The following is a 140,226-nucleotide window of genomic DNA, read 5'->3' as shown; positions in this document are numbered from 1 at the left end:
CTGGTTATAAGGGCCGGCCCCGTGACTTAGCGGTTAAGTGCGCGCGCTCCGCTACTGGCGGCCCGGGGTTCAGATCCCGGGCGCGCACCGACGCACCGTTTGTCCAGCCATGCTGAGGCTTCATCCCACATACAGCAACTAGAAGGATGTGCAACTATGACATACAGCTATCTGCTGGGGCTTTGGTTGGGGGGGGAAAGGAGGAGGATTGGCAATAGATGTTAGCTCAGAGCTGGTCTTCCTCAGCAAAAAGAGGAGGATTAGCACGGATGTTAGCTCAGGGCTGATCGTCCTCACAAAAACAAAACAAAACAAAACTGGTTATAAAAGTGCTAAAACCATGGATTTAACTTTTTCTTATCCTTATTCCCGCACCTTCCTGAGGTTCCAATTTTTACACCTTTCTAGGGTTTTAGTAATTCTACCTGTTATTATTTTTATACCTTCCTAGAGTTTTTGTAATCCTGCTAGACCCAAAAGAGAAAGGAAACTGTCTCAGAATAAAGCTGATGCTGCAGGTTCTGGCCAGAGACGCAGGATCAGGTTGCACAGTTCTAAGTATTCAAGCCTGAACTGCTGATCATTAGCCCGGGCGCCTTTTTTTTCTCGTGAGGAAGGTTAGCCCTGAGCTAACATCCGATGCCAATCGTCCTCTTTTTGCTGAGGAAGCTTGGCCCTGGGCCAACATCCGTGCCCACCTTCCTCTACTCTCTATGGGACGCCGCCACAGCATGGCCTGACAAGCCACGGTTGGTCCACGTCCGGGATCCGAACCTGCGAACGCCAGGCCGCTGAAGCAGAGCGTGGGACCTTAACCGCTATGCCACCGGGTCGGCCCCGCTGGCGCCTTTTTATGGTAAAGTTTTTCTTGTTACCTTGTGGGACTTTTAAGTCTCTTTCTTTATTTTGTATGCTTTTTCTAAAAAAACTTTTTATTATGGAGAATTTCAAACAAATACAAAAGTAAATATAATAATATATGGAATCTCCGTGAACCAACCACTTAGCTTTAACAATTTCAATTCATGGTCACTCACTCTCCTCCCTTATTATTTTGAAGCAAAGCCCAGGACGATAGAATTTTATCTGTAATTATTTCCGTATGATTCTCTCAAAGATAAAGATGTAAACCACAGTACCATTATCACAACTAAAACATTTTAATAATTCCTTAATATCGAATATCCAGTGTATTCAAATTTTCAATTTGAATAAATGTCCCATGAATGCTAACTAAATTTTTTTTCAGTTTTTTTTTTAATCAGAATCCAAATAAGATCCATACATATAAATGATTTTTATACAGGTATTAATTTTTGAATCTTGGCGTCTTTCTCAGAGATGCTACATTCAAGTTTTGTATGGCTGTTAATACCTGACCCAGTGTCCTTTCATTATGATATATTGATCTGCTCTGTTGGCACTATTATAACCTATGTATTCCATTATTAACTTATGATTGGTAAGGTCACCAAAGTTTCACACATACCCTTTCCTGCCCTTCTCCTGACAAAGGATCTTAAACCTGGCTGCACATTATAATCTGGGGATTTTTTTTTTCCAGTTATGGGAAAATACACATAACATAAAATTTACCATGTTAACCATTTTTAAGTGTACAGTTCAGTTGCATTAAGTACATTCACATTGTTGTGCAAACATCAGCACTATCCATCTTCAGAACTCTTCTCATCCTGCAAAACTGAAACTCTGTATACATTAAACAGTTACTCCCATTTCCTCCTCCCCAGCCCCTGACAACCACATTCCACTTTTTGTCTCTATGAATTTGACTACTCTAGGTACCTCATATAAGTGGAATCATACACTACTTGTTTTGTGACTGGCTTTTTTCACTTAACATAATGTCCTCAAAGTTCATCCATGTTGTAGGATGTAGCAGAATTTTCTTCCTTTTCAAGGCTGAATATTATTCCATTGTATGTATATACACAATTTGTTTATCCATTCATCCGTCAATGGACACTTGGGTTGCTTCCATCCATTGACTATTGTGAATAATGCTGCTATAAACAAAGGTGTTCAAATATTTTTTTTGAGACTCTGCTTTCAGTGCTTTTGGATATATACCCAGCAGTAGAATTGCTAGATCTTTTTTGAGGGCCTGCCATACTGTTTTCCATAGCAGCTGCACCATTTTACATTTCTACCAACACAAGGGTTTCAATTTCTCCACATCCTTATCAACATTTGTTATTTTCTTTCTTTCTTTTTTTTTTTTGAGAGTAGCTATCCTAATGAGTATGAGATGGTATCTCATTGTAGTTTTGATTTGCATTTCCCTAATGATTAATGATGTTGAGCATCTTTTCATGTGCTTTTTGGCCATTTGTGTATGTTCTTTGGAGAAATGTCTTTTCAAATTCTTTGCCCATTTTTCAGTGGGGTTGTTTGTTTTATTGTTGTTAAGTTGTAGGAATTCTTTATATATTTTGAATATTAATCCTTTATCATAGAATCTGGGGATATTTTGTGATGGGACCTGTAAATCAGTATTTTTTAAAGTTCTTCAGGTTGAGAACTATTTTCTTAGGAGATGAGGAAGTAAGTATGCTTAAGTTAGTTCTCATCAAGACAAATGGAAAATTCATCATCTCAGAAGAGTGTTGAAATCTCCTTCTACCTGGTTACTTTATGTGTTTCTCAGTGCTGTCCAGTCCTGGTAACCCTGCTTTTCCCAGGGTCACTGGACTGACTCAGAGTTTCCTGGGTCTGTTCTTTCCTCCTTGCACAGAGAGAAACAAGTTCATATTTATGCCTTGTAAATAGAGGAAAAGAAGAAACAAAATATCCATATATTTACACTCTCCTACTTATAAAAATCATCAAAATATGTCTCATCACCTTTTGTAGATAATACAACTACCTTTTTGAAGACTTTATATTAACTTTCTACTTTTGAGTAGCTTATGGACTCAGCCTTTCCCAGACATTTCACTTAAGCATAATGATTATTATATGTTTTAGGGTGCTCAAATTGTTACAGCTTGGACAGTGGTAGTCCATTTAATTAGGATCTTTGTCCTTGTAACATTACCCCTGACATCCTTGAAAATATCCTTGCTTTCTGGCATCAAGAGGATGCTTGTAGACCCATCCTGATTTTTCTTGTCTCAAGAAATGAAATCAGCTACCCTCCTGGTTATTTTACTGGTAAATAATATAAGACACCAATATCTGGGCATTAGGGATATATTTGAGAGTTAGTGGGGGGTACTGGACCACACTTGGTAGTAACAGAGTTGGAAAACATTTTCTTTAAGGTACAGATTTATATTGATCTTTACAATTTAATGTATCACTGCCTTCCTAACCATCTGTGGATCCCCTGACCACAGAGACAATCCTCTGAGGCTGCCCTTACCGTTATCCCCACCTTATAGCTGAACACATTGAGACTGCAAGAAGTTATAGAACTTACCCAAAATCACACGGTAAGTAAGTGTAGAGCTGCCCAGCCCTTCCAAGTTTCAGAAACTGAGCTCCTATGGGTTTCCCACAAGGCACCGCCTCAACCTCTGCCTGCTGTCAGAAATACAGAACTTTGTCTGCAAAGACTTTCCACCAGGGTGCCCTATTTAGGACTTTCAAGGCAGGGTCTTCCTATTCTTGGGTGGGGTGAGGAGAAACTACCCAGGTTCTTCTTTTCTCCCTGCAGGACTCGGGAGTGAGGATGACAAGGAGAGCGTTCCAGGAGAAAGGCCTGAAAACAGAGCCCCTCAGGAGGCTCCTTCCCAGGAGGGGCCTGCGGACAAATGCCCGGCCCAGTTCCGCCGTGCCGCCGGACACCAGAGCCCCTGGGGGAGGAAGCAAGTCCCCGAGGGCACCCCGGACGATACCCCAGGGGAAGGGGAGGTGAGCCGGCTCCCCAGGCAAGGCGAGGCCTTAGGCCTCCGTTGGCCGCCCCAAGATCCAGCCACCCACCCGTGCCCCGAGGGGGAAAGAGCTTCCCAGCTCGACAGCCACCGCGGGACCATCGGGGGCAAGCGGCCCTAGCCTGCCCCGAACCCAAGGTCGCAGCACCCATCTCGCTCGCCCCCCGTTCTCGCCCAGCGAGCGAGCCCACCGGCCCCCCAAGTGTGGGAAGGGCTTCGGCCACAACTCAGACCCCACCCAGCGCCTGGGGACGCACCGCAGCCAGAGGCCCTGGCCTCGCCGGAAGGCGGAGTGGGCGCCGGGCCGCAGTGCCACCTCCTCCCGCACCAGCGCTCCCACTCCGGCCAGCAGCCCAGGAGCCCGGGAGCGGGGCAGCACCGCAGCGTCCGCCCGCCACACCCGGGGAGGCCCCGGCACACGCGGAGACACTGCGCGGCCCGCCCTCCCTCCCCCCGTCTCCCGACCCCGCCCCCCGTCCCCCCACCCCGCCCCCCGTGCCCCCACCTGCCCCCCGTGCCCCCACCTGCCCGGAAAGCCCACGGATGCCAGGCCTGCGGGCCAGTTACCTCCATCGCCCGAGGACGCGGAGCAAGAGCTTCCACCGGGCGCCAACGTCGCCGGTCCCCTGGCAACCCACGTGGGCGAGGGGCCTTTCTGCCCAGGCGCCCGCCTGGCCTCCTCGCGCCGCGGGACCCGCGTGGGACCGGGCAGGCGGCCTGGGCCAGCGGGGAGGGCCCGAGGCTTCTGGCGCAGCCTTGAGCCGCCCCGAGAAGACCTAGAAGACCTGGAAGATCCCCGCCTGGAGAAGGCCGAGGGCGAATGAGCCCTGTGAGTGGTTCCAAGGGCTTTCACTAAGCTCGCTCTTGCCCACTCCGCTGCTGGGCCTGTCAAACTAGGAAATAATAACGTCTCCGGTTTATTGAGGGCTTACTCTGTGCCAGGCTTTGTGATTTATGAGAATTATCTCATTTAATCCTCGGAACATCCCCGTGATATTGTTGTTCTCATTATCAGCATTTTACAGATGGAGAAACTAAGTCTCAGAGAGGTTAAGTGACCTGCCCGAAGTCACACAGCCAGTATGTGGCAGAACCAGCATTCAGACCCAGGTCTGCTTGCCTGACTCCATAGCTTGCCCTATTGCACCGCTTCTCCTGCTGGTACAAGAGTTAAGGGTGCAGGTTTGACAGGGCGTCCATTTATGGAGCATCCATTTTTCTCGTGGTAATTATATAAAACACTTTTTATACTAAAGTGAGCTGATGCTCCCTGAGATTAACCTTTGCACCAATGATTGAGATGAAACTTGAGATGTCATGGAAATTTCATGTTAAGGCCAAGGCTTCAGGCTCAGCCCATGGATCCCTGAAATGACCTCTTCTCAGACCTCTGCCTTTGGAGGGGTGGTGGCAAGGGAAGCTCTGCTCCAGGACCAGCTCCTGTGTGGAGCCTTCCTGGAGACCAAGGAAGAGGCCCCCCCACTGCTTGCCATCCTACTGGGTGCCTTGGGAAGTTCATCCAGTTCCTCTGGGCTAAGGTTTCCAAATTCCCAACAGATAATTAATATTCAGGATTTGGGACTGAAAAATTGGAATTCTTAACAATTCCTGGAATCATATTATTCTGTATTTTTCATAACTTTCTGTATTTTTTTTAATAAATAAGAAATACGTATTTAGTAGTAGTTACAAAGAACTGTAGGCTATAGCAAATACTCAAAAACCAGAAAGTACCAGAGAACATTATTGGGTAGTATTCAAATAACAAAACATTTAAATATTCAACAAGATTAACTGCACTACACAGAATCATGTGTTGAAACTGCCAATTTAAGGACTTGTTTCCCAAACGTGTTATTTCTTGAAACATCATTCATAGGGTTTGTATAAAAAATATGATACATGTAAACAGATTAATATTTATTTTATTTGTGAGAATGACTCACTGTTAACAACAGAGAGGGCCACGAAAACACTTTTAATATGGCAACAGCTACAAAAAAGACAAATTAGATTATGACCACTTCTATGTGCTTCTGTCCCAAGTTCCAGAAATGTCTATCTTAACCTTGAACTCTGTGTGTTGGCGTTTCCTTCTCTTGCTTTCTACTTGACGTCAGTGGATTCCTTTAAACCAGGAATGCCTCAATGTTTATTGTTAAGCATTAATTCTCACAGGAGAATAATAATACTTTATCCTATTTTCCCAATTTCTTGACTGATTGTTCTTGGGATTCAGAAAAACAAATTTCCCGAAAAACGTCAGGAAGGACTTCCTGCATAGAAATACCGTTCTGGGCTGAGCTGGATTGGCAAGGCAAGTCTGCTGCAGAAATAATTACCTAATATAGCGTCAAGCCCAGTCGCTGAACCTTCACGGCTTCAGGGACCTCGGAGCCATAATATCCAATTATGGATCCCAGCTCTGCCAGTGGCTGGTTGTGAGACCTTGGGTAAGTCACTTTACCTCTCTGAGCTTCAATTTAATGGGTAGAATGAGGCCTGGGAAATAATATACTTGCTTTGTGAGGCAATACTGTGGAAGAGTTTCAAGTGTGGCTTTAGAGTCAGCCTGAGGTTTGAATCCGTTACTTACTACCTCTTTGATGTGGGGCAAATTCTAACCACTCTGAGCCTCATTTTTCTCTTCTGTAAAATGGGCAAACTGATTGAGCCCATTTCATAGGGTTTTGATGAGTTTGAATGAGATCGTATATGAAAATGCTCACCACAGAGCATGGTACACTGTAAATGCTTGATAAATGTGGACCAGTGTCGTCATTATCTGCTGTATCTACCTCACAGGGCAGTTGTGAGGGTGAAAGGGGGGTTGTGTGGTGGGAGTGCTTTCTAAGCTGTCAAATGGTATCCACATGCTTATCTTTCCTTCAGAGATGGGATGGTCAGAAGCTACTGGCAGACATTGGTGGTGTCTCCAAGGAAGGGGCCGGAGAATACTTATATCCATAGAAGGTAGCTGTGATGAGGAGGAGGTGTCACCATGGTTACCTGGAAAACAGGGTTTAGTTGCAATCAAGTAGGCAAACTCTGGCATCATCTGACTTGGGGCACAGCTGGGGGACAGGGGGAAAGCCAATTTTCTCGAAGGAGGTTTTGGAGAAAGGACAATGTTAAACAGAACCTGCCTACTATAGGCTTGTTTAGTAGGGACTGAGTCCGGAGAAGGGACATGTAATAGAAGGTGATGAGGGGGCTCTTTGACTCTTGTCTGAAGCCCTGTTATTGGCTGAACTTAGGAAACATTCCTGTTAACCAGAACCAGGGCATCCTGCTTCTGCTGTGCACGCACCAATGATGCTCATCCATTTCTAGGCTGTAGACCAAACATGGATCAAAGGGTTTTCCAAGGGTGATCTTGTGTAATCCTGACAGCAGCCGCATAAAGTAAATACCAGCACTACTTCCGTTTTGCAAAAAAAGGACTTGGAGTCTGGGAAAGCTAAGTTCGTTGCTCAAGGTTACACAGACTACATGTGGTGGAGTCAGGATTCAGACAGAGTCCAAGCCCTAACCCCTGCCAGGCTGCCTCAACTCACCAGGTGCCAGATGCCGAGCTAGACAAGGCAGAAGGAAGCACAAATGTGTGGGTTTTAGCACCTAAGTGGCTTCTTCTCTTACCTTCTGTGACAATTTTCTCTCTCTCCCGACATTACTCCTACTTTTCTGGACACTGTTTCTTTGCTTCCAGGGATGTTTTTCTCTGCTTAGCCCTTAAGTCCGGGTGCTCTGGGTCCCAGTCTTGGACTCTTTTCTCTTTCTTTTGTACGGGTGTGAAGGGTCTTCTTTATGCCTGCAGCCTTAGCTGCTGTCATCTCTCATTCTAATCCAGACTGCCCCTCTGAGCGCCAGCCTGATCCAGCCAACTGCCTCCTTGACTGGAGCCAACTGCCTCCAAGAGCCTCCCCTCTCTGAGGTTCCAGGCTCCCGACTGCATTTATCCTCTGCCTTAACATACCTCTCTTTCCAAGTCGCCCTTCCTCCTTACCATGGCCTCTTAGTTTCAAATACTGGTGTAGCAGAGGAAAATCCAGAAGCCTTCATAGATGAAGTCCCAAGAACTGTCTTGGGGCTAGAGAAGGACTGTAGGGCGTGTTCTCTGAGAACTGCCAACAGTCTGGGGGTGAACTTGGAGGATGGAATTCATCGTTTAATCAGCTGTCCACTAAATGCCTGGCAGTGTGCCAGGTCCAGTAGCAGGAGTGGAGGATACATTCCTGAGTATAACAGACAGGATCGCTGGCTTCAGGCTACTAAAGACAATGGACATTAAGCAATCCTCCCAAAATACAAACTCTTACAAACTGTGATAAGTAGTGTGAAGGAAAAGTTCATGGTGCTATGAAAGGATATAATAGATCTATATTAGGTTGGGGATTTTGAGAAAGTGACAATTACTGTAAGCCTGAGAACTGAGCTGGGGGAAGAGAATTCCATATAGAGGCAAGAGTTGGTGCTTGCACAAAACCCCAGAGGCAGGGAAGAGCCCCGTACGTTGGGAGAACTGAAAGGCAGCCCATGTCAATGGAGCTGAGTGTGCTGGGGCCCATGGTCAAGGTCAGACTGGCCGGAGACAGTGGCAGGTACCTTGTGGACCATGGTAAGGAGTCTGGATTTTTTGGTTAACTTTTTATTTGGAAATAACTTCAAAGTTACAGAAAAGTTACAAGAATAGTACAAAGGACATCTGTATGTCCTTTACCCCAAATTCACCTGTTGAAATTACTTGCTCTATTCTGAACTCTTTGAAAATAATTCGAATACATCATCTTACTTTACCTCTAAATTCTTACAGTGCGTATTTCCTACCACAGCACAGTACAGTTACCCACTTCGCTCAATTTGACATTGATGCAGTATGTATCTAATTTGCCATCCATTTTGTCAATTGCCTCAATAATATCCTTTGTATATCATTTTTCCTTCTAGTCCAGGATCCAGTCTAGAAATGATGTATTGCATTAAGTTGTCATTTCTCGTTAGTCTCCTTTAATGTGGAATAGTTAGCCTTTCTTTGTCTTTTATGCCATTGACCTTATGGAAGAATGCAGTCTTCTCCTTTAATAGAATGTTCCCCATTTTGGGTTTGTCTGCTATTTCTTCATTATTGGATATGGGTTATGCGTTCCAGGCTGGAAGACTGCATAAGTGATATTGTGTCCTTCTCAGTGTGACAACAAGAGGCACACAATGTCTATCTGCTCTTCCTTGGTGATTTTAATTTTGTCTGATTTCTCCAATCTATAGTTATTATTTTTCCCTTGTAACTTACAAGCAATCAGGGAGATATGTTACAACCACACAGATATCCTATTTCATAGATTATGATATAGATGAGATTTAACATCTATTGATGATTCTTCCTGAGTCAAATCAATCTTTATCATGATGGTTACAAAATGATGACTCTTCAACTGCAGCACTTCCTCCTTCTGCCTTCCTTCTTCTGCCCTTTTATTTATATATTTATTAGTAGCAGGGACTCTTAGATTTCTATAATTTCCCAATAATTTTATAGTTACTAACCTTAATTATTTGGGTGCTTAAACTGTCCCAGATTTGGCCGGTGGGAGCCCCTTAAAACTAGAAGCCTGCATTTTATCCCAACTTCAATGGAGTGGCATGATCAATTTGCGTGTAAGACCACCCTGACCACTGTGTGAGGATGCATTGCAGGGGCACGGACAAGGAAGCGGGGAGACCCATTAGGAGGCTTTTGTGTAGTCCAGGTGGGGGAATCCCTTAGCCTAGGGCAGTGACATATAGGACAGAGGGGATGGATGGATGTTCGAGAAACTTTGGTGGTAGAATTGGCAGGACTTCGTGGTGGAGTGAATGTGTGAGTGGTCAGAGGGGGAGGAGTCAGGCTGACTGGAGCGGCTGGGTGGATGGTGACATTTACTAATATGGAGGAAGACAAGCAGAATAAGGGGGTCAGGTAGGATGGGTATTTTAGACAGTTGAGTTTGAGATGCCTTTGACATCCAAGTGAAGATGTCAAGTAGGCAATTACATATAAGAATGTTCTGGAGCTGGTGAGAGAAGTCCAGACCAGAAGAAAAGTTAGGAGTTGCTACATATGGATGATTTTTGAATCCATGGTCCTGGATGAAATGCTGTAAGGGGAGAATGTGTAGTGAGGAGAGAGATGGGCCAGACTGGGAAGCCTGAATGAGTTCACTGTTTTGGGGTGTAGGGTTGTGTGGCAGGAGATGGCATTGGAGAGGTCTGTGGGGGCCAGATCACATGGAGCCTGGAATGTCAGGCCAAATCCTGAGGGCTATGGGGAACTATTGAAAGGCTCTGAGTAGGGGAGTGAGTGACAGGGTATGATTTGAGTTTTAGAAAGATTGTTCTGACAGCCAAGTAAGGATGATTTGGAGGGTCACAGGGGTGACTAATACTATGGTTTTTTCTAAAGTAAATCTGCCTGCCTGTTGCCACTGGAGGTTGCTCAGATGGATCCCTGTGCCTGGAATGCCCTCTCCTTGTTCATCTGGGCACAAAAAAGATGATCAAAACATCTGCCTCAACTGCACTTTATCAGCCCCAGGTCATATGACAGCAAACCCCCACCTCATTTTGGCTGAAGCCACATAACTTGCTTCTGGGACCTTTTCTCAGCCAGGCGCAATGTAGGTGTGAGTGAGGGCTGGTCCTTGAGGTTTGCAGGAGTCTGTTTGGGGAACATGATCCTCTGCCCCGGCATGCTTTGAATTCAGCGTTGTGTCTGTCACCCAGGCAACTGCACATTCAAACCTGTATTTGCCCCTCCCCACTCCACCCTGCACCCCCACACATGTGAAGGAAGATGTGTTGAGTCTGGATGAACATCCTAGCGCATCCTCCACCTACCAGGGGTGGTGCTGTGCAGGAGACCTGCAATGCTGCCTAGAGGGTGTCGACAGCCTGTTTGGAGACACAAATAACCAAAGGCAGAAACTTTAAGAGAACAGAGGGAGGGGCAGATGCTCCGGAAGCCCAGGAAAGGCAAGATTGTTTCTAGTCGGAGAAATCAGGGAGGGTCCCCAGAGAAGGTGGCATTTGAACGAGGCTGTGAGGGTAGAGAGGACTGTTTTCCATTTCACAAAAGCAATATTTGATTATTCAGTGGAAAAGAGGAAATTAAAAAAGTCAAAGCCCCACTTCCTCATATTTTATTGACATTGCCAACACAATCATTAGGGGTTGCATTATATCCCATTAGGCAGATACCCCGTAGTTAGTCCTCTTATTGTTGAAATAATTCATTCTAGGCCTCATGACACTGGCTTGGGGCCTGTGGCTGGGCAGGGGGGACAGAAGCCGCTCTGGGGGACCAGAAGCAACTCATAAATCAGTGCTTGAGCCCAGCCACTCCTTCTTTCATTCAGCACACATTTATTAAGGACCCACCACATCCCAGGCCCTGAGGATACAGTAATGATCAGAACATGGTTTCTGTCCTGAAGACTTCGAGTCTAATAGAAAGGGAGTCATAAGTGGAAAGAATTTATTGTAGAGCACATGTAGGTGTCACAAGAGAGGCACAGTGTGTACAAGATGTGGTGCTGACAGAGAGAAGGGGGCTGAAGCCTCATGAGTAGACGAGAAGACCGGGCAGAGCATGAGCAGAGAGAAGGGGGAGGACAGAGGACACACGTCAGAGGACCAAGGCCACGTGGAGCATGGCGACATACTTCTCTGTCTACAGGCTGGAAGGCACATATCTCCTACTCCTAGGCTTCTGGGTGTGTGCTTGTTTGTTCTGCTTTCTATTTCAAGTATTTCCTTTCTCCCATTTTGGGAGGGCTGTTTTTATACTCTTTTCCAAAATCTTAACTTGCATGCTTAATTCATTTGTTTTATTTTTCTCTTTCTGACACTACAAGCATTTAATGCTGTTGATTTTTACCTCTGCAGATAGCTTTGACTGTATCCTATTTTTTAAAATTATTTTCTAAATAGTTTGTTTTTTTATTCTTGATTTACTTCTTGTCCTAAGGGTATTTTGAGATGCTATTTACGGTCTTCAATTTCTAAGTGGTGTGTTTTATACTATTGTTAGTTGTATTGCATTTTGATCACAGACTGGCTTCTAGAATTTCTACTTTTCAAAATTTACCAAAATATTCTCTGTAGCTTAATATTTATTGAATTTTTCACTGTCCATGAAACTTGAAAAGACGGTATACTATTTGTTTTCAGGGTAAAAAATTTATATGTTCATATCCTCTATGTCCTTATTTATTTTTTGATTACTGTTCAGAAAATGTGTTAGAATATTTCCAATAAAACAGTTTCTCATGTTTCTCCTTGTATTGCTAAATATTTTATTTCACGAATCTTGGTTGTTATTTAACACATGAGAAATTAACCCTTTCACTGTTAATTACACAGGTTAAGAGCTCACTCCCTGGAGTCAAGAGAGCCTGGATTCAAACCCCAGCGCCACTATTTGTCAGCTTAGATTCCTTATCCATAAAATGGAGATGATAATAGTGGCTCCTTTGTACAGTTGTGCGTTAAATGAGATGATGAATGTTAAGCATTTAGAATGCTGCTTGGCGCATGGTAAGCGCTCAGTAAAGCTAGAATTAGCCACTATGAGCACTGTTACACTGCCTGGCTGACCGTTACTGGCATTTGAAGCCTCTGCTGTAGAGGGAGAAAGGGCTTTAGGAACCTCTTTCTTTTTCTTTATCTAGTACACATTTGGTAAGCTGCATGTAGATCATTAGAAGTCATTGTGAAAAACAGGAAGGAAAAAAAGCTGACAGCTTCGCAGCATGTAAACACACAGTGACACACTTTAGTTTTGATGGTGGGATCATCGAATCAGCCCGACTCACATTGGCATGTGAGTATTAGTGACATGCTCCAACTTTGCATTGGGGGTGGGTGGAGAGGTGGGATGGGAGGAAGAGGGGGAGGCCCAAGCTTTCCCTAGATATTGTACCAAACACTGTGCCCCAACCCACCCCCAGCTCCTCAGATCCTTTTTACCAGCACTGTGAGCTAAGTGAAATAACCCAGACACAAAAAGACAAATTGTGTGATTTCATTTATGAGATACATAGAATAGGCAGATTCATAGAGACAGAAAGAAGAATAGAGGTTACCAGAGGATGGTGGGAAGCGGCAAGGGGGAATTATTGTTTAATAGGTACAGAATTTCTGGTTGAGATGACAAAAAGTTCTCAAAACGGTTAGTGATGATGGTTGCACAACATTGTGAATGTATTTAATGTCAGTGAATGGTGCATTTAAAAAGGGTTATTAAAATGGTGTATTAGTAAGGATTCTCCAGAGAAATAGAACCAATAGGACATATATATTATATGGAATTGGCTCATGCAGTTATGGAGGCTGAGAAGTCCAGACCCAGGAGAGCTGGTGGTAAAAGTTCCAGTCTGAAATGGAGAACAAAGGAAGGAGAAGACCAATGTCCCCACTCAAAGATAGTCAGGCAGAGAGAATTCTTTCTTACTCAGCTTTTTATTCTAGCTAGGCCTTCGGTGGGTTGGATGAGGCCCACTCACATTGAGTAAGGGCAATCTGCTTTACTCAGTTTACCAGTTCAAATTTAATCTCACCCAGAAACACCCTCACAGACACACTCAGAAATAATGTTTAACCAAATATCTGGGCACCTCATAGCCCAGTCAAGTTGACACATAAAATTAATGATCACAAACGGTAAATTTCATGTTATGTATATTTTTCACAATAAAAAAACAAACTCGTTGTCTTGATTTCCACTTCCGGCCAAAATGGAGTAACTGAGACCAGATTTACCCTCCTGCCTGACATACACACACAAAAAAAGACAAAATACATGAAACAATGGTTTTCAAGATACTAGACATAAGGCAATGAAGGACAGTTATCCCTGAAAGATGGGAATAAGATGAATCCTAAAATAGCCCCAGCCCATCATATTGTGAGAGTTTCCAGGATGCAGCACAGGGAAGAGAAAGTGAGGCAAAGCCTGGAAGACTTCCTGAGTGGAGAAGATGGAGTTTAGATTCCAGAGAGACCAAGGAAACTAGAGTTCATAGGACAGACTACCAGAGAGGAGAAAGCTCTACAGAGAGAGAACCCTAGAGAACTACAGAAGACTCCCCGTGAGTATTTAGTGCATGAGAATGAGGAAAGTACTTGACATCGGGAAAGAACTATGTGAAAGATTAGATGGAATAGTGCCTGGCATTCATACAGGGCAGGTAATCACACCTGTTCCCCCTATCCAGACTGGAAAAACTCATACTTCATGAGGCAGTTGATAGAGTACTCAGGAAGGTCTTGCCTCAGTCATAGGGAACAATTAGCCCTTAACACTGCTCTGGACCTAACAGATCATAAAAGTAACACCTAAAAGAATCAAACTGTTTCCAAGTAATTTAACACCATCCTAGATCAAAGTGCAAGATTTATACAAATAAAAAGATATCCAACAACCAACAAGGTAAAATTCACAATGTCTGCATCCAATAAAAGATTACCAGTCACACAAAGGTGCAGGAAAACATGACCCATGGTGAGGAGAATAATCAATCAATTGAAAGTGACCCAGAACTGAGAGAGATTTTAGAACTAGCAGAGAGGGACATTAAACAATAATTATAACTGAATTACCTATGTTCAAAAAGTTAACTAGAGACATGGAAGATATTAAAAAAGGAAATAAATCAAACTTCTAGAAAGGAAAACTACAAAGTCTGAGATGAAAAATATACTACATGGAATTGACACCAGAAGAAAAGATTAGCAGACTTGAAGGAATGGTAATAGAAACTACTCAAAATGAAACACAGAGAGAAAAAAGAATCAGAAGCAAAAGTGTAAAGAGCATCAGTGAGCTGTGGGACAACTTCAAGTGGCCTAATATATGGGTAATTAAGTCCCTGAAGGAGGGTTGGGGACAGAAAAAATATATGTAAATATAATGGCTGAAATCATTCCAAACTTAATGAAAATGACAAACCTTCAGATTCAATAAGCTCAAGAACCCCAAGCACAAGAAACATGAACAGAGGCCGGCCTGGTGGCATAGCGGTTAAGTTTGCGTGCTCCACTTTGGTGGCCTGGGGTTCTCAGGTTTGGATCCCAGGCACAGACCTATGCACCGCTTATCAAGCCACGCTGTGGTGGGCATCCCACATATAAAGTAGAGGAAGATGGGCATGGATGTTAGCCCAGGGCCAATCTTTCTCAGCAAAAAGAGGAGAATTGGCAACAGATGTTAGCTCAGGGCTAATCTTCCTCACAAAAAAAAGAAAAAAAAGAAACATGAGCAAAACTACACCAAGACAGATCACAATTAAATTTCTCAAAACCGGTGATAAAGAGAAAATCTTAAAACAGCTGTGGGGGTGGGGGACATTTTATGTACAAAGAAACAATAAGGATGACAGCAGACTTCTTATCAGAAACAACATACGTGAGGAGACAGTGCAGCAATATCTTGAAAGTACTGAAAAAAATTGTCAACCTAGAATTCTATAACAGGCAAAAATATCTTTCAAAAATGAACGTGAGAGGCAAAAACTGATAGAACTGCAAGGAGAAATAGATGAATCCACTATTATAGTTGGAAACTTCAACACCCCTCTATCAATAATGAATAGATGCGGCAGGCAGAAAATTAGTAAGGACATAGTTGAACCCAACAGTACCATCAATCAACTGGATATAATTGATATCTATAGAATACTTCAGCCAATAACACCAAAATACACATTCTTCTCAAGCTCATATGGAACATTCATCAAGATAGATGACATTCTGAGCTAAAAAACACACCATAACAAATTTAAAAGAATAGAAATCATATAATGTATGCTCTCAGACCACAGTGGAATTAAACTAGAAATTAGTAACAGAAAGATAGCTGGAAAATCCCCAAATACTTGGAGATTAAATAATACACTTCTAAATAACACATGGGTCAAAGAAGAAGTCTCAAGAGAGGTTTACAAATATTTGAAATAAATGAAAATGAAAATATAACATCAGAATTTGTGGGATGCAGCAAAAGCAGTGCTTAGATGGAAATTTATAGTATTTAATGCATATAATAGAAAAGAATAAAGTTCTTAAATCAACAATCTATTCTTCCACCTTAGGAAACTAAAAAAAAGGGTGTGTGTGGGGTAAAGCGAATTAAACCCAAAGAAAGCAGAAGAAAAGAAACAATAAAAATTAGAGCATAAATCAATGAAATTGAAAACAGGAAATCAATAGAGAAAAATAAACAAAACCAGAAGCTATTTATTTGAAAAGTTCAATAAAATCAATAGGACTCTAACCAGGCTACCTAAGAAAAAAGAGAGAAGACACAAATTACTAATATCAGAAATGAAGAAGGAGATATCACTACAGATCTCATGGACATTAAAAGGATAACAAAGGATATTACAAACAACTCTATGTCCACAAATTTGATAACCTAGATGAAATAGACCAAAGACACAATCTGCCAGCACCCACACAAAAATAACTAGACAATATGAAAGACCTATATCTATTAAAGAAATTTAATCAATAATAAATAACCTTCCAAAAGAGAAAGCACCAGTTCCAGATGGGTTCTCTGGTGAATTACACTAAACATTTAAGGAAGAATTTATACCAATTCTCTACAATCTCTTCCAGAAGATAGAAGCAGAGAGACTATGTCTTAACTCATTCTATGTATGTTATTGAAGCTAATTGGAAATCATTTAAAACTAGATTATTATAAATTTAGGATGTTAATTGTAACCAGCAAGGTAACCACTAAGAAAATAACCAAAAAGTATACAGAAGGGAAATGAGGAGGGAATCAAAACGGTACACTAGAAAAAAATCAATCAAACACAAAAGAAGGCAGTATTGGAAAAATTCAGGAACAACAACAAAAATATGAAACTTAGAGGAAACAAATAGACAAATGGCAGAAGTGCTTGCTTATCAATAATCACTTTAAATGTAAAAGGATTAAAAACTCACAAATTAGAAGACAGAGATTGGAAGAATAGATTAAAAACATGATCCAACTATATGCTGTCTACAAGAGACTCATTTTAGATATAAATATGTTAAAAGTGAAAGGATGGAAAATGATATTCCATGTAAACAGTAAGCAAAAGAGAGCTGGGTAGCTATACTAATATCAGACAAAATAGACTTTAGGTTAAAAATTGTTACAAGAGACAAAGGATATTACATACTGAAAAAAGAGATTATTCAAGAAGATATAACAATTATAAATAGATATGCACCAAACAGAAGAACCCTAAAATAAATGCAGCAAACATTGACAGAACTAAAGGGAGAAATAGATAGTTCTACAATAATAGCTGGAGACTTCAAAACCCCTACTTTCAATAATGGATAGAATATCTAGACAGAACTACAATAAGAAAATAGAGGACTTGAAAAACACTATAAACCAACTAGACCTAACAGACATATATAGAACACTTCATCCAATAACAGTAGAGTACACATTCTTCTCAAGTGCACATGAAACATTCTCCAGGATAGATCATATGTTGGGTCACAAAACAACTTAAAAAGGCTGAAATAAATTAATAAGATTGAAATCATAAGTTTATTATTTATGAATTTTAAAAGATTGAAATCATACAACGTATCCTCTCCAAACCCAAAAGAATGAAACTAGAAGTCAACAACAGAAGGAAAACTGGAAAATTCACAAATATGTTGGAAATTAAACAACACAGTCTTAATAGACCAATGGGTCAAGGAAGAAATCAAAGGGAAATTAGAAAATATATCAAGACTAATGAGGGCCGGCCCTGTGGCTTGGTGGTTAAGTGCGCGTGCTGCGATGCTGGCGGCCCGGGTTCGGATCCCGGGTGCGCATCGAGGCACCACTTCTCTGTCCATCCTGAGGCCGAGTCCCACATACAGCAACTAGAAGGGTGTGCAGCTATGACATACAACTATCTACTGGGGCTTTGGGGGCAAAAAATAAAATAAATAAAATCTTTAAAAAAAAAAAAAAAAAGACTAATGAAAACAAAAACATAACATACCAAAACTTATGGGATGCAGTGAAAGCAGTGCTCAGAGGGAAATTTATAGCAGTAAATCCTTACATTAAAAAAGAATGATTTCAAGTCAGTAACCTAACTCTACACCTTAAGGAACTAGGGGAAAAAAAGAGCAAACCAAACCCAAAGCTAGTAGAAGAAAGAAAATAATAAAGATTAGGGGGCTGGCCTGGTGGCATAGTGGTTAAGTTTGCACACTCTATTCGCAATAAATAAATAAATAAATAAATAAATAAAATAAAGATAAGAGCAGATATAAATGAAATAAAGAATAGAAAACAATAGAGAGAGTCAACAAAACCAAAAGTTGATTCTTTGAAAAGATTTTAAAAAATGACAAACCTTTAGCTAGTCTGGCTAAGAAAAATAGAAGCCACTAATAACTAAAATCAGAAATGAAAGTGGGGACATTAACTACCAACCTTACAGAAATGAAAAGCACTAAAAGGGAGTGCTATGAACAACTGTACACCAACAAATTAGATAACCAAGGTGAGATGGACAAATTCCTAGAAATACACAAACAACCAAAACTGACTCAAGAAGAAGTAGAAAATCTGAACAGACCTATAACAAATGAAAAGATTGAATTTGTAATAAAAACCTCACAAGGAAAATTTCAATACCAGATGGCTTCACTGGTAAATTCTACCAAATATTTAAAGAAGAATTAACAGCAATCCTTCTCAAACTCTATCAAAAAATAGAAGAGGAGGAAATACTTTCTAACTCATTCTATGAGGCCAAGATTACTCTGATACCAAAGTCAGTCCAAGACATTACATGAAAAGAAAATTAGAGACCAACATTCCTTATGAATATAGACACAAAAACCCTCAACAAAATGCTAGGCAAACAAAATCCAATGGCATATTAAAAGGATTATACACCATGACCAAATGGGATTTACCTCTGAAATGCAAGGGTGGTTCAACATACAAAAATTAATCGATGTAATACACCACAGTAATAGAATGAAGGGAAAAACCCCACATAATCCTCTCAATTGATGTTGTAACACATTTGACAAAATTCAACACCCTTTCATGATAAAACATTCAGTACACTAGGAACAGAAGGGATCTTTCTTGACATGATAAAGTACATTTATGAAAAACTCACAGCTAACATCATACTCAATAGTGAAACTTGGAAAGCTTTCCCTCTAAAATCAAGAACAAGACAAGGATGCCCACTTTCATCACTGTGCTTCAAAATTATACAGAATGTTCTAGCTAGAGCAATTAGGCAAAAAAAAAAAGAAATAAAAGGCATCCAAATCAGAAAAAAGAAGTAACATTATCTCTCTTCACAGATGACATGATCCTATATATAGAAAATCTCAAAGATTCCACAAAAAATTATTACAGCTAATAAACAAATTCAGCAAAGTTGCAGGGTACAAGACTAACACACAAAAATCTGTTGTGCTTCTGAAAATCCGCAATGAACCATCTGAAAGGAAAATTGAGAAAACAATTCCAATTACAATAGCATCAAAAAGAATAAAATACCTACGAATAAATTTAACCAAGGAAGTGAAAGATTTATATATTAAAATTGCAAAAACATTGTTGAAAGAAATTAAAGAAAACCCACATAAATGGAAAGACATCCTATGTTCATGGATTGGAAGACTTAATATTGTTAAGATGGCAATATTACCCAAAGTGATCTACAGATTCAATGTAATCTCTATAAAATTCCAATGGTCTTTTTTGTAGAAATGGAAGAGCCAATCCTTAAATTCATATGGAATTGCAAAAGGCCCCAAAGAGCCAAAACAATCTTGAAAAGGGAGAACAAAGTTGGAGAGTTCACACTTCCCAATTTAAAAATTTACTATAGTGCTACAGTAATCAAAACAGTATAGTAATGGCATAGGGATAAATATATATATATATATATCAATGGAATAGAAATTAGAGTCCAGAAATAAAGCCATGCATCTGTGGTCAATTGATTTTTTTAATGGTACCCAAACCATTCAATGTGGAAAGAAATGGTGGGACATCTGGATATCCACATGCCAAAGGTAGCTGGACATCTACCCACATAATATGTAAAAATTAACTCAGTGACATTAGCAACATGGCAGAGTGAGCTGTTCCCTTTATCTCTTCCCCTTCAAACTACAACTAAATGGACATTCATTGATCAACGGAGGATACCCACACAGCACAATGGGACCCCTGAGAGACCCATGCAGGTATACATCTGAAGGTGGATGCACTACCCCCAGGGAGGTGGTGGAGATAGATAAGCACTCTCCAGCCCCCCAGCAGCCCTGAGCATGCATGTGACTGCTCTCTTGGCTGGAGCACCCGTAGCACCACTGCAGCCCCAAGGGTGGGAGGGCACCTCGGCATGACTGCGGGAACAGGTGATGGCAGCCCTGAGCCCCCACATGATCACTTTCCCATTTGGTGGGAGAGCCCACAGGGCCACTGCAATGCCAAGGAGTGGCCCAGGCTCAGAAGGCACAGCTGACATGGATCGCGGTGGGCTCAGAATACACAGCTCCTGCCCCCCACTCCCAGTGGCAGCAGGTGGAATATGTGACCAGATACTATAACTATGCAAAGGCACAAATCCACCCCATCCAATAATATGAAGAGGTATATTAATACTCTAGACCAGAAGGAAAGAGACAAACACCCAGAAATCAATCCTGAAGGCACAGAAATTTACAATCTAAATGATAGAGAATTCAAAATAGCTATTATAAAAAAACTCAATGAGTTACCATAGAACTCAGAAAGACAGTTCAAGGAAATCACGGAAAAAATTAATGAACAGAGGGAATTCTTCACAAAAGAGATTGAAACTATTAAGAAAAATCACTCAGAAATGTGGGAGATGAAAAACTCAATGAATGAGATAAAGAAACATCTGGAGTCCTTAAATAACAGAGCTGATATTATGGAGGACAGAATTAGCAATATAGAAGATGGAAATATAGAAATGTTTCAGATGGAGGAGGAGAGAGAACTAAGACTAAAAAGAAAGGAAGAAATTCTCCAAGAAATATCCAACTCAATTAAGAAATGCAACATAAGGATTATAGTATTCCAGAGGGAGAACAGTGGGAGAAATAAGCAGAGAGCTTGTCCAAAGAAATTTTAGCTGAGAACTTCCCAAACCTGGGGAAGGAGCTGGAATTACAACTAAAAGAAGCTAATAGAACTCCTAATTACATCAATGTAAAAAGACCTTCTCTAAGGCATATATTAGTAAAACTGGCAAAAGTCAATGACAAAGAAAAAATATTAAGGGCAGCAAGGCAGAAGAAAATAACCTACAAAGGAACTCTTACCAGGCTTTCAGTGCATTTCTCAGCAGAAACCTTACAGGCTAGGAGAGAGTGGAATGATTTCTGAAACACAAAACCTTCAGCCAAGAATACTCTATCCGTCAAAAATTTCCTTCAGATATGACAGAGAAAGAAAAACTTTCCCAGATAAACAAAAGCTGAGGGAGTTCAATGCCACAAGACTCCCACTACAAGATATAATCAAGAAGGGCCTCATTCCTGAAAAATAAAAAGAAAGGGTTTACAAAGCTTTGAGCAAAGAGATAAATAGGCAGACAAAATCAGAAAATTGCAACTCTCTATCAGAACAGATTAGCAAACACTTAATTATAATGTTAAAGATAAAGGGAAGGAAGGGGCCGGCCCAGTGGCATAGTGGTTAAGTTCGCACACTCCACTTCAGCGGCCTGGGGTTCGCTGGTTCAGATACCAGGCACAGACCTACGCACTGCTCATCAAGCCATGCTGAGGCAGCGTCCCATATAAAGTAGAGGAAGATGGGCATGGATGTTAGCCCAGGGCCAGTCTTCCTCAGCAAAAAAAAAAAAAAAGATAAAGGGAAGGAAAACTTCAAGAATAAATAGAAATATAATCACTTCATTTTAACCGCAAACTTACAACACAAAACGGAGCAAGTTGTGACAACAACAACTTAGAGGGGAAGAAGAAAGGGATGGAACCTGCTTAGACTAAGGAAATAAGAGGCTATTAGAAAATAGACTATCTCGGGGCTGGCCCATGGTGTAGTGGTTAAGAGCGTGTGCTCTGCTGCTGGTGGCCCAGGTTTGGATCCCGGGCGTGCACCGAGGCACCGCTTGTCAGGCCATGCTGTGGCAGCATCCCACATAAAGCGGAGGAGGATGGCCATGGATGTTAGCTCAGGGCCAGTCTTCCTCAGCAAAAAGAGGAAGATTGGCATGGATGTTAGCTCAGGGCTGATCTTCCTCACACACAAAAAAAAGAAAATAGACTATCTCGTCTATGAGGTCTTTTATACAAACCTCATGGTAACCACTAGAAAAAAATCAGAACAGAGACACAAATTATAAATAAAGAGGAAACCATCATAGAGAGCCACCAAACTGAATTGGCAGTCTGAAATACACAGGATGTGAAACAAGGGAAATACAGAAGAACTGGAAAACAAGTGATAAAATGGCAGCATTAAGCCCTCATATATCAATAATCACTCTAAATGTAAATGCATCAAATTCCTAATCAAAAGACACAGAGTGGCTGGATGGATTAAAAAACAAGACCCAACAATATGCTGCTTCCAGGAAACACATCTCAGCTCTAAAGACAAACACAGGCTTTGGGTGAAGGGACAGAAAATGATACTCCAAGCTAATGGCAAACAAAAGAAAGCAGGTTTTGCCATACATATATCAGACAAAGTAGACATCAACATAAAAAAGACAATAAGAGACAAAGAGGGGCAGTATACAATGATAAAAGGGACACTCCACCAAGAGGACATAACACTTATAAACATATATGCACCTAACATAGGAGCACCGAAGTACATAAAGCAACTATTAATTGACCTAAAAGGAGGTATTAACAGCAACACAATAATAGTAGGGGACCTTAACACCCCACTTACATCAATGGATAGATCATCCAGACAGAAAGTCAACAAGGAAATAGTGGAACTAAATGAAAAACTAGACCAGATGGACTTAATAGATATATATAGAACACTTCATCCAAAATCAGTAGAATGCACATTCTTCTCAAGTGCACACGGAGAATTCTCAAAGATAGACCATATGTTGGGAAACAAGGCAAGCTTCAATAAATTTAAGAAGACTGAAATCATGTCAAGCATCTTTTATGACCATAATGCTATGAAACTAGAAATCAACTACAAGAAAAAAGCTGGGAATGTAGCAAACACGTGGAGACTAAACAATATGCTACTAAACAACCAATGGATCATTGAAGAAATTAAAAGAGAAGTCAAAAAAATCTCTGGAGACAAATGAAAATGAAAATACACCATACCAATTCATATGGGATGCAGCAAAATCGGTCCTAAGAGGGAAATTCATAGCAATACAGGCCCACATTAACAAACAAGAAAAATCTCAAATAAGCAATCTTAAACTACACCTAACAGAACTAAAAAAAAGAGCAAACAAAGCCCAAAGTCAGCAGGAAGAGGGAAATAATAAAAATTAGAGCAGAAATAAATGAAATTGAAACCAAAAAACAGTAGAAAGGATCGATGAAATTAAGAACTAGTTCTTTGAGAAGATAAACAAAATTGACGAACCCTTAGCCAGACTCACTAAGAAAAAAGAAAGAAGGCTCAAATAAATAAAATTAGAAAAGAAAGAGGAGAAATTACGATGGATACCACAGAAATACAAAGAAATATAAGAGCATACTATGAAAAACTATGTGCCAACAAATTGGACAATCTAGAAGAAATGGATAAATTCTTAGACTCATACAACCTCCTAAAACTTAACCGAGAAGAAATAGAGAATCTTAATAGACCAATCGCTAGTAAAGAGATTGAAACAGTAATCAAAAAACTCCCCCAAAATAGAAGTCCAGGACCAGATGACTTCTCTGGAGAATTCTACCAAATATTTGAAGAAGATTTAGTACCTATCCTTCTCAAACTATTCGAAAAAACTGAAGAAGATGGAACACTTCCTAACACATTTTACGAGGCCAACATCACCCTGATCCCAAAGCCAGACAAGGACAATACAAAGAAGGAAATTTACAGGCCAATATCACTGATGAACATAGGTGCAAAAATCCTCAAAAAAATATGGGCAAACTGAATACGCAATACATCGAAAGGATCATAAACCACGATCAAGTGGTATTTATACCAGGGGCACATGGATGGTTCAACATCCACAAATCAATCAGTGTGATACACCCCATTAACAAAACAAGGAATAAAGACCACATGATCATCTCAATAGACACTGAGAAAGCATTTGACAAGATCCAACACCCATTTATGATAAAAACTCTCAATAAAATGGGTATAGAAGAAAAGTACCTCAACATAATAAAGGCCATATATGACAAACCCACAGCCAACATCATACTCAACAGGGAAAAACTGAACGCCATCCCTCTGAGAATGGGAGCAAGACAAGGGTGCCCTCTCTTGCCACTATTATTCATCATAGTGCTGGAGGTTTTGGCCAGAGCAATTAGGCAAGAGAAAGAAATAAAAGATATTCAAATTGGCAGGAAAGAAGTGAAACTCTTGCTGTTTGCAGATGACATGATTTTATATATTGCAAACCCTAAAGAATCCATTGGAAAACTATTAGAAATAATCAACAACTACAGCAAAGTTGCAAGGTACAAAATTAACTTACAAACATCAGTTGCACTTCTATATGCTTATAACAAACTATCAGAAAGAGAACTCAAGAATACAATCCTACTTACAATTGCAACAAAAATATTAAAATATCTAGGAATAAATTTAACCAAGGAGGTGAAAGACCTATACAATTAAAACTATAAGACATTATTGAAAGAAATTGATGATGACCTAAAGAAACGGAAAGATATTCCATGCACATGGATTGGAAGAATAAACATAGTTAAAATGCCCATAAAATCTACAGATTCAATGCAATCCCAATCAGAATCCCAATGACCTTATTCACGGAAATAGAACAAAGAATCCTAAAATTCATATGGGGCAACAAAAGACCCCAAATAGCTAAAGCAATCCTGAGAAAAAAGAACAAAGCTGGAGGCATCACAATCTCTGACTTCAAAATACACTAAGAGCTATAGTAGCCAAAACAGCATGGTACTGGTACAAAAACAGACACACAGATCAATGGAACAGAATTGAAAGCCCAGAAATAAAACCAGACAGCTAATCTTCAACAAAGGAGCTAAGAACATACAATGGAGAAAGGAAAGTCTCTTAATAAATGGTGTTGGGAAAACTGGACAGCCACATGCAAAAGAATGAAAACAGACCATTATCTTTCACCATACACAAAAATTAACTCAAAATGGATTAAAGACTTGAAAGTAAGACGTGAAACCATAAAACTCCTAGAAGAAAATATAGGCAGTACACTCTTTGACATTGGTCTTAGAAGCACTTTTCAAATACCATGTCTATTCGGGAAGGGGAAACAAAAGAAAAAATAAACAAATGAGATTTCATCAGACTAAAGAGCTTCTGCAAGGCAAAGGAAATCATAAACAAAACGAAAAGACAACCCACCAACTGTGAGAAAATATTTTCAAATCATATATTCGACAAGTGGTTAATTTCAAAAATATATAAAGAACTCATATAACTCAACAACAAGAAAACAAACAACCTGATCAAAAAATGGGCAAAGGATATGAACAGACATTTTCCGAAGAAGATATACAGATGGCCAACAGGCACATGAAAAGGTGTTCAACATCACTAATCATCAGAGAAATGCAAATCAAAACTACAATGAGATATCACCTTACACCTGTTAGAATGGCTATAATTACCAAGACAAAAAACAACAAATGTTGGAGAGGATGTGGAGAAAAGGGAACCCTCATACCTTGCTGGTGGCAATGCAAACTGGTGCAGCCACTATGGAAAACAGTATGGAGATTTCTCAGAAAATTAAAGACATGAGGCCGGCCCAGTGGCATAGTGGTTAAGTTCGTGTGCTCCACTTCGGCAGCCCAGGGTTTGCAGGTTTGGATCCTGGGTGTAGACCTACACACTGCTCACCAAGCCATGCTGTGCTGGCATCCCACATGCAAAATAGAGGAAGACTGGCACAGATGTTAGCTCAGGGACAATCTTCCTCAAGCAAAAAGGGGAAGATTGGCAACAGATGTTAGCCAAGGGCTGATCTTCGTCACCCCAAAAAAAAAAAAATTAAAAATAGAAATACCATATGACCCAGCTATTCCACTACTGGCTATTTATCCAAAGAACTTGAAATCAACAATTCAAAGAGACTTATGCTCCCCTATATTCACTGCAGCATTATTCACAATAGCCAAGACGCGGAAGCAACCCACGTGCCCATCGACTGACGAAGGAATAAAGAAGATGTGGTATATATACAATGGAATACTGCTCAGCCATAAAAAAGACAAAATCGTCCCATTTGCAACAACATGGATGGAACTTAAGGGTATTATAAGTGAAATAAGCCAGACAGAGAAAGACAAATACTGTATGATTTCACTCATATGTGGAAGATAAACAAATACATGGACAAAGAGAACAGCTTAGTGGTTACCAGAGGCGAAGGGGGTTGGGGGTGGGCATAAGGGGTAAAGGGGCACATATATATGGTGACTGACAAATAATAATGTACAACTGAAATTTCACAATGTTATAAACTATTATGACCTCAGTAAAAAATGTTAACTCAAAATGGATCAAAAACTAAATAAAAAAGCTAAAAGTATAAAAGTTTTAGATGAAAATATAGAGGTAAATCTTCATGACCTTGGATTTGGTGATGGAGTCTTAGATATGACACTAAAAGCATGAACAACAAAAGAAAAAATAGATAAATTTGACTTAATGTAGACATTGACAGCTATAAATTTCCCTCTAAGCACTGCTTTCACAGCATCTCATATGTTTTGGTATACAATGTTTTTATTTTCATTCGTCTGAAAACATTTTCTAATTTTCATGTAAAGAAAACACATTTTCATTTGTGTTGCTTAATTTCCACAAATTTGTGAATTTCTCAAATTTCCTTCTGCTATTGATTTCTAATTTCATTCTATTTTTGTCAAAGTTGTATGAATTCAATCCTCTTAAATTAACTAAAACATGTTTTGTGACCTAACACATGGTCTCTCCTGGACAACATTCCATATGCACTTGATAAAAATGTGTATTCTGCCATTGTATGGAGTGTTCTCCAGATTTCTGTAAGTCTGGTTGGTTCATAGAGGTGTTCAATTGTCTATTTCTTTTCTGATTTTCTGTCTAGTAGTTCTATTTATTATTGATAGTGGGGGTATTGAAATCTCCAACTATTATTGTTGAATCGTCTATTTCTCCCTTCAGTTCTGTCAGAAAAACTGCCAACCAAAAATTCTATATCTGGAAAAATTATCCTTCAAGAATGAAGGAGAAGTTAAGACATTTCTAGATAAACAAAAGCTGAGGGAGCTCATTCCCAGTAGACCTGCCCTATAAGAAATGCTAAACAAAGTACTTCAGGCTGAAATGAAAGGACACTAGACAATAACTCAAAGTCATAAGAAAAAATTTAAAAACACTAGCAAAGGTAATGTCATAGGTAAATATAAAAGCTAGTATTATTGTACTTTTGGTTTTGTTTGTAACTTCTCTCTTTTTCCTACATGATTTAAAAGGCAAATGCATAAAACAATAATTATAAATCTATGTTAATGGGCACACAATGTATAACGATGTAAACTGGGACAATAACAGCACAAAGGCAGAGGAACAGAGATGTAGGGGAGGAGAATGTTTGTATAGTATTGAAACTAAGTTGGTATTTTTCAAACTACATTATTATAAGTTTAAGTGGTAATTGTAACCTCAAAGTAACCACTAAAAATTATACATGAAGGGAATCAAAATGGTACACTATAAAAAATCAACTGAATACAAAAAAAAAAAGCAGTAATGGAAGAATTAAGGAACAAAAAAACATATAAGACACACATAAAACAAATAAGCTAAATGGTAGAAGTAAATTATTCTTTATCAGCAATCACATTAAATGTAAACAGATTAAACTCTCCTATTAAAAGATAGAGATCAGTAGATGGGATTAAAAAACAACAGGTTCCATCTATATACTGTCTACAAGAGACTCATTTTAGATAAAAGGACACAAAGAGGTTGAAAGTAAAAGAATGGAAAAAGATATTCCATGCAAATAGTAACCAAAACAGAGCTGGGGTGGCTATAGTATTACCAGACAACATAGACTTTAAATCAAAAAAGAAAAGAGACAAGAAAAGACATTGTATATTGATAAAAGGTTCAATACAACAAGAAGATATAACAATTATAAACATACACACCTACTACAGGAGCCTCAAAATATATGAAGCTACCATTGATGGAATTGAGGGGAGAAATAGACAGTTCTATGGTAGTAGTTGCAGATTCCAACACTCCACTTTCAATAAAGAATACAACAACAAGATAGAAGATCAATAAGGAAATAGAGAACTTGAATAACACTATAAACCAACTAAATCTAGCAGACATATATAGAACACTCTACCCAATAACAGTAGAATACACATTTTTCTCAAGTGCCCATGGAACATTCTCCAGGATAGATCATATGTTAGGCCCTGCAACAAGTCGTAACAATGGTGCAGCAACTATGGAAAACAGTTTGGTGGTTCCTTAAAAAGCTGAACATAGAGTAACCATATGATTCAACTCTTCCACTCCAAGCTAACTGAAACCAAGGACTCAAACAGATATCTGTATGCCAATGTTCATTGCACCATTATTCACAATAGGCAAAAGGTGGAAACAACTCAAATGTCCATAAACAGATGAATACCACATAAGCAAAATGCAGTATGTACACACAATGGAATATTTTTCAGCCACCTAAAGGAATGAAGTTTTAATACAAGCTCCAGCAAGGATGAAACTTGAAAATATTATGCTAAGTGAAACAAACCAGATGCTAAAGGACAAATATTGTATGATTCCACTTACATGAGGTATCTAGAATAGGCAAATTCATAAAGACAGAAAGTAGATTAGAGGTTACCAGGGCTAGAGGGAGAGAGAAATGGGGAGTTATTGCTTAATGGTTACAGAGTTTCTGTCTGAAGTGATGAAAGAGTTTTGGAAATAGGTAGTGGTGATGGTTGCACAACATTGTGAACGTAATTAATGCCATTGAAGTGTGCACTTAAAAATGGTTAAAATGGCAAATTTTATGTTACACATATTACCACAATTTTTAAAAATAAATAACCTAATATACCAAAAAACCCACTGAATTGTACACTTTGAATGGGTGAAATGTATGGTATGTGAATTATATCTCAATAAAGCTATATTTTAGGTCTTTAATTTTGATGTTCAACTTATCACTTTTTCCTTTTATGAATCACGCTTTTAGTATCTATACTAGCCCTAGATCCTGAAGATTTTCTTTTATGCTTTTTAAAAAAAGTTTTAGAGTTTTTACATTTAACATTTACGTCTGTAAATCATTTTGAGTTAATTTTTGTGTAACTTTCTTTTTTTTTGCTTATGGATGTCCAGTTGCTCCAGGATTATTTGTTGAAAAAGCACCATTGAATTGGTTTTGCACCTTTGTAAAAAATCACTTGGGAATATTCGTGTGGGTCTATTTCTAGCTATATAATAAGTCTTGAAATCCGGTAAACTGATTCCTTTCATTTTATTCTTCTTTTTAAGAATTGTTTTAGCTATTCTAGTTCCTTTGCCTTTTCATACAGATTTTAGAATAATCTTTTTCTATATCTACAAAAAATCTTACTGGGATTTTGACAGGAATGCCATTAAACCTGTATATCAGTTTAGGGAGAATTGATATTTTTGCTATGTTTAGTCTTCCAATCCATGAACACAGTATGTCTCTCCACTTACAGTCATGCCCTGCATAATGACCTTTCGGTCAATGAAGGACCACATACACGATAGTGGTCCCATAAGATTAGTACCATATATCCTCGATTTCACCTTTATGCGTGATCTTGGCTGTAGATTTTTTGTATAGATGGAATAGTAGGCTATTCTATCTAGGTTTGTGTAAGTACACTCTGTGATGTTCCCGCCAAGGAAATCAATTAATGATGTATTTGTGTCCCCGTCCTTATGCCACCATGACTGTATACAGAGATTCAGTGATTTACCAGTGTTGTGTTTTTTCAGCATACAAGTCCTATACGTGTTTTATTAGATTTACACCTAAGTATTTCATTTTTATTGTTTTGAGAGATTATAAATAGTATTATATTTTTAATTTCGGTATCCACAAGTTCATTGCTTGTATGGAGAAGTACGATGGATTTTTTTTAATGTTTATCTTGTATCCTGAGACCTTGCTGAACTCACTTATTAGTTCTAGGAGTTTTTGATAGATTCCTTGGTATTTTCTCTGTAGACAATCATGTTATCTGCAAGTAGTGACCATTTTATTTCTTCCTTTATGATCTGCATGCCTTTTATTTTATTTTCTTGACTTATTGCATGAGTTAGAACTTCCGGCATCTTGTTGAATTAGAGTGGTGAGAACAGACACCTTTTAAATTTTATTTTCCAGTTGTTGCTAATGACATACAAAAATTATAACTGAAAAAATACAACTAATTTTTGTATATTGACCTCGTATCTTAGAAAGAACTAAATTCATTTATTCTAGTAGCTGTTTTATAGATTCCTTGTAAATAATGTCACCTGCAAATGGAGACAATTTTACTTCTTCCTTTTTGATAATTATGCCTTTCCTTTTTCTTACCTTACTGCACTGGATAGGACCTCCAGTACAATGTTGAATGGAAGTAGTGGAAATGGATATCTTTGGCTTGTTCACAGTCTTAGAATGAAAGTATTCAATATTTCACCTTTAAGTATGATCTTGGTTGTAGATTTTTTGTATATATCTTTTATCAGATGAGGAAGTTCCTTTCTTCTGAGTTTTTAATTTCAGTTAGTGTATTTTTAATTTCTAAAAGTTCTATTTTTTTCTTTTGAAATCTGCTAGGTCATTTGGTGGTGGTGTTATTTCCCGCTCCTTGCAAATATTTTTCAATTTTATGTTTTATTTCTTTAAACATAATAATCAGAGATATTTTATAATTTGGGTGTGATAATTCCAATATATGAAGTGACTGCAGGTTGGTTTCTGCTTTCTGTTATTTGTCTGTGTGTTTGGATATTTCTGACTGTATATTCTCCTTGAAAACTTATTTGAAGGAATGTGTATTTGTTTCCACAAGTTGTCTAAATGCAGACAATCTGCAGCCACTTTAAATTTACAGCTTGAGGATTTTTCTTTTGACCACACAAATGATGTGATTTGGAGCCACATATCCACCCAGGGCTGGCTTGTCATCACAACTTCTTAGAAATAGTTTCTTCCCTCTGCTCCACTCAGCACCAAGGAACTTACTTTGCAATCCCCTGGGTCAAGGAGCCTGGGCCAGGTTACTCCTGGTTTACTCCTTTTTGATCCCAGCAGGGGGCATCTCTTCCTAATCACTGGGCAGACCCAGGGCTTGGATCTCTGTTCTGGGAAGCTTGCTCAAGTTCACCTGGTTTGGCAAATGCTTTCAGAGCAAAGGCAGTTTCACTGCTCAGCTTCCTCTCTGTGTTCATCTTTTCACCTAGATTTTAGCCTGATAATTCCTTCTTTGTTCTTCAGTACTTTTAAGAAGTTTTTATTATTATTATTATATTTTGTCCCACGTTTTTATTGTTTTCAGTGAGTAGATTGGTCTGAATAGCCTGACATATTTACCAGAAAGGGGTCTTTGCTTTCAAGCTTCAAAAAATGTTCTCTTATCTGCTCTCATCTCCTCTCCACTTCTCTTTATCTTTGTGGACCTAAACCCATTAAGTAAAATTCCTTTATTCTCATTTTAAAGGAGTTTCAGGAGAAGTTAGAGAAAAATAAGTGCCTGCAGACCACCATATTTACCGAGAGGTCTCCTGTTAATGTCATTGTTATATTATTTTTACACATAAAAATGTGACTAAAAGAATTAACGTCTAGAGGCTGGGCAGGATGCTTCTCTCCGGTCCTGTCACTTGATGGCTGATTTCCAACTTGGGGGAAATAGTTGTTCCACAAGATGAGCCCTTTGGGGCCGACCTCGTGGCATAGCGGTTAAGTGCGCGCATTCCGCTGCTGGCAGCCCAGGTTCGGATCCCGGGCGTGCACTGACGCATTGCTTGTCAGGCCACGCTGTGGTGGCGCCCCACATAAAGTGGAGGAAGATCGGCCTGGATGTTAGCTCAGGGCCAATCTTCCTTAGCAAAAAGAGGAGGATTGGCATGGATGTTAGCTCAGGGTTGATCTTCCTCACAAAAAAAAAAAAAAAATGAGCCCTTTACTAGAGAATAGATACCCTTCCCTCCCTCCTCATCATCCTCAGTCTTCATTGCTGGACCACCTGCACACACTGTGGCAGCCACTGTTCCCACCACCCCTTCTTCACTCACCCCTCACCGTAATCTCTATTTGAGGGAGTAAAGATTGCCTTGGTGGTTGAGATTGAAAAGATTTCCCAAGTGTTTCTCATATGACCCCATTACTCACTAGAGACTCACTGGGGTAACTCTTCACCCTTCCAGGGGTGAGAGGAAGCCTTCTTGGTAACCAGGTTACCAAACTCTGTTATGTGCTCTGGTCACATCTGTGCTTCTCTGATTGAAACACTCCACTTGTAAATGTTGATTTTCCCAAGACCCCAAGTTTGCTCCAACCCCAGCCTTTTCTATGTCAATTGATGGCAATTCCTCCTTCAGTTGTTCAGCCCAAAACCTTAAAGTGATTCTTAATTCCTGTCTTTATCTCATATTCCATTTCCAATCTTGAGAAATCATGTGGGCTCTACCTTCAGAATATATCCAGAATCTGACCACTTTTCACCACTTGCATCACCACTATTCTGGTCCAAACTACCATCATCTCCTATACACCATGGCATGCATTATTGCAATAACCTAGCAGGCCTCCCTGCTTTATCCTTGCCCCTTCCATTGGTTCTCAACACAGCAGCCAGAATGGTTATTTTAAGATATAAGTCACATGTTGTCACTCTTCTGCTCAAAACCCTGCAATGGCTCCCTATTTCAGAGTAAAAGCCAAGCATACAAGACCCTACCAGATCTGCACTCCTTCCCCCAGTCGTTTCCCACCACTCTCCCCTCACTCACGAAGCTCTAGCCACAATATTCTCCTTGCTGTTTTTCAGTGACACCAATCAGCTGTTCCCTCTGCCTGGAATGCTCTTCTCCCAGATGGCCCATTGGCTAACCTTCTTGCCTCCTTCAATTCTTTATTCAGATCTCACTTTCTCACTGGTGTCTAACCTGGCCACCTATTTAACGAAGCAATCTGTTCCGTCTTACCTTGCTCTACTTTTTTTTCCCCATAGCCTTATCCCATCTTCTAACACACTACACCATGTATTGTCTCCCCTCGTTAGAATACAGACTCCCAAGAAGGCAGGAATCTTTGTTTTGTTCACTGAGCCCAAGCACTTAGAACTGTATCTGGCACACGGCAGGCGCTCAATAAATCTTAAATTTAAATACTACATGCCTGTATTCCTCCACACTACTGCCAAGAAGTATAACTAACAATACCGGGTGGGGGGACCCAGGGGTTCTTGGACTCGCACTACCTTCGCCCACACCTTGGAGAGCAGATAGTTTGTACTGGAAACACCGAATTTTCAATTCACCAAAGCCCTGTCTCTGCTCAGCTTCTGGAAAGTGTGCGTCCCAGGCTCCCCGTGTCCAACCTGGGCGAGGTCTCCCTTCCCCCAGCGCCAGGGTCACTCCAGTAATTGTGTTGACTCATCCAACCAACCAATCAAAATCTCCGTCCTTTTTGCCCCTTAAACGACTTCGCTTTCCGTGTGGTTGTGCCAAGAGGGGTGGGACGGAGCAAATTTAGCAGGTGGATGTTACGCTAGGGCTGTTGCCTAGGTCACCGCACAGCTTTTCCTCCGCCAAGAGAAAAATGGGCGGGGTGGGGAAGCGGACATCCCGCCCCGATCACGGCTCGGCCTGGGATTGGCTCGCCGCTGTCGGGCCACGCCCCCAACCCGGGCTCGCGCAGCGCCCCTAGCAACTGAACGGCCCCGCCAGGTTCTGAGAACCTGGAGGCTCCTCCCAGGGGAGGAGAACCTCCGAGTACGAGACACCTGAGCCCCGCCCGAGTAATCGCCCCCGACCGGCGCAGGGAGAGGTGCCTCTGCCCTTGGGGAATCCCTGCGATCACACGTTCCCCGGTTATTCTTCAGGCTGAAGTGCGAGCCCGGAGGTCTGGATCCAGGTCCAGTAAATTCCGAGAAATCTTGGCCCAGGTCTGGCACCTCGTCTAAGGCGCTGTTAAAAGAGGGATTGGACTCAAAAGATGATCTCCAAGGAGCCTGCCCTATCTTAGAGGCCCTATGCTTCATGGAAGTCCCTGGGCTTCTCTTGGCTTTGGCTTCCTCAAGTGTGAATGAATAAGACTCGGGGAGCCCAGAACTGGCCCTGGCTCTGGCACTCACTTGCTTTGGGGCCTTGGACAAGTCACATCCTATTTCTACGCTTATTTCTTCATCTCAGGGTGAAGAGATGGGACTAGATGTCTTCTAAGGTCCCTTCTAGTTCTTCCTAGCTATGAAACAGCCTTGATAACATGGGTAAAAATTCTTAGTAAACGTTTGACATGTTATACAAATTGTAAGCAATTCACATGGCTATCTTCTCATCCTCCTTCACTTTCTGTACCCAGAAGTTCCAGGAAAGGAGGGAAAAGTTTAGGATGGCACCTAAAAATAAAATAGGGCCTGTCAACAGATACCGGAAAGGTTGATTGCCTGTAGCTCAGGAGACGATGCTGGAAATGAGAGTGGAAAAATCCTCTGCACTTTAACTCCCTCATTTTACAGAAGAGAAAACTTTGAAAGCAGTTAAGTCAGGCTGCTAATATGAGGAAGAACCCAAATTTTTTCTTTTTCTTTTTTTAAAGGAAGCACCAGGAAATTCTAATCTTTTTTTTTTTTTTGAGGAAGATTGGCCCTGAGCTAACATCTGTTGCCAATCTTCCTCTTTTTCTTTTTTTCTCCCCAAAGCCCCAGTACATAGTTGTATAACATAGTTGTAGAATTGTAGCTCTTCTACGTGGGACACTGCCTTAGCATGGCTCGATGACCGGTGAGTAGGACCGCACCCAGGATCCAAACCAGCAAACCCCCTGCCACTGAAGCAGAACGTGCAAACTTAACCACTATGCTACCAGGCCGGCCCCAGAACCCAAGTTTTTTGACTTGACTCCATGATCAGTCCCTCCACACACAGTGTTGGCAAACAGAAGGCATAAATACGTAAAAACAGATTTTAAAAGATTGTCCACAGAAATAAAGGCAGACAATTTAATTTGTAGCACTTCTCACTTTCCTTTACTTAGGATTTCTACCCTGCCAACATTTGGGGTAACTTACAAACCAGAAATAGAGCAATAAAAAATAAAACGGAAGCAAGTTATTCCCTCCTCTGCTTTTCCTTTCTGTCACCCTCATCTCCCCAGAAGAGTTTCTCAACTTCTGATGTTCCAAACTCCTCTTCGTAATATTCTTCAGTGGTCACCCACCCATCTTCCAAAAAAGAAAAAAAAAAAAAAAGCCAACTAAAGCCAAAACCAAAATGTGCCATTTATAAGTTAATGGTTGGGTGGAGGGGTGGCGTGGCATTGAGGGGAAACAAGAAGTGACTCCTAATAGATACAAAGTGTATTCAGGGGGTGATGAAAATGTTCTAAAATTATGGTGCTGGTTGCACAGCTCTATGAATAGACTAAAAAATCATGGACTTGTATACTTTAAGTGAAGTGTGTGGTCTGTGAATTTTATGTCAACAAAGCTGTTACAACAAAAGAGTCACACCCCAAAGCAAAAAGAGACCAAACCAACATGAGCCTTTGTTTCTTCCCCAGGTTCTACGTGTTTAGGTCCTCTCACACTTAGGAGAGCTGAGCAGCTGTTCTGGGCCATCTGCCCCTGCAGATGCTTCCTGAATCCCCCCGTGTGTCACCCCAGGGGTGCCCACCTCCTGCTCCCACCACCACTTTACACTCCATTGGAATTGAAGGAAGCGTGTTGGTTCCTCTGATCACCTGCTCCCCTGCCTCAGCTGGCACCTCATTTCTTGGCTACTCTGGGTAGAACTGGGGTAAAGAAGGAAAGGATCATCATGGCAGAATAGAGGTACGTCTTAGAGAAACTGTCTAGGGGAAAATCAGAAAGAACAAAAGGTAATGTTGAGAATCAACTTCAACCTTTGGTGATTTTTTTCCTTCCTGGGCTTCGAGGAGGGCAGATAGCATTTCAGTAGCTTTCCTCAGGGTCTACACTGTCTTCCTCCTGGAGGGAGCATCATGCAGTTGATTGTTGCCCATCTCCTTCTTTTAAGTCTTTACTAAAAGTTCACCTTCTCAGAGAAGTCTCCCCTGGCCTCGCTGTCCAAAACTTCAACACCTTCCCTGATCCGAGACTTCCTAGCCCCCTTCTCCACTTTATTTTTTCTTGTTATTTTGTTTATCTATCTTCCTTAGAACTTAACTCCTGTAAGGGAATTTTGTGTGTGTATGTGAGGAAGATTGGCCCTGAGTTAACATCTGTGCCAATCTTCCTCTATTTTTATGTGGGAACCTGCCACAGCATGGCTTGATGAGCAGTGTATAGGTCCACACCTGGGATCCGAACCCGCAAACCCCGGGCCACTGAAGTAGAGTGTGCGAAGTTAACCACTACACCACCAGGCCGGGCCAGGAATTTTTTTTTTTTTTTTGGTTCTAATTTTTTATCTGTTTTGTTCACAACTGTATCTACAGTGCCAAGAAGAACCCAGAGTAAGCACTCGATAAGTATTTATTGAATGAATGAATGAATGAATGAATGAACGAACGAACATACTATGTGCTGGGCACTTTTGTAATATAGAGGGAAAGTTTTAAAAGCGTATTTTGTAAACCTGACAGATACGTAGCTAGGAGGCAAGGGAGATAAAGAAACTTTTTTTCTCCCACGGATCCATCTAAAAAAACCTCTGGAGTATAAGGAGAGAGAAGTCTAGAATGACATTTAGTCAGTGAGGGACTAGGGTGAAGGATTCATAACTCAGCAGTTAACAGTTCTTTGACTGGACCATTCCATAGAGAGACACAAAAGAGAGGATGAACTTCAGACACCTTTCTGACGACCAGGACTGGTTTCTGATCCAAGCTCTAGCTCTCAGTATCAGTTTAACTTTTGCAAAATTGCATAACATTTTAAAGCTTTACTTCCCTCTTCTGCACAATAGGATGATAATACTTTCATATTTGAAGGATTCGGTGAGATAAAATACAAAAGTGGCTGTCAGTCCCTGGCACACAGTAGGTGTTCAATTAATGATCACTTTCCCTCTCTGCCCTGTTTTGGGGAAGCCCTCTTGTGATTTCCTCCTGTGAATACAAGTTTGTTACTCAAGAGTTTGAAGCTACATGGTTGGTTTGATTAAAAGAAAAATCTGAAGTTATCCCTTTGGACTTTTAAAGAGTTTATTCGTTCTGAAGATATATATTTTAATTCCTTAGGTAAGTAGTTAAAGAAGAATGTGAGAGAAAATTAGTGAAGAGGAGTTGGCATTTACTTTAGGTTCACTACTTGGCATATAACCCAGAACCCAAATAAGCTGACAGCTGAGTCCCCGGGTCCTGCCCAATGTCCCTCTTCAGCCTCAGATTTCTTTTTTCGCTTTTTTTTATTGAGTTACAACACACATAATATAAAGTTTACCATCTTAACCATTTTTAAGTGTGCAGTTCAGTGGTATTACTGCAGCCTCTGTGAAAGGAGCAGAGGGCTAAGCACAGGAGGCCTGGAATCAGCCCACGTGGACTTGACCTCCCTGCTCGGCCTGGTACCATGTGGCTCCAGGCGAGTTACTCAGGCATTGAAGCCTCAGCCTTCTCATCTGCAACGAGGACGTACTCACGGTATTGACTTCTCTGCGCTGATGAGGCTGGAAGGAGGCCATGGGTATGAAGTACTTGGCAGTACTTGGCTCAGAGAGCGCCTCAGTGCATGTTAACCATTGTTGTCATTCTGGAGCTTGGAATTCAGAATCAGGTTGGGTTTCGCACACCAGGTCACACGGATACAGCTGGGTCCTAGACGTAGCTTCGGCTGAATCCTCAGCACAGCCTCCAGGTCGAGGGGTCCGTGAAGTGCTCCTGGCTTTCGGGACTGAGTAAGGCCTCTGCTCTCTCTTCTCTGGGGCTGCCTCTCCGTTCTTCTGCACCACTAGTACTTGGGGGAGTGGGGGGTGCTGCTTCTAACCGTGGGACCAGACTGAAACTTGGTATCTATTGGTCATCTGGGGCACCTCCTATGGCACATCTTTCCTCAGATGTTACCTAGTGACTGCTATGTCCCAGGCACTGTGCTAGGTGCCAGGGCGGTGCAAAGAGAGAGACAATTTGGACCTCACCCTCAAAGATCTTAAAATCTAACTAGGGGGATAAGGTGTGTGTGACTGTACCATTTTCCCAGTTGATAATTATTTATTGATTACATACCATGTGCAAGACGTTGTATGAGACACTGATTCAGGCACAGCCATAGAAGTTGAGAGGAGGGAGAAATGACGGTGGCTTGGTCATACCCATCTAACTCAGCACCTGGCCTCCAGAAATGCTGATGAGATGGATGGAGTTGGTTGTCAGGAAAGGTTTCACAGAATAGAACTAGCCGTGGACCTTGCTGAATAGAATTTACTCACTGGAGAAGATGGTACAAAGATACGGTCTTCAGGTTCATTTGAGAGGCTGTGAGGCCATTAACCTAGCTGTATGTGAGGGTTCCTGTAGGGCCTGAGTGGAAACCTGAAATGGCTATGGGGTCCAGGAAAGAAAAGGAAATGCGTGGAGGCTGGGTGCTTCCTCTCTCCGTCATCTTTACATGTGCATCCCTCTCGGTCTACTGCCATTTGTGCATTTTCAATAGAGACGCAGGAACCAAAAACCTGTTTCTCTATTATAGGAACAACATCAGTGCAAGCACACAGCTGATCCTTAGGCTCAGAGACAAGGAGTACTATGGAGTGGAGGGGCTTAAGGTGAACTGGGGGACACAGCCCTATCGACAGGGGGCAGCCACTTCTCTGTTCAAACGTCACTGAATGCAAGAATGTAGGCTGTTTCCAGCTCTGCTGATGTATCGAAAGCTGGAAATCTGTTTGTTCGTTTGTTTGTTAATGAAATCTCTCAATTTTATTTTATTTATTTATTTTTTGGGGGAGGAAGATCAGCCCTGAGCTAACATCCGTGCTAATCCTCCTCTTTTTTGCTGAGGAAGACCAGCTCTGAGCTAACATCTATTGCCAATCCTCCTCCTTTTTTTCCCCCAAAGCCCCAGTAGATAGTTGTATGTCATAGCTGCACATCCTTCTAGTTGCTGTATGTGGGACACCGCCTCAGCATGGCCACAGAAGCGGTGTGTTGGTGCGCAACCGGGATTCGAACCCCAGGCGCCCAGCAGCGGAGCGAGCGCACTTAACCCCTAAGCCTGGGGCCGGCCCTCTCAATTTTAAAGAAAATATCAACTCGAATTTTAAAAAGAAACTCTACTGTCCAGTTGAAACACATTTTCCAATTGTAGCCACCAGTCTGTCACCTCTCCTTAGAAACTAAGAGAGGTCAGGTTAGAAAGATGTTCTGACATCTTTCTAGAAGGAGGCGGGGCAAGCACCTTGAATGCTATGCTTGAGTTTTGACTTGAGCTTATAGACAGGTTTAGTTTTATAGACTAAAAGGGTTCTTTGAACAGAGGGGTGGCTTAATGCAAGGACTTGGGGACGAGTGGAGCGGCACGGCAGGCATAAGAAATAACGGGAGAGGCCGTGAGGACTGCAGATTACTGCAGTAACACAGGTTTCTGACGATGAGGTTGCAAGATGGCGGCAGTGAGACTGGAAAGATAGGTTGGACCAAAAAAGAAAGACTAAAAAGATGGTAATGAGATGATGTGGGAAGGGGAGGGCGGAAGAAAAGATAACGGAGGTTCCAACTGGACTGAGAATGAACCACCTCTCTTGCGGGAGAGAGAAAGGGCCGCCAGGTTGGTTTAGGCCTGCTGAGTTAGAGGTTAGCTTGAGGATCTAGTCATCGCCCCCACGGGGAAGAGGTAACGAGCCTAGGGGCCTAACCCGCGAGCGCAGTCCTGCTTCCCCTCCTCGCCGGCTGAGCGTCAGACAAGCCCGTTTATAAAACAGACTTTATAAGCAAAATGGAGACGATGCCGCCGAATTCTCAGGGCGGTTGTGAGGACTGAGGACGAGGCGGACGGGCCGGCTCTCGGAGGGAGGAATGAGCGAGGGCTCCCCCCCCGCCCCCGACCCGGGCTTTGGAAGGCTCGAGGTCTCAGCGAGGGGCGGCAGGGGGCCTCGGCCGGGAACCAGGCTGCCGGCCCCCTCGAGCCTCCCCGACCAGCCTGTGGGGCGAGGACCAGAACGCACCGGGCAGCCAAGTTCAGAGACAGCCCTCGCGGCACCCCGGGGGCGCCCCTGGGCGGCGCGGCCGGCCCTCCCCTCCTCAGCTCTCAGTCCACCCTTTCTGGAACTCTGGGGGCAGGGATGCTTTTCGGGGATCCTTCCCTCCTCCCGCCCCGGCACAGCCTTCTCCGCCAGGAAGCCGGGGCGCAGGGGCGGCCGAGCGCCCCGAGACTGCAGCGAGCCGGTCGGATTCCCGGAGTCCCGACCCGGGCCGGAAGTGCCTCTTCCTCCCGCCCACGACGGGGCCTCTCTAGGAGCCCGGGGTGCTGGCGTCTCAGTGGGAATAACCCCTTCGGCTCCAGGAGGCTAAATGTATACCTGGAGGGATTCGTTCCCTTTCTCCCTGAGAAGGGTTCAGTTGCCTGGCGCTTACCCTGGGGAACGTTTTAATGATTCTGGTGCCTAGATCAAGAGTGCAGAGCCCAACTGCCTGGGTTTATATCCCAGCTGGGCTAAGATGCTGAGTGACCTCGGGCAGGTTATTTAACCTCTCTGAGCCTCTGCTTTCTTATCTGTAAAAGACCCTATGTAACCTCAAAAGTTTGCTGTAAAGATTCAATGAACTAACATGTAAAGCACTCAGAAGAGTGCTTGATGCAAAATAAGTGCTCAATAAGTGCTAGTTATCACGATTATTGTTTTTACTGCCACCTGTTAAAAAAGGACTGTTGGTGGGGGGTCAGTTTTCTTTTCATCAGAATAAGAAACAGATAGAAATGACAGAGCTGCTGTTTATTGAGGGCCTTCTTTGTGCTAGGTTCCTTACATACCTAAGCTCTATGGCCTTAGGGCAATTCTGTGAAGGGAGTATTATTATTATTCCAATTTTATTATTCCCTTTTTATGGATGAAGAAACTGGGGTTAATAACTGAGTGTATGTTGGAGTCTGATGTGAACTCAAGGCCCTCTGATTCCAGGACGTGTGCCTTTTCCTCTCCTCCACACTGCATCTCTGATTTTGGAAACTTTTTCTGGGAATTCCAAACTAAAGCATCAAAACCCATGGCACTGTCCCAGACGTGGATGTCTAGTCAGTCCAGAGCTGAGGAGGCTGCACAAAATCACCTAATCCCCACAACAGGAGAAAAATCAATAATGAACCATGCTGCCACAGAGTGGACACCATCCTTGCTTAAAGAAAAGGATCTCATGACCTTAAAAAGAAGCAAGCTGCAGACATCCGAAGAGAGAAAGGCACTGAGTATATGGTTTTTGCGTGTGTGTGAAGAAGATCAGCCCAGAGCTAACATCCAATGCCAACCCTCCTCTTTATTTATTTATTTATTTATTTATTTATTTATTTATTTATTTATTTATTTTTGCTGAGGAAGACTGGCCCTGAGCTAACATCCGTGCCCATCTTCCTCTACTTTATTTGGGATGCGGCCACAGCATGGCTTGACAAGCGGTGCGTCAGTGCGCGCCTGGGGTCCAAACGCGCAAACCCCGGGCCGCCGAAGCGGAGCGCGCGCACTTAAAGGCTTGCACCACCAGGCGGACCCTGAGTATATGTTTTATGGATAAAATAAAACCATGTTTTTGTGTGTAAAAACGACTACCATCCAGCTTGACCTTTCACACAACCTGTGGAGACCTCAGGGGCCAGTCCAACGGGCCATTTCTTCCTGCTTCCACTCCTCCCAGTCCCTCTGGGCAGTTTCCACTTGGCTCCAGCGTTTTGTACTAAAGGTCCTGATAGTTTGTGGAGGCCTGGAGAACGTGGTCAGGCTGTTGTTTCTTCCTTTCATTCATTCCCTAAGGAATTAGCAACTAGACAGAGCAGCCCAGAAGAGTGTGGGCGTGGAAGCCGTGAGTGAAAGGGGTGGGGGCGATGGGAGATGAGGAACCCGAGTTGGTGGGCCCAGACTTTCTCACCTCAGGCCCTTGGCCACGCTGCTCCTGCCTGGTTTAAACTGTGAGAGGGCAGGACGTTGTTTATCTTGTCATTTCTGTACCCTAACACCAAGAAAGTGTGGGGCTCTCCCAGCATCACTCCACAAGTTAGTGGTTTAGTGAGGACTGTTCAGTCAGAAGAGGGCACTGAGCGTCTCCCGGAATGTCCCCAGGGGCACGAAGAGAAGTGAGGCCGCCCTGGTTCCAAGACCATACACATTTTCTCCAGCAAGGAAAATCATGTCTGTCCAATAGAGGGTAGATGTTTTCTAATAAGATTTATTTTACATTTTTTCTTTTTGACTTCTTTTTGTATTTTGGGAAAAAATGCAAATAGTATAAAAAGATAAAAATGAAAAGCGAGCTGCTCTCCTGCCTCTGCCGCATGCCCTATCATCATCTCCTGAGGCGAGCCCTGTCACCACTTTCTTGTGTATCTTTCTCAAGATAGTCTACGCATACGCAAGTATCTCCTTTTAGAAAAACACAAAAATGCTAGCACGCTGTAGATATTTGCTTTTTTCTCATAACAACGTATTTTGGAGAATGTTTCATGTCACTTTGTACATATCTGCTTCATTTATTTTCACGGCTGCTGAGTATTCCATTATGTGGATATGCCATAATGTATTTAATCAACTCCCCTACTAGTGGAGATGTAGGTTATTGTCAGTCTTTTGCTATAGAAACATTTCCATACATAGCACTGTGCATACACCGTTGTATGCATGTGCCACCGTGCCTGGAGGAGCTAGAAATGGACTCGTTGGGTCAAAGGGTGTGGGCATGTTGAATTTTGATCAGTGTAGCCAAATTTTCCTTCCTCCAAAGAGGCAGTGCAGATACATACTCTTACTAATAACGTTTGAGTGCCTGTTTCTCCACAAAGTATATAACCAAACTATTTATGTTTGATAACCTCTTAGGTTAAATATAGTATTTCATGGTTGTTTTTATTTGCATTATGAGATTCGTTTTATAACAAACGCTGGTAAGAGGAAATTGAAACCTTAACATTGGAGGTGTGAAATTCTAAGAAAACATCGTGCCGCTTTGAATTAATCCCCCTTTTCTGATCTGATTTGGACAAGTAAAATGAGAAAATGTGCCAATGAGCGCTCCGAGCCACCTGACTCCTTGGAGAAGAGATACAAAAGACTGGAGATGGACAAATGATGTCCCAATTTTCAAAAAAGGGGAAAGATAATAATACAAACCAAAGGCCAGGAAACTTGATGTTTAACTCAATGAGAATTCTAAATTAGATCATCAAAAGGATGATTTGTGAGTAAGACGGCATGGTGGAGAGAGGACGAAGGGCCTCGAGCCCTACAGGACTACATTAAATCACAGTTCTTACTTGCAGGGTGACCTTGGGCGAGGTACTTCATGTTATCTCTGAACTTCTACTTTTTCAGCATAAAACAGGGGCCACAATAAACACCTGCCAGAGTTATGGCAAAAACTAAAATAACTCGTAAAATCCTTGGCACAAAAGAGGTTAGTTAAAATGGAAGGAAAAAGGTCAAATCCAAGCCCTTGAGGGTTAGAGGCGCTAGACCTCTGAGAAAAAGCGCAGAAGGGCTGGACAGCTGACCTGGAGGTAGAACCGCGGAGCGCCAGCACAGCTTGATTGCGCCTATACACCGCAGGCTTACTCCAAACCTAGTGGTCAGATCTCAAGGGTGAAGAACCAGACAAACAACAAAACCTCCAAATACTGTCCCCCTTACAGAGTGAAACAGAACCATATTCTTACCAGTTGGGTATTTCTGGGGCCGCCATGTTTCATTCTTTGTTAATGGTCTGTGGAGCTGGCAAGGAGGAGCCATAGTGATGTGTCTATCTACCAACCCCATAGAGCAGAAAGATACATGTGGTAGCTAATCCCCTTATTGGGACTGTTGATGGCTGGGATGTGTGATTTGTGATAGTGGCTTTAAAAGCATGACTGGCTGAATTTATGGCAGCCGTGCTCCAGGTCATACCCCACTGGGGCTTTGCCCATCGGTCTCTGTGTTGGGCCGGATCCAGAATTAGGGGATGGGGTTGAAGAAGTGGCCCTCTGCATCACAAAATGTCATCTTGATGAGGACTCACAGGAGAACCGTCTCCCAAGCCTCATATGAATTATGTAACCAATATTAGCTTTGGCCTCTAGAAAGCTCAGCAAATCTGTAAGGTACTTTTAGCAATTGTATAAACAGAGCTTTATACCATATGTTTTGTGTACCAACCCTGGATTCATGTTATCATTTTCCCCTTGCCATTTTATGTTTTATCTTGTTAATGATACTCTACTACTACGGCTACTATCAGTGATAATGGCCAGCATTTCGCAGCCATGAGTCTTACTAGATGCCAGGCACCTGTTGTATAATATGTGGTTCTATAAATGCCTCAAGTCCTTTTTGAAACCAAGCGATGTATAAATAAAGAAGCAAACAAACACAACTGCCAGATTCCCTCGTCTCCCTCTGGTACCTACTTAAAGGTGTCTTTTTCACATCTGAAGCCTCTGTGTTAGAGAAAGTCTGTACATCTTTGACCTCAGAGTTGTTATGAACCTGTATTTGGAAATAAACAAACCTATAAAGCAAAACAAGAACCTCTTAGGGGCCAGCCCGGTGGAGCAGTGGTTAAGTGCGTGCGCTCTGCTGCAGTGGCCAAGTTTTCGCAGGTTCGGATCCCGGGCGCACACCGATGCACCGCTTGTCAAGCCATGCTGTGGCGGCGTCCCATATAAAGTAGAGGAAGATGGGCACGGATGTTAACCCAGGGCCAATTTTCCTCAGCAAATGGGAGGAGGAAAGAACCTCTTAGCAGTCAGAAGCCATTAGTCAATGATAATAACCTTACAGAACTCCACCTCTAAGACCCCAATAAGGAAAGTAGTGGTCACTGAGAGCCTACAAAGAACTGCAGCACCAGATGACTCTTGTGTGATTTATATGTGAAAACAAGAATAGGGAGTGACAGTGACCGAATGATGGCTCACACGGGGCCCTGGTCTAAGAGCTGTCATGTATTAACACAATTAATCCTCACATCCACACTATGAAGTAGGAACTATTTTCTACAGTTATAAGGTTACTAGGTTCATAGACCAAGGAAATTATCTAGATCTAGTTTATACGTATTTCAGCAAGGCGTGTAATAAAATCTCTCCTCGCATCCTTTAGACAAGATGGACAAATATAGGCTGAATATCCGGCATTTAGAGTCACAACTAATTACAAGATTACGCACAGCCAAAGCCAGAGATATGCTCAAAGATTTGACCCAATATTTCTATTTCTAGGACTGTAATTTAAGAAAACAGTCAAAATTTGGGAGACATATATTCTCAGAGATGTTCATTCAAGTTTTATTTATAAGAGCAAAAAATAGAGAGTGTGAATATTCAACAACAGGGAAATGACTCAGCAAAATATGATATAGGTGGAAGGAAATATATATACAGCCATTGAAATTTTGGCTGTGAAGACAATGAGGCAACAAAAATTTACAACTCTGAAAAAAAAAGCTGAGAAGAAATACAGGAAGGAAACACAACAAAATGCAAAAATGGTTGAACTAGGAGCACATGAAAAATGGGTGATTTAATTTTTTAGTATTTTCTTTAATATGGTTATATTACTTTTCTAGTGCAAAAAACCAGTGTATTTAAGCTAAAGATGAAAGATGATGCTAATTAATGGGAGAAACAGGGGAGGAAGGGAAGAAAATTAATGGTTGGCATGTGCACACACCTCACTTAATCTTCACACTCTTTGAGTAGATGTTTTCCCCATTTTACAGATGAGGAAATGGAGATTTAGAGAAGGTCCAGTAGTTAGAACAAGGTCTCACAGCTGGAATGTGGTGGAAACAAGAATTGTGACAAAGTCTGATTGGTTTCTAAGTTCATACACTTTTGCTACCAGGTTTCCCCAAATACAGAAGAGGGCTGCCAATCGATGGTGGCTTTGGGCAATTTACAGAAAGGTGCCCCTCAGGGCAGATAAATTGCAGATCCCTCGTCTGGGCAGAAGTGGCCCCTGCACCACAGCCTTCGGCTTTTGGATTAAGACTGGGTTGAAATGCAACCATATCTGTCCCCATAGCCAGCACCTTTGTGCAGGACAGAAATGGCACCAGTACCCACACAGCAGGCCCACGTGGCGCCCTGGTGATCTTGGGCCGTCTCTCCAGCGCATCGCGATAGCACTGCAAGATAGGTGGTCCTTCTCGTTTTCCTCAGGCCATTTGATTCCACCCAGGAGAGTCTGAGCTTGGTGCTAGGCCTTTAACACCTCTCTGTTCTCTCTGTGTCTCTGTCACTCTCTTTCTCACACATACACACAAAACAAGCCCCTTAGACCTAGAGCCTTCACCTTAAAAATATATAGTGGCATTTATTTATTTATTTGGTGAGGAAGATCAGCCCTGAGCTAACATCCATCGCCAATCCTCCTCTTTTTTCCGAGGAAGATTGGCCCTGAGCTAACATCCATGCCCATCTTCCTCTACTTTATATGGGTCACCGCCACAGCAAGGCTTGACAAGCAGTGTGTTGGTGCGCGCCCGGGGTCCAAACCAGTGAACCCCAGGCTGCTGCAGCGGAGCGCGCAGACTTAACTGTTACACCACCAGGCCGGCCCCGATACAGTGGCATTTATTAGCATAATATTGATTGTATTTTTTTATTGTGGTAAAAGTCACATATTCATAATTTCAACAATTTTAAAGTATATAATTCAATGACATCTAGTACATTTACGATGTTGTGCAAATATCACCGCTATCTAGTTCCAAAACATTCTCATCACCCCAAAGGAAATCTTGCATCCATTAAGCACTCATTCCGCATTCCTCCTTCCCTCTGGCCCCTGGCAACCATTAATCTGCTTTCTGACTATGGATTCGCCTATTCTGGATACGTCATATAAACGGAATTATAAAATACGCAGCCTTTTGTGTCTAGTTTCTTTCACTTAGCGTAGTTTTCAAGGTTCATCCATGTTTTAGCATGTATCAGTACTGTATTCCTTTTTGTGGCTTAATAATATTCCATTGTATGGATACACTCCACATTTTGTTTATCCATTTATAAGTTGATAGACATTTGGGTTGTTTCCACTTTTTGGCTATTATGAACAGTGCTGCTACGAACACTTGTGTACAAGTTTTTGTGTGGACATACGTTTTCATTTCTCTTGGGTATATACCTGGAATTGCTGGGTCATATGGTAATTCTGTTTAATTTTTTGAGGAACTGCTAAATTGTTTTCCACAGTGGCTACATCATTTTACATTCCCACCAGCAAGGGACAAGGGTTCCAGTTACTCCACCAACATTGGTTATTTTCAGGTTTTAAAAAATTATTATTACTGGGAGCCGGCCCCGTGGTGTAGCAGTTAAATGTGTGCACTCCACTGCTGGTGGCCCCGGTTCGGATCCCTGGCGAGCACCGATGTACCGCTTGTCAAGCCATGCTGTGGCAGTGGCCCATATAAAGTGGAGGAAGATGGGCACAGATGTTAGCTCAGGGCTGATCTTCCTCACAAAAAAAAAAAAAAAAAAGGGCCGGCCCTGTGGCTTAGCAGTTAAGTGCGCGCGCTCCGCCGCTGGTGGCCTGGGTTCGGATCCCGGGTGCGCACCGACGCACCACTTCTCCGGCCATGCTGAGGCCGCGTCCCACATACAGAAACTAGAAGGATGTGCAGCTATGACATACAACTATCTACTGGGGCTTAGGGGGAAAAATAAATTAATTAATTTAAAAAATTATTATTACTATAACCATCCTAGTGGGTGTGAAGTGGTATCTCATTGTGGTTTTGATTTGCATTTCCCTAATGACTAATAATGCTGAGCATCTTTTCTTGTGCTTGTTGGCTATTTGTATATCTTCTTTGGAGAAATGTCCATTCAAGTTCTTTGCCCATTTTTCAATTGGATTTTATGTCTTCCTTGTTGAATTGTAACAGTTCTTTATATACTCTGGATACAAGTCTCTTATCAGATACATGGTTTGCTAATGTTTCCTCCCATTCTGTGGGTTGTCTTCACTTCCTTGATAGTTTCCTTTATTTACAAAATTTTAAAATTTTGATGAAGTCCAATTTACCTTTTTTTTTTTGGTGAGGGACATTGGCTCTGAGCTAACATCTGTTGCCAGTCTTCCTCTTTTTGCTTGAGGAATACTTGCTCTGAGCTAACATCTGTGCCAATCTTTCCTCTATTTTGTACATGGGTCGCTGCCACAGCATGGCTTGATGAGTGGTGTAGGTCAGCACCTGGGAACTGAACTTGCAGACCTTGGCTGCCAAAGCAGAGTGCGCTGAACTTGACCACTACGCCACCGGGCCGGCCCCACCTATTTTTTTCTTTTGTTGCTTGTACTTTTAGTATCATATCTAAGAAACCATTGCCAAATCCAAGGCATTGAAGATTTACTCCTATATTTTCTTCTAAAAGTTTTACAGTTTTATGTCTTAAATTTAGGTCTTTGAACAATTTTCAGTTAATTTTGCATTGTATTTATTTTTATATTTATAATTTGTAACAAGAAATTTTCTATTTATCATACTGACATTGAGTTTCCTTCTTAGATATGTTTCTTTCAGTTAAGAAAAATGAGTCAAATTGAAGAAAAATATCAAATAAATAACAGTCCAGAGGGCACCCAGATGTGGCAAAGATGGTGAGTAAAACAGGAATCCCTGCAGTCAGCCCAGGACACAGGTGAGGGCAGTGACCCAGGAGACGTTGTAGTCAGGGAAAAAAGAGGTAGGATTTAGCTGAATTTTGAAGGGGGGAAGCCCCAGACCTGGAGTCAGAAAATCCAAGACCCCCAGATCCCAAGTTCTCACAGTTGTTCTGTGACATGGAATATGTTACCTGACCTGTCTGAACTCCTGTTTCCTCATGAGTAACAAGAGAGCAATAATACCCGCCTCTCAGAGGTATCAAGAGAAACAAACGCCTTAATGTGAATGAAAGTATAAGCTGTAAAACATTAATCGATGGGAGTTAATATTAGGGCCTAGACTTAAGCTGGTTGGCATTTGGTGAGGACCCTGAAGACAGACAAGACTTGCCTAAATGGAGAGACGGGGAAGCGTTCTAGAGCAGGCAGAGGGAGCCATGGCTTGGTGAAAGGCCCAGAAGCAGGGCAGTCCTTACTGTGTCGTGGAAGGGTTGGGGTGGAGCACGTGATGCTGTGTGAGAGGGGGGATTACCTAGGAGAGCACTGTGCAGGGAGGCAGAAAGCCTGGTTTCAGATGGGCCAGGCCCTCTGGGAGTTTGGACTTCACTGCTCGACAGGCACAGGTCTAGGTTCCTTGCTGACAGTGAAATCAGGCTTCAAGGGGTTTGAGAGCTTACTGATTTTTTAGGTATTTTAATATGTGTGACAATACAATACTCTCCTCCATCTGTCTCCAACCTCCTTTCTCATCCTTAGGCATTTGTTCCCTGGGGTAATGGGGACCTCTCCAGAAGGTTTGTCTATGTGTCATATATGGGAAGGAAATAGGTTGAATTTGACTTAGTGTGACTTGGATCAGTACCAACCTGAAAAAAGAAAATCAACATGTTGTTTTAATCCCACAATCTCCATTCCCAACATTATACTCTAAATATTTACTATTTAAAAGTGCTATTTTGGGGCCAGCCCGCTGGTGCATGGGTTAAGTTCACACGTTCCACTTTGGCGGCCTGGGGTTTGCAGTTCAGATCCTGGGCATGGACCTACTCACCACTCATCAAGCCATACCAAGGCGGCGTCCCACATAGAACTAGAAGGACCTACAACTAGGATATACAGCTATGTACTGAGGCTTTGGGGAGAAAAAAGAAAAAGTGGAAGATTGGCAACAGATGTTAGCTCAGGGCCAATCTTACTCAAAAAAAAAAAGTGCTCTTTTTTAATTGGAAATCATCAAACAGAACAAAAGGTTACAAAGTTAAGTCTCCCCCTTACCCCAGATCCTCAGTCCTCCTCCCTAGAAGCAACTGTTTTCTCTAGGCACTTATGTATCTTCCTCAAAACACTCAAGATATGCACAAAAGTTATTCATAGAGTCAGACTCCTGTGGTTGGAGAACATCTGGTCTGATCTTGTCATTTTGCAGATGAGGAAACTGAGGCCCAGAAAGGTTAGTCACTAGAGTTATTTCAGATCACACCTTAATGCAAATATTTGGTTACAAAACAGTATACATATATTTTATTTATTTTTATTTAATATATATATGTACTTAATATATAAATTTATTTTATTTACCCAATTATATATGGTTTTCTATAGCTTAATCAAAGTTATTTTGACTTTTTAAAAACATAAAAGTTCTGTAATTTCCAAAAGTTAAAAAAACTCTCTATTGATAATGAGGGCCATGGCGGCGTTCTGAGGGTGGGCATAGCAGGACTTGCACCAGATGGGTGGGCAGAAGTGGCGGAGGCCAGAGGCAGGCCAAGCTATTAGCAAGTCCTGCGGTGATTCAGAAACGAGAACTAGGAGGCTACAGCAGCCTGGCGCAGCAGGCAGACTCAGCAGAAGCGCTGGCGGCCTGAGGACCTACTGGTTAAGGGGGTGCAGAGGAGGGCATCCCCCACGCCTTGGGGAGCAGGATGACTAGGTATCATGTAGGGAAATGGAGCTGGTGACTTTGGGGTGACTGCAAAAGGGAAAGATCTATTAGGCAAATAGAGAGACCAAGGCTTCAAGGACCGGGCAGGGCTGTGCAGCTAACATCTATGGATTCTGGAACTGATCACATCGAGCAGATTTTTCAGGAAGAGCACGTAAAGGAAGGATTTGGTTCTGAGCCTTAGGGAATGTTGTGGTTAGGAGGCACCAGGAGGGTAGGACTTTATGTGAGAAGCCTTAGGGAGCCACTGCAGGTTCTTGAGCAGAGGAGTGACTGATCCTGGAATCCCAGACTCTGAGAGGCAGAAGGGACCTCCCAGGTCCTTGGCCCCAGCTCTTGTCCCACGTTTGAGGACCACATTCCTGAAAACAGCCCCCAATATACCCTGCAAGCATGCACATCTCCAGGGAAGAAGGCCCCATCCTTTCCTGGTGGCACCATCTGGCAGCCTCCCCTGCCTGTGGTTAAACAACTGTCCTGGTGAGAAGGCACCTTGGGTGGTGACATGAACAGGCTCCTCCAGCTCCAACGTCTTCACCTTTGCATCCTGCCCTGAGAGCATCCTTATCACAGAGCAGAGGGTTGGAGCATCTGGTCATGGCCCCAAGTCCTCCCAGGTTACATACTCCCAATGCGTCTCAGGACATGGTTTCCAGACTCCTGGCTCTTCTGCCTACCAGGCCAAGGGCTGTGCACTCTGACAAGGAAGAATGAGGCAGATCTGGCTAGAGTTGGTCAGTTCTGAATTCTTGCATCATCTCATTCAACACTCCCATCCCTTGGGAACCAAGGCTCATCCCTTTCCCAAAGAAGAGGAAGCCAAGTCTCCAAGAGGCAAAGTGAGATGCCCAAGACCACACCGGCAGGGATGGAGCAGGGTTTGGACCAGGGTCCACCTCCAGGATTTCACTGCTCTCGCAGCAACCTGGGCTTTGGGGCACAAGGGCCTGTATGAAGGGCCCATGTGGGAGGCTGGTGAGCTGTGACCAAGAAAAGCATGGTGGTGGGTTGTCCATGAAAGGCACAGGGGGTCATCCTCATCCTTCCAGGAGTTCCCCTGCCAGGAGGGTCTCCTTTATGGCCACTGTGCCAGCTGACTGTAGGCAGCATGACAGCACACTGTCACCTACAGTCAGGGTACCCTTTGCTTCCTAACTGTTCCTGGAGAATGGCTTGGCCCCAACAGGAGTGCTTCACCCTTCCCAACTCCTCTCCTAGCTCCTGGAGCAAGACGAGGAACAGAAAGGTGGAGCTGAGGGGCTTACCTTGTGGTCCCAGACACACATGAGCCAATCTGAATGTCATGGTTAGGAGCCATGGTGGCTCTGAAGTTGGTGTGTCTGGGTTTGAGTCAAGCTCGGTCACTACTAAGCTGTGTACAAGTGACTTACTCTATCCTTGGGATAATAATAATATGAGTATTGTGAGTTGTCCTGAAGGTTCAAGGAGTTTCTATATACAGACCTTTGGAACAGTGCCTGGCACATGGTAAATACTCAATGTCTGTAACTATGTCAGAAGACATCATTCTCAGAGTTATTACTCTGACCCTGGGGGACATAGACCAAGGGGTGCAGAATCAGTACCTACAGTTCAACAGGTGTCGGAACATCAACCATGAAAGATCATTGATATACTGAAACCACCTCTCAGCCTCACAGTTGGGGACAAAATAGGAGTGATAGGGACTGTGACAAACTGGAGAGCCAGTGCCCCTCTCCAGAAGGAAGCTACTGCTCAACCAAGTTGTTGCCTTGTGAAAATTTGGATCATGTTGCCACATCTGTGGATTTTCCAAAGAAGGCGGAAATTTGGATTTTTATGTGAAATGTACTGATTTTTAAATGTGGCAATTAATTCAGTATAAAATAACCCAATGGGGCCAGTCAGGTGGCGTAGTGGTTAAGTTCACACGGTCTGCTTCGGCGGCCTGGGGTTGCCGGGTTTGGATCCTGGGCACGGACCTACTCACCACTCATCCAGCCATGCTGTGGAGACGTCCCATGTACAAAGTAGAGAAAGACAGGCACAGATGTTAGCTCAGGGACAATCTTCCTCAAGCAAAAAGAGGAGGATTGGCAACAGATATTAGCTCAGGGCCAATCTTCCTCACCAAACAAACAAACAAAACCCAAACTAAAAAACTGAGTAGGCCAAATCAGACTCTTCTGTGACCCTCCAGGGCACAACTTTCCTGTAGACTGACAGCCCAGGGCAAGGTAAGGTTTTTGCAGCCCCTGGAGGGCAGGAGAGAATAGTGAGGGCTGACTCTGCCCCCAAGTCTCTCTAATCCTGAGTCACACTTCTTCTCACCTGACTCTCAGAGTGAGGGCAGGAGAGTGGGTGTCTGTGAACCAATGGGATTATGCCCAGTGGTGGAGGCTCTACCCAATTTTGAGCCATCTTTCCAGCATGGGCACTGATCTGGAGACAGATGGAAGAGGCGGGAGGATGACTTCATTCCATGCATGAAGCAAATTAAGCACTGCTACATGCCAGTCACTATTCTGGGTGTTGGGGGACAGCAGAGAGTACCAGACGCCAAGCCCCTGCCCTGGCAGAGCTCACGTTAATGCAAGTGTGTGGAAGGGGCAGGTAGAGACAGGTGGTAAACACGCAAATATTCAGTCAGTGGTGATACTTGCTGTGAGAAACAGAGCAGGGTAAGGGGGACTAGGAGAGGCAAAGGCTCTGAGAGAGAGTGAGGTATCAAAGATAATAGAAGCCAGGGATAAGATGGAGATGTGCCCGGCTGGGAAGGTGGGTGAAGGAGGCGGTGTTGACAAGTGAGCAGAGGCAGGCCCGGCCAGGCCCTCTTCTCCTGGTGGCCACACTCTCTGAACCCCAGATGTAGGCCCAGAGGCACTGCATCCTTTTTAGCAATTTCTGACATATGGTTAGTACCTCCCCTTGCTCCCTCTCATCTCTGGACAGATAGCCCTTTTCATATTCTCCTGTAATTCCTTTGTGTTTATAACACACACAATCAAACTTCTTCAGGGTAGAAAGTCTGATTCTTGTTTAACTCTGAGGTCTCCCCACCTCTATGTTCCCCACAGTGCCCACGAATAATGGGCTTCAATATAAAAATGTGTTAAACTGAAATAATGACATGGCCTTCAGCACCTTACCTTACTTCTCACACCTTAGTTTGCTCTCCTGTAAAATGGGGGTAATATACAGTCCCACCTCAACAAATTGTGAGGAGGAAATGAGATAGAGGCTATAAAAATAGGAGGTCCAGATAACCCGGGCCTTGGGAGTGTTCCCAGGTTTTTATAAGTTTCTCTTGCTAGGAGCTGAGTACCCCTGAGCTACTGGGAAAGGTTCTTGTCCTCCTAGGTCAGCCAACCCCCACTGATTTCCCTCCTGCTGCCATGGGGCCTCTGTTTTCTCCTCTGAGGTGAGCTAATGGGGGAAGAGGGGCTGGGGCACAGCTTCCCAGTGAGGCTGGAGCCAGGAGCATAGGCTGCCACAAATCCATTCTGGCTTTGCTTGAACGCTCAGCCCAAACTCTTGTTGCCCTGATTATTTCATTTAAGCCATTTTTGGTCTGTAGGATGTTCCCTCTCCCAGTCCGCTCTGCCAGTCCCTGCTCCCACCCCACAACCCATGCATTCGAGCCCCATCCCTGGGTGTGAGTCCCAACAAAGGCAGGCCCCAGGGGACCAGCAGCCACCAAATCCAAGAAAGGGCTTTCTGAGAGCGGCTGGCGGAGCCCTTGTGAGATGGAGAGGGTCCAGAAATCCAGAGACCCTCACTGGCATCTGGGGTCCCCCGAGAACCTGCTCCCACTGGAAGAAGAGAGAGGGGCGTCGTCTTAGCCACCTCCCTGCTCCCCCGTCCTCTTTTTTCCCCAGGCTGCGGGAGGCAAAGGGTTAAATCCCATAGAGCTGATGCTCTGACTCCAGGCTAGAGGGGCCCGGGAAGCTGGGGTCACTTCCTGCTCCGTCCCAGTCACCCTGAACTGGTCCCCGGGTCCTCAGCCTGGGATCACCCCTTGAGAAGGACCCCAGAGTCCTCGGCATCTAGCCCGCCCCCCAAGGCAGGGCATTCAAGGGGTTAAGTCCCCTGGGGCTGGATTCTGCCTTCCGGCCTTTCCCAGACCCTAGAGCCGTGAGTTGGGGACGCCTGGGTTCCTGGGGGGTGGCCCGGAGGGCCCGGGACGGCCGCCGGGGAACAATGGGGCGCGGGAGGCGGGGCCGGGCCCGGGCCTGAGCCCCCTTCCCCGCCCCGGGGCCGCAGGGGTAGGGATGGGGGCCGGGCAGGGGCCGCCGAGTGCCGGGAGGATTCTGGGAAGAGCGCGAGGGTCTGGCTGTGGGGGAGGGGAGGGCGTGAGCATTCTGGGAAGAGGGAATTCGGCCGGACGGGCCGGGGGCCGGGGCGCCGCGGGAGCCGGGAACGCTGGGTGCCCTGGGGGCGCGGGAGGGCGAGGAAGCCGGGCTCGGGATTGGGAGCCGGAAAGAGGGTCGCGGGGACCAGCTGGAGCAGAAATCCAGGGTTTAGGCTGGTGCAGGCGTAGGGGGCGGCCAGGGGCCAGGGTGGCTGCATTCCCGCTGCTGCCTCCATGTCAGGGTCACCCTGGGCCGCTCTCCACACCTCTCTGTGAGGCAGCCGCCTCCTTCCCTCCGTCCGTCTGCAGTGGGGCTGGCCGAGGTCCGGTGCTCTCAGGCCTGGGCCTGGGTCGGCTGCAAGCACTTCTCGCTTCCCTGGCTCTCCCCGCTCTCATCTCCCTGTCCGCCTTGTCATTAACTCTTTTCCTTCTACTCTGGCCCGCTCAGTTGGAATTTCTCAGATAATGAAGGTACTAAGCTCTTACCTGTGCTCAGCAAACACAGGAGGCCTCTTCAAAATAGTCAGGAAGCCCCCAGCTTGGCAGAGGTCCCTGGTTCCACCTCCCCAAAGACACTTACAGATGGGGGAGGGGGGATTCTCATAGCCTAAGGAGCTGCAGAGATGAAGAAATTAATTTACTTCCTAAAATCTAACTCCTGTGTCTCCTACTGCGATTTGGCAGAGTTCAGCTAGCTTCAGCTTCACTTTGGTTACCTCCCAGCAGCCTCCTCATAAGTCTTTGCCATAGGTCCTTGCACTACTGCCACCATGCACACAGTGCCCATCCCACATGGCCACCCAAAACCCACGCCCTCCCCAGGGACTCTCTTAAGGGCCTAAACATTGTGGGAAGTTCTCCTAGCATTTAGCCCCTGTGGTCCTGTTCCCTTATCCTGCAATCATATCACCCTTTTTGCAGCTGGCTATGTTTTACCAGGAGGCCACTCTGAACTCCTGTTCCTTTGCTGCTGTCTCCTTGCAAACTGATTTTTAAAAGCATTGGACCAAACAGGTTTTCCAGGAGCAAGGGGCATCTCATTTATTCATCTTTCATTCATTTAACAAAATTTATTGCGCACCTGTTATGTGTTAGGCATGGGCTATAGCAGCAAAAGAGAACCAAGGGAATAGAAGAAGGGGGACCAGGATGGGAGTGAAAAGGAAGGCTTCCATGGGGAGTTTTGAGTTCATAGACGCAGATTGTCAGGCCCAGTCACTGGATCCAACCCCTCCTTTTACAGCCAAGGAAACCTCTCAGTCCCAGGAATTTCTCCATCCCATTCTCATGGCCAGCAGGCTCTGTCTGAGCTTACCTCACCACTCGTCTCCTGCCCGCAGCCCACGTTTATGAGTTTCACATGACTCCCAAGGTCATCTCCCTCTCTCAGAGGCCGAGGGAAGCCAGACAGAACATTGCACTTCTGCTCTAGCTCTGCCACTTCCAGCCTATGACCTTGGAGAAATCTCCCTGGGCGTTGATTTCCTAATCTGTAAAATGGACAACCTAATTCCTGGGTCTCCTCAAAGGATTGTGGGGAGGACTGGGTGAGATAATGACACCACAGCTGGCACTGTGTCAGCTGCTGGGTGGTCCCCACACACTTGTCCCTTCTCTCTTTTCCATTTCCCTCTCAGGGTAGTTCCTGCAGAAGCCCCTGATGGCTTTAAACTGTGTCGTCCCCCCCCCCCCCCCCCCCCCCCCCCCCGCCACCTCTGACTTGACCTTCTTTCTATGCTTGGATAACGGGAAAGCTAAAGAGCCCCAGTCCTTTTGAAGGGCCCCTGTCCCCTCAGGGAAATCGGCGTGGTTTCTTTTTTTTAACTCTTTAAGTGTTCCAGGTAGGCTCAGTTCTCTGTGGGGCTCATAAGGAAAGTTTATTGGCCCCAATTAGCAGCCCCATTAAGGAGGAAAATTAGAGTCTTAATGAGCTTCCTCTGATTAGCAAAATAACAGGTTTCCCAGCCTCTGGGCATCAGAGGGGTAGGAAGAAAGCCTCTTTCTCCTGTGGGTGTCAGATACCTTTCCAGCCCCCAGTCTGGGTTCAAAGGGTTATGACTGATGAGCTTTTAATTACACTCTTAAATGCATCTACTTGCTTAGTCGTAATCTTAAGATCTGGAGCAGGTATCAGGCCTGCAGGGGGGGTAGGGGGACCAAGTGAGAACTGATGCCCAGAAAAACGGGGAGGTAGGAAACTGAAGTTCACATAAGGAGGAATAACGGCTGGGGGACGGGCAGGTGGGGGAGTGGGGCTCCAGGAGTAAAGAAATGTGGGAGATCAGCTCCCATTGTGTGCTCATCTCTCTCCTCCCCCAGGGTCCCTGGATCACCAGGCAGTCCTGAGCTCTGGGATGGAGCCTGAAGCAGCATTGTGGGGCCCAGATCTGCAGGGTCCTGAACAGAGCCCCAACGATGCTGACAGAGGTGAGGGGCACAAGAAGGGACTGCAGTCCTGACAAGACAGTGGCCCCAGTTCAGGGAGGGGCCCAGACTCTGCGGGAAACCCAGGGGAGGGAAGAGAGGCCCGACCCTCTGTTCTGAAAGGAGATGGGGGCTGGAGACTCCCTTTCTCTCTATAGGTGCCGAGAGTGGGAACGAAGAGGAGAGCCCTCAGCAGGAAAGTTCTGGGGAGGAGATCATCTTGGGAGATCCAGCTCAGAGTCCAGAATTCAAGGACCCACCAGAGATGCCCCTTGAGAGACCCTCCCAGGATCCCTCAGTCCCCCAGGACCCCCCAACCCCACTGGGTCACCCCAACCCCTTGGACCACCAGACTCCTCTGGACACCCCCATCCCCGAGGTAGTGCCAGCCCCGTCTGACTGGACCAAGGCCTGTGAGGCCAGTTGGCAGTGGGGGACTCTGACCACGTGGAACAGCCCTCCGGTGGTCCCGGCCAATGAGCCTAGCCTGCGGGAGCTGGTGCAAGGCCGCCCCTCCGGGGCTGAGAAGCCCTATATCTGCAACGAGTGCGGCAAGAGCTTCAGCCAGTGGTCCAAGCTGCTGCGGCACCAGCGCATCCACACGGGCGAGCGGCCCAACACCTGCTCCGAGTGCGGCAAGAGCTTCACGCAGAGCTCGCACCTGGTGCAGCACCAGCGCACACACACCGGCGAGAAGCCCTACAAGTGCCCCGACTGCGGGAAGTGCTTCAGCTGGAGCTCCAACCTGGTGCAGCACCAGCGCACGCACACGGGCGAGAAGCCCTACAAGTGCACGGAGTGCGAGAAGGCCTTCACCCAGAGCACCAACCTCATCAAGCACCAGCGCTCCCACACGGGCGAGAAGCCCTACAAGTGCGGCGAGTGCCGGCGGGCTTTCTACCGCAGCTCGGACCTCATCCAGCACCAGGCCACCCACACAGGCGAGAAGCCCTACAAGTGCCCCGAGTGCGGCAAGCGCTTCGGCCAGAACCACAACCTCCTCAAGCACCAGAAGATCCACGCCGGTGAGAAGCCCTACCGCTGCACCGAGTGCGGCAAGAGCTTCATCCAGAGCTCCGAGCTGACCCAGCACCAGCGCACGCACACGGGTGAGAAGCCCTACGAGTGCCTCGAGTGCGGCAAGAGCTTTGGCCACAGCTCCACCCTCATCAAGCACCAGCGGACTCACCTGCGCGAGGACCCCTTCAAGTGTCCGGTGTGCGGCAAGACCTTCACGCTGAGCGCCACGCTGCTGCGGCACCAGCGCACGCACACGGGAGAGCGGCCCTACAAGTGCCCGGAGTGCGGCAAGAGCTTCAGCGTCAGCTCCAACCTCATCAACCACCAGCGCATCCACCGCGGCGAGCGGCCCTACATCTGTGCCGACTGCGGCAAGAGCTTCATCATGAGCTCCACCCTCATCCGCCACCAGCGCATCCACACCGGCGAGAAGCCCTACAAGTGCTCCGACTGTGGCAAGAGCTTCATCCGCAGCTCCCACCTCATCCAGCACCGACGCACCCACACAGGCGAGAAGCCCTACAAGTGCCCCGAGTGTGGCAAGAGCTTCAGCCAGAGCTCGAACCTCATCACGCATGTGCGCACCCACATGGATGAGAACCTCTTCGTGTGCTCCGACTGCGGGAAGGCCTTCCTGGAGGCGCACGAGCTGGAGCAGCATCGGGTGATCCACGAAAGGGGGAAGACTCCAGCTCGAAGAGCTCAGGGCGACAGCCTGCTGGGGCTTGGGGACCCCGCCCTGCTGACCCCACCCCCAGGAGCCAAACCACACAAGTGTCTCGTCTGCGGAAAAGGATTCAATGATGAGGGCATTTTCATGCAGCATCAGAGGATCCATATTGGAGAAAACCCCTATAAAAATTCAGATGGCCTCATCGCACACCCAGCCCCCAAACCTCCTCAGTTGCGACCCCCCAGGCTCCCTTTTGGAGGGAATTCCTATCCAGGTGCTGCAGAGGGCAGAGCTGACCCCCCAGGCCAGCCCTTTAAAATGCCTGAGGGGCAGGAGAGCTTCAGCCAAAGGCTGGGGCTGCTCTCCTCCAAGTCCTACATTTGTTCCCACTGTGGAGAAAGCTTTCTGGATCGTGCTGTGCTCCTTCAACATCAGCTCACACACGGCAACGAAAAGCCCTTTCTCTTTCCTGATTATAGGATTGGCCTAGGGGAAGGGGCAGGGCCCAGTCCCTTCCTAAGTGGAAAGCCCTTTAAATGCCCTGAATGCAAAAAAAGCTTTGGCCTCAGCTCTGAGCTGCTGCTGCACCAGAAAGTCCATGCAGGTGGGAAACCCCAGAAGAGTCCAGAGCTGGGGAAGAGCTCTTCTGTCCTCCTGGAGCATCTCAGGAGCCCCCTGGGGGCCAGACCCTACAGCTGCTCAGATTGTGGGGCCTCCTTCCTGGATCGCCTGGCCCTCATCCGGCACCAGGAGACCCACACCCAAGAAAAGTCCCCCAGACCCAAGGACCCCCTTCCAGAGCCAGCCACCCTGTCCACAAGCCAGGAAGGTGAGGGAGAGGCCCCCACTCCCACTGGGAGCAGCAGCCATGGGGATGGGGAAAATCCCAAAACGCTCTTGGAGGAAAAGCCCTATTTATGCCCCGAGTGTGGAGACAGCTTCACAGAAGTCGCAGCCCTCCTCCTCCATAGGAGCTGCCACCCAGGGGTCTCCCTGTGAAATGGGTCTGGAGACCAGGGGCCTCTCTCTCTTGAGAGGAACACTGGATCTCCCCAAAAATTATGTGGGGAAAGGAGGAAAACCCTATCAGATTGTAGAGAAGCAGAGGATAAAGAACCCTGGGTAAAAATAGTGCTTTTACATCAGTGATGAGAAACCCTATAAAATTGTTGGTGGGAACCACTTATAAGGCAGTAGAGAAAAACTCTTGGGTTAGAAACCCTATAAATATGTAGGAAAAAAAAAGCCCTTTAAGTCTGTAGCAGAAAAACCCTATAAATCATAGTGGATAAAAGCCCTGTTAATTGTAGGAAGAGGTCCCAATATGTCTCTAGACACCCCTATAAAACTGTATTGAAATCCTTATGAACCTCTAGGGTTGGGGAAGTGCAGGGAATACAATAATGGCATTGACTTGGGAGGCGTGACCCTCAGAAGGTATAGAAGAACCTCCCGTGAACTTGTTCCACATGTTCTCCCACTGGAGTACGGGAGGGAACCTTTCTCCCAGAAGCCTTGGACAATTACACTTGAGGAAAATGCTCAGCTGGGGAATAGTGTGGGGTTTGGGTGGAACTGGAAAAGGAAGAAAACAGAGAGGAGGAAAACAAGCGATGAGGAGCCCACAGACCCACAGAGGAGAAACAACCCAGGAACTAGGGAGAGAAAGCTCCTTGCACTGGGGCTTCCTCGGGGTATGGGCCCAATCATAGATGAATTGCGTGTGTTAGAGACCCATGGAATTCCTTATCGGAAAGAACCCAAAAATGGGGAAGAAGAAAAATGATGTCAAGCCTTTTTAAAGGCTAAAGTTTAGGGTGCATAAAAACTTTCAGTGTAAGAGTACTGGGAAACCACCACAAAAATTAGGGGGACGAGGGGGGGGATTTCTGTTAGAGTGCTTTGAGGGAAGCAAACCAAGGTGGAGAAACTGTTCATAAAGAACCTAGCACCTCCAGGCTGCCCTGTTTCCGGGAGCTTGTTAAACTGCAAGTGCAAGCAGATCCCAGCTCAGGCCTTCAGGGTTCTCCCCCGCCAGGCAGGACGACCCTACCCCAGCCCAGCTGGGGGCTTCTATGCTGACAGGCCTCCCAGGGATGGAGGGTCCCTCCTGCCACATTCTCAGGTCTCACTGTCAGGAGGGTTCTCCTGAACTCAAACTGCCACCAGTCTTGCTGCAGTGGCTGCCAATTTCCTTGAATTCTGTCCTCGGTTGGAGAGGGAGAACCGCTGCTAGTGACCTCCAAAGAGTAAAGCCCTTCAGAGACTCAAGGGCTGTGTGTGGTTAAATCCTCCCTAGACTTCTCTTCTCCAAGTCAATGACAGCCATGTGTGGGTTCTCTGTGGCAATGAGGGACAGCAAGTTGACAGACTAGAGAGCTTTGATTAGCCAGCAACCTGCTTTTAGACCTCACTTTCATCTGAGCTGTTAGCAAGGCTGCTGGCAGGATGAGCCAGCCTGCACATAGTGGGTGGTGTCCAAACACCCCAGACTGGACCGTATACTGAAGAGTAAATTGAGGCCTAACCACCTTCCTCACTCTGACTGTCTTACCTGGAGCCCTCTGAGGTGGTGATGACCCAGCCTGATCGTGGTCTTGGAAAGGGACAGATTCCACCCACTTGGCTCCTCTCCTCCTTTGCCAGAAACCTTCAGAGGGAAACGGAAGGATGAGAAACTCACTCCCTGGCCAGGCTCATATGTCCTCACACACCACACAGTTACACACTTCCATTAACCCAGCCAAACCTACGAACATGACCAGGTGTGTGTGGCAGGGGAAAGAGACTGTTGCTCTCTAAAATGGTTGAAGAGAGAAAATGGAAACATCTGTAACAAGAATCCCACCCCTTAACCCTGAAGACTCTTAAAGGAGAGGACTCCATCCAGTGCTGGGTCTGAAGGAAATGCCCACTGACCCCACACTGGCCCCAGTAATGCACTGTGGTCCTGGAGTGAGAGAACTGAGATGCTAGATGAGGTGGCTCTTCAGGAATCGCATCCCTGGAGATGGTGACTCAGATTCCTATAAAGCTATGGAAGAGACCTCTAATTCCATTACCTAAAAGTTCAGAAGGTGCAAGTTCTTCAGCCTTCATCTACCCTGCCCCTAAAGGGATGACCCTCAAATTCAAAGCATCAAAAATCTAGAATATTTTAGGAGAAACCCAGGCCTGCTGGGGAGAAGGAAAAGGCAGGCCTCATATGATTGTGGGGGGATGCTGTTAACATCTGCATAAAGCCCCACCCTACCCAAGAGCCAGGTCGGAAAGCACTACTGAGAGGGGAGAAGGAGCCTGCCTGCTGATTCTCTACTGACAGAAGCGTCAACAAAGGGGGTGTCCCAATGAGACTGAGGAAGAAGAGACAATCCTCCAAGTCAAAGCAGATTTTTCCCCTCTAAGATGGTAGCAGAAAGAAACTTCAGTTGTAGAGACAAACCCCTTGTAAAGCTAGAAGCAGATCCCCTCAGAAACAGGTCTGAGGAATCTGTCTCTAGAAAAGAGTCCTAGGGAGCAGCCTCTGGGGCTCCGGGGCCATTCCAGGGGGAGGTGGTCACTGTGGTCAAAGGCCGACTGTAGGCCTATTGAGGACTAGGGTGTAGCATACGTAGTAGGATGCTCGCATGTTGTAGGGATGGGTGAGGGCCAGGGGTCTCAGCTCTGGTACTGAATGGATCGATGTGGACACGATTAATTGGGGTCTGGGGTTTCATAGCAGGAAAGGAGCAGAGTTGGAGACTCTGGGGTGTGACCTGTTCTCTGTGCCCACCTCCCCAGACTCCTTTAACCAGGTGCTTCCCTCCCAGAGTGGGCTACTTGGGAAGAACTAAGCAGGAAGCTGGCTGGGCGGAGGTGGCAGTGTCGAGTCCCTCTGACCAGCTCAGGCAAAGGCCCTTGCCCTTGCAGCACTTGCCCACCAAAACTGAGTCTAGAAGGTATGGTGTAGCCAAACTCTCGTCCAACTCCGTGCAGGCCTGACTTTTCAGAATTCCCAACAGACAGGGTCACAGAGTCATGGTGAAAGCAGAGGAAAGAGTAGAAACTGATCTGAGCTTAGGGTGAAACTTGAAACTGCAGTGAATATGGAGGTCAGATGGGAACTCGAAAGAACTGGGCATGAATCCTGAATGGTGGGGAAACTTGAAACCATCACAACCAAGAGGTGGGGTTCCATGACACCCGCCCCTGAGGTGAGCAGCCCCCAGACTCCTTTGCCCCCGATTAGGGAAGCCCCACTCACCTGACTTGTTTCCCCTGGAGTGAGGAGAGGCCCCACTTTTGAGTGTTGTGTGTCAATAACAGTGTTGTGTCACTGGTGGTCATGTTGATTAGTTGAAGAGAATAAAGGGAATAAGATTTCCCCGGTGTTTTCTGTCTTCTCTTTCAAGCCTAGAGCAAGCTGAAAGAGCTTGTCCCCTCCCAAAAAGCTGAGCCCAGCCCCAGGCTGCCCTGGCACCCTTCCGCCAGAGGCCCTAGAATCTCCATCCAGTGCTTGCTAGTGGGAGCCTGAAGGTTCATGGAGTTTTAAAATCCAAACCCTGGGGAGAAAGGGGGAAAATGTGCTAGGATGGTGGCAGAGCCAAGTAGCTTTTGTTGGTGCCTAACTTCAGCACCAGCATGATGTGCTGACTGCTGGGTGGCTGGCTGCCTGGTGACTGTGGCACTGGCTGGCTCAGGCCCAGCTGTGCAGCCCCAGGGAGGCCTCTCTGGCCACAACACCTGCACCCTCCCCAGGCTGCCACAGGGAAAGCTCCTAAGATCTAGTTCCAGAAGCTGGCGGCCACCTCCCCTGGTTCACCTGGGTCCTGGGCATGGTGCAGCCCTTCGTCTGGACTGGAGCCTCCTAGACCCTTGAGGAGAGGTGGATGGAGACCTGGCTTGTCATCACACTGTCAGGATGTATCCCATAAACCCTCACTGGGTGGAGAGGCTGAGGCTCAGAGAAGGGCAGCCACTTGCCCAAAATCCACAGCAAGGCAGTGAGGGAAACCAGAATGGCCAGGAGCAGGCTCTGCACCCAACCAAGCCTCTCCTCCCCCGTTGCTGGGCCTGCCTGGGCCTGGCCAGGGCTCCACACTGTCTGGGCCAGACGGGGCTGCTCTGATGAATCCTCAGACAGGCTTGCCTCACTGCTATCTCTTGGGCCTAGGCCTGGCCACGGTCCCTGAGTGGCTGCCTGAGGTCAACACTTGCTCTAACCTGTCACCTGCCTCTGCCCCAGTCTGCTGGGGGCCTCCTGCCCCAGCCAGGAAGCTGTCTCCCCACCTTCCCTGTGTCTCTGACCCAGACCCCCAGGGGGGCTGTCTCTCCTTCCCCTTCTCCATCTGGAAAGCAAGGGGTGGGGCAGTGAGGAGGGACTTGCCTTTCACATAAAGGTGAATAATGAAAGCTATTCTATATTCCCTGTGTTCCCAGCTCTGGGAATATTGAGGTACATCAGAACTGGTCCTAGCACATGGGGAGTCCTCAGTAAAGCGAGGAGACCACAGGGAAAGAACGGACACTGGAGCCAGTGATTGGTTTAGAGACTTTGCAGAAGGGGCTGTGGACCCAGACAGGGTGGCTGCCACAACAGAGGGTCAGAAAACTGGCTGGAGGAAGTGACCTGAGATGAGGGTTGCAGGAACAGGAAACAGTATGTGTAGGGGTCAGGTGGCAGGGGATAGAGGGTGCTTAACAGTTAGGTGTGGGCTTAGAGCATAGGGGATTGAGGGAAGGTACAGAGCAGAGGCCAGAGTGTGGAGCATCTTGTTTGAGGAACTTGGGGATAGGGCACCACTGGGGGATTTTTAAGGAGAGTGACATGATCATACTCCCTCCCCCACAAATGGTGGTGACTTTCCAGGTTTGGAACTCAGGAAAGAGAACTGGGCTGGACAAGGAGTTGAGTCTTAGCAGCTTAGCTGTAGCCACAGCCATGGATAAACAACACTCAGGGAGAGTGGCAGAGTAGAAAGGAGAGGTGTGGAGGTGTGGAGGAAGACAGTGAGTATGAGGAAGACCCAGGAGAGGGCAGCACCACAGGGCCCAAGGGAAGTTTTAGTGAGTGGTCAATGTCAAATGCTCCACTGGACCCTGTGGCCAATCACAGACAGCAGCCCTAGTTCTGGCTAAAACAGGCAATTTCACCACTGAGGCCAAAATCTGCTCACCCCCAAGAGGCCAGCCAAGGTCAGGGTGGGTCCGGGAGGAGCTTTGGTTTGCCTATCCCAGAGGCCCAGGGTATCACAGCCACTGAGACCACTGGGCTACTGGGGGTTGTAAGGAGTCAAAGCCCTGGGGGGAGGGGCCTGACCAGGCCCTAAGGCAGATCCTCCCAGCACTGGACATGCTCATTGCAAACCAATGTTTATGCAGAGTTGACTCTGTGCTTCCTGCTGCATCAGTGCTTGCTCCTCCCACTGAAATTCTGGGATCTTTATCTCACCCTCTTGGGCCTGAGCTTGACAAATTGGTTTGATGCCTACTTTATTAGGTACGAGGACACACAAGGATTTTTTAGCCCCTCTGGATATGGACACTGGCCTAGGGGACATATTTGGGGAGGTGATGTGTAGTTACTTGCATCTACTTAAGGAGCCCACGTGGAGGTGACTCCTGGGAAAGAGGATAGTACTCACAGAAGGTTGGCTGACCGCGAGCCCCCCAGCCGGAAAGCTCCTCTCAGAGCCCGGCCGCATCTCTATGATGCAATATGCTGCGTTTTTCCCCACCCTGGCCACCGCTGCCCCCGGACCGCGCACACTTCCTCGGCGGCCCAATGCCATCCCCGGCCACGGCCCGTGCCTCGGCGAGCGTGCCCACAGCCGCCAGCCTTGCGCCGGAAGTCACTGTTGCCCGCGTCTCCGTCTCCAGTCCGACCTGGTCCAGCCGCTGCGGCCCCGCCGAAACTCTGGGCGCCAGGTGGAGCCCGAGGGCGGACAAGGCCGCGAGCCCCCGCGAAGGCGCGACCGCTGACAAGCCCGCTGCCGCTGCTGTGGCCATGGCCCCGACTCCAGCTCCGGCACCAACTCCGGTCAGCACCGGCCCCAGTGCGAGTCCCAGTACAGCCTCGATGAAGGCTCCTTCGGAGGATCCGACGGCGCACTGAACCTGCAGGCGCCACCCGACACACGGCGCACAGCTCCCGAGAACACGGCCAACGGCCGGCGCAAGTTGCAATGAACGAAGTCACCGGCTGAGGTGTCCCAATCTGTCCGCCCAAGGGAAGGGGCGGGTGAAGCCGTTGGGGAGGGACGACCTTCAGATGGGGTCCAGGCCCGGCTTTGGCCAGCACAACCGGGGGACCGCCTCCCCACTCCAAGGACCTTGTCGCCAGGAGCCAATATGGGACTACATTTCCCCAAATGCAGCTCTGAGGGCTCCCAGGATCCCAGCGACCAATAAGTGCGGGGGGCGTGGCGAGCCCGCGGGGGAGGGGCCTGCCGGCTGCCACTGCCGGGGAGCGTCAGCCCTTCTCGGTGGGAGCAGGAGGGGCCAGCTGGCGGCAGAGGAGTGACCACGACGCCTTTCTCCCTGCAGACACACTCCTCGCGCGGGCTCAGTCCAGGATCCCAGACGGCAGTTGGGTCTAAGCGTAACTAGGGGTTGGGTTGGGCAGGAGCGGGGTCTCTCATCTGCGCAGGCCCTCCAGGTTCACTCGCCAGCCAGGGCAGCACCAGGACAGGTGTAGCAGTTAAAATCCGGGACCACGTGTAGGGCAGGAACCCTGGCTACTCGGACCATACATAGGCTGAGGAGTTGGACGTTTATTCATAACAACAGCCTATACAAGTCATCTCTAGAGCAGGGGCTGTGGGTCAGAATGGACCCTTGGACCTGTCAGCAGCTCCACCTTCCAGGCCCCTGTGTGCTGTCTTCACAGCCCATGGACTTTGCTTGGGCAGGCAGCGCAGGAAGCATCGTGGGTACAGGCTCAGTCACAGGGTGTTAGATGAAGCTCTACCTGGAATGATCGGAAGTTGGCCCAGCGGCTAGTCTGTTCCTTCCCTCCTGGGAAGTTCCACCTCCACTACACTTAAGGCCACCACGATGAAAGCAGGGTGAGGGCTGGGGAGCCAGTGGAGCCTTGAGAAGCATGAGGTGGGGGTAAGTGGGCTTGGGAAAGAAGTAGAGATTGGGAGGGGCCTGATTAGAATAGAAACTGATAATCTTGGTTCAGCACTCCCAAGATGAAGGCAAAGTGACTGCAGCAACCAGAGAGCTTCTCAGAGCAAGAGGATGGTGCCACACACCACTCCCCCCAGCAAGGGGGTACCTCCTTCAGGCCTTAGCACAAGAGCCAGACTAAAGAGCCCAGGGAACTCCACAGGAGGGAAGCCCTTCCCAGGCCTGGGAGGCAAGAGGGTAAAGAAAGTCTCCCTGGGCCCCAGGGGCCAGTCCCAGAGCAAGGGGCTGGGGACCTGGCCCACCCCTGATCCTCACTTGTGGGTGTGTAAGCAGGTAGTGAGCCTCCTCTTACATGGGAGGTCACAGCCTGGGGAATTTCCCCCTTACGGCTGGGATGAGCCCATGGAGACAGCTGGAGAAGGGTTGGGGCCAGCTTCCAGGAAGCTCAGCTGAGTGCTCTGGGCCCCTGAGGCCTCTCACAACAGACCTTTCCTGCAGGGCAGGTGCCCCCTAGGCTACAGCTCTGACCTTGGGGAAAAGGTGGAACTGAGCTTAGCTGATCCCACTCCCACTAGCATGCACTGGGGCCCCCAAACCAACTAGGTGGGAAGGGGCTAGGCCCACAGGGACTGGAATGGAGGGTGGGGGCCACTGGAGGTGGGGTGGGGACCAGGGGCACAGCCCCCAGGGTCCATGGGTGTTCCAAAGTCCCCTGAGTTACAGGTTCAGCTGATGTAGACACGGTGGAAGTCGTGGGCACCAAAGGCTGCGTTGCACTTGGGGCACTTCCTCTGGCGGGCCTCATAGCGGCCCCGCACGCACTCGAAGCAGAAAACGTGGAAGCACTTGGTAAGGACTGCATCCTTCTTGCGGGTGTTACAGCAGGGGCAGGTCAACCGCGCCTGGGCCGGGCAAAGGCATCAGCTCGGGAACAATCATGATGGTGCCCAGACCACAAGCTGACAGCAGGAGGTGGTCCAGGCTAAGTGCACCACACAGCAGACTGCATCTAACTCTCACCATAACCCTGGCAGGTGGGGATGAACACTCTCCAGATGAGGAAACTGAGGCTCAGAATCTAAGGTCTCAAAACTAGAAAGCAGCAGAGTCTGGACTCTAACCTGGGCAGTGTTGGCCAGTGGTCACATGTCCCCTCTCAAGGTCAATGACCCACAGGCTCAGCCTGCGCTCCTCCACCTTGGAGCTTCGTCTCTTGCCTCTCTGGCCTTCTTGGCCAAACCCCAATCCTGGCTTAAGCCAACTGTCTACCTTCTCTCCACCTGTACCTGCTAAGTCACAGCTGGGCATGGCAGTGCCACTAGAAATCTGCTGTCTCCACCCTCAACTGGGCCGACCCCTGGTGCTGCCCAAAGACCCTGCTGTGGGTCCCTGGATTCACTCCTCTCTACGGAGGTTTTACAAATCTCCTCACCTATCCTGAAACCTCCCATCTGCCACCAGGTCTAACCTCCAACTCCAGATAGGAATTCCCTCAACTCAGCATTCCCCAACATTCCTCCTCTGCCCTGCTTGAAATCTCAGCCCAGGTGGCCACCTCAGGAATGCCCCCATCGGCATCACCTGTTCCCTAGCTCTCAGAACTCGACCCATCAGCATCTGACAGGCTCCAAAATCTCTCTCTTCTCAAGAAACCCTTCCCTTCTCTGCCATGGCTGCTTCTGCTGCTTCAAGGCCAAACTGCTTCAAAAGGTTTCTATTCAGGGACACACCCTCCTTCTTCCCTCTCCTCACTCCAGTGCAGGTGTCTGACCTCCACCTCCACCCCTGCCCAAGAACCATTCCCACCCAGACTGCCAAATCCAAGGGGCATCTCTCATCGCTTGCTTCCTTTGCCTTCTTGGCAGCTCTGACTCAGCTCATTCCCCCATCAACTCCCTCTATATCACTCTCCTTCCTCCCAAATCACAGGCTTCTCATTCCATCATTTAAGCTTTGAGGTTCCTAAGGGAGAAAAATGACTCCTGTCCCTCCTCAAGCCACAGACCCTCCCTAGGGGACCACAGTTATATATGGCTTCCACCTCTGCCGACAATCCTCCAGACCCCTGTTCTGCAGACCAACCCTTTTGCTTTGAGGGCCTTCCCAGACAGCCCCCCAAGAGGTCCTACAGGCACCTTGTTCTCAACATCCTTGAACACTGTCCACTGAAACCTGCTCCTCTGCAGTCCTCCTAATCCTGCAAAGTGCTACTTGTCATCCACCCAGTTTCTCAAATCAGGAGCTCAGGGGTTCTCCTCAGTATCTCCCTCTCCTTCACTCCATGCATTCAATCCATCCGTGAGGCCAAGCACTTCTGCCTCCTATCTATCTCCTGAACTCATCAATTTGTCTTTGATACCTTAGGCTAGCTCAATATCAGTTTTTGCCTCAATGACTATAATAGTATAACACATTTCCCTCCCTCTAGTCTTTCCCTCCTCCAGCCCAAATCCAACAGCAAATCAGACCATGTCATTCTCTGGTTTAAAACGCTTTGATGTCTCCACGCTGCCTACAGGATAAGCCAAGCATCTCAAACTGGTTTACCACACCCTTCAAGATGGACACTGCCCAACGCCCCCAGGCTTGCCACTTAGCACAAAACCCACATTCTGTCCTCCAACTATGATGTCCAGCTCTCTGTCCTCCAGCACACCTCTCTCAGCTAGAGACCTCCACCTCTGCCTTTCCCCTTGCCGGAACCCTCTCGTCTCCATTCCTCATGGCCAACCCTGACTCATTCTTCAGGTTTCCCTCGAATGACATTGTTTCCAGGAAGCCTACTGACTCCCAGCGTTGGTTTAAGAGCCTCCCCTGAATTCTCACAGCCCTTCTGCCCTCTGCCATCACATTGTCATCACTCAGATGGGAAAATTACTTGGCTGCCTCTTCCAACATACTGTCAGTTTCAAGAGATCTGAGACCAGGTTTAGTTCCTAGCCTTCCCATACCTAGCCAGGCACTCTGCCTGACATGCAGTATGTGTACAATACTCAGTCAATTGTCTGATTCTCCACAATGGATTCTGCCCACTTTTTGCTATTCTAACTTATTTCTGGGGCCCCCAAACTACCCACTACAGCTCTCATCAACCCCCCATCTAAGATTCCTAGGTTGATGGAGCACAACTCAGCCCCAGAGCCCCACCTTGTACTCCTTGATCTCCTCCTGGAGGATTTCATCGGCATCTGCGTAAACCTCCACCTTCCTCTGCTTCTCCAGTTTGCGACGTAGCCGTGAGATGTCCTCCTGGGGCAGGAGAGGGGCTAGGCTAAGTGCAAGGGTCCTCAACCTGAACCACCCACCCCTAGGCCACATCAGTGACCCTGGACCACCCTGCCCACCCTCCCACCCCCACCCCTCTCTGACACACCTGAGCCCTCTTGAGGTTGAAGCTCTCTTTCTCACGAGCAGCCCGGCTCTCTGCCAGGCAAGGCTGGATCTCTCGCAGCCGCGTCTGCACATGCTCCAGCTGCACCTTCAGGTCTTCGGCCAGCTGGGCGGCTTCCACAGCCTGAGGTGGGTGGGACAGGGAGGAGGGGCATGATTCACCTGAGCCTCAGGAGTCAGGTATGTGGAGACATGGTCTACAGATGGTTCCAGTGATTCCTGCTCTTGAGATCAAGTCCAATATCTTCACTGGAGCTGATCCTGCCTCTTGCCCTCTCAACCCTCACCATCTCCTACTCTCCCTTGTTCCCGACACTTTCAGTTCCTCACCTGCATAGGCTCTCTCCTGTCTGAGCCTTCACAGCACTCTTCTCTCTGCTCCCATCAACTCCCCAAAACATATATACATTTTCCCTACAACTCCCTCAGGCCTCAGCTAAAATGTCACCTCCTGAGGGAGGTTCTCCTATTTTTCTTGCACAGGACCTTGGTTTCCTTCATAAGACTTACTGTGATCTCTAATAACATTATTCTATCTGTCGGATTACTGGATTGCTATCTGCTCCTCAAGACTGGAAGTTCCTACTTCTAGTAGAACCCTCCTTTTCCCATGTTCCACCCAGCCCTCAGCCCAGGGCCTGGTACCTATCAAGAGGATGAATAATATTACTTAAATGAATGAATGAACTGGATAAGAAAAAAACCCAGTAGGAGAAAGAAGATAAAAATCAAAATCAATGTTAATCTTAAGCCTTTACCACGAGCTAAACATTTCTTAGGTTAAATACACCTACATAACAGGGGCCACCATCCCCATTTTATAGCTAACCAATGCAGTGGTCCTGGAGCCAAGGAGACCCAGGCCCAAATCCCAGTTCCACTCTTTCTTAAGCAAGTCAACTGACCTCCTTGAGCCTCATTTTACTCACTTACGAAAGGAAGATAATAATAAAAACCATAGTAAGATTACTGTGAGACCAAAATGAGATAAGAAAAGGAAGTCCTCAGTACAGAGTCTGGAATATAGTATGTGTGTGAGACATGAGCTGGGCTCTGAGAGGAGGCGGAACCGGCTTCAGCTGTGAGCCGGCATCCTAGGTTGCTTTACCTCAGGCCTAGCCTCACCTTCCTCTTGTTGAGCTCTAAGGCCTGGCTGCGCAGCGTCAGCTCCTTCTCCACACCGCCGAGGCTGCCCTGCAAGGCCCGCTCTTTTTCCTCCAGCTTCTGCACAGTCAGCAGCTGGGCATCCACCTGAGGAGTGGGGTGGGGTACTCAGTGCTGGGGAGCCCTTGCTTCGCCAGCCCCACCCTACAGGCCCAGGGCGGCCATACCTGGGACTTCAGGCCAAGAACCTGCTCGCCCAGCTCATCCTTCTCCTCCCGCAGTAGCTTGTGAATCTGGTTGGCCTTGATCCGCTCTGACATCAGCTTAAAGTTGGCATCATCCTTTTCCCGCAACTGCTGTAGCAGCCGCCCATTCTGCTCCTGCATGTCCTCAAAAGCCTGACCTGTCACATCCATCTCTGACAGCAGAGCCTCCTCCTCCTGCAGCAGAGACAAGATGGGAAGTGGTAGATGGCCAGGATGCCCGTGGGGAAACCACAGGAAAACATGGCTGAGTAAAGAATGACAGAGTGGACCTGGGCTATTTGCTAACATCACCCAACGGGGTAGGGTGTTAACAGAATCTCAACATGCAAGGGGACCACGAGGAGGTTGCACCTGCTTGGTGGCACCCAACTTGCGCTGCAGGTGTTCTATCTGCTCCTCTGCCTGCCGAATGCGCCGCAGGGCATCCTCATCCGCAATCTTCTTGCTCTCCCTTCGATCCCTCTCCTCCAATTCCCGGATTCGGCTCCGTAGTTCATCAACCTACAGCCAGCAGAGGGAGGGAGCCCTCTTGTCACTTCTTCCCGCTGACCTAGGGTTCTGGTCTGGTCAAAACCCCCTGGGGCAGCCTCTCTGCATGCCCCACAGGCCCTACCTGCCCTCACCTCAGCCTTGGCCTTGCGTTCGGCTGCCATGAGCTGCACCTTATCCCGCTGCTCCTTGGGCGCTGACTTGTACATGTCCAGCAGCAGCTTCATCTCCTTCTGGCTTTCCTGGGCCTTCCTAGGGGAGGCACAGGAGGAAGGCTTGGTGAGTAGGGCTGGAGGCCACTTGGCAGAGGTGGGAAGGAGACAGGAATAGCGCCTCACTTGAGCTCTGCTCGGAGACCTTTGAGGAGTTCTGACTCCTTCCTCTTGGCCTCCTCCACCTTGGCCTTCTCCCGATCAGCCCTTGAGAGAGCTGAGGCTACAGATGGGGGTCCCAGGCCAGGCCCTTCCCGCTCCCGAAGCTCCCGCTTGGGCCTGGCTTCAGGTTCTCGGCCCCGGGAGGAGGGGCCTTGGGACCCAGGGGTTAGGGCCTGGGCATCTTCCTCAGAGGGGACCAGCTCCTCCTTCTTTGCTGAGGAGATAGTAGTGATGGCGCCAGGCACTGAAGCCATCTCTTTTCTGCCATCGGGGGCACTGACAGGGCCTGGCCCACTCTCTTCTTTCCCTGGGGCTGCAGCACTGAGGCCAGAGTCGTCTGAGTGGCCCAGGTTGGGGATGGAGTGTGTAGAGCCACTGGCCTGTGCCCGGAGCTGCAAAGACGGAGAGAGAACAGGGCTGAGATGAGACAGTGCTCAATGGGGTCTAGCCAAGGCTTTTCCCAGGCAGCTCCCCCCTCACCTTGCCAATCTCAGCCTGCACTTCCCGCAGCTTCCGCTTGTATCGCTGGGCATCCCCCTTTAGCTGGTGGTTGTGGTTCTGGAGGCTGCTGATCAGGTGGCGCATCTCACGGTTGATGGGCCCTGGGGGTGGGTCAGGAACTAACGTTGAACTGGCCCCTGAGTTAGGGGCCCAACTCCTCAGTGGGGGAGGAGATGGAGCTAGAGCCATCACGCCCATTATGAAGGAGAGGAAAACCAAGGCCTTATATAGAGTGTGATCTCATCAAAGCAAATAAAGGAAGGAATTGAACTGAAAGAAGTTCATCCAAAAGTAACATGATACTGCCCATGTGTGTTATCTCTGCTAATGTAGATTTTTTTAACATGTCCAAATTTCCTTCAAAGGAACACATAACTAACATTCACAAAAGTAAGTTAGTCCACTTCTTTTAGGTTTTTAAATAATTGTCACCTTCTCATACATTTCCCTGGCTTCCTCACCCAAAATTGCAACACCCTTTCTCCTAATACTTCTTATCTTCCCTCCCTGCTTTATTTTTCTTGGTATATTTGTCACTATCTAACACACATGTTCTATTTTTTTCTTCTTTGTTGTCTGTCTCCCCCTACCACAACACTACTCTACAACAACAGGGATTCTTTGAGTTTTGTTCAGTGGTATAATTCTAAATCCTAGAACAGAGCCTGGCTGATAAGTGGTGTTCGATAAATCTCTGTATTACAAAAGAATATCTCAAGGAGACACCGGTAGGGTCTGAGAACTAGAAATGGGGCCAATAGCTCAAGCTCTGGCTGAGCCTGCTCCATCAGCCACCTCAGCTGGCTGTGATCCTCACTGTGCCTTTGAGCCAAGCGCTGTGGTCCCTGTTTTCCACAGGGACATGAGGCTCTGTGAAAGGAAGGGGCTTAACCTCTCGCATCTGGATAAGCAGCAGCCCCACACCAGGGCCCAGCAATCCCAGATAAGGCCCCACCTCCACCCTGTCCTCACCACATACCCGCCTGCTCGTTGGCCGCCAGGTTCTGTTCAAACTCGATGCGCAGCATCTCGTATTCCTTGCGTACCTGGGCCAGCGTGTCCTCCAGCTGGATAACCTCTGTGCGCAGCTTCTTTTGCAGCCCCAGTTCATCACTCTGTGGGTTGAGGTGTTAAGAAACCACACAACCCCTCAGCCTCCTGGCAAGCCTTCCACTTCAGGCCTCAGTGGCTTAGGAAGAATTTATTTCCAAGAGACCCCTGGCAGGCACACAGGGCCTCCAACACCCTTGACCCAGAAATGCCTTGACCCTAAGGGTCTGGCCCTTACACCTGGCCCCCACTCCGTTCCAGGGCCATACCTCCATGTGCTCAATGTGTCTCAGGTGGGAGTTCTTGGTGGCCAGCAGCAGCCCCCGGGCCTCGTCCAGCTGGGTCTTCACTTGCAGAGACTCATTGTAGAGCAGTGAGAATTGGGCCTGCAGCATTCGGTACTCCCCCGTCTCCCGTACCACCTCCTCAGGAAGGCTCCGCAGGGCCACCTAGGGACAGGGATGCCCAAAAGTGATCAGCAAGAGGATTCAGGGCTCAGACCCTATCTTGCAGGCTCAGGCTCTCCCAGCCCCAAACACAGCCCACCTTGAGGCGTTCATTGGTCCGCACAGCCCCCTGAAGTTCAGCCTGTAGCTTCTCCAGCTCTGCCATGCGGCTGTTGGCCAATTCCTGGTTTTCCTCCAACTCTGCATTCAGCATCTCAAACTGTGAAGTGAGAATGGCTGTGGGAGGCAAGACCAGGCCAGGAGGCATGCTTCCCTCATATCCCCACCATATGCCCCACCCAAGCTCCCCTATATAGAGCGATGATGGGTTCTGAAGCCCCAGGGACAAGCCAGACCCAAGCACTCTCCTAGGAGCTCCCAGGGAAGTGGGAGAAAATTCAATATCGTGTGGTCAGTGCTGGGAATCAAGGCCTGTAACTGACAGGGAGCCAGGGAAGCCTTCCTGGAAGCCCTGAAGAGCAAGCTGAAGTAAAGGGAAACAGGGCACAGTGCCCCCCCACAGCACCAAGAAAATGTGCAATGATCAACAGGTGAGAGGGCAAAGGCACGACACGAGATGAGAGTGATTAAACGTACCTTTTCAGCAGGGCCCTTCCTCAGCCACCCAACTGAGAATGCCAAACAACACCAATATACTTCCATTTATCTCTTTTCTAAGCTTTCTCTTTGTAGTACTTATAACCAACTGATATACTATTTTACTTACTTCTTGTCAGTTCCCCCAACTAGAACCTAAGCTCCATGAAAGCTTTGATTTTTGTCTATATTGTTCTCTAATATGCCTGCACCTTGGCACAGTGCCTAGCACTTAGTGTTCAGCAATTACTTACTGAGTAATATGAACAAATAAAGAGCAGCGTGAGAGACAGGGAAGGGCCTGAAACCATAGTTGGATATCTGTCCTTAATTCTGAGGGAAATTTCACAGGTGGGGTAGGGAAAAGGTTATGGGTGGGACTAGGAAGAAAGAAGCCTGCTCACCTTCTGCATGCTGAGTGTGATCTGGCCGCCCTGGAAGCCAGAGGAGCTCCCAGACACATAGTAGCCAGAGTTGAGCTGTGGAGAGAAGAGAGTCAGACAGGCAGGAGCAGAGGAGAAAAGCGAGGATGCTAAGTACCCAGCCCTGGCTCCAGCTGACCTAGCACCTGCGCCCCACCTGCTCCAAAGCCTCTGCCAGGTGCTTATTGAGCTTTTGCTCACGCTTGCGCAGCTTCTCAATGTCCCACTGCAGGTCCTCTACCGTTGTCTCCATCTCCAACACCTTAGTCTCTGCTGATGTTACTTTATCCTGGAGCTCAGAGTACTGCGGACAATGAAGGAAACAGATGCTTAAATGAGGGGACTTGGCTCCTTGAGATCCCATCTAACCCAAATCCTGCCCTGATTCTAATCCCATGCCCAAAAGCCCAACTCCCACCTCCAACGAGATGCGATGGTGCTTCTCCTGTAGCTGGGTGGCCAAGTCCTGTAGCCGCCGGTTCTCACGGCCCAGCTCCCGGGTGCGTGCCCGAGCCGCCTCACTGGGGGGCTCACTGTCCCCTGAGAAGTCAGGGCTCGGTTAAGAGCCAAGTCCAGGGCAATGGGGCAAAGTACTAACTCATTCTGGAGTCTGCTATGTGCCCAGTGTGATCCACCAGCTGTCTTGCCAATTTCTCATGACAAAGCCAGGAGTCTTTATCCCCACTGTACAAAGGAGGAAACCAGCTCAGAGAGGAGAGCCATTTGCCCAGAATGCCCAGGCTAGAGTGACAAAACTAAGGCTGGGAGAAGATGTCTGACTGCAAAGCCTGGGCACTTGCTGCTATGCCTTGTGGATCAGCAACTGCCACCAAGATCTGTGTACAGTGCTCCAAAGAGGTCTCCAGCCAGAAGGGGGTGGCCCCACCAGCATCAGCTCCTCCCACCCATATCTCTAGAGCTCAACTCCAGGATTCACAGCTGGAGCCCCCATCTACAACCTAACTCTTCCGCTGAGAACATGGCTGATCTAATCCTTGGGGAATTCTGGCTACCTTTGGGCTAGAGGCATTGAGGAGGGGATACTGTGAAGATGCAAATTGCGATGGACATCTCTAGGGTGAGGGCACAAAGAACTAACCTCGGCTGTATACTCGTTGACACAGTTCCTCCACTCGGCGCTGTAAGCGGTCTGAGGCCTCTACAACACGGGACACGGCTGCTTTGGAGAACTCCATACGGCCCTGCAGCTGCAGCTCCACCTCCTCACTACTGCTGGCACCCAGCGCCACCACAAAAGCCAAGGCTGGCTCGCTGAGTGGGGGCTGCAGCTGCATTGGCAGGGTCTCTGGGAAGGAAGGACACACTCTCATGAGGATAAAGGCAGCAGTTACCACCACTCTGCACCAAGTTCCAGACTAAGCCCTTCAACACCCTATGGCTCACTGAATCAACACAACCAATGCCTGTAGTACACCGTTATCCCCATCTTGAAAGTGAAACAACTGAGGTTCAGGGAGGTAAAGTAATCTCCTCAAGCTCACAGAGCTCCCAAATCACTTCCTCAGGGAAGTCTTCTCTGCCTCTCCAATCTAAATGAGAACCACACACGTGTACACACACCCTAATTCCCATTCAAGGACCCCTATACTTTTAACATATGGTTCAAAATCACTTCCTCCCTGGTGGCAAAAGCAGTATTTCTTTTTGCTTATTTCTGTCTCCTCCATCTAGAACGGGGCCAGGGAATTCAGGAGCCTAATATCAAAGTACCCTCCTCTCCAGGACCTTTCCCAGAATTTAATTAAGCTCCCCAGATCCTACGGCTCTGGCCCTACCCGACGTCCCTGGCTCTGTAAGAGGGGTCTCATCACGTGTTGGCCCTTCCTGGGTCCCAGGCGCCTCTGTCCCTGAAGACAGCTCCCCCTGGCTCTCATGGTGTCTGAGAAGAGCTTCCACAGTTTCATCCAGCTGAAGGGAGAAAGCACCAAAAATGTTATGAATGCCTCAGGTGCTTCCCCAGCATGATACTCCTTTCCCAGCAGAGGAGTCTGAGGATTGGCAGCTGGATTAAGGCCAGGTCGTGGCAAGCAGAGGGGCATCCACCTGGGCCCAGTAGCGGTTGACAATGAGGAGTGTGGCATCATCTGTGGCCTGCCGCTTCTCCAGCTTCTCAATTCGTTCTCGGAGTTCATCTTCACAAGCCTGTCGCTGTTCCAACCGCTCTGCTAGTTTCTTGTTCTTGAACTGCAGCACCTTCAGGTCCATCTCCTCCTACCAAGGAAACAAAGAAGCCAAGGACAGGATCAAGCAGGGCCCAAGAAACCAACCAGAGAGAGACAAAGGAAAGCAAATGGAATGGATGGGAGAGGGAGACTGCTCCCCAGACTGCTAGCAGGATTTAAAGAGGATCAGGTACCCACAGAGAAAGCGTCTTGGTTGTGAGGAGGGTCATGTTCTCCTGCCTCTTTCTAACTCTGAAGTCTCTGACAAGTCACACGCGCACTGGGCACCTGTTTTCCTATCTGTAAAGGGAAGGCAGACGTCATGTCCTCGGTTTCCCTCAACAGAGTGTTCTGTAAAGGGGCTCTTGCTAAGCTTGGGGGACTGGGAGTAAGGTTCTGGAAAATCTGGGGGAAGAACAGAGATTGGAGTCTGGCAAGTTGTGAGGGCTGGGGCAGGAGCCCACGAACCGTGGAAGAGATGCCCCCAAGACGAATGGGCTCTATAAGCGTGGTTGTGGTCTTCTCCTCACGGCTGAGCTTCTTCTCTGGGGGCCCCGAGCCCCCGTCGCCGGCGGCGCGTTTGTTGCCGGGCCCAGACATGGCCGCGGCGGCGAGGAGCGGCGCAGCGTCTCCCGAGGGACGTCAGGCAGGCGGAGGCGGCACGTCTGTCACCTGCAGAAGACAGAGCGCAGAGATGTGGAAGCAGCCGGTGCTCCGCAACCCCGAGCCTCCCCCGCACACAAACGCTGGGTCCCGCCCCGCCGGCCCCGGGCCCCTCACCGGCAACAAGATCAACCGAGCCCCGCCATCTTGGACTTCACCGGACGTCACCGGCCTCCCCAGCAGAGAGCGCAGGCGCCAGAGGCAGTGCCGGATGTGGCGAACCTCCTTCATTTCCTGTTTCTATTGGTCGCGCTTTGTCCCGCCTCTCGGGTCCGGTCTGGTGTCTTCCTGAATACTTCCTCTTTCGCTCGGTGATTGGCCAGTAAAGGGTTCCCATGGTAACTGATACTACACTTTCACTCCCTAGCCCTGATGACATCGCCTGCCTCCTATTAGCCACTTTGAAGAAAGGGCAGCGGGACGGGGCTTGCAACTTATTACGCATGCGCACTCTCTTTTCACTGATTGGCAAGCGCTTTACACTTTCACCCTTCCTCCACGAGACTCCTTAGCAACGGTCACCGTTGAGACCGAGGGAGACGCCCCTCGCGGATTGGCTGCCCCTGGCCTCTCCGCAGCATAGATTGGCTGAAGCGTCGTTAAAGGGCCAGGCCTTGGCAGTCGCTGCCCGAGAACCGGCTGTCCCGGAACGGAGGCGGGACCGCGGGAGGAGCGACGAGATGATCCGCCAGAAGTCCAGCCAATTCCTAGGACTCAGAATGCAGTCGGAGCTTGAAGAGCCCTCCGAACAGCGGCGGGAACCCGACAAAAACCTCAGCTCAGTGGATGAATCGGCTACGCGGATGGGAACAGATGTGCGGATCGAGTCGGGGACCGCGGCCTCGGTGGAAGCAGATGATGATCCTGCAGCCAACTTGTTCCCGGTGAGGGCGGGACAGACTGGTCCTCTCATGAATGTTTATAAAAAGGCTCCCCAACAGGGCGTCACCCGTCGTTATGTTTACTAACGTTCGAGACATTTTCCGGGCTGCCTTAGTGAAGAGTCAGGGGTGTGTGAGCCCGATTGTTAATACGCTCGTGAATAATATGTAGGTCCTGCTGAAGCCCAGCCCGCCAGCGTTGCTTGTACATATTCCTTAAATGAGAAGTTAGCTCGTTCTCAAGCCCGCTGGGTATTCGCGATGGGCCAGGAACTAGGGGCCAGGGACAACATAGCTCTGCCTTCCCCAATCCGCTTTCTTTCCGCAGCCGCCGCTGCCCCAGCCCCGGATCTGCATGTGGTGAGTGTGAAGAACCTCGGGGGAAAGTTACACTTCACACTTGCATTATTCCTTTAGTGCTTCCCCAACAGTCCTATCAAACAGCCAGGACATCCCCATTTTACAGATAAGGAGACCAAGGCCCAGAGATGCAATTAGCCAAGGGACTAGAAGCCAGCTCTCCTGCCTTCCCACTCCAAAGAGAGTGTGGGAAGAAGGGAGCCAAAGACTGAGGATGTAAGTGGAATATCATAGCCACTATGGAGCATTGTACAAATGGGGACACTGAGGCCCACATGGGGTACTTGCCCAAAGTCATACAGCAAGGGAGTGGCAGAGCAGAGATAAGAATTCGAGTTTCCTAACCCTAGGCTTTATAAACGAAGAGAATCATAAGAGTTCATTTAGGCCATACCCATTATTTAGAGATGGAGAAAGTGAGGCCTAGAGAGGGAAGTGACACAATTGCCTAAGGTTACACAGCAAGTTAGTGGAAGGGCCAAACCTCAACTCAGGTCTCCTGGTTCCCAGCCCAAGGCTCTGTCATGAGACTAATGCATAATGGCCACCAACACCTTTTCTCCTCTTTTCCTGTGACAGGAAGTACTTGGACATCCATTCCATGCAGAGGCTGGAGAAGACAGCCAACGTTGAGGAGATGAGGGAGTATGGGGGGAGGGGGGAGAAGGAAGGGGAAGAAGAGCTCTTGGGAAGGCGGAGCAGGGTGGACTGGGAAGGCATGAGGAATGTTTGGCTCCAAAGCATGTGGTGCACTAGTGGGGGGTGCTGAAGGGAGGCTCCCGTTGTCACTCACTCCCTCTCTCTCTCAAGGGTGCTGGCCAAGCTGTTGGGGCTAGGCGGTCCTGAGCAGAGCCTGCGGGATGCCATCACCCTGGACCTCTTCTCCCATGCACTCATTTTCTGCCGCCAGCAGGGCTTCTCACTGGAGCAGACATCAACCGTTTGTGCCCTGCTCCAAGATCTTCACAAGGCCTGTGTTGGTGAGAGGAGGCGGCTACTGGAGGATTTGAGCTCAGGGAGAGGAGGCTGGGATGGCACAAGTGACCATGGGAAGTAGAAGTAGGGGGATTACCACTGGGAATCTTTGTTCTGTCATTTCTAGCACTATTATCACACACAAGTTATTTCTCCTTTGAAATCCTCCATTTCCTTATCTATAAAACAAGGATATAGCACTAAATTTATGAGACTGTTCTGAGAAATATGTAATATATGTAAACATATTCACAATGCTCAATAAAATAGCTCCCCCCTTTATTTTCAGAACTGATTTTCTTCAGAATGTTTAACAAGAGCTGAAATTATGTGCTGTTGCTTTATTATATGTCGCTTCCACTACAATATAAGCTTCATAAGGGCAGGATCTTGTCTGTCTTGTTCAGTGCCTAGAACAGTACATAGTGGGTACTCAATATTTGTTGCGTGAATTAACAAAACAAGCCAGGACTTAAACCTAGGTCTGTCCACTTCTAAGGCTCATGCTCAATAAGTAGCTGTTGAGTGAAATGAATGACTGATTATGAGGGAGGGGACTCATTGTCACATCTTGCTTCCCCTCCCAGCAACCCCCCTGGGCAACGTGGAGGAATGTTACCGCTACTTCACCAGTGTTCTTTTCTGCCATGGAGTCAGGGTCAGTTCCCCTGGAACTGGAACTTCACTCTCCCCCAGACAAGGTCTAGTCCAATCTCCTGCCCTCTCTCACACTCATCACCCTCATCTTCCTCTGAAGGCCACAGTGGGCTCTCCCCGCTCCTGTATTGCGGGGCCCTTGGAGAAAAGGCCAGGGCTTCAGGAGCTGGTCAGTCGTCTAACTCCTAATCATCCCCACAGCGGCCCCCCTTCAGTATCAACCTCTTTAAGGAGGAACAGCTGCTGGCCCTGGCAGATTATGTGGTCAACACCTACTTTCGCCACTTCAAGCTCTACAAATATGTCTTCACACCCCAGGTACTGGGCCATGGGCTACAAGAGGCCACCCCTTATCTCCCCCTTTCCCTCAGTGCAGATGCCCTCCTCTCAGCCACCCTCCTCCTCTTCTCAGGTGCGGTTGGATCTATCTTTGACTTACATGGGGCTACAGCCACCCAAGCTCGAGCCAGAGGATGAGATGGGTAAGGGAGAATGCTGGGGCTGGGGCTGGGGCTGGGGCCAGGGCCAAAGCCTCTTCCTGCTTCTGGCTTGCAGAGAAAGAAGGTGGCGAGGAAGTGGAGGAGCAGGCAGTCACCCCACAGGATGAGGAACCGGAAACAGTGGTCCAGGAAGAGCCAAGTGAGGACCTGAAGGGGTTAGGGTCCTCTGTGACTTTGGGCAGGTGTAAAATGAAGGGTTTAGACCACATTGAGACTTCAGACTTTTTGTTTTAGTCATGGTGTCCTTTCTCTAAATGATTTCTTATGCAGAAGTCCAAGATGACAAACAGATAAAAGCACAGTCGCTGGGGTGAGGCAGGAGTTCCAGAAAAGGATGATTATAAAACTGATGACAATAATAGCCAGCACATACTTAGCAATGCTGTTGCCAGGCCCTGCTTTAAGCATTTTACATATACTAACCCATTTAATCTTCCTTCAATCCTAGGTGCTAGGTGCTATCATTATCCACATTTTACACAAGAGGAAACTGAGGCATGGAAAGGTTAAATCTGCCTAAAGTCCTGCCTAAGGTCCCACAGCTACTAAGTAGCAATCCAGAAATTCTGGCACAGCCACTCTGCCCACCCCTCTCTCACAGAAGGGCTGGGGGACATTTCCTGAATTGAAGCAACATCGCCACCTGTGTAGCCCCCAGGGGACCCTGGAGGTTGTGTTGCCCAGCTAGGGGCAATCCCTTAGCCCCAGCACCTCTCCTGACCTGCCCCTTCTTCCCTGTCCCTGCAGGCCAGGTCTCCATCCTCCGAGCCTATATCAAGACCCAGCTGAACAAGGAGCTGGGGCAGCTGCAACAGCTGGTGGAGGAGCGGCTCAAGGCCAGTGAGGACAGGCTCAGCAGCAAGTTGACTGCACTAGAGCAGCCTTCCCAGCTACCTGCAGGCAAAGGCAAGAGCAAGACCAAGTGACCCTCAGTGTTTCCCCAATAAAGGCCTGGGCCAGAGCAGCTCCATCCCCGTCCCACTCCTCCTGAGCACCTTCTGGGCTTCCCTGCTGAAGCCAGACACCAGACATAGGGCACTGGCTCTACCTGGCAGGTAACAGATTTTATTGCATACGTGGCACAGGCAGCACTGACAAGGCCAGGCGTGGCCTTCTGAATGGCTCCTTTCCACTTTAGCTTTGACCACAAAGCCCTGGCCAACGGGGGCAGGGTACAGGGCTGGTCCATATGGTAGTATGATCAGTGGTGGGCCTGGCCAGGGAGAGGGACCTGAGGCCAGAGCCCAGAGGGGCTGGAATGATAAAAATCCTCCTCTTGGAGAGTCCTGCTTTCTGGGATCTCCCAGGGCTGACGTGCTAGCCCAGTACCAGCATGGCCTCGTCCTCGGTGATAGTAGCTGGAACCCCCTCCTCTTCAGGGCCCACGACGGGAAAAGACCCAGGGGGCTGGTGCTGGAAGAGGGCTGCTCGGTTCTGCTGCTCACCCTTCTTCACCCAGTGCCCATACAGCCGGAAGGCACAGCTGTCGATGAGGCGCCGCACTGGCCGCAGCGCATAAGGGTCCCTCAACAGTGCACTCTTGGTCAGTGGCCGGACACGGTGGATGCTTAAGGCCACTCGTCCAGCAGCCAGCACTGTCCACACTGCCACCTGGGAAGGGGGAAAGTATGAGCTCCAGTGGAGCATCCACCACAGGAAAAAGATCATGAGACAGAGGGGCAGGCCCAGACCCTGATGCTGTGGGGCTTACCCGGAACCGCTGGCGGGGGGTGAGGATCCAGGCTTGGCTGCCTTCACAGCGCTCAAAGAAGGGGTGCTGGAGGGCTTGCTCAGCTGTCAGGCGCTCCTCAGGATCCACTTGCAGCAGCTTCGAGATCTAGGGCAAACCCCAGAGCATGAGAGACAGCTCTTGGGCCTCCCTCCTTGCCCTCTCATGGCCCCAGCTCACCAGGTCTTTGACGGTGTCTGAACGGTCGTCCCACTCGGGTGAACTAAACTGGTACTGGCCCTCCATGATCATGCGTAACATCAGGATCTGGCGCCGGTGCCAGAATGGTGGCGAGCCCGCCAGGAGTGTGAACAAGATCACCCCGCAGGCCCACCTGGAAAAGAGACCAGAGTCAGGCATGCCTAGGCGATGGGCAAATGCAGTGAAGTCACAACACCCAAAGGAGGAGGGAATGGGGAGACCAGAAACTCACAGGTCAACCTCCTTGCCGTAGCCTGGGTGGGTTTCGTCCATGGAGCATTTAAGGATCTCTGGTGCTAGATACCCTGGGGTCCCACACAACTCTGGGGAAAGAGGGCTGAGATTGATGGCATGCCACCAGCCCCCTTAACACCAGACTCCTGCTAGAGCCTCAACACTGCCAGGGCCACAAGGGTTCCTGTTCTGCTCCTTCCTGCCCTCTGCTGAGTCGCAGTATCAGCCCCTATCCCTGCTGAACAACTCAAATACCCAACAAGGCTCTTGGTGGCCCTCCTGGGAAAACCTGATTTTTGGATTGACTCCAAGGGCCTACCCAACTGTATCATCTGCCTCCTCCAACCCTCCAGCGGAGCCAACCTACCCCCACTCCTCACACAACTTGTTACCATGTTTTCACATCCATAACACACATGGAAGACAAAACTTAAATCTTTTCTGCATTCCTTTCTGCCCAAATCTATTTGTCCTCCTATAATCTCTATTCTGGTTAGTGGAACGACCACTCAAACCAAGAACGAGTGGGAATATAGGATTTCTTAAAGTACATACTGGGTAAGTCCCTTGTGTAAAACCCTTCCCTGGCTCCCCATCAGGACCTCAGGATCAAGTCTGGACTCCTACAGCACAGAGCCCTCCATGACTTGATCTAAGCCTGTATTTTTAGTTTCTTCTACCACTTCAGGCACCAATTCTTCCAATCCAGCAGTTTCCAAACAACTGTGTCCCATGGCACACTTCCAGGAAATCTTAATAGGACTGAATTGAAAATGACTCTTGGGAAATTCATTCCTAGAGCAAGTATTTATTAAATGCCTACTGTGTACCAAGCACCACACTAGACACAGTGGTGAATTAGATGTCCCCTTACCAAGCTCACTGTCTACCAGAAAGCAAACGAGAAATTGAATAGAGTAAGACATGTGTCATGAAGGGAATAAATAACAAAAAGCGGGGGATCTAACATGACCTGGAGCTTTAAAGTGAAACCTGAATACCCAAAGCCATGAGAGACGGTGGAGTGAGCAGAGGCAAAGAAGATTCCAGAATGGGGAAAAGTATAATGTGGAAGCCCAAAGGAAAACAAAGCACAGCATCCACAAGATGTGTAAATCCACAGGTTGAAAGCATGAGTTCTGGAGTCAGACTGCCCAGCTACATGACCTTCAGCAAGTCACCCCACCTCTTTAAAGCCCATGTATAAAATGGACACAGAAATATTATCTAGCTCAGGGCCGGCCCTGTGGCTTAGCGGTTAAGTGCGTGAGCTCCGCTGCTGGCGGCCCGGGTTCGGATCCCGGGCGCACACGGACGCACCGCTTGTCCGGCCATGCTGAGGCCGCGTCCCACATACAGCAACTAGAAGGATGTGCAACTATGACATACAACTATCTACTGGGGCTTTGGGGGGAAAAAATAAATAAATAAAATCTTTAAAAAAAAAAAAAAAAAGAAATATTATCTAGCTCAAAGAGTTGTTGAAAGGATCTAGAGAAATAAGCGATGCAAAGACTCAGTGTGATGCCTAGCTCACAGTAAGTGCCTAGTAAATTTTGGCTAGTAATAAGTCCAAAGTAGCATATTAAAGGCTCTGAGTAGTCCCATAGTTGAACTTTGTTTAGTTTTCCATTTGCACTAGAAATATTTCTGTCACGACAAATGTATTAACATCGGGTGAGCATGAGTCCCAGGGCACCAGGTGAGAAATGCTGTCTATCAGCATCAGGCTCTTCATAGCACCTAAGCTGCACACTGTGGTCTTGTCTCTGCCAGACCCCAAACATGCAGCTGAGCCCTGCTATCCCCCTGCTCCCTCTTTCCTCCTGGGACAAGCCTGACCTTCCAAGGCCGAACTCCGGAGCCCCCTCCTCTGTGATTCCTCTGGCTGAATCAAGTGCTCCTTTCTCCTTGCTTCCCCTGCATGGCTCTTTGCCTGCTGTGTGCCACTATCTGCTCACCTGTCTGTCTCCATCCTCTCCAGTCAGGAAGCCTACTCTGAGTTGCACACAAGGCTTTGCACCCAGAGGGTACTTGGTAAGTACTCACTGACTTCTCCCCTGTCCATGGTACCTAGGACTCAGTTCTCAGACACAGCCAACCAGCCTCAGGCCTGGGTCTCCTTCCCTCCCAAGCCTCTTAGGGCACCAGGTCCCCTCACCTCGAAGCTTCTTGCCAGGTTCCAAGTGGCAGGAGAACCCAAAATCTGAAAGTCGGATCTGCATATTGTCATCTAGGAGAATATTCTCAGGCTTCAGGTCTCGGTGCACAATGTTGTTGGCATGGAGAAAGCTCACTGCTTCCAGCAGAGACCTCATGATGGACCTAGGGGAGGCGCAGTCTCCTCTGCTTCTCCCTGCCCCGCCCCACTCCCTGCTCACCCCAGGGGCTGCAGGCTCAGCCATTACCTGGTTTCCTTTTCTGAGAGGGCCACCTTCTCTGTGAGATAGTCAAACAGCTCTCCCTTCCGCATCCTAAGGGATAGTAGGGTTTGGGAGGTAGGTGCACCTCACAGTGCGGGCTGAGAAAATAAGCCAGCGCTCACAGAAAATACCGTGGAAGAGGCCGGTAAAGAGAGATTCCTCTGTGGACAAACAGGTCTCAAGACAGCACTCCAAGAGTAAACTGGAAGCCAGATGCAGTTTGGCCCAGTGGATTGGCCCAGTTGAAATATTTGCATTGTATCATGAGGGGGCTAGTTTAGCAAGAATAAATGCCTTCTTACAGGAGGTCTTTGTTTTCTCAGAATAACTACTAAAGAAAGCCCTTTCTAAGTGAATCTATTTAGACCATGAACCAAAATTTCACTCAATAGTGGCAAAAAAGTTGAGTAGGGCGTATTTTGAATTTTGCTTATTTTATCTTGTCTTTAAAAATTGAGGTTATCATTGCAACTCTGCATCAATCCTTGAAATAAAGAACACAAAAGGTGTTGTTTTGGGGAGTATCATTGTTCTGAAAAGCTGCATGATGGTATAACAGACACTTCCTACCTTCCCTCTGACTTTTGCAGAGGGTCATTTCTGTATTAAGACTTTGTGAATTTTTTCCAAGGGCCTCTCTTAAATATTTAGTATTCAAACCATTCTCCTTTGAAGTACCTTTTCAACTAGTTTGTATTCTATTGTATAATATCTGACATTCAGCTTCAGAATGACCAGGAAAAGAATTGATGGGCAGAGACAGACACCAGTGTGTAGGATGTTCAACAACAGGAGACTGGTGGGAGAGAATTTGTTATAAGTGGGCAGCTCGTGGATGAACACTCCCTCTTAAACAGCCTTTTCTTCCCTGTTAACCTTATAACCATGGGGGACTGGGATAGTGACCCCTTGGATCATGAAAATCCTTTGTATTTGGCTGGTCACTATTACTCTTGAAGAACTTGCCTCAATCAGGGCACCTAGGGAGAGGGGCCACAGCCATGGGCTAGCAGGCAGGCCCTAGCTGGAGCAGAGGAAGGTGTGAGCAGGGTGGTCTTCAGCCCACTGTGCTGTAAGGCTGGAGCCATGCATGGAGGTGAGGAGGAGGCTTCTCAGATCAGGGCAGGGAGATACTCACAAGTCAAACACCAGGAACATGAAGCTAGAAGACTCGTAGGAATCGATGAGAGTGACTAGGGAAAGAGGCAGAAAGGCAGAGAGACAGAGATGGAAAGGAGCAGATGCATATTAAAGGGGCTTTTCCCCCTGAGACAGCAGTGGGCTGTCTGTACTGTACTGGGAAGGAAGGAGAACCAAAGGAGGTGGTAGGGACCCAAAGGCTGGCCACACTTTGAGGTGGAGCAGAGCCAGGAGGAAGGGAGCAGAGTCATGGAGGCAGTGTTGGGGGAAGTGGGCTGTGGGCAGGGCCAGCAGGAGGTGGTTGTCAGCCAACAAGAGCAGGGAATGCAGCCTCACTGATGTGGGGGTGGCCGGCGACCTGGCGAAGGATGTGTGTCTCTCGCCGCGTGGCTTCTCGCACCTCCTCCAGCTGCTCAGGACTCAGTCGCTCAGCTGTCACCTCCATGATCTTCACCGCAAACTCATGGCCAGTAGCTCGATGAACACAACGGCGGACCACAGAGCTCACTCCTCTGCCAGAGTCAGAAAACGCACAAGTCAGGGCCTCCTGCTCTCTCGTTTCCATGCAGAGTGGATCCTCAGCATCCTTTTAGCCACTGCCCCAGACTCTGAAGACCCATCCGGACAATGAGGCAACCTCCCGAGGAGCTCACCCTGGCCTACAGTAGCTTCACAGTAAGCTCAGCAAGCAACCTGGGTATCCAGCAAGGTGCAACACAAAGCTCAAAGGAAAGGCAGGCAGGGGTCAAGATTCGAATCCAGTTTCTGCCACCTCCTCCATGGGTAAGCCTAGCCAAGTCCTTTCCACATTGAGCCTCAGAACCTGCCCCTTGCCCTGGAACCCCACAAGGAGAATGTAGGAAGAAGTGCTCTAAGTCTCCCTGCAAATTTTACTCACACTTCCCTGATTACCCCCATCCAAATGCCAAAGTTCCCCTACAATACCTCAAGTGTAGGAGGCTCCAAATAAATACTAGGCCATTGGCTGGAAGACCAAAGTTGAGAATTAGGAGACCTTGATTCAGGCCCCAAATTCACCACTAATTAACCTCCAAATGACCCACTGACATAAGGTTTCTGGACTTCCACTTTGCCAGCTCTGAAATGTGGCCAACAAAACCTTGAAGGGACGCTGAAAGACAATAACGAAGTAGAGACAGGAAATCCCATTTGGCATCATAAAGAGAAAGTCCTAGACAAGGATTTCCTTGCTTGGGCTCTGTCACCAACTCTATATGACCCTACAAGTAGGGTCAGGCTAAGATGCAAATCTCTCCAGGATCTGGCTTCACACATTTCGCATGCTAGTTCCCTGGCTGCCCTTCATATAACCTTACTGCTGTGCTCTTGTGGCCTCTTTGCCGTTTGGAATGCCTGTCACCCACATCTCTGGTTCAATCAAGGGATGCAAACTATTGACCCTCTGGCCAAACACAGCCCACAGATGTGTTACGTTTTGGTCAATGCATTGTTCTTTACAAATCTGCATTCACATTATCTTAGGTGGGACAGGAACCCTCCAGCTGCCACAATACTCACCACTTCCTACTGTCTTACTTTTGGACACTTCTCAGTTTTAATTTCCTGCACAACCACTAAGGGCATCTGAGTTTGAGGCCCCTGGTCTAATTATTACTCATCTTTTAACAAACCTGAGAATCTGATGCAAGCAGGGTACCTCTACCACATATATACAACATTTTTACAATTTCAGGGGATTCAAAGACCCTTTGAAGCCATCCAGCAAAGAACCCTTTCTTTAAGGCCCAACAGCTCTTTGTTTATTCTCCAGGAGCAAGGGGCCACTTCCTTCTCTGGCATCCCACAGCATTTCACCTGTAAGAGCATTCACTTGTTTTTTTTTTTTTTTTTTTAATAATTTTATTTATTTATTTTTTTCCCCCAAAGCCCCAGTAGATAGTTGTATGTCACAGTTGCACATCCTTCTAGTTGCTGTATGTGGGACTCGGCCTCAGCATGGCCGGAGAAGCGGTGCGTTGGTGCGCGCCTGGGTTCCGAACCCTCAGCGGAGCGCGTGCACTTAACTGCTAAGCCACGGGGCCGACCCTAGAGCATTCACTCTTAGTTAAGCCTTCCCACTATGTATCACGACTGTCTATGTGGGAAACCCAGGTTTTGGACTCGAAGTCCAAATTCTTTCTACTGATACACATTGTTCTCTCTGCCCATCCCTTAAACGTTTCTTTTTTTTTTAAACGTTTTTATTTTTTTATTTTTTATTTATTTATTTTTATTTATTTTTTTTGTGTGTGAGGAAGATCAGCCCTGAGCTAACATCCATGCTAATCCTCCTCTTTTTGCTGAGGAAGACCGGCTCTGAGCTAACATCTATTGCCAATCCTCCTCCTTTTTTTTCCCCCAAAGCCCCAGTAGATAGTTGTATGTCATAGTTGCACATCCTTCTAGTTGCTGTATGCGGGACGTGGCCTCAGCATGGCTGGAGAAGCGGTGCGTCGGTGCACGCCCGGGATCCGAACCTGGGCCGCCAGTAGCGTGCACACTTAACCGCTAAGCCACGGGGCCGGCCCCCATCCCTTAAATGTTAAGACTTCCCCAGGATCTCTTCCTTGGCCCTGTTCTCAGGCTATATACACTCTCCCTTAGTAATCTTATCCACCTCCATGACTTCCAACTTCATGCCCAGATGTCTCTCTTAAGTATCAGGCCAACAAGTCTTACTGAAGATCACTTCCTGAGGGTCCTAGAGACATCTCACATTCATCATGACCACTGAACATCTCTTCTTCCCCTGAAACTAGCTCCTCAATCCATATTCTCAATCTCAATTAATGGCAATGCCATTCAATCAGACTCCCAAACTAGAAACCTTGGTACCATTTTTGGCTTTCCTCTCCTTCACAATCCACCACATCCAACCAGTCCAGTCCATTCTGCGTACCTCTCAAAAGTGTTTCCTACTACTCCACTCCCACAACCACAACAGCCTCCTCACTGATCTCCCTGCTGCCAATCTCAGTCACTGCAACTCACACTGCTTCTAGAATTAGCTTCTTAAAACAGTCCCAATCATGTCATTCGCTGCTTAAAAACTTCCAGCTTAAATTCTCTACTAAGTTGTATGTGTTCCCTCATTCCTTAGTAGGTACCCTAGAGCAAATGTCCACTTTTAAATGACACCTAATACTTGTAATCTTATAGTTAACTGGAATGCACTAAAAATTTTCGTTTTCTTTCCATACTGCACGCCTATTACCTACAAGATAAAAATCAAATTTCCAGAATGTGCCAAACTCTTTTAAAACTTCAGGCCTTTATACAAGAAGAAATAATAATTACTTTCGGGGGAAAGTAATTTAGTGAAAGTGTGCAGGTAATTTACTGTACAGGAAAAAGAGAGAAAAGAGAGGAGCGAGACAAGGGATGATGCTACCACAGTAATCTCGGAATGAGATAAGCATCCCACCCTCTGATCTGCCTTCTCCAAAACGGGTCTTTCTGCGGCCCTTGGCAGTGGAACCACTGCTCTTCCCTAAGGGTTCTTCCTAGCCTTGGTGAATCCTCCCTTATCTGGTCCGGAAACCCCACAGCAACTCAGGACTTGGATCTCAGCTCTCTTCATTTCCCAATACTCTCTCTCCTTGGGACCTCCATCCAGTCCCAGGGGATTTAAATGCCAACTATATACAAATGACTCCTGTTACACTGTCTCAAGCCTTGATTTCTCTCCAGAATTCCTGATTCCAACGGCCTTTCTGACATTTCCATGTGATATCTAAAAGGAGTCTTAACAAATCTAATGGTCACACCCCTGTCTGCTTTCCTGGCCTTAGCACATTTGTCACAGCAGACCATGCCAACCTTCTAGAAGCACATTCTTCTTGTGTTTTTCTTTCTAACTCACAGATGGCAGCTCCTTAGTCTCTGTGGCTGGCTCCTCTTTCTCTAACCCCTTAATAGTGACACGACCCAGGGCCTGACTCTAGGTCCCTTTCACTTCTCTGTCTATATTCTCTCCCCAACTACTATCCATATGCCACTGCCTCCCAAATTTATAGCTCTAGCCCAGCTCTCTCCCTTGAGTTCCAGACTCTTATACCCACTTGACAGCTCCAGTTGGGTATCTCAAACTTAACATCTCCAAAATGGAACTCTTGACTTGCTCGCCCCTCCCCATAACCTGATCCTCCCTCAATCTTGTTCATTTCAGTAACCGGTACTCAAACACTCAAATCCAAACTTCAGAAGTTATTCTTGTTTTCTGCCCTTTCCCTCATGGTCCATATCCAAACTTTCAGGAAACTGTATCAAGTCTCCCTTCAAACTATCACCTCAATCTATCCACTTCTCTCTATCTCTACCACCAACACTCTAGTCTAAACCATCAACATCTCTAGCCTGAATGAATTAGGCCTCTGTGCTTCCATTCTTGCCCCTCTCCCATCCATTCTTTTTTTTTTAAAGATTTTATTTATTCAGTTTTTCCCCCCAAAGCCCCAGTAGATAGTTGTATGTCATAGGTTCACATCCTTCTAGTTGCTTTATGTGGGACTCGGCCTCACGTTGGACGGAGAAGTGGTGCCTCGGGGCGCGCCCGGGATCCGAACCCGGGCCGCCAGCATCAGAGCGCGCGCACTTAACCGCTAAGCCACGGAGCCGGCCCTCTCCCATCCATTCTTTACACAAGAGCCACAATGATCTTTTTTTGGTGACAAAGACTGGCCTTGAGCTAACATGTGTTGCCAATCTTCCTCTTTTTGCTTGAGGAAGATGAGCCTTGAGCTAACAGCTGTGCCAATCTTCCTCTATTTTGTATGTGGGACGCCTCCACAGCATAGCTTGATGAGTGGTGCTTAGGTCCGCACCCAAGATCCAAACCTGGGAACTCCAGCCGCCAAAGTGGAGCACGTGAACTTAACCACTACACCACTGGGCCGGCCCCCAAAATAATCTTTTTTCAAATGTAATAACACACCTGTTTTGAGCACTTACCATGTGCCAGGAAGTGTTCTAAGAGAATCATATTAACTCTTTCCATTTCTCACAGCAACCTACAAGGTAGGATCTATTTTTATTCCCAATTTACAATGGAGAAACTGATGCATAGAAAGGTTAAGTTCCGGGCCGGCCCCGTGGCTTAGCGGTTAGGTGCTCGCGCTCCGCTGCTGGCGGCCCGGGTTCGGATCCCGCGAGCACCGACGCACCGCCTCTCTGGCCATGCTGGGGCCGCGTCCCACATACAGCGGCTAGAATGGATGTGCAGCTGCGACATACAACTATCTACTGGGGCTTTGGGGGAAAAATAAATAAAATAAAATCTTTAAAAAAAGAAAGGTTAAGTTCCTAGCCCCCAAATCACAGAAATGTAAATCAGATCATGTTACTACCCTGTTTGAGACCACCAGTTTCACTAGAATACAGTTGAAATTCCTTATCATGGCCTAAGACCCTATATAATCTAATCTCTATTTACATCTCCGATTTCATTTCCTACACTTCGTCCCACCCTTACACATTCGAGCTGCTATGATCTTCTTGCTATTGCTGGAATAGGTCCTTTCCTGCCTTGAGCCTTTGCCCTCTGCCCGGAATAAATCCTTCCTCAGCTCATGACTTGTTCATTCTCATCCTTCAAGTCTCAGTTCCATTAATTACTCTTGTTCCATCACCCCATTTATTTTCACCCTAGCACTTGTGTTGATCTTTATCTTGTTTTCATGTTTATTGTCTGTCTCTACCACTAGAATATAAACTCCAGGAAAACAGAAACCTTGTAGGTCTTGTATCCCCAGTGACTAGCACAGTGCACCCAACACACTGCACCTTTGATGAGTAAATGTAACTGCCACTGCCTCGACAAGTGAGGCCTTCCTTCTATTCTCCACATGCAGAACTTCCTACCCATCCTTGAGGACCCAAATATCACCTCTTCTGGGAAGCTGTGATTTTCTGAGCCCCCACAGCACTTTTTACACAGCCTGATACTTTTTGAATGTTCATGTGTCTCTTTTAGTCACTTCACTTGGAGTACCTCCAGGGCATGAACATTTCTTCTACCCTCCATGTGTTTAGCTTTGCGTCTAGCACACAGTAGGTGCTTCAACTATGTTTGCTGAACACATAAGTGAATGAATTTGTGAAAAAATGAGGGTTGGCCCAGAATAAGAGTCTAGTCACCAAATGTTCCTCCACTACCACTGACCCTTCCCATTTGGAACTATACAGCTCTCAGATGGAACTGTCTATCGCGGCTAGGACCTGATCTCTCTGGACCTCCGTTTCCTTGGCTGTGGCCTCACCTGCCAATGACGTCCTTAGGGTCATACTTCTGATAAAACTCCTTGGCGGCGGCCCAGTCGGGCAACTCATCCTCCGGCCCCACGTCCAGCGTCATCCTGAAGGAGGTGGAGGCCTGTGTGGAAGAAACAGAGGGCACGGAGGCCCACGGGCTCTGAAAGGACACACATCGCGGCTCGCGGAGGCGCAGCCCTTGCGGCTGGGGCGCCAGGATCCTGGGGGATGGGGATGGGGTGGGGGAAGGATTGGGACTAGGGAGACCCCGCGAAAGGGCCTAGGAGGCAGGAAGGGCGGCAGGGCAAGGAGGGGGGCAGGGAAGGGGAAGGGAAAAGGCGTGGAGGACGAAGGGAAGGGGCACACCGGCTGGCGGCTGTTGCTGCGCAGGCGCACCTGGGCGGGCGCTGGGAGGGAACGCGGGGTCTAGCGCTGGCTCACCCGCCCGGGCAGGGAAAGAAGCCAGGGTCCACGGGAGGCCGCTCTGTCTGGGGGTTCGCCTCTAGTCCCTTACCTTACCCCCGGGCGGCACCGGCAACGACCTCGGGCCCCGCCCCCATCCTGTCCGCCAATGGCCGGCACCGCCTGAAAACTGAGGTTCAAAAACTCTTCCGATTGGAAATTGGTAGTCCAATAAGAAGCCGAGAGTCTCGAAGCTGGAACCGGCGTTGGAGCTCCGAGTTACCTGAGTGTGCGACGCTAAGGCGGGGCTTCAGATACGGCCAATTAGCGCACGGCATCTGCTGGAGCCAGCAGAGGGCGGAGCTTCTTGACTATTGGGGTTGGGGGCCTGGAACAGGACCCGGAAGTTAGGTTTACCGGGAAGCGTGACCTCTGGGTAGCCGGGAGGCAGCACTCTCTGCTCCTCTGATTCCCTGGTTTGGGCAAGGCCCCTCAGTCTCCTCCCAACATCCCTATCTGAATTCGGCTCTTTTTTATATTAGCAATCTGGTCCAAAGCACCTGCCTTGAGGGGCAGACTCCAGCCCTTAAAACGCTCGGAGCACGCACCTTGGACCCCAGGTTGGCCACTTGGTGCGGACTTGGACGAGCCATGGCCCGTCAGCTAGAAGAGGCTTCCTTGTCCTGTGGCTGCCCCGACTCCTCTTGAATACCTCCAAAGCCCTAATGCTCACCATCTGGGGTTATACCTTTTCCCAGTCTTTCACTAGCCACTCCCAAAGGCCTTGGGGAGTATCACGCTCTGTTCTAAGCCTACCGGTTGTAAGATTCTGCCAGGAGCGACTTACTTCATAAGCATTTTCAGTTCACAGTTCAACCCTGGCATTCACTTACTCATTCAACAAATATTTGTTGAGCGTCTAAGCGCTAGACTAACAGCAATGGGGAAGAAAAAAGTCCCTACCCTTGTGGGGATTATGTTCCAGTGAAAGAGGCACAGAATGAATTCATTAATCTTCTAACTACTATCTTAGAAATGTCACTTGAGATGGCAACCATATAAGGAGAGACAAACAAATACAAGTAACTCTTTTGTTTGTTTTTTTGGTGAGGAAGATCAGCCCTGAACTAACATCTGTGCCCATCTTCCTCTATTTTGTATCTGGGATGCCGCCACAGCATGGCTTGATGAGTGGTGTGTTATGTCCGCACCCGTGATGCGAACCTGCGGACCCCCAAAGCTGAGGGCGTGAACTTAACCACTACACCACCAGCCGGTGCCCCAAAAGTAACTTTTTAACTGAGTACTTTGGCTTTATACCAACAACCTAAAAACAAAATAATTGCAAAGAAATCTTGAACTTTACTTAGCAGGCTTGTTGTTTGGTAGGATAATGGGATAGTTATTCTGAAATTGGGCAAGTGAATAAACATATTGATGTAGTTGGCAGCCAAGGTTCTTACTGTGGGAAAAGAGAGAAAAAACCTTATGACTGATTGAAATTGGAGGTATGATTTTAGAAACTGATTTAAAATAGATGAAATTAGGAATTTTCTAGCTCTAACCGCTGAAAGGGCTGAGAAACAATAACATCCCAGTGGAATGAGCACAGCTAGTGTCTAGATACTGATTTCAAAGTAACAGTCCTCAATAAAAGGAACCAGGGCTCCTCGGGAGAAGTGGCCAATTCTCAGGTGGAACAGAGAAAGGACAAGATGAGCCTGGAATAATTTGTGCCAGAAAGTAAGTGAAGAAAAATGAGGACTTATCAGAAGGACACAAAAACCAGGTTGAAGGGGTTTCCACTGGTCAAAATCAGGGACAAAAAGAATAAGACTGAGAGGGCCATGAGGGAGCCTCTTGATGTGCTAGAAATGTTCTCTTCACTTAGGTGGTGATTATATAGGTGTGTTTATTCACCAAGCTACACACTTAAGATCTGTGCACTTTACTGTATGTAAATTATACCTCAAAACATTTTAAGAAGGATAATGACAGTAATGGATATAACAAACTGAACTAAAAAACAATCTGAGACCATAGTGACACTAAAAATTGTAAACAAATAAATGAAGGAGAGGGGCTGGCCCCGTGCCTTAGCGGTTAAGTGCACGTGCTCCGCTGCTGGCGGCCCGGGTTCGGATCCCGGGCGCGCACCGATGCACCGCTTCTCCGGCCATGCTGAGGCCACGTCCCACATACAGCAACTAGACGGATGTGCTGCTATGACATACAACTATCTACTGGGGCTTTGGGGGAAACATAAATAAATAAATAAAATTAATTGAAAAAAAATAAATGAAAGAGAAAAAGACCTTCTTCAGAGTAGAATGCCAGCTAACAAACATAGAAAGAACGATAAAGTTAAAACATCAACTTTGACTCAACTCAACACTGACTTGAGCAAAACAGGTTTAAAATTATTGGTGGAAAATCTGCTGGGGAACAGGGTATTTATACAGATTATTTTTTAATTACAAAGGAAAAAGGTATCTTTACTTTGCAGAAATCTGACAGACACTACCTTAACCAAGTTGTCAATGTTACCACCACCAATAAGACGGCAGATCGACATCACATGCTTCTTGATGTGACACACTGAGGACACACAACTTATGTAGTATTTCTGCCAAAAATGCATAACCTGAATCCAATCATAAGAACTCAAATTGATGGGCCGGCCCCGTGGCTTAGCGGTTAAGTGTGCACGCTCCGCTACTGGCGGCCTGGGTTCGGATCCCGGGCGCGCACCGACGCACCACTTCTCTGGCCATGCTGAGGCCGTGTCCCACATACAGCAACTAGAAGGATGTGCAACTACGACATACAACTATCTACTGGGGCTTTGGGGGTGGGGGGAAGAGGAGGATTGGCAATAGATGTTAGCTCAGGGCTGATCTTCCTCACAAAAAAAAAAAAAAAGAACCCAAATTGAGGGACATTCTACAAACTGGCCTCGCCTCAAAAAGTCATGAAAGACAAAAAAGAAAGGAGGAGAACAAACTAAAAATTTAAGGAGACTAAACATAAAACAACTAAATGCGGCAGGTCTTCCTCAGCAAAAAGAGGAGGATTGGCATGGATGTTAGCTCAGGGCTGATCTTCCTCACAAAAAAAAATAAATAAATAACAACTAAATGCAATGAGTGTTCTCACAGTGGACCCTAAAGTGGAAAAGAAATTGTTATAAAGCACGTTATTAGGACAACTGGCAAATTTGAATATGGCCTATATATTAGAGGATCATATTGTATTGATGTTAACTTCTCTAAATCATATAATTGTAGTGTGGTTATATGAGAGAATATCCTTGTTCTTAGGAGATAGATCATGAAGTATTTAGGGATAAAGGGCCTTCAACTTACCCTCAACTAGTTCAGCAATAATAATATGTATATTTAGAAAGATATAAAGCAAATGTGGTGAAATGTTAAAAATTATAAATCTAGGTGAAGAGTACACATGAGTTCATTGTACTATTCTTTCATTGTTCTGTAGGTTTGAAATTTTTTCAAAATAGTTAAAAAATAGCAAGACCTCATTTAATCAGTTTGGGGGAATGGGATATTCTCTTCTAGTAAACTGAAGCTGATTAATCAAATATCAGCTTTTAAAAAGTTTCTGTAAAACTATCTCTAAAATGAGTTATCCTGATGCTCAGGCAGCACCTCACACCAATTAAATCAAAATCTCTAGGGGTAACATCCAGGCATAAGTACTTTTTAAGGCTCCCCAGGTGGTTCCATTGTGAAGCCAAGGTTGAGAACCAGTATGGCTTCTATGTATGGCTTCTACCCATTGTTGTAATTCTAACCTCTGGGACCAAGAATGGATTCTCTTCACTTTTTCTTCCTGGAGCACTTTGGAATACTGAAGAAAACCATCATGTGCCTCTCCTTCCCCTTTAATCTTTTCTCTTCAGTGTGCAACAACTCTAATTCCTTTAGGTATTCTGCTGGGCTCTGAATTATGGTGAAATAACCCAAAAATTCCATTCCCAGGGCACATGTACTCCAAGAGACATGTACAATAATGTCCACAGCAGCATGATTCATAATATCCCAAAACTGGAAACATTCCAAAAGTTCACCAACAGAAAATGAATAAATTGTAATGTTTTCATATAATGGAATACTATACAGTAACGAAAACTACAGCTACACCAAATATCAGTGACTCTCACAATGTTAAGCAAAAGAAACCAGACATAAAAAGAATACATATGATTCCATTTATATAATGTTCAAATGCAGGTAAAACTAAACTACATTGTTAGGAGTCAGAATGGTAGTTACCTGTGGGAAGAAAGGAAGGAACAGTGATTGGGAGGAGTATAAAGGAGGCTTTGGGGTGCTGGCAATGTTCAATTTCTTGACTGAATGATGGTTTTTCAGATGTTTATTTTGTGTTAACTTATTAAACTGTGTACTTGTTTTAGATATTTTCCTCTATGTGAAATACCTCACAATTTAAAAAATGTTTAAAATAGTATCATGAGGCCCAAGATAAAGGACATGAAAATTCATTATAATCTTCATATATAGGGTGGTGGTTGCTGTTATCCAAACCTTTCACTCTTCTCTCATCTCTGGAACCAAACTGTCTGGGTTCAATCCCAGCTCTGCCACTTACTAACTGTGTAACCTTGGGTAATCTGTGCCTGTTTCCTCAACTATAACATGAGAACAACAGTATCTACTATTGATTGATTGTGAGGACTGAGGAGTTAATAAATATAAAGTGGTTAGAACAGAGCCTGGAATATAGCAAGCACTCAATGAATAGTAGCTGCTGGACCACTCTTCCTCCCTGGCCTCAAGGGTCTCTGTTGATGTGTAAGGGAGAAGCTGGGATCTTTCCAAGAAGGAAAACTTTCAGAAGAAGGAAAAAAGAAAAAAAAAAAGTCCTTTCCTTCTCTTGGAGCTCCTAGGTAAGGGGAGATACAGACTTCTGCCATCATCAGATGTCCAGTCTGGCTCTCATCAAGGGCCCAGGGAATAGCAGGGGAAGAACAATTAGACAGGAGAATTTCACCACTAAAAAAGCTTTTTATTACAAAACAAATTCTCATAAAACCAGGCCTGGTTTTCAACCCTACCTCTGCGTAGAGGCCCCTTGGATAGGGTGGGTTGAGGGGAATAGAGAATGGTGGGCACTGAAAGAACAGAGCAGGCTGATGTCCCCTCATCAGTTTCAGCTGCTGCCTCCTTTTATATAAAGGGCTAGAAGAGCTCTTCCAAAGCCCTTTGAGAGAGGCACCATCCTTCCAGCCAGGAAGGACCATTGCTGGCACCGGACCCTAGCAATGCCGCATTGCAGGATCCAGGAGGTCTTGGCTGACTCTCAGCAGAGGCCACCCAGGGTCACTCAGCCTGGGCGATGGCATAGGACACCAGCCACAGAAGGAGGGGGCCCAGAACGAGGACAGCAAGCCAGACCGCAAAGCTGACCAGGATGAACCTCCGGGCCCGGGCCCCCCAGTACACTGCCTCCTCGGACCGGCCTGCCTTATGCCGCTCTTCCGCCTGTGGGGGCAGGTTTTTGGTTAGGTTCTCCCCCTGCTTCTGGCCCAAAGTGCCCACTGCCCAACTCCAATCCTCCACGCTTGTCATGGCTTAAAACCTCACACCCAAACCCTATACCTCCCCTTCCAGTTTCTATCTCTCATGCCTCATCTGCACAGTGAGGTACCCACTTGGCTCTGCCTACTTTTCAGGGTGGCCATTGTTAGCTCACAAGATCACATACGGGAAAGTACTTTTCAATCTTCTTATTCCCCATCCTCTTCTACTCATCCCAGATTCATTCAGAATTTGGAATTCTTGGCAAGAAACAGTGAGCTATCGTGGAGTATTTCACTCGTGCCCCATCAAACACCACCCCATTCTCACTTAGCCCAATGGGCCTCATCTTTTTCATTATTAAGGATTTTTATGATTTTGCCCTAATGAAACTCAGAAATTCTTATGATGATACGAATACAGTTTCTGATTGTTAAAATAAAACTAGGGTTGAGAAAATTCCAGCATGAGGTTTAAGTTAGCCTGTGTGGCGTTTCAAAAGGTACATGTGAGTTTCTGTTAGCTGTTTTGAAATGGTGAAGCCCTCTCAAAAACCTTATAGCTTCTTCCAGACTCCTACAGATTGCTCTAATCACTGCTCAGCTGCCTCGAGTCATGCCCCTCGCAATTCATCCTCCACATAGGCCTTGAGAGCAAATCTTACTGAAACACAAATCTGACCATGTCACTCTCCTCTGCAAAAACCCTTGAATGGCTCCCCAGTACTTTCAAGATCAAGTTGAAACTCCTAAGCACAGTACTGGAGGCCCTTGGGAATCTAGGCCCTCTGGCGTCATCTCTCACTATTCCTCACTGGTCCAGTCATGCTGAACTAGCAGTCCAGGCCTTTGTACACACTGCTCCCTTTACCTGGAATGCCCTTTCACCCTTATTCAATCATCCTTTAAGGTTACTTTCTTATCACCTCCCCTAGGATGCCCTTCCTGTCACCTTCTTTACTATACACACATATGTAATTACACACATATGTTCTTCCCAGCTCCCAGAATACCCTGTGCTTCCTCTATCATAGTATTGATGAGCTACATTCCATTAATAATTATCCATTTTCACAGCCATCTCTTTCATTAGATTGTGGGCCCTTAGATGGGCAGGTACCATGTCTTATTCTTATTTCTGGCACCAGGCCCATAGCCAAGCTATGACAGGTGCTTAGTAACTGTTTCATCAACGTAGATAGCTCAAATATATGAAACCATTGCCTTACTACACCCACCCACCCCCGGTTCCCATAGGAATTGCATTCCTCACCTTGATGGCAAACACAAGGGCCACGACTCCCAGGCAAGAGCAGCCACAGATAATGCTAGTAGCTGCCAAGTAGCGGAGGCGGAGCCAGCAGCAGCGGATGGGGGATGGAGAATGAGCAGCTTCCGTGTTGCTCACCAAGATCTCCACTGCCTTCTCCTCGTCCTCCATCACCTGTGGGCGATACAGTCAAGGTACTTGTAAGCCCAACAACTGAGCCCTTGGCCCGGCTTGCTCAGACTCTACCCCTCTCCTTGATCATGTCCTCTGTGGCCTAGCCCAACTCTCATGAACGCTACCTTACTGGGGAATTCCTCTAGTGACTCATAGACCAAGAGAGGAAATGTGTGGCTGGAATCCTTTTTCCTCAGCCTAAGATTCTGAGTCTTTAAAAACAAGCTGGTGTGAACACAGCATTATCTGTATTACTTACTGTTTTGACAAGTGGGGAAAATAAAATTGACAGATGCACGCTGAGCAGGAGAGAAACACAGAATCTCAAAAGCTGCTAGAAATCTGAGATTATCCAAGTCAGTGATTTTAAACTGTATTTCAAACGGCTCTAAAATTCTCTGGAGTTCCTCAGAGGCTGCCCCTGAATATTAAGGAGGGGTCAGAGAATGGCCCTGTACCCCACTTCAAGCAAAGCAGCCATTTCATGTGAAAACATGGTTCTGGATATGGGGGAAAGGAGAGAAAAATTACCCGTCCAAGCTCTCTTTATAGTTGAGGAAAACTGAACATCAGAAAAACCAGGTTTACCTCCCCAAATAGGGGCCTCCTTTGTTATGCTGACTCCCTGCCACCTCCTTTCTTCATTTTAACCCAGGCCACACAACGAAATCAGATTAACACCCCGAGTTCAAATGACCTCATAATCCACACAGAAACCTGCATAATGATGTCCTACTTAATCATTTCTCATCTATTTCTCAAGTCCTCTGAGCTCGGGCATCAAACCACCTTTCCACCCTCATCTCCAACCATTTCCCTACATCCTAGACAAAATGGAACCATTTGCAGTTCTCTGAACACAAGTAACAAAGGATAGAAACGGTGAAAGAGGCGAGGCAAGATAAGCAAAGAGCAAAGGATATGTGCCACAAAGCTGCAGGAGAGTGGGTATAAGGAAAGAACTCAGATACTAGGTGAACACAAATACAGTTATCAGGGGAACACGAGAGGGTCTAGGGAGTTGAGACCAGAGAAAATGTAAAAATGAACAGGGGCTCTTACCTGGCTATAGGCTTTGAGGGACTGAGTTTCGGCTCCTGCCTCAGGTTTGATTTGGCTTGGGTGGAGATGGAGCTGAGTCAGGGCTCCAAGCCAAGCCCAGAGGTGGGGTTGGGTGGCCAGCCACTACCTGAAGAGCCCCAGGACCTCAGAAGGGGGTGTGGCTGACTCAAACCAGTTTGGCTAGATGGAGGAAAGCAAGGAAGGGCAAAGCATGGAGCAACTGGAGGTAGGATGTCTGCCTTCTGGAAAAGGAATGAAAGCACCTGAGCAAGTGGGCTAAAAGCGGGGATAAGTCTGAAGCATCAGAGCACTCTGAGACCAAGTCAGGGAACTAGCGGAAAAGAATGGAGAAGAGAAAAAGTATGAGTCTGAGTGACTTGAAACTGAAACTTCAGGGAAAGGCACCCTACGAGGATTTAACAATCTTTCCTCTTCTTGGGTGGAGATTTCTGCCTCAAAGATACATAATTCTGGGTTAGAGATCAGGTACTAGAGTCTTGGCAAGAGCAAAAGAGAAGAGAAAAATGATGCCCAACTTCCCACCCAACCCTCCACCAGACCAGAAAATCAGAAGCCTCCTTACGCGGATGCTCATACAGAAACTAAGTTTATTATTTTTTCTTCTTAAAAAAAAAAAGAAAAAAAAAAACTCATTTAGAGAAGCCCCTCTCCCTTCCCATAAGGGTGGGGGGCTGTGAAAGATAGCTGGGGAATCAAGTACAAGGGGGTGGGGACAGAGACTATCTTGCCACCCTTAACACTGCCCAGCCATGTAGGGTGGAAGGGAAGGGGATATGTGAAGAGCCCCATTTTCATGACAACCAGTTGCCTACCCCCTACTTTGGTGGAAAGAAGGGAGAAGGCCCCTCTGTCTCCCTGGAGGCTTTCCCCCTCAAAAGACTTCAAGTAGTGGTTAACAGAGTCAGGCCTGGTCATGGAGGGAGAGGGGCCATGGCGGAAAGCCTAGGTGCAGGGGCTTCCCACTCACGTCTTGGCCTTGCGGCCTCTGTGACTAATGGTAGGGCCAGCCAGGTGGGGAGGGGCACTGCTACGCAGGATGCGCTGGTCCCCTTGGTTGGTAGCCCCACCAAGCCGGCGGGGGCCAGATCGGCGACGTGGTGTCCCATCCCCTTCCTCCTCCTCACCTGAGGCTGAAGCCTCAGACTCCTCTATTGAACCCTCAGGCCCCAAGGGACTTGGAGGCTGTAGACGGCCACGCTTTGCCAACACAGGACCCCCACCAACTGGGGCCCCTGCCCGTTTGCGAGGCACCTTCTCAGTCTCTAGTGGGGGGACTAGAGACCCTGGACGCAGCCGGGTCGAGCGCAGTTTTGGAGCCAATGAGACAACAGGAGATGTCAATTCTAACCCACCAGGCCCACTATCTGCTAAATCCAGGTCATCCTGAATTACAGCCACCACCATAGACCCTTCACTCTTTCGTCCCCGCATTCCCTCTGCTTCAAGCCGTAAGCGGGCCAGGCGGGTGAGGGGGCGGCTTCCATCCTCATCAGAGGAACTACCCTCACTCTCCCCCTGGCCCTGGGGTTGCCGCCGCCTCCCCAATCCACAGCTCTCGAGGACAGAAGAGCTATCACGGTCCAAGACAGGGAGTTGGCTGGGCCGAGGTGATGGTGGATTCTTGGGAGGTCGGCCCCGCTTCCGCTTGGGTGGGGATGTTGAAATGGTGAGAGTGGAGACAGTGTTGGCGACAGTAGCTGTGGGACAGGCTAGGAGCGGTGGGAGTGGTGGCAGGGGTGGTGGTAGCGGGAGTGGCTGTGTCCGGCTCTCTAAGTTGCCATCCCCTGGAGAGGAAATGGTCCCAGGAATAGGCAAATCTCGTGCCTTAGGGGGCCGCCCACGCCTTCTTTTCTCCACAGGTGATAGGACGATGGGTTCGGGTCTATGAATTGGCTGGGGTCCAACAGGCTGGGGCCCAGGAATAAGCTGGGGTCCCAGAACAGGCTCTGCAACAATAAGGGTCTCAGCCCCAGGGCCTGGGTCAGCCCCATTGGTTTTTCCCTTAGAGATGGATGAAGGTGCCTCATCCACCCCTCGCCCAGCATCTGCTGGAGACCTGTTCTTCTTGGGGGGCCTTCCCCTCCGACGTTTCACAGCAGGAGGGGTGATGGCAAGCAGTGCCCCTTCTCCATTCTCTGGGCTACCCTCACCAGTCACCCCCAGCTCAACGTGACGGCGAGCTATGAAGGGCTGCTGGGTTGGGGTGGACAGTGTAGATGGGGGAGCAGCTTCACAGGGCCCACTGGTGGGAGGTGAGGATTCTGGCCCCGACATGCTGCGGGTAGATGGGCTTCCCGGGCTGGCACCAGTCTCAGAGACCCCAGGCACTAGGGTGCTGGCAGTTCCCCGTTGCTGTCGCCGTCGCCTCACTAGTTCCTTTTCCTCTACCACAGTCACTAGCCGTCCTGGCAGCTTGCGAAGCACTTTGGGGCCTGGAGATTGCCCTGGCCGACCAGCCCCCTGACCCCTAATTTCTACATCTGCACTGGTGCGACGCCGAGGGGGCCGGGCAGGCGAAGGACCCTCAGGTGAGGAGGTGGCCGAGGATGACGTTGATGGGGCTGCGACCTCAGCTGAAACAAGTTCTTGCGGCTTCTCAGGGCTAGAGGTTGGGGTCGGGGCCTCCACCAGTTCTTCTGAGTTCTTGTCAGCCTCCAATGGCTCCTGAAGTAGCTCATCAGATGTGGCTGAGGGTGGGAGCTCCAGTCCATTGCTCTCACTCAGACACGTGGGCACCTCCTCACCATCAGGCAGCACTGTGAGGATGGTCCCCTCGGCAGGCTCTGGCACCTCCTGCTCTTGACCGTTGGGGACGCTGCCAGCCTCCAGGGTTGGGCTAGGTGCAGAAGAGGTGAGAGAAAGGTTCTTCTCTGACATAGGCAGGATCTCAACAGCAACTGGTAACAGATCCTTAGAGGGCACAAGAGTAAGTGGGGAAGTCTCAGAACTGGCCATATCGGCCAGCTCCAGGGACTCGGTAGATGCCAATGCTTGTGCACAAAGCTCTGCCTCAGGCCCCAAGCCTAAGGGGAGGTTGGTGACTGGTGGGGAGACGGGCACAGAAGGTAGACCAAGCAGGAGAGGGGAGGAAGGAGTTAAGAGAGACGTTTGGGCTGGAGGTGGGGTATGAGCTGGTGGAGGGGTACAGGCAGCAGGAGGAGTACAGGCAGAAGAACAAGAGGGAGGAATCTGTGAAGGAGGAAGTGGGGGAGAAGGCAAGATATGCACAGGAAGCATGGTTACTGGATTTGGGGCTGAAATGGGGATTGGGGCAGGGATCGGAACAGGGATTGGGGCAGGAATTGCAGCAGGAGCTGAGCCTGGAGTGGGTCGAGGCCTAGGTGCTGGTCGGGGAACTCGCTCCCTGGCAGGGCTGCAGCGGGGGGGTGTGGAGGTACTGCGGGTATGATGGGTGGACGTGACAGGAGTGTGATTTGCCCCTTGAGTCTCAGCCCGGGCTCCACGTAGACGCTCACTGACGCGAGTCCCTGGCCTTTCAGGGGCCTTGGCCTTCTTACTGCGCCGGTGGCTGCCTCCACTAGTCCCACAGGAAACCTCATCCCCAGCCCCTGGCCCCTCCTCCTCCTCTTGGGGTAGGCGGAACACCTCCTCCTTGGCTTGGTCCAGGTCCTTCCGAGCAGCTTCCACTTGCTCCTACCAACAACAGAGCCCAGAGAGTGGTCAGAGGGAGACAAGCAGGGTGGGGAGCAGGCAGAAAGCAGCAGCTTCCCACTTCCAACCTCACCCTAGAAATACTCACTTCTGCCTGCTTGAGTTCCTCTCGGCTCACCTCCTCCAGCGAGGCTTCCAGGAATTTCATGGCATAGCGCTCAATGGGGGTCAGCTGTGGGGAGGAGCAGTGGTGATGAACATAGGGACCTGGTGCCCAAGTCCCAACATCCTTGATTATTTTCACCAGGGAAAATAAAAGAAGGGTCACAGAGTCTACAGGAAGAAGTTGTGGAGGGTGAGGTTGAGAACTAGGGGATCCAACACTGACCTGTTCTACAAGGGCAGCAATTTCCTGCTCAGCCCGAGACATCTCCTCATCCTCAGGCCCAGGCCGACCAGCCTCTTCTCCCTCAACAGCAGGAAACCCATCATTCTCATTGAATTCTGCAAGCTCAGCCACCTGTTCAGCCTTGGCCTGGGTGGCTGCACGGATATCCTCTTCATCCTCCGCCCGACACAATGCCTGCAGAGGTGTGGGGAAGAAAAACCATGAGAATTAAAGAACTTTACATCTTGTGATTTGATTCTGGCAAAAATTTGAGACCAAGTTTATACCAAACCAGGTTTACAACAGAACTCAATTCTCTTCTGTTCCCCCAGAGTTACCAAAGCAACTCACTGGTCCACACAGGATGGAATGGATTTGACCAGGACTCTCACCAGGGACAAAGTAATTGTTTTAGGAGACCTCTAGCTCTACTGTCTTTCCGTTCAAGTTAGCCTTTAGATCTCTTTAGAAAAGCAGTCCCATAAAGTCAACATCACTAATCATCAGGGAAATGCAAATCAAAACTACACTAAGAGGGCCGGCCCCGTGGCTTAGCGGTTGAGTGCGCGCGCTCCGCTACTGGCGGCCCGGGTTCGGATCCCGGGAGCACACCGACGCACTGCTTCTCCTGCCATGCTGAGGCCGTGTCCCACATACAGCAACTAGAAAGATGTGCAACTATGACAAACAACTATCTACTGGGGCTTTGGGGGCAAAAAAAAGGAGGAGGATTGGCAATAGATGATAGCTCAGGGCTGGTCTTCCTCAGCAAAAAGAGGAGGATTAACGGATGTTAGCTCAGGGCTGATCTTCCTCACAAAAACAAATAAATAAATAAATATTTAAAAAAAAAAAAAAAAAAGGGCCGGCCCTGTGGCTTAGCGGTTAAGTGCGCGCACTCCGCTGCTGGCGGCCCGGGTTCGGATCCCGGGTGTACACCGATGCACCGCTTCTCCAGCCATGCTCAGGCCGCGTCCCACATACAGCAACTAGAAGGATGTGCAGCTATGACATACAATAACCTACTGGGGCTTTGGGGGGAAAAAATAAATAAATAAAATCTTAAAAAAAAAAAAAAACTACACTAAGATATCACCTTACACCCGTCAGAGTGGCTATAATCACCAAGACAAAAAATAACAAATGTTGGAGACATTATGGAGAAAAAGGAACCCTCATACACTGCTGGTAGGAATGCAAACTGGTGCAGCCTCTATGGAAAACAGTAGGGCGATTCCTCAAAAAATTAACAACAGAAATACCATATGACCCAGCTATCCCACTGATGGGTATTTATCCAAAGAACTTGAAAGCAACAATCCAAAGAGATTTATGCACCCCTATGTTCATTGCAGCATTATTCACTATAGCCAAGAAGTGGAAGCAACCCAAGTGTCCATCGCCTGATGACTGGATAAAGAAGATGTGGTATATATATACAGAACAGAATACCACCCAGCCATAAAAAAAGACAAAATTGTCCCATTTGCAACAACATGGATGGACCTTGAGGGTATTATGTTAAGTGAAATAAGCCAGACACAGAAAGACAAACACTGTATGATTTCACTCATATGTGGAAGATAAACTAACACACAGAGAGAAGTCTGGTGGTTACCAGGGGGAAGGGGGTTGGAGAGTGGGCACAAGGGGTGAAGGGGCGCATTTATATGGTGACTAACAAATAATAATGTACAACTGAAACTTCACGTTATACAATATTACGATCTCAATAAAAAAAAAAAAACCCGTAATTCTTTTTTTGCACTGAGATACCTCATGACAGACTAACCACATCAGATCTTTCCTGTGAGATGAATCTCCAGGTAGCTCACACCAAAGTCACTGTGGGAAGCAGCCTAGAACATGCTCAGCAAAGAGGAGAAGGCACTTGGTAGGGAAAAACATTTTCACAATACTCTACACCTGTAGTTCCTAAACATCTGTTGAAAAAATATAGTGCCCAGACTTCACCCTCTAAAATCATGATTTAGTAGATTTTAAGAGGAGGCTCAGGGCCGGCTGTGGCTTAGCGGTTAAGTGCGCGTGCTCTGCTACTGGCAGCCCGGGTTCGGATCCCGGGCGCGCACCGACGCACCGCTTCTCAGGCCATGCTGAGGCCGCATCCCACATACAGCAACTAGAAGGATGTGCAACTATGACGTACAAGTATCTACTGGGGCTTTGGGGGGAAGAAAAAGGAGGAAGATTGGCAATAGATGTTAGTGCAGAGCAAGTCTTCCTTGGCAAAAAGAGGAGGATTAGCATGGATGTTAGCTCAGGGCTCATCTTCCTCACAAAAAAAATAAATAAATAAAATAAAACATTTAAAAAATATATTTATTAAGAGGCAGCTCAGGAATGAATCCTTTTAAAAGCTTTCCAAGTGATTCTATTATGCATCAATGTTTGGAAAATAAGAGTTTTATACCATGTACAAAGCACTTCTTACATCCACCATATTTAATCCTCAGTTACATCCTTCTCATTAGCATTTCAGAAAAGTGGAGGAGCCGGCCCTATGGCCTAGTGGTTAAGTTCAGGGCGCTCCACTTTTCGGCCCAGGTTCGGTTCCCGGGCGCAGACCTATACCACTTGTTGGCGACCACATGGCGGCAACCCACATACAAAATAGAGGAAAACCGGCACAGATGTTAGCTCTGGGAATCTTCCTCAAGCAAAAAGTGGAAGATTGGCAACAGATGTTAGCTCAGGGCGAATCTTCCTCAGCAAAGAAAAAAAATAAAAGCGGAAAGTGAGACTCAGAAGATTAAATAGACTTGGGTTAACAAACAATTATTAAGAAGTACTGTTGGAATTTAAACCTAGAACTGAGGACTCCAAATCCTGTCTTTTTTCTATGAAATCATGTGAACAAATAAGCAATCTACTCACAATCATCAAAGGCCAACTGTAATCTGGGAAACACTTCTTTTCCCCTGGACAAGCTCAATAGACTGAGACAACACATACTGTAACCATCAGCTCAACTCTACGGATTGCCCACTCTTTTTTCACCTGTTCCAGGATATGGGTCTGCTTGCTGGCCACAGTCTCTTCCTCGTCTTCAGGGACAGAGGGTACTGATGAGCCACATGGCTCCTCCAGGGGCATATCAAACAGCTCTCGGATGGTCTGCTTTGGAGAGAACAGAGAGGAAAGTGTCAGAGTCAATGGAATGCTGGTGCCAGGTCTACAGCTATGAGGCTGATAGCTCTTAGAAGTATCAGAAGCGCCACTGGTTGAAAAGGCAGGTCTGTGGAGGCCAAAGCATCCTCTTTAATAAGCATGAGTAACTCCTACAGGCATAATAGTTCTCTCATGCACAAGCTGAAAGATCTTAGTACCTGTTTAAAATAGGCTGTGGTGAAGTTGCCTCCCTCAATGGCCATGTCTCCCAACATTCTTTTCTGATTTGCCTTTTTTAGGATGTTCTCCTCCACTGTCCGTTCACTGATAAGCCTAGGGGGTGATGAAGGCCATGCGTAAACAGCCAAATACGTCAATAAAACCCTATCAGCAAAGGGGAAGCAAGCTGAGGGAAGACTAGGCAATACCTATAGATGTGGACATCTCGAGTCTGGCCAATTCGATGACAGCGATCCTGGGCCTGAGCGTCCATGGTGGGATTCCAGTCGCTGTCATAAAAAACAACAGTGTCTGCTCCTGTCAGATTCACACCCACACCCCCACTCCGAGTCGAAAGGATGAAGCAGAATATGCGTTTGTCTGCATTGAATCGTTCCATCAAGGCCTAGAGAAAAAGGAAAAAAAGATAGTATTGGGAGACATATCCTCAAAAACAGACCCAAGGCTTAGTGGGGCCCCTCCTGGGACCCCCAAGGACTGGAAAAAGGAAACAGAAGCTGAGGTGAGCCTCTAAGGGCTGCAGATGCCTGGGTTACCTGTCTCTGTTCAACTCTAGTAGACCCATCCAGACGCAAGTAGAGGTGGCCGTGATAGGTGAGAAACTGCTCCAATACATCCAGCATTCGGGTCATCTGGGTGAATATGAGCACCCGGTGGCCCTCCGCCTTCAGCTGTCGCAAGAGCACTGCCAATGTTTGCAGCTTTCCTGAAGAAATATGAAGGGGTACAGGGAGCTAGCTATAAGCCAGAATAGGGAGAACACAGCACTGGAAGGCTGTAGTTGAAAGATAATCAAAGCTTTCGGCTAGGGTTGCAATTAGCCTCAGCAATTAGCCCAGCCTTTAAATATCAAAAATATTTAACTTCATATATTTTCTTCCCTTAAGAGTTCCCTCTTCAGTCTGCTCTTGACTTGGATCTAAGTTCTCTGAGTAGAACTAGGAATAGAGTAATACAGACCCTGAATGCGAAAAAAGGAATCCTCAGTGGTGTATGAGGAAGAGATCTTTAAGTAACACACTGAGTTAAACTAGCTGAAACACAGAACAGATTCACAGGATAGACATCAATAAATCTGTTGATGGCATGGCTTATAGATAGGGATTGAAGGTCACTGAGCTCAGAACCATATAGGCAGGATCTTATGAGGTTATCTAGTTCAACTTTCCATCAAACAGAGAAATAACTTTTTTTTTTTTTTTTTTGTGGTTAGCAAGATTAGCCCTGAGCTAACATCTGTTGCCAATCCTCTTTTTGCTGAGGAAGATTGGCCCTGGGCCAACATCGGTGCCCATCTTCCTCTACTTTTATATGGGACACCACCATAGCATGGCTTGACAAGTGGTGCGTCGGTCCGCACCCGGAATCTGAACCTGTGAACCCTGGGCCGGCGAAGCGGAGAACGCGAACTTAATGCAGCCACCAGGCTGCCCCACCCCCACCCCTTTTTTTTTTTTCTTGCGAGGGAGATTAGCCCTGAGCTAACATCTGTGCCAATCTTCCTCTATTTTGTATGTGAGATGCCTCCACAGCATAGCTTGATGAGTGGTGTGTAGGTCCGCACCCAGGATCCAAAGCCGGGAACCCCGGGCCGCTCAAGCGCAGCCTGCAAACTTAACCATTATGCCACCGGGCTGGCCCAAGAAAAATAACTTCTATAACATTTCTGGTAAGTCAATTCAAACACTTTTAACAGACTTTCAATTCATCTACTCTGAACGATTTCAAATGTTATAAAATTACGTTTTTACTAAAATATTTATTGAGCACATACTAGTAAAAATTCTGCTGGCTTTCTTATATTCTAAGACATTTAGGAAATCTCCAAACATGTTACTATAGAAATATCTGTGCAAGGTTGTGGCAGAAACTATTCACTACTGTCCAACAGCCATTCTTGGTTAACAGAACCTGATGAACACTGTGGACACCTGACAGAGAGCCCTTGATCCCAGGGAAGGCAAGCCCCAACCGAACCCCAGAAGATGAATCATGACTGATCTAAATAGACCATAGTTCCTCTTTGCCATTTCCCTTTGTCAGTGACTGCTCTAGGGATGGGTATATGGCTCAATTTGAGCCAATGGACTGTGAAGCAAAGTCAACTGGCAGGCTTTCTTTCCCAGAAAAAAAGAAAAACCTGCTAGGAGTGTTCTCTCTCAACCCCTTGCTTCCTGCTTCGAAGACAGATGTGCTCCCTGGAGTTATGGCAGTCACGTTAAGACCATGGAGAAATAAGCATAAGAGTAAAAAGATAAAGGCTAAGGATGGTAGGCAAGGTAGAAAGAGCAAAAGGTCCTGGGTCCATGAAGATACCACTAAGCTGCTGAACCAGCCATACTCCACTATTCTCAGAATTTCTCATTAAGTAAACAATAAATGCTCCCGTAGTTTAAGCCACTGTTGGTTGGTTTTCTGTTACTTGCTGCCAAATGCATTCTAACTAATAGGATTCTAACCAAAAAGACAACGATCTTAGTCTTTTCCCAAAACAAAATTTACTGTTTACAGTTCAGTCTTATACTACACACTTTTTTCCATAAATCTGAAAACTCTATGCTGTGCTAACCCATGCACTGTTGTATCCCAAATGATTAGTAAAATGTAATAGATGTTCAAAAAATAATCATTGAACGAATAAATGAGTTAGCACACTTTTTCAACTTGCATCAAATTCATGAATGCCAAGAATCCATCATAAGGCCTACATTTCTCCATCTTGCCCATAAGCATAACCTAAAAAACTCTCTAATGTTTAATGAAATCCACAGAGATCTTATGTACAGCATCCTTCTGATATAACAGTTTTGCTACTAAGACAGGAAAAGAGGTCAAGGGAGCATTACTGGCCAATGAACTCACCGCAATCATACTGGATGAGCCTCAAGTCAGGGAACTGCGTGCGCATGTTACACACAATACGGTGCAAAGGACGAGCCCGGGGCCAGAGCTCACAGGCCAATTGCTCCCGGAAGGCTGCCTGGCGTGGGGCCAGCCAAGGAGGTGGGTGGCAGGCATGCAGGGAAGGGGGAGGTGCCTCCACAGGAGGCATGACAAAGATGAACCTGCGAAAGGAAGAAGGCAAGCAGTATAAAAGATGGAACTCTAAGAAGCCCCAGAAGTTAGCACCTTCACCAGCCCTAACCACTACATCCACTCAGAGGCCCCAAGACCCTCTTCCCATTAGCACTTAGCCCTGCCAACCTCTCAATGATTTCTGACAGCTGGTCTAGTCGTTGCTGGGGAAACAGTACAGCCTGGCGGGCAGCCTCGGTATAAGTCCAAAAGGTGGGATGGCTGGGGCCAGGAGAACGAGGGCCGATGGGGCTGGCAACAGGTTGGGGCAGGGTACAGAAATCCAGGACTTCAGTCCCATACACGGGTGCCAGGGCCCCATGAGCCTCACTAAGTTGGAAAATCCGTTCCAGGCGTTCAGACCGCTGCCGCTTCCGCTTTTCCTCCAGAGAGTCCTGGGAATGAGAGGAAAAAACACAGAAAAAGTAATCAGTGTCCTCATAGAAAACCTGACGGTTCCTCCCAGAATTAAACATAATCTATGGAAATCATAAGACTAAAAAATACACTATGCTTTTAGTAGTTTTCCAAGTTGTCAATAATGGGAGTTATTCCCTTCACGATGTTAAACGAAATAACTTCTCTGCAAGAGAAAACTAATCTTTCTACACCACCAAAGCAGAACCCCTAAATATTCAAAATTAAGATTCACATATCCAACAAGCTTAGACAATGGATGATCTCTGGGAATTTTCTTACATAACTCCAGAACATCCAAGTTAATTTATCTTCTTGCAGTGAATCCAAAACAATTATTAAAAGCCTTCCTCAGGGCCAGCCCCGTGGCTTAGCGGTTGAGTGGGCGCGCTGCGCTGTTGGCGGCCTGGGTTCGGATCCCGGGCGCGCACCGAAGCACTGCTTCTCCGGCCATGCTGAGGCCAAGTCCCACATACAGCAACTAGAAGGACGTGCAGCTATGACACACAACTATCTACTGGGGCTTTGGGGAAAAAAAATAAATAAATAAAATTTTTAAAAAAAGCCTTCCTCAAATCACTGACCAGGATACAAAGGGGCTAACCAAATCCACAGCAGGCAGACTTCTGCCAAGGTCCATACTGGAATGGGGTGGGATGAGAACAGCTAACTAGATATCTAGGTATCATCACCCTGAGAGAGAAAATGGGAGTGCCTTAGCAGACAGGAAATCTGCATGACTTTGACCCGCTCCTTTCCCATCTCTGTGCTTCCGGTTTCACAGGCTATAAAACCACCAAACTTTTTTCTTTTGTAGCACCTATCACACTTGTTGTTTTACATTTGTATGATTCTTTGATTAATGTCTTCTAGCTACTAAACTATAAGCCCCATGTAACATGAGCCATGTCTGATCTTGCTTACTATAATCACCCAGTATCTAGCTCAGTATTTGGCACAAAGTAGGCTCTCAATAAATATGTGTCATTAGGCGCCAGGCCGGTAGCGTAGTGGTTAAGTTCATGAGCTCCACTTCGGCAGCCTGGGGTTTGCAGGTTCGGATCCCAGGCGCGGACCTATGCACTGCTCATCAAGTCATGCTGTGGCAGAATCCCACATATAAAGTGGAAAAGGATGGGCACGGGTGTTAGCTCAGGGCCAATCTCCCTCACCAAAATAAATAAAGGGAAGACTGGGGCAGGCCCGGTGGCACAGCGGTTAAGTGTGCGCACTCTGCTTTTGTGGCCCAGGGTTCCCAGGTTTGGATCTCGGGAATGCAAAGACACACCACTTGTTAAGCGGTGGCATCCCATATAAAGTAGAGGGAGATGGGCACAGATGTTAGCCCAGGGCCAATCTTCCTCAAGAAAAAAGGGAAGGATTGGCATCGGATGTTAGCCGATGCCAATCGGCTAGTCCTCTTCCCGAAAAAAAAAAAAGGAGGGAAGACTGGCAACAGATGTTAGCTCAGGGCCAATCTTCCTCACCAAAATAAATAAATATCTCTTATTCGAATGAACAAATAATGAAGGAGACTGGACCCCAGTAGATGGTCCTGAAAAAAAGCAGTGTCCCAAATCTCCCCTCTTGACTGCTACCTTAAGCTTGACCTCTTGGCTCCTGTTGATCTAAGTGAGGAAGGAAAGCATCCCCGCAGAGGGAAAGATCAATAGAGGCCAGCTCTAAAAAGTAGTAGCAAGGGAGAAAATATTTGCAAATCATGTATTTGAAAAGGGACTTGTAACCAGAATAAAGAACTCTTACAATTCAATAATAAAAAAATTAACCCAATTAAAGAGAGAAAAGGATCTGAACAGACATTTCTTGAAGGAAGATACACAAATGGCCGACAACCAGTGAAAAGATGCTCAACATCATTAACCATCAGGAAAATTCAAATCAAAACCATAAGATTCACACTCACTAGGATGGCTACAATCAGTAAAGGACAATAACAAGTGTTAGCAAAGATGTGGAGAACCTAGACCCCGTACAGGCTGTTGGTGGAAATGTAAAATGATACTGCCACTTTGGAAAAATAGTTCGGCAGTTCTTCAAATAGTTAAACATAGTTACCATATGACCCAGCAATCCCATGTCTAGGTATACATCCACTATGACTGAAAACATATGAAAACACACAAAATCGTATACATGAATGTTCACAGCAACATTATTCTTAACAGCCAAAAAGAAATAATCCAGATGTCCCCATCAACTGAGGAACAGATATATAAAATGTGGTATATCCATACAATGGAATATTATTCAACAATAAAAAGAAACGAAGTATTGATATATGCTGTAACATGGATGAACCTCAAAAACATTAAGTGAAAAAAGCCAGTCACAAAAGACCATATATTATATGACTCCACAGGCAAATCTATAGACAGAACATAGACTAGAGGTTACCTACAGCTAGGAGGGACAGAGAGGTTAGGGGATGACGGCTAAGGGTGTGAGGTTTCTTTTTAGGGCTATGAAAATGTTCTAAAGTTGATTGTGGTGATGGTTGCACAACTCTGTGAAAATACTAAAAGCCACTAAACTGTACACACTTTAAATGGTTGGACTGTATGGTATGTGATTTATATGTCAAACTGTTTAAAAAAAAAACAGTGCCAAGGAGCCGGCCCAATGGCATAGCAGCTAAGTTAGCGTGCTCTGCTTCAGCGTCCCAGGGTTCACAGGTTCGGATCCCGGGGACGGACCAACACACTGCTTGTCAAACCACGTTGTGGCAGCATCCCACATAAAGTAGAGAAAGATGGGCATGATGTCAGCCCAGGGCCAATCTTCCTTAGCAAAAAGAGGAGGGTTGGCATCGGATGTTAGCTCAGGGCTAATCTTCCCCACAAAAAAAACAAAAAAACAAAAACAGTGTCAAGAAGCTGCTACCTACTTGCAGAGCAACAAAATTTAGCACAGACCGTGGAGTTACCACCCTTGGACTAGGATCTAAGCCCTCTTGTCTCTACTTCCAACAAGCCAGACCAACCTGGCAGCATTAGAAAAAGAGCAAAGGCAGAGTCAGTGGCACTAATGGAGAGTGAGGAACTGAGGAAAAGAACAAGCAACAGCTCTGACAGCAGAGTGAGAAAAAGACAAAGACGGCCTGGAGGAACTCCCTAGATCTTTCTTCCTATTTGTTCCTGGATTATTTACTCTGGGTTTTAAGTTTAACTTAGCCAAACATATACAGAACTACATATATGATAGAAAAAAAATGGCCAACAGTTCATGAAGGGCCAGGGAACAGAGTTCCTCTTATTGCCCACTTAATCACCTCAGAGATAAAAAACTACAAGAGATGACTGTCAAAGTCAGAGAGGCTCATCATGATCTTGAGGGAACTGTATTCCATGGTGTCACCCCTCCCTTCAAATATTTGATGATGGTGGTGGTTTTAACAACTGAGAAAAGTCTTCCTATCGCTGAGGACTCCCCCTTGTGGGGAAGAGAAGGCAATGGACTCAGGCCATCTTTGTTCTCAAAAGTTGCGTAATCTTTGTAACATCATTTAGTGGCCTAGTTCCTTCATCTGTAAAATGAGGCAATTAGATGCTAACGCTAACTCAAAAAAGTAAGCAAGAACCAAAGAGACCAACAGCAACAAGGATTTGAACGCATCAGTGATAAATAGTTTTAAAAGCACATGAGATCCTCAATTACCCCTCTGAGAAAGGCAGAACATGATTATTCCCATTTTACAGATAACAGTACAGACTCAGGGAAGAGAAGGGACTTGTCCAATAGCACTCAGGTATACAAAACCAGGCTTTATAATTTACCAACATAAAAGTGACATTCTTCTATCCCATCCACTCTACCAACACTCCAAAGAAAACTCAACTTCCTGTTCCCTCTCCTTTGAGGCAATAAAACTTACCAGATAGAAAGGGGAACGAGGTGGTGGTGGGGGCTGGCGACGAGGCCGGGGACCACTGAACGAGGTAGCAGTGGAGGGAGGGCTGGGGGGACCAGAGCGCAATGTCAGTGTCTCAGGCTCATCCTTGGAAACAGGCAGCCGGGATACCATGGTGACAGGCAAGGGAGTAGCGCCAGATGCCGAAACCACAAGAGAGGATGCCTGGGAAGCTGTGGCCTGTGTCGAGGCTGGGGCCAGAGCCAGAGTCTGAGGTGCAGTTGGGCCCAAGGTGGGCAATGGAACTGGGGCTGGGCTCAAGGTCAGTGCTTGCACTGAAGCTGGGGCCAGGAGTGAAGCAGATGACGATACCGGAGCTAAAGTCAGCGTGTGAGCTGGGGCCGGGCCCATCGGAGAAGCTGGAGCCAGAGACAGCGTCTGAGATGGACCCAGTGGTGGTCCTGGTGCCAAAGACAGTGTCTGGGCTGGAGCTGGTACGAGGGATGATGCTGGAGTCAATGACAATGTCTGAGCTGGAAAGGGCCCCTGGGGGTTCCCTGTTCCCAAAGAGAGTGTCTGAGAAGGAGACGAGCCGCCAAGAGTGGATGCTAAAGTTGGAGCTAAGGCCAGTGTCTGCGTAGAAGCTGGGCTCGAAAGAGGTAACGGACCCGGGGCTGGTACCATAGTTTGAGTTGATGATGGAGCCAACACAGTAGCTGGGCCTGGCACCAGTGAAGAAGCTGAGGCTAAAGGAGTTCCTGGAGTAGGTGATGAAGCCAGAACTGGAACTGGAGTCTGCGATGGAGCCAGTACAGGAGGACCTGGCGATGGAGCCAGGACTGGAAGAGGAGCCAGAGGAGGAGCTGGAGAAGGAGCCAGGATTGCTGTCTGTGGAGCCACCATGGGAGCCAGAGAGGTGGCTAGAGCCTGAGATGCAGAAGGTGGTGGAGCCAGAAGGGAAGCCTGAGCTGGAGCTGGATTTGGTGCTGCCGGAAAAGGACTGGCCAGAGCAGAAGCTGGCACCAGGACAGGTGAACATGCTGGGGCCACGGCTGAGTTCAACCCTGGAACATGTGAAGAGGCTGGAGCCAACAACAGAGGGTGACCAGGTGCCTGAGATGGGGACAGGGATGGAGTTGTGGCCAAACCCAGAGTCAAGGCTGACGCGGATGGGGAAGCCCCAGCTGGTGCCAACGAGGGAGGTCCAGGAGCCGCTGAGACAACAGGTGCCAGTGCTGGAGTCACACTGGTCAAGAGAGCTGGGCCCGAAGCCGAAACAGGCAAGGGGGTTGAGATGGGGATGGTGACTGGAGCGGAGGCTGGGGCAGGAAGCGTAGAGGAGATAGAGATGGGGAGTGAAGATGACACTGGAACTGAGACTGTAGAAGACACAGGACTAGCGAGGGGAGAGGAGTTGGGAACTGGCATTGGAGAGGAGACTGGTCCAGGGAGTGAGGATGGCACAGGGAGAGGAGAAGAGATGGTCAAGGGAGCAGCTCCGGGTGTTGAAACTGTGGAGACAGAGAAGTAGTTAGCCCCAGAATTCTTTCTTGCTCCTTCTATTACCCTGTCCCACCCTTTCCCTTACCCCCCAGCTTCACCTGTTTCCCAAAAAACCTTCACTCCCACACCAGGAGGTCAAAGATTCAAGGAATCTGACATTTCCTTTCCCTCCAAGGTTCCAACAAATATATCTTGGAATTAGGCCAGGGCTCAGTAGCCCAGTTCTGCAGGCCACTGCAAAAGCAATCAGTACACTGATAATAAAGAGATCTGTTGTGACTAAGAAACCCTCAGGGCCACCTTATCTCCCTTCCTGGAAAAAATGCCTGGCCTCAACCACCTGGACTCACCATTGACTTCAGGTGAAGGACTGTGGACCAGCTTGAGAAGGGGCCTGACCAGAGTGGAAGTGGGTATGGGGGCCCGGGCAGTACTCAGAGTAGGTGTTGGTAGTCGGCCAGGGGTTAATGTGGGACGTGGAGTCAACACAGCTGGAAGCCCAGAGCTCGGAGGCCGGGGTGCTGGGGCCAATGGAGGAACAGGAGTCAGTCCATCCCGAGGGGCCTGTCTCACTACAATCTTCACCACGCCTGTATTATTCACCATGGTTGGTGGCACTGCAAGAGGAAGCTACATTGAGGGGAAGGTAGAAAAGAAACAAGAGACCCAAAGGATGGAAGAAGTCCAGGGGCAGGAAAGGGTAGCAGAAAGATATCAGAGATACTGGCAAGGGAAAACAACACTGAGGGAAGGTTGGACAGACAGCAGCCCAGGGTATGCCTGAAGGACCAAGGCCAGTAAGGGCTAAGTAAGTAGGAAGGCCAAGAGCCTCACCCTGGTTAGCAGCAAGCGGAAGGCTGAGGCCAGTGGGGGCAGGGGTGGTGCTGGGGGTCGAAGAAGGCAGCACAGAGACAGGGGTAGGGCCAGGGGTCGGGGCCACGGCCTGGATGAGGGCCACATGGGCAGGCTGGCTGATGAGGTGGTGCTGCCCCCCTGCTGACACCAGGTGCACCACATTCCCTGGGTTAAGGGAAGAGAGAAAGAGAGAGAGAAGCAGCCATCAGCTGGAGGAGGGCAGAGGAAGGGCAAGACGAGAGAGAAAGAACAGAGAGAAGATAACTTTTCTAGAATGACCTCATCCCTATCTTTATCAAAAGACCCCCTCCAACCATTCCCCTATGGCTCCACCCACCCAAAGCTAGGGAAAGAAACATAAAGGCTGACATCTGAAAAGAGCCACAAAAACAAGGGAACAAGGAAGAGGAAAAAGGCAGGACAGGGGATGGGTTTTACCTACTTTGCAGCGGGCGGGGCTGCCCCACAGCAAGCTGGCGCACCTGGGCACCAGTCAAAGTCAGCTTGTTGCCCTGGATTTGGAAGGTGAGAGGTTTGCTTCCCCCTGCACTAGCCACTGGACGTTGTGCCAGTGAGGCCAACTGCCCGATGCTGACCACTTCGCCTGCTATGAATAAAGAAGGGACTTCATGTACACAGAGCTCACTCTGCTCAACGCCATATCGCAGACCCTCATGAGGCACAAGTCTCCAGTTCCTCCAACCCATCCCCTCAATTTACCATGTTCCAACAAACTCGGCCTTGTTCTACAGCATTTGAACTTTTGACATGCTACTCCTTCCAATCCCACTTGTTTGCTTAGCCATCTCCTTCACATCCTCTAATGGCCTGCCACCACACTGAGCTAATCACCACCTCCTCTTCCTACATTGCCCTTTTACCCCAAGTAATTTTCTCTTGCTAGACTTACCACTGTTTACTTATCCATGTGTCATCTCCCCCACTAGACTGTGAACTCCTTGAGGGCTCTTACCTGATTATGAATTACCAACCTTTGGCAACATACCTAATATATATGTTAGCTACCTAGAATTTGATACTCTCATATCCCCAAGTCTTTCTTCTCCGGCTCCACGGCATATAAGCCCTCCTCCCATCTCAAGTCTCTCACCCTCACAGAGCCCTGGGAACTTACAGGGCAGGCGAGCCTGCATATCAGGAGATAGGATGAGGCGCTGTGGTGCAGGAGTAGGAGCTGGCACCGCCGTGGTGGCAGTGGCTGTGGTTGTAGAGGTGGTGGTGGCAGCAGCAGAAGGGAAGGTGTAGCCTGGTGGCACTGTCAGGGGCTTCAAAAGGCTGGAGGAGCCTGGGGGTGGGGCAGGGCTCAGGCGAACAGGGGCAGGTGGGGCCGGCTTCAGAGACAGGGTTGGCGTGGGAGGCCGTGAGGTCCCACTCAGGACCCCCAGAGGGGATGGCAACACTGTAGACACAAAGCAAATACCTCTCAGATATACCCTGACTAGAACCTTGCCCTGCTTCCAGAAGCCTCCATACATACTCCTTTCCGGCCCATCAAAACACCACATCCGTCTCCAACACAGCTTCTCAAACACTCTAATTCCATTACTTCTTCCCTAATCTGAACAATCTGCCTGAAGTACCCCCCAGCATCCTGGCTCCCTTGCAACTTACCCTGGGGGAAAGAACCACTGTTTGGCTGCAGTGGGGGCAACAGAACAGGGCCAGGAGGCCGGGATGCTGGAATAAGTGGGGCTCCGGCAGGCGAGGCCGACACCATCAGTGGTGCTGGCAGCACTGGGGGGGTTGGACCAGGGGTGGGCTGGGCTGAGAGCTCAGGGCCTGGAGGGGGTCGGACTGGGACAGGGCCCAGGGGGGTCCGTGGGCTGTTCACCACCACCACTGTCCGGCCTTCTTGCTTGGGCACTGGCTGCAGCATCCTATGAGGAAAAAAAGTGGTGGGTAGGCAGGAAGGGAGAATAAGGAGTAAGAAAAGAAAGGAATAAGGAAGATGATGCAGAAATACAGACAGAGATTATAAAAGCAAAGCGGGGAGAGGGAAAAGACCCAAAGGAGAAAGACAGAAAGAAATTCGAGATAACCAAAAAGTACCAAACAGAGAGACGGGAAAAAAAAATCTGTGAAAACACAAAAGCCTAGGACCCTCTGCTAGTTATTTTCTCCCGCAATCCATTCATAGTATTTTGCATCCAACCAATGCAAAAGTTGGCCTAGTCTCCAACTCTTTCTTTTCCATGCCAATTTCCCCTGGCCAGCTAGAGCCACTTCTTCTAGGCACCCATACCCCCTTATTCCTCAGCCCTAGAGTACCTGTTGACCTTCATCTTGACTGGCTTGGGCCGAGGTGGGGGGTCAGGAGCAGTAGCCACCTCTAGCAGTACCCGGCGGGAGAGGCGGTGCCGGGGTAGAAATGTGTCAGCCTCGTATCTTGAGATGCGACCCTCCAGGCCAATAAGATCAAACCGACCCATGTCTATCCGCTGGCACAAAAATGAACACAAAAGCATAATGTCAAAGGAACCAGTGTGGCAATGATTTCTTGGATATGACACTAAAAGCAAAGGCAACAAAAGAAAAAATTGATAGATTAGACTGCATCAAAGGACACTATCTACAGAGTGAAAAGGCAACCCACAGAATGGGACAAAATATTTGCAAATCATCTATCTGGTAAGGGATTAACATCCAGGACATATAAAGAACTCCTACAAGTCAATGACAAAAATACAAACAACCCAATAAAAAAATCTGCAAAGGTCTTGAACAGACATTTCTCCAAATAAAATATACGATAAGTACACGAAAAGATGCTCCCTATCACTAATCATCAGGGAAATGAAAATAAAAATCAGTGAGATACCATCATACCCATTAAGATAGCTATTATCAAAAAACCAAAACAACAGGTGTTGACCACGATCTACAGAAATTTGAACCCTTGTGAACTGCTGGTAGCAATGTAAAATGGTGTAGCCAATATGGAAAACAGTGTGGCGGTTACTCAAAAAATTAAAAATAGAATTACCCTACGATCCAGCAATTCTACTTCTGGGTATAGACCCATAAGAATTTAAAGCAGGGATTTGAACAGATATTTATACATCTATGTTCATAGCAGCATTATTCACAATAGCTAAAAGGTAGAAGCAACCCAAGTGCCCACTGACAGATGAATGGATAAACAAAACGCGATATATATGTGTGTGTGTGTGTGTGTATGTATGTACACACACACACACACACAGAAAACGGAATACTACCCCATATTAAAAAGGAAATCCTGGGGCTGGCCCAGTGGCGCAAGACATCAAGTGCACGTGCTCCGTTGCAGCAGCCCGGGGTTCGCCAGTTTGGATCCCGGGCATGCACCGACACACCGCTTGTTAAGCCACGCTGTGGCGGCGTCCCATATAAAGTAGAGGAAGATGGGCACGGATGTTAGCCCAGGGCGTCTTCCTCAGCAAAAAAGAGGAGGATTGGCATTGGATGTTAGCTTATCCAATGCCAAAAAAAAGAAAATCCAATGCACAAAAAAAAAAAAAAAAGGAAATCTGATACATGCTACAACATGGATGAACCTCGAAGACATTCAGCAAAGCAAAATAAGCCAGTCACAAAAGGACAAGTACTACATGATCCATTTATATGAAGTGCCTAGAGTAGTCAAATTTATAGAGACAGAAAGTAGAGTGGTAGCTGCCAACGGATGGGAGGAGGGCAAAAATGGAGAATTATCATTTAATGGGTATGGAGTTTCAGTTTGGAAAGATGAAAAAAGTTCTGAAGATGGATGATGCTGATGGTTGCACAACAATGTAAATGTACTTAATGCCAATGAACCATACGCTTAAAAATGATTAAAAGGGTAAAATTTGTTACGTGAATTTGAACACAAAAACAAAAGTTGCAGGGGAGGTGGGAAGTGGCCAAAAAGAGAGAAGAAATAGGAAAACAAAATAGTATTTAGGTATTTTTAATATGCCAGGCACTTCCAAAAATATTAACACAACTCTCACAAACATACACAGAATAAGGCCTTATAATCCCTATTTTGAAAGCCAAGCAAATTTAGGGTTAGAAGTTAATAATTAGTTTGCCTGAAGGCACATGGCTAGAAAACAATGAAACTAAGGCAATAGTTCCAACATGACGGGAGAAGTAAAGATGCAAAAGGTCAGACTCTAGCCTAAAGAAAAGAGGTGCAGGGGCTGGCCCCGTGGCTTGGCGGTTAAGTGCTCATGCTCCGCTACTGGTGGCCCGGGTTCGGATCCCGGGCGCGCACTGGCGCACTGCTTCTCCGGCCATGCTGAGGCCGTGTCCCACATACAGCAACTAGAAGGATGTGCAACTATGACATACAACTATCTACTGGGGCTTTGGGGAAAAGAAAAAAAAAAAAGGAGGAGGATTGGCAATAGATGTTAGCTCAGAGCCGGTCTTCCTCAGCAAAAAGAGGAGGATTAGCACGGGTGTTAGCTCAGGGCTGATCTTCCTCACAAAAAACAAAAAGAAAAGAGGTGCAGGGTTGAGGTAGAACCCATAATCTTGGGGGCAACTACTTACCTGGAGAGGGTGGACATCAGTGGCCCTTAGCACGAGAGAGGCGGTGCTGAAACAGATGCCTGGGGTGATGAAGGAGGAGGTAACAGGTCGAGGGTCAAACAGGTTTGGATGATTGCAGACTTTTCGCAGCTGCATCAAAATGTTGATGACACTCATGAAATGGCCCGTGGCTAGTGTCTCTTTCGTTCTGGGAGAAAGGAAAAACAAATAGGGCAACCTGACAGTCACTTCTGCTCCAATCTAGGGTCCCAGGGCCCGCCCTCAGTCCTCCCTTACGTAGTCTGTGCCATGAAGTCATCATAGAGACAGCGTTGGCGCTTGGAGAGCCGGCAGCGGATAACATGCTCATACTTTTTAGGCATCTGCTTCTCAACATCCACCTTAACTCGGCGCAGCAAAAAAGGCCGCAAAACCTAAAAGCAAATAAGCAGGAGGCTGACAGGAGAAAAGTGGGCACTGAGCCCCAGCCTAGCCCCTCTAGCTGGTCTTGGCCTGATGATCGGCTGAGCACTGGCTTAGCCCATCAGTAAACACTCATGAAGCCATGCGGCATGCCAGGAACCAACCACACAAAGATGAGTCAGATGCCAGCCCTCCTCTCAAAGAATCTACTGTCTGCTGAAGGAGGTAAGACATAAAGATGATGATACCACAACATAAGAAATGACAGGGCCGGCCCCGTGGCTTAGCGGTGAAGTGTGCGCACTCCGCTACTAGCGGCCCAGGTTCGGATCCCGGGCGCGTACCGACGCGCCACTTCTCCAGCCATGCTGAGACCGTATCCCGCATACAGCAACTAGAAGGATGTGCAATTATGACATACAACTATCTACTGGGGCTTTGGGGGGTAAAAAAAAAAAAAAAAAAAAGGGGAGGATTGGCAATAGACATTAGCTCAGAGGCGGTCTTCCTAAGCGAAAAAAAAAAGAAGAAATGATAAAAACGGGGCCAGCCCCATGGCTTAGCGGTTAAGTGTGCGCGCTTGGCTACTAACGGCCCGGGTTCAGATCCCGGGCGCGCACCGACGCACCGCTTCTCCAGCAATGCTGAGACCGCGTCCCACATACAGCAACTAGAAGGATGTGCAACTATGACATACAACTATCTACTGGGGCTTTGGGGGGGAAAAAAAAGGAGGAGGATTGGCAATAGATGTTAGCTCAGAGCTGGTCTTCCTCAGCAAAAAAAAAAAAAAAAAAAAAGAAATGATAAAAAGGGGGCCAGCTCCATGGCTTAGCAGTTAAGTGCGTGCACTCGGCTACTAGCGGCCCGGGTTTGGATCCCGGGCACTCACCGACGCACTGCTTGTCCGGCCATGCTGAGGCGACATCCCACATACAGCAACTAGAAGGATACGCAACTATGACATACAACTATCTACTGGGGCCTTGGGGAGAAAAAGGGGAAAAAAGGAGGAGGATTGGCAATAGATGTTAGCTCAGGGCTGGTCTTCCTCAGCAAAAAGAGGAGGATTGGCATGGATGTTAGCGCAGGGCTGATCTTCCTCACAAAAAAAAAAAGAAATGATAAAAGGAAGCACTAGGGGCAGAGCAACTAACTATGCAGGAGAGATGACTCAAATTACATTTCAAGGAGTAACTGTAAATTTACAAGATTACAAAAGGAAATTCAGGAGAGAGGCTAAGAACAAAAATTGTGGCAGTCAGAGCAGCATAGAAAACAAAAGGCAAATCTGAGATCTCAGGAGATAAAATCTGATAAGACACAGTCATCGAGTTGACAAGGAAGAAATGAAAGAAGCCAGATAACAATGAAGGAAGAAGTATGGTTAAGGAAGACTTCTTGGTTTCTAGTTTAACTTATGATGATGTGGTGATTGACCAAAATGGAGTAGAAATAATAGGCTATAAAGGCTTGAGATGTTTGACTTAGAACACAGTGAGTTCAAGAGGAACTTTCAATTAAAGACATCAAGTCAGAAACTTAAACATAGGTCGAGTGGTCTAGAGAGTCAAGGGATTAAAAATACAAATTGGAGAGTCTTTAAAGCCTTACAAATGAGTATGCCTATAAGATATGCAAATTGGGAAACAAATAAGTAAAAATCAGCATGCTGAGAAATGTTATTTAAAAGCGGGACAAAAGAACAGGAGCCAAAGAAGACCAAAAAAAAAAAACCAGAAAAAACAAAAATCTGAAGTTGAGGAAAGCCAGGTAAAGAGAAATCCAAGCAGAGACTGATAAACAGTATTACTCTACTCAAAGAATAAAGACAGAAACGTCACCATTAAACAAGTAGAATGATGACTAAGAGGTCACTCAATTTGGCAATGGGTTAGTTACTAGAATGCTGCAGCTTGACAACTGGGGAATTCAGCCTAGCGCTGACTTCCCTCTCCCTAACGGTTTTCTGGTATTGCCCTTAATTCCTCACCATTCCCAATACCCTTGACAAACTGTTACAGGCCCTACCTTGTGTAGGCGTTTGACTAGACCTTCATTGTACTCTTGGCTGCCCTCGATCATGCCAGTTAGGGGGTTAGAGAACCATTCTTTGAACTCGCGATGAGACTGGAAGACATGAGGCATCAAAAAGTGCATCAAGGACCACAGCTCCATGAGACTGTTCTGCAAGGGAGTTCCTGTTAGGAGCAGGCGTCTCTGGCTGCAAAGAGACAGAGGGAATTAGAGGGAGGATGGTCAGCAAGGCCCAAACCTTCCAAGCATCCCACCCTTCAGGCCAAGTCCACCCTCCCACAAATCCCCAACTCTGTCTCCACCTGTTGAAGTTGAGCAGTGACTGCCAGCGCTGTGACTTGAAGTTCTTGATGTTCTGAGCCTCATCCAGAATGAGATAGCGCCAATTCTTGCGGCGGAAGGCCTGGTGGTCCTGCAGCACCAGCTTGTAAGATGTGATACACACATGGAAGGCATTGGGCTTGGTCCAGCCCTGAGGTATCAGGAGAAAGCAGCAGATAGTGGGGTGAAAAGAAAAGAAAGGGCAAAGGAAGATACGCTAAGGTTCTCAAGGGACAGAAATCAGAAAAGTCCTAAGAACAGAATGGAGCAACAGAAAGGGGAGGGAAATGAACTCATCTGAGGAAAGGGCCTAAAAATAAAAGAGGCAATGATGGGGTTGGGGGCAGATCACATGGAGGAACAAACCTGCCGCTTGAGCTTCCTCTCTTTCTGGGCTCCATAGTAAGTGAGGATTTTAAAGCTGGGGCACCAACGTTTCAGCTCCATCTCCCAGTTCAACATCACACTGGTGGGAACAATGATCAAATGGGGACCCCAGTTACCTGTTTAGCAAAAGAATGAGAGATGTACAGCATGGTGACAATAGTTAATAATACTGTATTGCATTCAAAAGTTGTTAAGAGAGTAGATCTTATGGGCCGGCCCCGTGGCTTAGTGGTTAAGTGCGCGCGCTCCGCTACTGGTGGCCCGGGTTCGGATCCCGGGCACGCACCGACACACCGCTTGTCCGGCCATGCTGAGGCCGCGTCCCACATACAGCAACTAGAAGGATGTGCAACTATGACATACTACTATCTACTGGGTCTTTGGGGAAAAAAAGGAGGAGGATTGGCAATAGATGTTAGCTCAGAGCCGGTCTTAGCAAAAAGAGGAGGATTAGCACGGATGTTAGCTCAGGGCTGATCTTCCTCACAAAAAAAAAAAAGAGAGAGTAGATCTTAAAAGTTCTCATCACAAGAAAAAAATTTTTTTGTAACTATGTATGGTGATGGATGTTAATTAGACTTACTGTGGTGCAAGGTATACAAATTTCGAATCGTTATGTTGTACACCTGAACCTAATATAATGCCAATTATACCTCAGTTAAAAAAAAAATAAGATTCTGAAAGAATTTAAACAGAGGAATTTTGGGGCCAGCCTGGTGGCGTAAGCGCTTAAGCGCACGTGCTCTGCTGCCACGGCCCAGGGTTTGCCGGTTCGGATCCCGGGCGCGCACCAACGCACTGCTTGTCACGCCACGCCGTGGTGGCGTCCCATACAAAGTGGAGGAAGATGGGCATGGATGTTAGCCCAGGGCCAGTCTTCCTCAGCAAAAAGAGGATTGGCAGATGTCAGCTCAGGGCTGATCTTCCTCACACACACACACAAAAACAGAGGAATTTAAAAAAAAAAAAAAAAAAGAATGAGATGATAAGGAAATATAAATCTTGGAGTGCTGGTTCCTCAGGTATAACCCTGACCACTCTATCCTAACAGCCCTTGCTAAGAATCCTAGCATCTATGCTGGCCTCTCTATACAGTTACTAACCAAAATCAATGAAGCTAAGACAGCAGCAAAAGAGTGTTGCACCATCCTGCAACTGGAGTCACATTAAACAAGCTTCCCAGGGAGCTGGCCAAGGAGACCCAAGAGGAAGGACCCTGCCTAGTTACCTTTCTCACAAGCCAAGTGGGCAAGCAGGGAAATGGTCTGGATTGTCTTGCCTAGCCCCATCTCGTCAGCAAGAATGCCATTAAGCTTCTTCTCATACATAGTAACCAGCCAGTCCAGCCCAATGTGTTGGTATTCCCGGAGCTGGCCCCGCAGGAGCAGGGGGATGGGTGTCTTCACCTGGTAGGGAGGAAAAGAGGTATCGTGGTGAAACTGAGGCATCTGTTACTGAGAAATAGGAAAGTCAGGATATGAGAAAGCAGAAGCTGGGGCCTGGGGATACCTGGGTAGTGGCCAGGGTGTAGCCCTTGGGCTGGAGACTTTCAGCTGCTGCAGCGATGTCAGTAATTTCTTTCTTAGGGCCTAAAGTGGCGGTGGGCCCTGGGGTGGGAGGTCCACTGCCCCCGTCTGCCTCACTCTGCTCTTCGTCCCGGGCAAGCAAGTACTCCACCCCAAAGTCATCATCTTCCTCCTCTTCCTCATCTGCTTGGCTCTGTGACTGGGACTCCTCTGACTCATCGGATTCAGAGTCCTCTGATTCTGAACTCCCGCTTGTTTCTTCCTCCTCTGAATGCTCATCTTCATCATCCTCGCTCTGCTCCTCAGCAGAGTCTAAAGCACAAGACCAACACTTAGTGCTCACCATACATGCTACTCCAGTGCCTGCCCTCCCCAGCTCCTGCCTTATGACCACACAGTCACCTGACTGACTACTATTATCCTCTTGAGAAGCCTCCTGAGCTTCTGCGGCCCCCTCTGGTTCATAGTCAGAGCTGTTGGCCTCAACTTCATCTTCATCTTCCTCTTCACTACTCCCAGAACCTGGGGCAGAGGCATCAGAGGCATAGGCTCCTGCATACTGCTGCAGTAGCTCCTCCATAGATAGCTCACCTGGAGGAGAAATGAAGGGTAAGCTTTTGGGTACTTCAAGGGGAAGGGAGAAGAGAAGGTCTAAGTGGTGCCAGTTCATTTTACCTAGGCTTCTGTAGTCACTGCTAGGCCCAGATCTGAGGGGAGGCAAGAGTTTACTTTTAGCACCAGCTACTAAAGCCAAGCCCCACAACCTGGGCTAGAACCATGGATAGTGCTGCCTTGCTTTGGGAAGAACAATATCAATCTGATGAACCCCCCCTTTAAGGTCCAGGTCAAACATGGCCAATATCCTCTTACAACTGCCCTCCCCTCCACTGAGCTCTCACATCACTTTGTTTAAACTTCCATCATAACCAGTCATCACGTTGTATTTACAATTATTCATTTTTAAATTTTTGTCTCCAAACCTGGAGGTTCCTCCAAGGGGAATAAAAAGTATCTTATTCATTTCTTTATCCCTGACATTCTCCACAGAGGAGACACCAAGCGGACGCTCAGTAAAATGTCAGGTGAGTGTCACCTTCTCGAGCCAACTCGCTCAGCTCCATGGTATGATCCACCTCCCCTTCCAACTGCTCCTCAGCTGCGATGGTATCCTCTTCATCCTCCGCTAGGAAAGAGAATGAAGCAAGATCAATGGGGACAGAGGCATAAGACACAGTCCAAGTGGAAGAGGTGAGAAAGCCTAAAACATTAGGTCCACACAATTCAAGGGTAAGGGGCAACAGGACAAAGAGAACAGGCCTGACCTTCATCCTCATTGGCGGTGAACTCTTCGTCATCCTCATCTGGACGCCAAGGTTTTTTGTTGCACTGTGTGACAGAGGAGGGTGTGGGCTTTACCTGTAAGGCAAAGGATGAAGAGGGAGAGGGCCTAGGGTTAGAGCAGCAAGAGAAAGCACAATGTTCAGTAAGATGTCACAAAACAGTCTCTCTGTCCCACTGAGTGACAGCTGCCACTGGCACAGTCCCAGGGCAAGAATGCAATCAGAGGTTTTCTTTCAGCACCAGCTACCAAATCCTGGCCCCACTGCCTGGGGGAGGACCTGTGAAAGTGCTAGATAAGCAACTCAGGCCCCCAACACCATCCCCATGCACTCAGACATATGGAGAAACAGAGAGCTTAGATCTAAGAGAGACTTCAAGGTTACCATCCCAGCTCCAAACCTACAAACCAATAACGGAATATTAGTATTAGTATTCTATTTCACAAAAGTAGCAAAGACCAGAATAAGTTAATTTTTCAAGGTCACAAAGCAATTCTAAGAGTAGAACACAGTACATTCTTCCACTACAGCATCAGAAACTCTATCCATCTCAGACTGCAACTTGCCCCAAACCTAGATTCTTCCCTATACATCCCCAAATAAGAGTCAATTGCCCTTAACCATGGAGGGCTTCTGAAAACCAGGACCAACCTTACAGACCAGAACTCAGTCCTGAACCTCTCCCTCTGCTCCCACTCTGAGCCCTGCCTCCACCCTTTCTGCTCATACCTTCAACACCCGAGAAGGCTCTTCTTCACCACCTTCTTCAGGCCCATCTTGGGTGTCGCTATCATGCGATGAGGGGGTTCTCGAGGGGCTGGAAGGCCCTCCTAGCAGCTGAGGGGGGAGGGAACGGAGCAGCTCTTCCAGTGGCAGTTCTCCCTCACGTCGAAGCAGCTCAATCTCACGTCTCTGGGTCTCTGCATCATTGCCTTCCTGTTGTTCTTCAACCTCAATTGTCTCCTCATCATCCTCTTCCTCCTCCTCTTGGGGTTGGAAGTCCCCATCTATAGCAGGAGAACAAGGTCACAAAGTCCACGGGGCCCTGCAAGCCACAGGGTGGGTTTTCAGCTCTGGAAAGGGTACATGAGGAAGAGTAAGAGAGCCAAAGAGGACACACACCTTCATCATCCAGTCGGGAAACCGGGGGTGGAGGGCTAGATGCAGCTGAGGAAGAGCCAAGGCAAGGAGAAGAGCCAGCTTTGCTGGAGGCTAGCGGCTGGTTGAGGCTCTGAGACAGGAGGTCTGAGTACTTTTCAGTTTGCCCCACAATGAAGTCCAGATGCAGGTCCAGAGCTTTTTTGCGCTTTTCCTCGAGTCGGGACTGTTGCTTGAATTGCACCACCTGCCACAAGCATGAAATGGATGGGTCACCACGATAATCTCTTATTCACGTACTCTTTTACCCAACATTTAGGGAAGCCTCCCCTATGCTAGGCTCTGGGCTGGTTTTTCAGGAAGAGCTAAATGACCTTAAAGGTGCTTCTGAGGAAAGCACAAAGGGAACACAGGGAGAGAAGAGCCAGCTTAACCTTAGGCAGTGGGAAAAGATTTGCAAATGTATCTGGAACTGAATCTTAAAGACTAAGTAGGAGTTCCCTAACTGGAAATGAGGAGAAAGGCATTCTCGGCAGCAGAAAGAGCATGTGTAAATAGCCAGGGATGTGCCAAAGAAAGAACGTTTGAAGTGGAAAGAAGGAAGGGAACTGGCAGAGACAAGACTAAAAATGTAGACAGAAGCCAGTTACTACTTGAGAAACAATTACAATTTAATATATGGAAACAATTTAATTAATGAGAACTCTGACAGTATTTAAGCAGGTAAATGGCACCAACAGGTTTTAGAAAAAGCACGGTGAATGCCCTGCAAAGGAAAGATAGCATAGTGGGGTCAAGAAGTTCTATTAACGATCCCCAAAGGCAGGACCCATATTTTTCCACTGGACTTCTTTCTTCTTCATAGCCCTCAATCCTAGAAAGATCCAACGCACCACAGAAATGTCATTCGAGTTGCTTGAAACTGTAATATTCACGCTCTCAAAGAGAAGTTTTCATCCTTCCTGCTACCATACTATCCAACAAACCCAATGCATTTCCCTTTCCCAATCCTTGCTGCCTACCTTCTCCACGTTGCTCCAGAACTGCCTGACATCCTTGGCCATGGCGGAGGCGATTCGGCGCAGCTTGGCCTGCTCCTCCCTCCGGGCCCGCTCCTCTTTCTGCCGCTGCTCCTCATGGTGCCGGATCACCATGCGCACTACCTGTAGGAATGAGGAACCAGTGTGAAAACACTCCAAGGCCAGACGCCTGACCCCTCCCCAAGTCAAGAGCAAAGTGAATAATCCAGGCCAAAAAATCTGGGAAGTCTGCGCTTGCCTCTTGAGATTATGGGCATTAATAAGCACCCTACCACTGATCTATTTGGTTCCCTTCCAACCAACTGACCCCTTAAAGAAAAGCAAATCTGAAAAAGAAATGGAAGATAGGCTCAGTAGAGAATATACCTTGCGGGCCACACCCCGTTTCCAACGACGCTCTTGAGCAAAGTCAGCAGAGAGCCACTGCATCTCCTCGCACAGATAGTCCCAGTGGCCTTTGGGGCGGGGAGGCTCAGGTACTTTAGGCAGCCTCTTCAGTGACCAGAAACCCTCCTTCCGCAGCTCAGCAATCCGAGTTTCAATCTCAGCCTCCTAATGAGGGAGGGCTAGGTCAATCAAGTTACTAGACATACACTCCACCTCATGACCACAGCTGAATTCCTGAGCACTGACTATGTATAGGCATTTACTGGACTGTTTTATGCTCAAGTCCACATACCAATCCTACAAGTAGATATTATACTCTCTTCAGGTGAGTAAAAAAAAAACAACAGGGAGAATAAGTGATTTACTTGAGACCACACAGCCAGCAAGTGTAAGAGCTGGGAATTAAAAATAGGTCTAATAACTCCAGACATCAGATTTCACGCTCTTTCCATTATTTCACACAATCTCCATGCCCCATGAATACAGACGAGGACTTGGGAAAACATCCCAAAGGAAGCTTCCCAGAGAGACAAGGAGTGCATGCTTCCTTACTGACTCTTGATATAAGGGATCTTCATCACTGGATAATTCTATTTACACAAGAGTATGTTCATGTTTAGAAACTGCAATAAAACCCAATTTACACAATCCTATTTTACATTTTTTTTAATTTTACATAATCCAATTTTATTGTATCTAGTTTTTTTTTTTTTTTTTGGTGAGGAAGATCGACCCTGAGCTAACATCTGTTGCCCATCTTCCTCTTTTTGCTGAGGAGAGTAGCCCTGGGCTAACATCTGTATCCATCTTCCTCCATTTTTTAGGTGGGACGCCACCACAGCCTGGCTTGATGAACGGCACATAGATCTGTGCCCGGGATCCAAACCTGCGAACCCCGGGCCCCGGGCCACTGAAGCGGAGCGTGCAAACTTAACCACTATGCCACCACGTGGCCCCAGAATCCTATCGGTTTTTAAAAACTACTATTTTTATAAAAATGTACTTTCCTATGGAAAATACTGAAAAATTACATACAAAAAGATTAACAATGGTTAGTATAATAAAACGATAACATTGTTTCTACACTGAATATATTTCATAAAGAAAAAAACGAAAGCATTTGAAATTTATTTAACACAGGTGACTTAAAAACTCAGGACAACTGCCCTCATTATGCTTGTCCTCTCCTGACAAAAACTAAATCAGAGGAAATAACAGCCAGAGGTGAGACAGGGAACTAAATGGCCTAATGGTGAAGGAAACATGAAGAAAGACACGGGTATTAGACCAATGGCTCTCAAATTTGAGTATGTCATCAGAATCATCTGGAGGGCTTTTTCAGACAGATTGCTGGGCCCTACCCCTACAGTTTTAAACTGGTAGCTGGAAGAAGTATACCAAGAATTCGCGTTTCTAACAAATTGCCAGGTGATGCTGATGCTGCTGGCCCAGGGCCCACACGTACCACTGGAAAAGTCTAACAGAGGCTATAGGACAGAAATGAGAAATAGAAACCAGTACATCTTAAGAACCTTACACTTTACAAAGCATTTTCATGTTTATTTTCTCCTTTAATTTAAACCTCTTAACAGCCTATAGACTATTAAACCATCCCTATTTTATAGAAAACAAAGTGAGGCTCAGAGTTCAAACGACTTGCTCAAGGTCATATAAGTTAAGGCAGAGCCTATACTCTAAATCCATGACAAGGAAAGAAACGTAAAATACCCATGGGACATAGGAGTTCAGGGAAGATTCCCAAGAATCTTCATGGGTCTTCCTAATACGTACATGCTTGGCCTGCTCTGCAATCTCAGCATGGCTCTTCTCCCACTTTGGGCCCTTGTTAGCCAGGTCAGCAGCCTGGGGTAAGGTAAGCCCCTCCAGGGGCACTGGGGCACCATCTGGGGGCCCTGGAGGTCCATCCAGAGAGGAATCTTGAGCTATATGCTGGGGGGAGATGCCACCTGCCCCACTAGAGGCTGGGGAACTGGATGAGGCAGGGGACACAGGATTGCTGCCTGTCATGCCGTCCGACACCACCTAGAAAAGGGGAAAATGATAGATAAAATGAATGCTTAGCACTGTACCAGGAGTTTTAAGTACATTATTTTGTTCTATCTTCACAAGAAAAAACTCTGGAGTCAGGTATCAATCTTATTATTAGAAACACAAACATTTGGGATAACGTTTTAATAAGGTGCTCAAGATGGCAGAGCCAAATTTATAGTAGATGCTTGGCATACAAAAGAAGTTATAGCCTGACATTTATGCAGTTCCCAAATTCAAGACTACTACTATAGCATATGATTTCAAATTTTAGTGATCCTTTCAGAACCTCAATGATTTCACTCACATAAACAACTCCCTATTTTTCCTTTCTTTTCATAACAAGTATGGCAGATTCACCTATGCAAATAAAAGTGAACTACCACTAAATTCAAAGGGCATCAAAAAAAACCAAGATCTTCTAAACCTCTTTATAATCATCACCAGTCTTGGTAGTTTCCTTTACTAGGCAGGTAGGCTGGGGGGGGTGGTGGTTACTGTTCTCAAACACCCATCTATTACTTTACAAGGCACTGCACAAGCAATAAGAAGTAGAGAACAAAATCCTACTTAAATGTGGATAGTGAGGGAACTCATGAAATTCACTCCAGCACACAAGCCTCAAAGCGTGCCACTCAAATTCCTACCTCAGTTAAATGACAAAAGACTTTATGTCACAGAATTTTTCAGCTGCTCAGGAAAATTATAAATATCTAATCCATAACCACCAAAAGCCTACCATATGCAAACGGAGGTCTGTTTGGTTTCAAAAGCCATGATTTTTTTTCCTACCCCCTGCATTTCCTTATGAGAGAAAAAAATGAACACTACACACCATCCATAATGCTTACCTTGTTCCACTTCTGAAAGAAACTGAGCTATTCTCAAAGCGCACAGTCTTAGAAGCATGTTGCCCCAAACTCCATTTCCAATCTGACCTAATTCAACCTTTCACAAGCAATGAGGAGTTTCCATACTCCTAGAGATCAACGTTACACTAACGTCAAGTAGAATGCGAGTATCCAACACGCTTGACAGCCCACCTCAACACCAAAGACTGTCCAAACTCAGCTACCCAGGTAGCCAGGATCATGCAAATATTGCTAAGATCTGCCCCATTTCTTCTGCCTCAGAGCCAGTAGCCCACAAAGCAGAAGCAGAAAAGGAACCATCTAAACTTTCAAACCTGTGTCTGCAGGATTGGGAGCTGAGGGTGAGCAGGGGAGGGGCTGCTCTGCATGGTCCCACTCCCAGGCTCCTCTTTGGATGCCTGAAGAATGACTGGGTTGTTGTCACCACTGCTGCTGGCCGAGGGGCTGGCGTCCGGCTGCAGGGCATGCTGGGAGCTGGCCTCATTCTGGGCCACCGGCCACCGGGACCCGCCTTCCAGGGCCCGGGGCCCACTAGGGCGTCCCAGCCTCCGCTCAGGTCCACCGGCCTCTGGAGCACCTAAAGTGGGGGTAAAAGAGTAGAAATCAGATTTTAAAAGATTCAGTAATCTTTTAACAAACGAGAAATAACATAAAGAATAAAGATAAATGAACACTGATTATAGCCTACATTTCTTGAGCATCTACTATGTGTCAAATAGTTAAGTACTTACTTGATGTGTTCTGTAATCCTCACATCTACCTCATGAACCCAGTACTTTTCATGCTATAATAAATGTTTATTTAGTTGCTTCTACATACTGAGGGTAGAACCATGCAGAAAAGATCCCCTAAATGGAGCTTACATTCTAATATTTTCTCTATTTTATAAGGGAGGAAATCAGGACATAAAGAGGCCAAATGATTTGCATAAGGTCACACAGTAAGGAAGTGGTAGAAGGAGGACTTAAACCTAGGTGGTCTGATGCCAAAACCATGGCAAGCGCACTAGTCTTCTTTGTAGAGTCAGGATGATCAGATCTTTCTCTATCCATAGGCCCAATTCTGTTGTTGCACCATTTTCAAACCAGAAGTATTGACCTATAATTTCTATCACTAATTATCTCCAACACCTCTCCCATTAGCACCAGTACACAAAATGGTATCTGAACTCTCACCTGTGTGAGCTGAGACCACACTCCCTGTGAAAGTCTGTACTTCCACGGTGCCGCCGTACTGAGGAGAATCACGCCTGAAACAAACAGAGGGGAATCACACCTGAAACAAACAGAAGGGGAGAAAGCAGCAGTGATGGATCAATCCATATTTACCAACATCCATCAAAGCCTTCTTTACACCAGATGTTGAAGCTTTTAAATATACCCAAATCGGTTCAAAGGCTGAAGAGAGTTACAGTAGTAGGAAAAGCTTACATTTCAGAAAAACGAAAGCAAAGCATGTTTTGTGAAAATACAATTCCCTAGGGACATAAGATTCTGGCTCAGGGAAGGAGCAGGGAAATGAAGAAAAAAAAAAAGTTTAAAAAACTTAAGTGTAAAAAGCTCCAACCACTGAGCGTAGGGCAAATAACAATGCAAAAAAAGCTGTCACATCCACAAGCTCAAAAGGTGCTGGCTGCCTGGCAGCCTGCTCCCCTTTCCAGGGAGGGCTGAACATAGCCACAGGAGAATCCAACCTTCCTCAGGTCAGGGTCCTGTGACTCCTACACCTGCACCATGAGACACTTCCCCAAACACAAGAACTACAGCAGGAGACTAGAGGTGTAGTCAGATGTAAGGAAGGCCACACAGCCAAGAACCATGCCCGGAAACAGGTAGGGTAAATCCACACAAGGCCCGGAAGTGTTTCCCCAGTTTAAGGAAATTCCTTAGCCACGGTGCTGCCTTTGATTCACTCCCTCCTCCACAACAGCTAACCAGAATCCAAGAAGCTTGAACTCTTGACCTCAGGCTTCATTACTGTCTCCCAACCCCTCCCAACAGACTGACCCAGCGTGACCCCTGACCTCTGCCCCTAGTTGCCACTAGCCCTAAGATAGGCCCGCCCCCTCCTAGACTCCCACCCCACCCAACGTGTGCGACACATTGGGGGAGGGGCCCGCGCGTGCGCGGCTGGAGGCGGAGTGAGCCGGCTGCGCGCACCGCCCGGGGGCTCCCGCCAGAACCCAAACCCACGCACACAAGGGTCGCAGGGCTGGGAAGCCTCTCATCCCTGCCTGTCAGGGAGCCCCCCACCACCAGACCGAGAAACGCTGAGATAAGGGAGGGTTCGTGGCTCCAAGTCCTGGCCCCTGACTGCATACGGTGGGCGCGCGCCCCGACTACTTGTCCCACGCCCCCCTTCCTCTTCCCGCGCGCCCCTCAGCGGGGGGGCTGGGGTTGGTGGGCGGGCAGGAGCGCACCTGGGTCTGTCCTCTCAGGGCTCGCTCGCTCGCTCAGGCACGCGTGCGCAGACGGGCGGGAAGGGAGAGGAGACGCGCCCGGGCCCAGTGCTGGCCGGCCTGGCCCCCCTCAGCCTGTCTCTATGGGCGCGCGCCGACAGCCTCGCGCACCGGCCCCGGGGCCCCGGCCGAAGGTGCGCGCGCAGCACCCCGGGAAAGTGGGAGGGGAGGCGGTGGCGGAAAGATGCGCGCGCAGTCACCCGTCAGGGGAGGGGTAACTGTGGAGCGTCCGCCATCTTGTCTCCGTCTCCTTACCTGCGTCCTCGGGGGCGTGCGCACCACCCCCCCTCCCACCGAGGAGGGGGGAGGGCCCCCTCTTTGCCGCCGCCTTCGCGGCCTTTAAATTCCCCTGGGGCCCGCGGGTACTGCCACGGCCTTGCTTCCACTGCCTCCTCTCACGGCACAGATATCCAGGCGGTGGGTGGGAAAAACGGGAGACGCTACTCCCAGCGAACCGCCGCCGCCGCTTCCGAGGCCTCACCAAAATGGCCGCCGCCGTCTCGGCCGCCACCACCAGCACCAGCACCACCACAGCTCACTATCGCTACCGCCGGCGCGGCCCGTCCTCTCGCGAGAGACAGTAACTGCAGGTTGGGGGAGCGGGGAAGCTCGCGTGCTAGCGTAGGGCGCTGCTCAAAGTGCAAGGCAGGCTGGGAGATGTAGTCCGCCTGGAGGCTCCGTGGCTGCCCCGCGGCAGAGCGTCTTTACCCTCCGGCACAGAAGCTGCTGCTGAGGCTGCGTTGCGGCTGCCGACTCGGACCAGCCACTCCTTTTCAATAGATCACCCAGAGAGCTGAAGCAATTTGTCAGGTACTTTCAGCAAGTTAGCATTGGAGCCTGGGCCCCTGGATTCTCACAGCAGTCCACTTATATAGAGCTGCTTCGTTTTACACAAGGTTGGTATTCCCAACAGTTCCCAAGCACCTATGCCATCTGTTGGCCAACCTTCCAGGTTAAGAATCGCCTTTGAGAGTCTGATACCCTCACCCCAGAATAGCATAATAATAACACCTTCTACTGAGGCCACTTTGTGCACTGGTTATTTCTTTTAAGCCACAAGAATACACACACTCTCACAAAATTTACCACCACAGCCCACCCCAAGAGCCAAGTTAGAAAGCCCTGGTAAAGCTCTCATCAGCTCCTCTTCATTCACTCAGTTTGTCTCTTCCCTGTTCTGCTCCAAGAGTTGATGATTCTCTCTGTGTGTCATTGATTTGAAGTCTTGTTTTTCTTACAGCAAAGACAAGGTGTTGAAAACTCAAAAACCTAAATGGGCCAGGAAGGTAATGTAAATAAAGCAAAAAGGGGCAGGTGAGGAGTGTGAGGAATAGGAGACCATATGCTCTGTCCAAAAGGAACAGCAACTGTTCAAACCACTATTTCAGTGGTCACCCTATAGGAATGTGGGCCAAAATACATCTAAGGGTCAGATTCAGCCCATAGGCTGCCAGTTTGCTACCTCTGGCCTCTGCTAGAGCCTCAAGGCACATAGAAGGTCCCAGGACACATTGACTGAATGTGGGTGGATGCCCATCCATTTAGGCCCAGTTCAGTTTTCTTTTTTTCAGGCCAAGCTTACGTATTTCTGAGACCCCCATTATAGAACCACACTGACCTCCCAAGAGATCTTACATCTCTTGGCCTTCCCATATACCTTTTCATCCTTTCTCAACTATTTTTCCTTCAAAATTCAGCTCATGGGCCACCAAA

General features: G+C 47.2%; 6 protein-coding genes and 1 non-coding gene across 17 annotated transcripts; 2 read left to right on the top strand and 5 right to left on the bottom strand.

Moving 5' to 3' along the window:
• Positions 1–55,015: 55,015 nt before the first annotated feature.
• On the top strand, positions 55,016–63,874 carry ZNF629 (zinc finger protein 629). Its single transcript, XM_014794516.2, has 3 exons — positions 55,016–55,177; positions 57,714–57,821; positions 57,977–63,874. Exons 2-3 carry the CDS (start codon positions 57,749–57,751, stop codon positions 60,508–60,510), a joined length of 2,607 nt encoding a protein of 868 aa, XP_014650002.1. The 5' UTR covers positions 55,016–55,177; positions 57,714–57,748; the 3' UTR covers positions 60,511–63,874.
• Positions 63,875–67,240: 3,366 nt separating this feature from the next.
• RNF40 (ring finger protein 40) lies at positions 67,241–79,446 on the bottom strand. Of its 2 annotated transcripts, XM_087417325.1 has the most exons (20): positions 79,226–79,446; positions 78,914–79,117; positions 78,327–78,494; positions 78,059–78,191; positions 77,362–77,568; positions 76,681–76,802; positions 76,420–76,566; positions 76,245–76,319; positions 75,344–75,463; positions 75,067–75,246; positions 74,727–74,862; positions 73,727–73,848; positions 73,211–73,638; positions 73,007–73,124; positions 72,735–72,884; positions 72,345–72,557; positions 72,139–72,264; positions 70,997–71,137; positions 70,771–70,872; positions 67,241–68,525 (listed from the first exon to the last, which is right to left on the bottom strand). In XM_087417325.1, exons 2-20 carry the CDS (start codon positions 79,043–79,045, stop codon positions 68,349–68,351), a joined length of 2,997 nt encoding a protein of 998 aa, XP_087273451.1. In that variant the 5' UTR covers positions 79,046–79,117; positions 79,226–79,446; the 3' UTR covers positions 67,241–68,348. The 2 variants fall into 2 exon arrangements, with proteins under 2 accessions (XP_087273451.1, XP_087273452.1); XM_087417326.1 differs by lacking the exons at positions 78,914–79,117; positions 79,226–79,446 and adding an exon at positions 78,644–78,860.
• A 191-nt stretch (positions 79,447–79,637) lies between these two features.
• On the top strand, positions 79,638–83,451 carry CFAP119 (cilia and flagella associated protein 119). Of its 3 annotated transcripts, XM_004439442.3 has the most exons (9): positions 79,658–79,992; positions 80,318–80,349; positions 80,929–80,994; positions 81,160–81,329; positions 81,912–81,982; positions 82,183–82,299; positions 82,394–82,463; positions 82,537–82,620; positions 83,229–83,451. In XM_004439442.3, exons 1-9 carry the CDS (start codon positions 79,789–79,791, stop codon positions 83,405–83,407), a joined length of 993 nt encoding a protein of 330 aa, XP_004439499.1. In that variant the 5' UTR covers positions 79,658–79,788; the 3' UTR covers positions 83,408–83,451. The 3 variants fall into 3 exon arrangements, with proteins under 3 accessions (XP_087273453.1, XP_004439499.1, XP_087273454.1); XM_087417327.1 differs by having other exon boundaries at positions 79,638–79,992; positions 81,912–82,463; XM_087417328.1 differs by lacking the exon at positions 79,658–79,992 and having other exon boundaries at positions 80,074–80,565; positions 81,912–82,463.
• Positions 83,452–83,526: 75 nt separating this feature from the next.
• Positions 83,527–95,134, bottom strand: PHKG2 (phosphorylase kinase catalytic subunit gamma 2). Of its 3 annotated transcripts, none has more exons than XM_014794518.2 (10): positions 94,993–95,134; positions 94,487–94,599; positions 88,545–88,720; positions 88,207–88,261; positions 87,054–87,119; positions 86,807–86,970; positions 84,644–84,734; positions 84,391–84,544; positions 84,193–84,318; positions 83,527–84,092 (listed from the first exon to the last, which is right to left on the bottom strand). In XM_014794518.2, exons 2-10 carry the CDS (start codon positions 94,579–94,581, stop codon positions 83,799–83,801), a joined length of 1,221 nt encoding a protein of 406 aa, XP_014650004.1. In that variant the 5' UTR covers positions 94,582–94,599; positions 94,993–95,134; the 3' UTR covers positions 83,527–83,798. The 3 variants fall into 3 exon arrangements, with proteins under 3 accessions (XP_014650004.1, XP_004439498.1, XP_087273455.1); XM_004439441.3 differs by having other exon boundaries at positions 94,920–95,004; XM_087417329.1 differs by having other exon boundaries at positions 94,875–95,003.
• TMEM265 (transmembrane protein 265) lies at positions 94,554–103,468 on the bottom strand. Of its 2 annotated transcripts, XM_004439440.3 has the most exons (4): positions 102,947–103,468; positions 101,714–101,884; positions 95,164–100,405; positions 94,554–94,599 (listed from the first exon to the last, which is right to left on the bottom strand). In XM_004439440.3, the coding sequence occupies exons 2-3, from the start codon at positions 101,879–101,881 to the stop codon at positions 100,244–100,246; spliced, it is 330 nt and encodes a 109-aa protein (XP_004439497.1). In that variant the 5' UTR covers positions 101,882–101,884; positions 102,947–103,468; the 3' UTR covers positions 94,554–94,599; positions 95,164–100,243. The 2 variants fall into 2 exon arrangements, with proteins under 2 accessions (XP_004439497.1, XP_014650006.1); XM_014794520.2 differs by lacking the exon at positions 102,947–103,468 and having other exon boundaries at positions 101,714–102,932.
• A 69-nt stretch (positions 103,469–103,537) lies between these two features.
• On the bottom strand, positions 103,538–139,063 carry SRCAP (Snf2 related CREBBP activator protein). Of its 5 annotated transcripts, none has more exons than XM_087417322.1 (34): positions 138,769–139,063; positions 137,231–137,330; positions 136,370–136,632; positions 134,926–135,177; positions 133,114–133,299; positions 132,730–132,870; positions 131,732–131,954; positions 131,339–131,616; positions 130,592–130,685; positions 130,363–130,452; positions 129,672–129,860; positions 129,253–129,581; positions 128,972–129,149; positions 127,723–127,859; positions 127,338–127,507; positions 127,030–127,222; positions 124,873–125,009; positions 124,597–124,783; positions 122,344–122,513; positions 121,687–121,952; positions 121,190–121,474; positions 120,497–120,661; positions 120,034–120,219; positions 119,550–119,816; positions 117,721–119,207; positions 113,541–113,806; positions 113,199–113,401; positions 110,873–111,042; positions 110,525–110,721; positions 110,315–110,429; positions 109,986–110,105; positions 106,968–107,162; positions 106,728–106,811; positions 103,538–106,621 (listed from the first exon to the last, which is right to left on the bottom strand). In XM_087417322.1, exons 3-34 carry the CDS (start codon positions 136,421–136,423, stop codon positions 103,931–103,933), a joined length of 9,705 nt encoding a protein of 3,234 aa, XP_087273448.1. In that variant the 5' UTR covers positions 136,424–136,632; positions 137,231–137,330; positions 138,769–139,063; the 3' UTR covers positions 103,538–103,930. The 5 variants fall into 5 exon arrangements, with proteins under 5 accessions (XP_087273448.1, XP_014650000.1, XP_087273449.1 ...); XM_014794514.2 differs by having other exon boundaries at positions 137,231–137,304; XM_087417323.1 differs by lacking the exon at positions 138,769–139,063 and adding an exon at positions 138,475–138,711.
• LOC147913626 (small nucleolar RNA SNORA30/SNORA37 family) lies at positions 130,775–130,903 on the bottom strand. Its single transcript, XR_015548650.1, has one exon. It is a non-coding gene; the product is annotated as a small nucleolar RNA SNORA30/SNORA37 family (small nucleolar RNA).
• Positions 139,064–140,226: the final 1,163 nt, after the last annotated feature.

This window comes from Ceratotherium simum, chromosome 26 (genome assembly GCF_057802395.1).
Source record: "Ceratotherium simum simum isolate JZ-2026a chromosome 26, ASM5780239v1, whole genome shotgun sequence".
Lineage (NCBI taxonomy): Eukaryota > Metazoa > Chordata > Mammalia > Perissodactyla > Rhinocerotidae > Ceratotherium > Ceratotherium simum.
This window is presented reverse-complemented; position numbering and strand designations above follow the sequence as displayed.

What these genes read in the sequence shown, in the direction of transcription:
- ZNF629 (XM_014794516.2), top strand. Translation starts at nt 57,749, where the DNA reads ATGGAGCCTGAAGCAGCATTGTGGGGCCCAGATCTGCAGGGTCCTGAA. An exon ending in CCCCAACGATGCTGACAGAG is followed by an intron (nt 57,822 to 57,976) that starts GTGAGGGGCACA and finishes TTCTCTCTATAG; the next exon opens with GTGCCGAGAGTGGGAACGAA.
- RNF40 (XM_087417325.1), bottom strand. Translation starts at nt 79,045, where the DNA reads ATGTCTGGGCCCGGCAACAAACGCGCCGCCGGCGACGGGGGCTCGGGG. An exon ending in GGCGGCCAACGAGCAGGCGG is followed by an intron (nt 73,849 to 74,726) that starts GTATGTGGTGAG and finishes ACCCACCCCCAG; the next exon opens with GGCCCATCAACCGTGAGATG. An exon ending in TCAACCTCAAGAGGGCTCAG is followed by an intron (nt 70,873 to 70,996) that starts GTGTGTCAGAGA and finishes CTCCTGCCCCAG; the next exon opens with GAGGACATCTCACGGCTACG.
- CFAP119 (XM_087417327.1), top strand. Translation starts at nt 79,789, where the DNA reads ATGATCCGCCAGAAGTCCAGCCAATTCCTAGGACTCAGAATGCAGTCG. An exon ending in AACGTTGAGGAGATGAGGGA is followed by an intron (nt 80,995 to 81,159) that starts GTATGGGGGGAG and finishes CTCTCTCTCAAG; the next exon opens with GGTGCTGGCCAAGCTGTTGG. An exon ending in AGTGGTCCAGGAAGAGCCAA is followed by an intron (nt 82,621 to 83,228) that starts GTGAGGACCTGA and finishes CTGTCCCTGCAG; the next exon opens with GCCAGGTCTCCATCCTCCGA.
- PHKG2 (XM_014794518.2), bottom strand. Translation starts at nt 94,581, where the DNA reads ATGACGCTGGACGTGGGGCCGGAGGATGAGTTGCCCGACTGGGCCGCC. An exon ending in CGCCGGCCACCCCCACATCA is followed by an intron (nt 88,262 to 88,544) that starts GTGAGGCTGCAT and finishes CTCTTTCCCTAG; the next exon opens with TCACTCTCATCGATTCCTAC. An exon ending in ACCTGGCAAGAAGCTTCGAG is followed by an intron (nt 84,735 to 86,806) that starts GTGAGGGGACCT and finishes CTCTTTCCCCAG; the next exon opens with AGTTGTGTGGGACCCCAGGG.
- TMEM265 (XM_004439440.3), bottom strand. Translation starts at nt 101,881, where the DNA reads ATGGAGGACGAGGAGAAGGCAGTGGAGATCTTGGTGAGCAACACGGAA. An exon ending in CCCTTGTGTTTGCCATCAAG is followed by an intron (nt 100,406 to 101,713) that starts GTGAGGAATGCA and finishes CTGCCCCCACAG; the next exon opens with GCGGAAGAGCGGCATAAGGC.
- SRCAP (XM_087417322.1), bottom strand. Translation starts at nt 136,423, where the DNA reads ATGCAGAGCAGCCCCTCCCCTGCTCACCCTCAGCTCCCAATCCTGCAG. An exon ending in TTCCCGACTGGATGATGAAG is followed by an intron (nt 131,617 to 131,731) that starts GTGTGTGTCCTC and finishes CTCCTGCTATAG; the next exon opens with ATGGGGACTTCCAACCCCAA. An exon ending in AGAGGAAGCTCAAGCGGCAG is followed by an intron (nt 127,508 to 127,722) that starts GTTTGTTCCTCC and finishes CTGATACCTCAG; the next exon opens with GGCTGGACCAAGCCCAATGC.